The sequence below is a fragment of the Brachyistius frenatus genome, unplaced genomic scaffold (genome assembly GCF_029030835.1).
Source record: "Brachyistius frenatus isolate BFR_SWC_R1_liver_20210118 unplaced genomic scaffold, ASM2903083v1 Contig_222, whole genome shotgun sequence".
NCBI lineage: Eukaryota > Metazoa > Chordata > Actinopteri > Embiotocidae > Brachyistius > Brachyistius frenatus.
This window is the reverse complement of record NW_027210821.1, coordinates 156,464-295,000: the sequence shown is the minus strand read 5'-3', so window position 1 is coordinate 295,000 and position 138,537 is coordinate 156,464. Positions and strand designations below refer to the sequence as shown.

At 41.9% G+C, this 138,537-nt stretch overlaps 7 protein-coding genes across 11 annotated transcripts in view; 1 reads left to right on the top strand and 6 right to left on the bottom strand.

Annotated features, from left to right (window-relative positions):
- The window catches only part of lingo2b (leucine rich repeat and Ig domain containing 2b), a 35,345-nt gene extending 31,935 nt beyond the window's left edge, over positions 1-3,410 (bottom strand). Inside the window, exon 1 of the mRNA XM_069719733.1 lies at positions 3,114-3,410. The gene's annotated coding sequence lies outside the window, so the exon portion shown is untranslated. The remainder of the gene's footprint in view (positions 1-3,113) is intronic.
- Positions 3,411-20,287: 16,877 nt separating this feature from the next.
- eif4eb (eukaryotic translation initiation factor 4eb) lies at positions 20,288-28,588 on the bottom strand. 3 transcript variants are annotated; one of them, XM_069719744.1, is made up of 7 exons: positions 28,510-28,588; positions 27,261-27,409; positions 24,828-24,923; positions 24,628-24,691; positions 23,151-23,264; positions 21,317-21,456; positions 20,288-21,227 (listed from the first exon to the last, which is right to left on the bottom strand). In XM_069719744.1, the coding sequence occupies exons 1-7, from the start codon at positions 28,525-28,527 to the stop codon at positions 21,113-21,115; spliced, it is 696 nt and encodes a 231-aa protein (XP_069575845.1). In that variant the 5' UTR covers positions 28,528-28,588; the 3' UTR covers positions 20,288-21,112. The 3 variants fall into 3 exon arrangements, with proteins under 3 accessions (XP_069575845.1, XP_069575846.1, XP_069575847.1); XM_069719745.1 differs by lacking the exon at positions 28,510-28,588 and adding an exon at positions 28,116-28,273; XM_069719746.1 differs by lacking the exon at positions 28,510-28,588 and adding an exon at positions 27,950-28,068.
- Positions 28,589-28,643: 55 nt separating this feature from the next.
- Positions 28,644-39,389, top strand: metap1 (methionyl aminopeptidase 1). Of its 2 annotated transcripts, none has more exons than XM_069719742.1 (11): positions 28,644-28,808; positions 30,158-30,209; positions 30,766-30,872; positions 31,089-31,149; positions 34,087-34,178; positions 34,265-34,348; positions 35,108-35,246; positions 35,847-35,978; positions 37,088-37,231; positions 37,311-37,376; positions 37,887-39,389. In XM_069719742.1, the coding sequence occupies exons 1-11, from the start codon at positions 28,692-28,694 to the stop codon at positions 38,051-38,053; spliced, it is 1,161 nt and encodes a 386-aa protein (XP_069575843.1). In that variant the 5' UTR covers positions 28,644-28,691; the 3' UTR covers positions 38,054-39,389. The 2 variants fall into 2 exon arrangements, with proteins under 2 accessions (XP_069575843.1, XP_069575842.1); XM_069719741.1 differs by having other exon boundaries at positions 30,763-30,872.
- Positions 39,390-40,813: 1,424 nt separating this feature from the next.
- LOC138633490 (alcohol dehydrogenase class-3 chain L) lies at positions 40,814-45,242 on the bottom strand. Its single transcript, XM_069719743.1, has 9 exons — positions 45,187-45,242; positions 44,786-44,887; positions 44,310-44,451; positions 42,966-43,053; positions 42,656-42,875; positions 42,292-42,552; positions 42,073-42,208; positions 41,154-41,292; positions 40,814-40,882 (listed from the first exon to the last, which is right to left on the bottom strand). The coding sequence occupies exons 1-9, from the start codon at positions 45,202-45,204 to the stop codon at positions 40,858-40,860; spliced, it is 1,131 nt and encodes a 376-aa protein (XP_069575844.1). The 5' UTR covers positions 45,205-45,242; the 3' UTR covers positions 40,814-40,857.
- A 4,529-nt stretch (positions 45,243-49,771) lies between these two features.
- Positions 49,772-54,481, bottom strand: LOC138633484 (alcohol dehydrogenase 1-like). The gene is made up of 9 exons (XM_069719735.1): positions 54,376-54,481; positions 53,143-53,244; positions 52,825-52,966; positions 51,830-51,917; positions 51,446-51,665; positions 50,915-51,175; positions 50,399-50,531; positions 50,125-50,263; positions 49,772-50,034 (listed from the first exon to the last, which is right to left on the bottom strand). Exons 1-9 carry the CDS (start codon positions 54,391-54,393, stop codon positions 50,001-50,003), a joined length of 1,137 nt encoding a protein of 378 aa, XP_069575836.1. The 5' UTR covers positions 54,394-54,481; the 3' UTR covers positions 49,772-50,000.
- Positions 54,482-56,697: 2,216 nt separating this feature from the next.
- On the bottom strand, positions 56,698-60,104 carry LOC138633485 (alcohol dehydrogenase 1-like). The gene is made up of 9 exons (XM_069719736.1): positions 60,021-60,104; positions 58,968-59,069; positions 58,718-58,859; positions 58,159-58,246; positions 57,824-58,043; positions 57,489-57,749; positions 57,271-57,403; positions 56,997-57,135; positions 56,698-56,916 (listed from the first exon to the last, which is right to left on the bottom strand). Exons 1-9 carry the CDS (start codon positions 60,036-60,038, stop codon positions 56,883-56,885), a joined length of 1,137 nt encoding a protein of 378 aa, XP_069575837.1. The 5' UTR covers positions 60,039-60,104; the 3' UTR covers positions 56,698-56,882.
- A 1,656-nt stretch (positions 60,105-61,760) lies between these two features.
- On the bottom strand, positions 61,761-83,710 carry LOC138633481 (serine palmitoyltransferase 2-like). 2 transcript variants are annotated; one of them, XM_069719731.1, is made up of 12 exons: positions 83,245-83,710; positions 80,138-80,332; positions 79,048-79,202; positions 76,991-77,139; positions 75,854-75,978; positions 75,096-75,189; positions 74,060-74,165; positions 73,066-73,285; positions 71,793-71,919; positions 69,781-69,916; positions 68,276-68,405; positions 61,761-65,547 (listed from the first exon to the last, which is right to left on the bottom strand). In XM_069719731.1, exons 1-12 carry the CDS (start codon positions 83,431-83,433, stop codon positions 65,428-65,430), a joined length of 1,746 nt encoding a protein of 581 aa, XP_069575832.1. In that variant the 5' UTR covers positions 83,434-83,710; the 3' UTR covers positions 61,761-65,427. The 2 variants fall into 2 exon arrangements, with proteins under 2 accessions (XP_069575832.1, XP_069575833.1); XM_069719732.1 differs by having other exon boundaries at positions 83,275-83,710.
- Positions 83,711-138,537: the final 54,827 nt, after the last annotated feature.

Genomic DNA, 138,537 nt, shown 5'->3' with positions numbered 1-138,537 from the left:
ATACCCTGGTTGTCTGATTTGTATCATTATGGACGGTACTGATTATTATCGCCAACGTCCGTTAGAACAGGTTTACAGGAGACTAGAATAAATCCGTAAAAATGAATAAACTTATAATGCGCAGAGGTTCAAATTTTGTTTGCTAATTCAGCTAAAAATCATGAAGCCATTGATACTATGAAGAACACATCCAAACTGGTTTCAAACTCCAGGTGACAAAAGATATTTTTCTCCATTAAATTTATGAGAAAACTTCAGAAAAACATGAACAACGGCTACTTTAACTCACTATGAAGTGCTTAACTTTCCGTGCAAGCGGTCGAGGGAACACAACATACGCATATAACGACAACACCGTCCTTCTGTTTCAGAGGGTTGAAAAGATTTACAATGGAGAGCTCTCGCAGTCAGTGGATCAGTCAATGTAAATTCTCCTCAACGTGGACCTACAAAACATAACATGACTGACTGTCACAACCTCAGCCAGGTGTTTGTTATCGGTACCATGACGACTAAGGTCCGGTACACCTGTTGCTGGTTCTCTCCAATGGGCTCTTTAAACACTAATATATGACGTTTTAGGAAGCTAAACTTGCTTCTATTTATATTTCACGATATCTGTAATCTTTTTTTTCTACTTTAATTGGTCTTACTCTATTTAATCTTGTTTTTATGTTTATTTATGTTCTCCTTTTTTGCCTTGCGTATGGTGTCACTTTTCTTGGTGCCTTCTCGTCTAGAATTACCGGTTGTTGTATAAGTCAACTGTCCTTACACTAAGTGAGCCATACATTAAGATCATACTTGTTGCTGCAATATGCAGCATCTGTTTTTACATTTTTAAAATTTTAAAATAATCCATTCAGCAACTCTGCTTGCCTGAATTATTCCACCTGGTTTAAAATGGATTTCTAATCAAATCAACAATTAGCAATAAAGGAAATCAGTAGAATTAAAACAGTTTAATACTCGGCACGTAAAACCCGAACGCTGCCGTTGCTTTTCAACATTGTTGGCAGCATCTGACGGAAATGAAAGTGCCAAGAGGCAACCAGCTGGTTCGTGTTCAGCTTCATGGGTGGGATGTTAACACATTAGTTTGCTCATCAAAAATGAAAAACAAAATGCAGAGGGGGGTTGTTGGGCTTTAATCCGAGAGGCTGTGGGGAGGGGGGGGGGGGGGGCAACGTTTTGGTCACAGCCGGGACGGCCAAACTGAAGATCTCCTTGAGAGCGGTGCCAAGGCTGATCAAGAGGAACAGAAGTCGGTGGAAGCTGCCTTGATGTCCTCAAGCAAGTTCAAACTCTTTCACGCTCTCGATAATGACGGGGAGACATGTGACATCACCGCGGGCACGACATCACCGCGGGAACGACATCACCGCGGGAACGACATCACCGCGGGAACGACGAGCCCTGTGAGTTTACTTCCAAGCAAACAGAGGAATGTGGCGTGAGGACGGAGGAAGGAAGACTGCCAGGGTTGGAGAAAACAAACAATAGGAGGGTGAAGGAGGAAGGAGGTGGGGGGGGGGTAGGGGGCGGATGGCAACCCCACCTTCCCGTCTTCCCTCCATTATCCCCCCTCCCCCTCCTCCTCCCTCCCCTCCTCTCACCCTTAACGAGGGATAGTCTTCTCCGCGCCTCTCATCTCTTTCTCACTCTTCACCCCCCTCCTCCATTCCTCACCGCCTCCGGGGACCAAACACACCCTGACACGTTGCCATGGAAACGCCTCACACACACACACACTCTTTCTCTCTCGCCCCTCTCTCTCTCTATCTTTGCAGCGGTAACGCCTGTATCCTCTCTCTCCTCCATTAGCATCCCTCTTGCTTGGAGACAGCAGGGGCGGCACTCATCGAGAACCCCGAAGGTCCAGCCGAACGCTCGCTGCACCTCAATTCATTCGTCACCAGAAAAAACTTCTCAAAAAAACAACAACAAAAACCTACTTTTATACTCCACATTTGTGTCTGCGTGATGTCAGAGTTGGCTCAGCGTGATCGTTTATTCGACACTGCTCATCAAAGTATTGCTTTTTTTATTTTGAGATGCGGCTCACAAATGCATCTCTGGATGTTTCCCCTGAACTTTGCTCTCCATCATGAAGATAAGAACAACCAGATTTAATTTGCACACAATTACCGTAGCCATGCCATCCTCAATTAATGCCCACGGAAGTCAGACAAGAGGCAGTCGCTGGAGAGTCCCGAGGCTGGACCGTAACTCATTTATAATTCAGTCCTATTTCTCATACTTAAGGTCAGACTAGGAGTGTGTAAAGTGAGGCTTTTTTGCGAGCACTCATCCGCATGAAAAGATACATCTACACTATATCTCCCTGCTGCAGGCTTTTAGAGATCCTGGTCCACTCTTCAAAAAAAAACACCAAAAAAACAACAAGCCAAAAAAAGGACTGTGTTCCTCTGCTGCAGGGCCACTTTGACTCACAGCAGAGCACCAGCCGCCAACTTCATACAGAGTGTGTGTCATCCCCTGCTGTGCAGCTCCAGGACGCCTTTTTTTTTCATCCGTCCACCTTGTGAAGTGTGTTGGTGTCATCGTGTTACATCCAGTGGACACACATGCAGTCTGTTTGCTGCAACAATCTTAAAGTGAGACAAGATACGTTGCAGTCACATCCACAGGCGTCACCTCATCCATTCACCAACATTTTACTTTCTTTTTCTTTTATATATAAAACATCACTTCATTGACTCCTTTTTCTTTCCCATAATGCAGCACCTTCTTCTACCTTCAACACCCACATTACTCCCAAAAGGAAGGCACAGCTTTTATTTCCATTTATCACAACACCTCACGGGGGACCTCATCAGGTCTCTTCTTCATATTTATTTATCTCTTTAAATTAACTTGCATCCTCACCCTCCAAAAAAAAAAAAAAACTCTCACCTCTTGGCCAGAGGGGGACGACGCCTATAGTCTGCTGATGAAACCAAGTGTCAATACCTTTTTCTTTGCGGCGAGTTAACAGCCAGTTAATGAGCGAGTCGTGAATTGAAACAGCTTCATTCATCTCGGAAAAGAAAAGACTGAAGAGATAATAACTGTCAGAGTTCGAGGGCACGGTGGAGTATCACGAGTCTTACCTTCTACCTGCTCCTCCACATGCCAAAAATCCACCTTCCCGTTTTACATCACTGAGTGGGAGTCCGGGGCGCACACTGACTAACGCACACGCTGGCAACGCAATCCTCTCTCTGAGTTGGTCTCCTTCCACTGTCTTCCATGAAAAAACAAAAACTACCTTCATAAAAAAAAAATACGTGTTTTTCCTTTTTCCTTTCTTTATTTCAAATGTTTAGTTTGATCTCTCTCCGGTTATCAGGCAGTTCATCCTGCCTGACGGCAGCTCCAGGTTTAACGAGGCAGCGGCACCGCGCTAGATGACGGCGCGCAGAGAGGAGGACGAAGAGGAGGAGGAGGAGGAGGAGGAGAGAGAGAGAGAGCTGCGTCAAGCCAGCAGCTGCAGCTACACAGAGGAGAGGATGGGTCGGCCTTCAGAGTAAAAGTCCTGATACATACGAAATGTCTGAGACCAAACTTCTGTCAAATTCGGTCATATTTAAGGCCAAACATGGAAATAAGGAATAAATCCTGGGAAACACAGACAGGACATTATGGGATGGTCCAATTCTGCATTTTGCTAATCTGCAGCATCGACTAGGGACTAGATTTCCATGTTTACAACTGCTTCGTATAATTGCTCACATTCGTGCCTCGGTACTCTGGGTGCTACTTGAGGACTCTACCAGAGAAACAGTGATTCCATGAGAACATCCAGCATATCTCACGGGATGATGGAAAGAGTCGGATTTCCTGATGGATCCCTGTTAGAGATTTATGTCTGCGACAGAAGGGTGGAAGCAAAGCAGGAGAGGATCAAACACAACGCAGCGCGGCGGTCACTCCACCGACTCCACGCTGACCGACGAGAAGCAGCTCTCGTCCTGCAGCAGAATAACGAGCCCCAAATCCCCTGGAAGCTTTCAAGAACTACTTACAAGACCAAGAACACCAAGTTTCTGACTTTTGTGGATTTTCCTCTCCGCAGTCACTTGACCTCAATCCAACTCAACATTTACGGAGCACTTTAAGACTGAAACAGCCAAAACATTTCTGACATGATGAAAAGCTCTTTGCTGCGTTGTCGCATCATGCTGAGATAACATTGGTCGCAAGGTTGGAGCCAACTAATGGAGTCCATGCAGCTGCATGAGTGCTGCTGTCATTAAAACAAAGATGGGACAAGAAACTTCCAAGATAATAAAACATTCATCGAGATTTAGAGACTCAAATGTTTTTCTATTCTCCATATTAAAATAAAATACCAAATGAAATATTCAGCAAAACATAATAAAGACTAAGTGAAAAAATATGTGATCTTTTATTTTTAAACAATATTCTTCCTGCATTTAGCTTTTTATTAATGATTTGAATACATTTAATAACTGCTGATTTGTTGTTTTTAGTAGCAGTGCACTTGACTTGAACACCCAGAATCCGATGCATTAATGTGAAGGGTGCAATTTAGATTAAACAGAGATATCTGAATACATTTTTCACTTCGTCCGTCCACATCGCTACATTATAGGATTTCATTATAAAATAAGTGTCAAATTCTACTTACAAAAAGGTTGAGTTCAGGTGATCAGCAGGTGAACAAAATAACAAGGGAAATACTCGGCACGAAGTCCAAGCAGAGTAGGCAGCTGACAAAATACCGACAAGGAAACAGAACTCTGGAAAACTACAGAAAGCTCAGAGTGAAGTAAAACTAATGAGTCAGCAGTCGAGGAGGAGCCGCCGCATGTTGCAGAAACACTCCGAGTTCAATGCAGAGTCGCTGCAGGTGGGTCAGATTGAGAGGTGGGAGCAGGTGGGTGTGGCAGGAAGGAGGCGAGGCCCCGAGAAAGACCGGGGACCTCTGGTGGAGGGAGGGAGATAATAAAGAAACTTAAAAAAAACAACTAAAAAGTGTCAGACTCAACCAGATATTTACACAAGATCTGCTTTAATGATTCCAAACAACCTTATTGAACCAAAAACTGCCCAATCTGGGAATATTTCTACACAGAAATGACAGGAGACATTTGTATATTTGAGGGGACAGATCAATAACCGCCTGTATGTCCAATAATGAGAATTAAAACTACACACCTGTCCATGAACAAGATGTCGACACAAAGTTAATTTGCTGTGAATTGGACACAAACCTCAACGACAAAAAGAAACAACAACGATGATGAAAACGTATTCTTGCGTGTGGACTCAGATGAAAATGTCACATTAGCGTCAACAAAAAGGCTTCATGGACATCCAGAAATAATCAATCCTCCAAATCAATTTCTGTTGAAACAAATAAAGCATTAAATCAGAGGTAGATAAACTCATCAGGGTTGAGAGAGGAGGTCGATATCCGGCTCACTCGGATATTCCTGCTCGGAGGAGGATTTGCTTTCAAATACCAGCAAGACCACTAAGACCAGTTTCTGTACTTCACAGACCGCGTGGCATCATCCAGCAAAGCAAACATTTCCCACCGTGTCTCATTCAGGTCTCTCACGTCCACCACTGACACTTTTGTCTCATAATTTAGGACATTTAAAAACTCCGTTCACGCCGCTCGCGACGGTCCCCGAAGGAGGAGTCCGAGTTAGATTTTGTACTTAGATCTGTCGGACCCAAAAATCTAAAAACTAGACAAACAAATAGAAGTTGAAAAGTCTTTACTTGAGTGTAAAACAGGTCAACAACACCGACGTCAAAACCAGAAATCAGGCCGATGGTTCAAAGCAGGTGAGCAGCAGACACAAACACAGAAACTCTGAGGACTCACAAACACGAGGAAAAAAAACGCCTCGAGAGGCTCGAGACGCAATTAAACACAAGTAGGAACAATCAGGAAGACAACCACAGCGGGGAGAGGACACGAGGAAGTGAAGAAACCTGAAACGAGACACGAGGTGAGTTTCAAAATAAAACAGGAAATGGACATTTTAAAAAAGCAACCTAACTGTGGTCGTACCAAGCTGGAGTGTGATTGTTCGCTCTGTCAGCGAGGCTCTTTCAGGGAAGACTCGTTGACTTCGACGACGTTCACGCCTGGAGAGGAAAAAAACCAGAGTCTTTATCAGACTCGTGTGATAAATGCAGTGAAGACTTTGAAGGAGATCAATACATCAGGAACAGACGGGGGAAATGTCTTCTAATTTTGCCTCGACCTCCAGGATGGACTGATTTGGAGCTTGTTGGTCAAAGGTCAAAGGTCACGGTGACCTCACACCCTTTCCGTCCGTCAGTCCCGTTCTCATAAACGCTCCATCTGAAGAACGCCTTCAGTGGATTTCTTCAAATGTGTCTCAAAGATGAAGTGACTCGGCTTTGAAGGTCAAAGGTCAGCGGTCACTGTGACCTTATACAAAACATGTTCAAAGCCTTCACTTCACGATATGATTCTGGATGTGAACTGGAACTCGACTGGTTTGTGGAGGCACACGACGACGACAACGACGACGACGACAACAACAACAACAACAACAACAACCACGACGCAGTAATTCGAGTTGCTCGAGATTTAATTTTGAAAGTCTCAACAGGAAGTTCTGTTTCCTTTTCTGCTCTCCTGCAGCCGTGATGGTGAAGATCCAGTTAATCAGTTTCCTTTTAGCAGCTCACAGCATGAGGCCAAAGAGAGAGGACCTCCTTTTTGTTTCTACCTCACCCCCTCCTCCGTTCTGCTGTTTTTCTCTGTTTCATCTGAATTCACCTTTTATCCATTCACACCCTTCACTCCTGTTCCTTCCCCTTATCTTTCCTTTATTTTAATCTTCTGTGACATACTCTCCCCTGTAACTAAGTCCCAGGGGACTCCCTCACATCTGGGATAATGAAGATGTGAGATATGTGTGAGAGGGGTTTTCTGACTCTTCTATCCTTGTGAGGACGAAACGGTCTCAGAGATCCCAAGATAGCAGGAAAATACTCAAAACTAATGAAGACAGGTTTCTGGTTATTTTGTTTCTGGCTTCAGATTTTGAGTGAAGATTACATTTAAAATTACATTAAGATGAAAGAATCCAGTTTATTTTTGCCCTTTTGTAATAAATGTTAAAGGAAAGTGTGTGACAGAGTGCCGGTGAATGAGAGGCAGCTTGTTGTTTCCATACAAAGTTAGGTGTGAATTTTCGCACTTCTTTTGCACTGATGGAGATTTCTTTGGTCCTTTTTTTCCATTTTCACTGCTTCATTTCAGTTCAGCAGGAATCTCATTAGTTTCAATTTTGACATGATGCTCTAATGTGGGTGTTACAGCTCTGTGGATCCTTTCATCAGTTTATTTTGGACCACAGGTGAATTTCATTTCTTCTGTTTCTTGTAACTGGTAATCATGATACAAAGTAAGAGTCTCAGGATAGTCAAATAAAGGTTACAGACTATTAATCTGAGAATATGTGTCAGCAAACATCCATGTTCTGAGTTAATTATTAAAAACGGACATTACAGTGAAGGTGTTTCAGGCAGTAAGGTGCTGATACGTCCGCTCTGTGTCCCGTCTCTATCCCGAGCTGAGTTGCTAAGTAGCTTCATATTTTTCATGAGAGTGCTCACTAACTATCAGCAAGTACGCTGTGGTGAATCACAAAAGGAATTCTAGGAACTATAAAGACTGAATTAAAACTGCAAACAGTGATATGCGGGCCGTCGCACGCTGCACGTCGGGGATCCGGCGGGTCGTGCAGCACTCGAGGGTCGGCATATTCCCACTTGCAGTTTTAATTATCTTCTCGATCTCAGTCCTTATTCTTTTTTTTTTAAAAAGGCTTTTTTTGGCGGCTTTAACATCTTCAAAAACTCATGAAAGTTGGTGCCTGACGCATGTGCAAAGTTTCATGAGGTTTGGAGAATCGTTTGACCTTAAACATCAACTTCCTGTGTCACGACAAAACATCAAACTTAGCCGCATCGCCTTGGCTACACTATATACTACAAACTATATACTCTATACAATATACTATATACTCTATACTCTATACAATATACTATATACTCTATACTCTATACTCTATACAATATACTATATACTCTATACTCTATATAATATACTATATACTCTATACTCTATACTATATACAATATACTATATACTCTATACTCTATACTATATACAATATACTATATACTCTATACACTATACTGTGTACTCTATACTCTATACAATATACTATATAATCTATACTATATACAATATACTATATACTCTATACAATATACTATATACTCTATACTCTATACTCTATACAATATACTATATACTCTATACTCTATACAATATACTATATACAAAAATGACTTTTGGGTTACTTTTTGGACGACATGCTTTGTCTTTTTTATCACTTTTGTAGTATGACTTTTTTCTGAACTGACATGCATGCCAGCTACTTCTCACTGAGGCAACTGCTCTAACCACTGCACCACCGTGTCATACTACAGCATGTCATCCGAAATGTGGAAAAAAAAGTCATACATTAAAATCAATTAATGAGATTTTGGGGGACAAAGTTTGTGGTAGTTCGGACAGATTTAGTCACAGCCTTTATTTTTTGTTAGAGTTTTTGTATTAGGTTGTTTATTTTTGTTTTGTATTGTTGTTGACCTTTGGTTATTAGTATGACTGCATTTACAACGCAAACCTGAAACCGGCAAACCGCGACCGTGTGGTTTACCCTTCGGCGGACTCGCCCTCCGTGAACGTCTGGATTACCTCGAGCAGGGCTCGAACCAGCGTCCCTATGAGGCGTCGAAGACCACTTGACTGTCTTCAAAAAAAATGGCAACCAAATTCAAAATAGCTGACTTCCTGTTGAGTTGTTGTACTGGTGCGCTGAACTTTTTTGCACGTCTTGGTGTGATACGCACGTCCACCGAATTTGGTGCATGTCGGTAAATGGAGCTGCCGGGGCATCTCTTTAGGGGGCGCTAGCGAGCCATTTGGCCACGCCCACTTGCGATTCCACTGGAATACTACATTGTTCGCCGGGAGAGACGCGTGTACCAACTTTCATGAGTTTTTGAGTATGATAAAGCCTCCAAAAATGCAGTTGTTTACGGAGAATAATAATAATAATCGCTTGAATAACAATAAGGCTTTCGCACCATCGCTGCTCGGGCACCATCGCTGCTCGGGCCCTAATTACTAAAATACTAAATGTTAAAGCAAACAAACACATCATAATGATTTAATTGTAACAGGGACTGAGAGGGTTGAATGGAAAGTCCTTACAAGTACAGAAATACAGATGTGTGTGTGTCGCTGTAGGGAGGATGGCAGGAATATTGATTCCTCCGTCTTCATTAGCATGTACCTGTGGGGCTAACGTCTCTATGGGGTTCTGGCGAGACGAGCCAACCCTTCGTTTCCCTCCCTGCGGTGAGAGAGCGGCTCTCCGCTCCCCTCCTGCGCCGCTTGACACTTTGGACTGAGCAGGAGACCAAAATAGAAGCAGCCGAAGACAGAACCGGAGACCGAACACGGTTCTGGCACCGACGGCAACCACGCTGAGGAGAGAGCGACGTGTTCCTCTTTTTACTGCTCCACAAGTCATCGCGCTTTAATTTCCTCTGATGTTAACGTGACATATTTCTGTCTCCGTTTTCTGTTGGAAAGCAACTTGGATTCCATTAACTTCAAACTGCATTCAGTTTATAAGGATTGAAACGCCTCCATTAAATAAAGGAGAACAAGAAAACAATCACTTGCAGGTAATCCCTGGATTATTTTATTTCATGACAACCCTTTGATTTAACACACCATTTTTGGTTCAGGAGTTTAAATCAAAGAAAACGGTTCATGCTCAAATATTTTGACACTGACAGTTTCCTTTCCTTTAAAATAACTTCGCACGAACAACGACTCAAATCCAGAAGACACGTCGACGTTTTGTCTGATTTACTGTGAGTGTTCTGCGTGTTTTCATTTGTGATGCCAGTATCTTCGTGAACTGATGTACCTCATGGAGCCTGCAGTGCTTTCACAGTGTTGGTGTTGCCATGGTAACAGCCATGCCAATGCTTGCCCTAACATTTTGCACAGACATTCATGGTTCCCAGAGGATGCTCCTGTTTCACGAGGTAAACGTCGGTCCGGTCGGAACCACCGCTGGTTGTTGGACTTCCTGACAGCCGTCGGTGCGGTTGGTTGAATTTAACCCGCGATAAACACTGAATGATGTTTCATCCAATCAGCTGACGTGTTTTTTTTGTGTGTTGTTATTTGGGGGTTTTCATGACCATAAATATAATTCAATTTTTAGTTCTGTGTCACGCTAACATTTGGCAGATCTGACTTGGGAAAACTCTGCTTCACATCAAACATTAAATACATAAACACTGCATACTATACACTTTAAAAAAAAATCATGTTCGTATGCTATATTTGAAATAAATCATGCATGAGATAGCAGAGTAAGACAGTATTTGTTGTATATGAAACTCATCTGTGTATCATGCATAGATTTTTTTTTATATATATTATTTTTCTTAACAATATATTCCATAAAAAATACAACATCCCCCTGTCAATATATTGTGAATCTAACATTTGTAGTCTGACCGATTTATTACAATTCATCATTCCCCATTTAAACCCACAATAAAAACAAGTCGGTCCTGAAAACTGTGGCAGCAGATACACAAACCGTGCTGGAGCTAGAAGAGTAAATAAACCTACAAAAGAACAAAGTAGGTAATAGATTATCTGTATTCTCCTCATGTCTTTACCGCTGCAGACTCCTGCCAAAATGTCGTGAATATTTTCTTGACTGATGGAAAATAATGACGGATGCAAAGTTATAAATAAATGCAACTTGCAATTTGACATTTTAGATTTGTAAACAGAATTCTTTTTTCGTAGTATTAATATCCTCAGTGATTAAAACATAAGGTACATGACATTTCAATTTTCCTTTTATTCTAATCTAACTCAAAAGGTCAGATGAGTTGACTGTAAACTTAATTTGAGAGTGACAGCCACTTTCATAAATAAGAAGCACAAACGGCCAGATCTGGATGACAGTGATTATGCCTTACGAAGTAAAAGTCACTTTTGCAATCATTTAGTTTGTTCTGAATTAATACCAATCTGGTTGCATCTCCAACTCTCCCCAGAAGACTCATTATTGGGAAGTTTGGCTTGAAAAAGAAAAACATTTAAATAAAATTCATGAGCCAAGAAATGTGAGGATGTAAAAGGAGAAAGAACCATTGTCATATTTAAAATTTAGCAATTAGTGGGAGTGAGTAAGATTGAGTCCACATCATTGTGTTATTGTGTCATATGCAACCTTTTTTTGTGTGCCTACTTTCCTGCTTTCTCATCCACATCTATGAATGTGCAACTGGTGAGAGTAGTTTTCATGTTTTATTTCCTACTATTTCCTACTTTTTTTTTCTGTACATTTATACTCCTATACTGTATAAGATATATACACGTATGCACATCACTCATAAAGTAATCCACATCACTGATGTGCAATTTCTGTGGAATATACAATATATCCTGGAATTTTACAACTAACAATATACTTTTTTTTTTATCACCTACATGCAATAATTATCAGATTTTCTTTACATTTCTCTGTACATATCAAGGTGTATTTATTTATTTGTCTATATAGTGTATACTGTAGCGTGTATTTATACTTACATTTCTTTCTTTTTTTACAGTTTTGCCAAAAAGTTTCTCTTTTTTATTCTATTCTTGTTTTTATTGCATGCGTATTTGTAATTTTGTTTTCCTGTGTACTTTTCTTTTTCCTATCTGTATTCTTAAGCTGTTGTGGAAACTAAATTTCCCCACAGCAGGGAATTTATAATCTTATTTTTATGTTGGATAAATTAAGAAAAAAGCTCGATACTGCTTGTGTAAGTTAAAAGCAAAGGAAGTAACAAACCTAATTTAGAGGCGGGTGCAGGCCGACCCTCGTGCACGGTCCCAGAGCCGGACGGTGACGGGGCCTCGGGGTCACAAGCATCTGGCACACATCATAAATGTTACCTGCACTCACGCAGAAGTTGTGCAGGAAGGCAGAAAGAACGGGGACAGAAGGCGCACCAGTTGGTCTCACCTCTCCGAGGGCTTCAAGGAAACAATCGTGCCATCGTGACGTCACCGTGCCGACGGTGCTCCGTGACCGAGCCGGCTGTGGGACGGAGCTGCTCGTACGCCGTCGGTGTCGTGACGGAGTCCCGAGTACAGACGCACCCTCCGGTATAAACAGGGCGGTGCTTCAGGACAGCGGAGTTGCAGCGGATCTTGGGTGGCTATCAACTCGCAGCATTTTTGGGCATTTAATTCGTCCTCTTGTAGACATCCTGAAACTGTCAACACGTGTCACAAGCTGCATGTACTGGAGCATAAAGTGGGACGGTTACATAAACTTTACACCTTCCACAGGTCCATCTGCCCTCCACTGAGGTAGTTGATGCCTGACCGGTGTCCTGCTGATCTACAGCGGGTGTTGCATAAAGGCCTTAGATGTTAGCTTGTGCGACAGGTCGCCCATAAACAAACAGCCCCCCCCCCCTCCCTATCCCCCCCCCCCTTCCCTATCCTCCCCCCTCCTGGTGGGCTGAGCCAACGTTGCTGCTGCTGTCCAGGGGTTGAGTCAGCTGGAGCTGCTGCTGCTTAAAGGTCAGACTGCAGAGTAAAACAACACGGACAGTTCGGGTCCTGATAGAATTTTACTGGTGAAAAGTCAAATGCAGCTGAATGCTGTTTACTCGTACAAAACTCTTTGAATGGGTTTCCAATAGAGCGGTCGGGGTCTTTTTCTTTTAATTTGGGAAAAACACTCATCCTCTTTTTTGCGTGTCTTTTTAAAGGTTGAGCCGAAGCGAGAGCCGACAGGTTGTAGCATGAAGACACGAGGCAGGCGAGGCTCATTCACCGTACTTGACCAAGAAATATCAGCAGCATTCAAACTCCCTGAAAAACGAAGAAAACGGACTTCTTGCTTTTGCCTCAATGTCAAGAAGGAATTACTCATAAACAGGATCACACACAAGACCATCATAATCCTGCTCTTTACTGTCTTATCAAAGGTTCATACACACAGAGGCAATCAATGAAGGCAATCAATGAAGGCAATCAATGAGGCGAACAGAGCAGGCAAAGGCAAAAATAAAATAAAACATGAAGTTGAATTTTTAAGTCCGACCTCAAAATACGAGATGGCTACTTCTCGTGATAAAAACGTGCGTTATATCGGGTTTTTTTAAGCACTTCTGTCTCATTAAATCAGTCAGACACACAGTACAGTCTAATGTTGCTGCAGTGTTTACATGTTATCCAACACGATGCTAAAGATGGCTAACCGGGCTTTTCCAAATGGTTCTACTGGAGCGCCACAAACGTCAGCGTACCGTCGTTCCCGGGTCGGACTTCTGAGGCAAGACACAATCCGACAGCGAGAAAGTGGGAAGGCGGAGCGACACCTGACGGACCGATTGGCAAACCGGTGGGAAACTCTACAATGAAACAGGAAGCAGTTTAACCGGCAACCTCCTGCATTAACAAGCAACAACACAGACCAGAGGACGAGGAAGAAGATCACAGACCCGTGAACGGGTCGTGGAAGAACTGTGAGGGAGCAGACGCACTCGGCTTCATGTGATCATTCTGCTTTCATATAATTCTGCTTTTCAGAAGCGTGTGTTTCCTGGAAAACACAAACATAAACATAAAATCTGTATTAAGCTCTCCTACTCGATTGCAACACCAGGACAGAGTTCATAATTACTGTAGCTGTTTATTATACTGAGTTATGCTCAAAATATTGGATCTTTTTGTGTTGTTGCTGTAGTTGTGTAACGTGAGCATAATTCAGAGCCGTATGCGCCCGAGAGGAGCAATTAAACCAAAAACAAAGCCAATTTATTGTGCACATTCAGTTCACCCAACCCCGATCCATTATACAGTCATGCACGGATGCTCTTGTTTGGGAATTACTGAGGAGATAACGGCCGTGAAAAAAAGTGACAAGTGTCTCCGGGGTGGGCGTAGAATAGTGAACGCACGCCAAGAGACGACGAGTGACTGCAAAACACTCCAAGCACCAAACACACATCCAGCTCCCACTGCAAAACACACGTTTGTTTGGATTAAAAGAAAACATGATGTTTGAAATGTTTTCATTAGCCCATCACGGTTTCAATCTCATCAAACTTGAGACAAATAATATGAAATATGAAATGCATTATTTCTTTCATCTTTTCCGATAAAAAGCAGAAGCAGCTCGGTGTGACCTGCCGGTGTTGGTTGGAGTCGCGGCTTCCCTCTGGGGACGCCGACGATAAACAGAGTCGGTGCTCTCGTCCTCAGACAGACCACACATACCGTCTCCGCAAAACCAAAGCTCTGCATACATTGAAGGAAATCCTGGCTTTACTACAGGACCAGTAAGAATGAAGTTAAAGTGTTTGCGGGGGGAGAAGTGGCTCACCGGTTGCGTAATCCCCAAGGCCGTGGCAGACAACATAATAAGCTCTGTTTTTGTATTACATGCGTGCAGTGCAGTCTCAAGGCTTTGAAGCACTGATACCACTTTGTTTATGTTCTGTAAATGTCTCGTGCACCGTTTGTGCAAGCAGGAGGTCATTCTTTGAAATGCATATCAGGGAATTTAATTGTGTCCCAGTTCCATACTATATTTAAGCTGTATATATAAGGTAGCCATCATATGCTGATTATGTTTTTATACAAAAACCCAACCCTGCATATAATTATCTGTCACCTTCAGTTGTTTATTCATCCTGTTTTCTTCTATACGTCTCTGCAGCAACAGTTCATTTATTTTTCTTCAGCTGTGATTGGCCACTTACACCCTTTGAGGATTGCATTATAGGACGACAAGCAGCGCAGCGTTTAGTACGCATATGTCAGTTTCCAGCATGAACTCATTACTCACACATTACTCAGGATCAGCGTGTACTGTAGTATTGAATCACTCTTACACAACAACTGATATTCAAGTGATTGCACTGAAATGACTTTAAGCTTTAAAATACTGTTATAAACTGAGAAAAAGTGTGTTTTAATGTGAAAGCAGTTTCATGTTCTGATGAGCCAACAGAGAAATAGACCCGACTCTGCAGTTTTCCTTATCTGGGCTTAGATTTTGGCATCTTTCAGCTTATTGTTTTGGTTTTACCACATGAAAGACACGCAGCTAGTGAACACAGTGGAGCAGTTCACAGCTCCAGATATTTCTAGGAGGAGGAGGAGGAGGAGACCAAATCAGAGCGAAAAGGGGAACAGAAGACTGGAGCACGACTCCACGAGTAAAGGTTGGTGTATGATAAATATAAAGGGAAATGTTCGCCACCTTCATCCATTTAGGTTTTAAAGGTAATACGCCAGTTTTGTGTTTTTAGGTCCTCCCCCGTCTCCCTCAATTAGGTCAATAAAAAAATAATGTAGGTTTGAATCTTGGGGTACGATAAAAAAATCAGACCGTTTCCTCTCCGTAACAAATTTCTGGTTCATATCATGTGCATCTATCGTTTCAACAAACGACTGTAGTCCCTTTAACAAACAACAGATCTTGACATGGTTTCCGTCCCATGTGGCTTGAAATGACTCCGCTGACAGACGGGAGCGCCGCGCTGCCACCAGCGAGCCAGCTGACTGCAGCTGAGGCGTCACAAAATATTCAAAACTCAAACGTTAAAACACCAAAATATTCACATCAACGAATCGAGACGACAAATTAAATGACTGCTGAATCTCTCAGGCTCATTTGTCACAGATGAATGACGCAGGGACTGCATAGGGGGTAATTATTATCAGCCAATTTAATACACAAGTGCTCGTGCAAACACCATGAAACTTCACAAAAGGCTACGCTAATTATCTCCGGTTTGTGTGAACCGGGCCTGTCGTGGCCTCGGCTTCCTTTGAAAGTTAGATGAATGCTCGGCTCAAATTAATGAGAAACTCCATCGACTGGATATTTTTACTGTTGGGAAAGTGTTCAAATTCATTGACTGACCCACTTTTTTTAGGACAAATATTATTTGATGGGTTTTCTGTTTCAAAGAAGTGGTTTTCCGTCCCGTGGATCCACAACCCTGCTGCTTTTTATTCCAGCCGTCTAATAAGGGACTAATTGACACTTGGGATGCAGGTTAATGTAATTAACTGCAATTAACCACCTGGTAAGACAGATAACCAGCAGCACGGTGGGTCCGGAGGACAGGACGGAGAAGCTCTATATTAAAGAAATAAATCACTGCATTAATTAACACAATGCAAACTAAATGTTAGTTTTTCAATTAGTGAAGGAAAGACAAAAAGGGCCAACGGGTTTGTAGCAACGATTAGATGAGAAAAAGACGATAAGAGTCCACCTGGACGGCGCCCTCTGGTGGTATTCACTACTTTGAATGCAAAGTTTTCTGTAAGCCCCGATTACATTACATTACATTACATTTATCTGACGCTTTTATCCAAAGAGACTTACAATAAGTGCATTTCAACCATGAGGGTACAAAACCAGAACAACAGGAATCAAGGAAATACAATTTCTTCCAGAAAGCCAAACTACAAAGTTCTATCAGTAAGTGTCATTTTAAGATACTAAAGTTCTACTGTTCAAGGTAAAGTCTGAAGAGGTGTGTTTTTAGTTTGTGGTGGAAGATGTTCAGAGTTTCTGCTGTCCTGATGTCGGTGGGGAGCTCATTCCTCCATTTAGGAGCCGGGACAGAAAACAGTTGTGATTTAGTAGAGTGTTTAACTGAGTGAGGAGCAACAAGCTGATTGGTAGAAGCAGAGCGAAGGGAGCGGGCTGGGATGTAGGGTTGGACCATGTCCTGGATGTAGAGGAGGAGGAGGAGGAGGAGGAGGAGGAGGAGGAGGAGGAGGAGGAGGAGGAGGAGGAGAAGGAGGAGAAAGAGGAGGAGGAGGAGGAGTGGAGGAATAGTGTGAGTGTATTTCAGGAGGTTAAAGACCAGTCGAGCTGCAGCATTCTGGATGAGCTGCAGAGGTCGGATGGTACTAACAGGTAGACCTGCCAGGAGGGAGTTACAGTAGTCCAGACGTGAGATGACCAGAACCTGGACCAGAGCCTGGACCAGAACCAGGACCAGAACCTGGACCAGAACCTGGACCAGAACCTGGACCAGAACCTGGACCAGAACCTGGACCAGAACCTGCACCTCCTTCTGAGTGAGAAGAGGACGTATTGTCCTGATGTTGTGCAGCATGTATCTCCAGGAACGTGTTGTTGCAGTCAGAGAGTTGACTGTGGAGTGTCTCCGAGCTTCTTATCAGTCAGGGTCGGGATAACAGAGTTGTTGAAGGTCGTAGTCAGAGTTCACAAGTCGTAACGTGTTTGCTGACGTTTACGGAAATTCTGTGGAAGTTAATTTTTCGTTGTTTGTTAAGCTAACACGTTGTAATTTTAATCAAGTAGATATTTGTCTTCATAACTCAGATAATAGCCCAGGTCTGTAGAAAATGTCTCCCCAACTTCCCATCTTGTCCCTCTGTGCCTTTGCATTTCCTGCATTACGTTACCCCTACATTAGCTTGCTAAATTGTTAGCCTGCGTGGAGTCTAGCCTACACAGGGAGGGAAGGACAATGAGGGACAGGTGAATCTAATCGGGAAGGGGTGCAAACAATAGCACGCGACCAAGTGACTATAAAATAAAACAGGAAACCCAAAGCTAAGATGGAAATAATGTCCAAACCGTGACAATAATGTATTTTAGAGGTGATAGTTGGCAGATTTTTGGAAAACTTCGGACAGAGCCGAGCTGGTATTTTCACCCTGCGTTCTCTTTGTGTGCGTAAATGAACTAATTTACAGTCAAACTATTTCTTTGATAATTAACAGCAGCACTTTCAGAACTCACTTTTAGTTCAAATCCTAAAGCAGGACACAAAGTTGGTGAGTGGAACCAGAAAGCTCCCTCAGCCTCAAATCTCACACAGTGGAAAGTCAAAAAATACAAAAGAACAAAGTGCTGTTCTGAGATGTGTCTTAAAGGTGATCAATAAAATGTTCAAATCAATCCTCCGCTGCATTGGGAGCCGGCACAGTGAAGCCAACATGGGATAATGTGGTGTTTCTTCTGGATTGGCTGTCAGGAGTCGGGCTCAGACAGCTTTACAGGCAGCTGGGATCAATACTTAAAACCTGTGCAGGGACTGTGTTCTCTGGGTTTCTGGGATGGAGTCTCGCTCCTGTACATATCGTACATGTGTCTGGGCTATAAGTGTAATACAAATGTTCTTAATCACACAATGTGGGCTAACTGCCTCTGATTACCCACAATATTCATTCAATGTGGGTTAACAAATCCTGCCATTGATCCTCACACTACGGGGAGAAGATTGAGCGTCAAACGGACCCTGGGGAAATCGATCAGCCATGTACTGAATGGTAAACTGATAAAACATTAAGCTTCACAAACGGCGGCGGCTTGGATCCTTCAGCTGGAAGGATGTTACACAGCGATAGGTCCTAATTGAAGCTGCTGGCATCGTACATGCAGTGTGTTTCTTTTCATGGTAAACGTGTGATCTCATTCCCTTTCTTCTGCACTGCTATTCACCAACTCCAGAACGAGATTGCGAAGACATTTTACAGTCATGGCAACACATGAAAAAGTTCCTTTTTTTTTAATGTTTCTTTCTTTTGCAGATGCTTTTGAAATCCCTCCTCTCGAGCACAATGCGTTCCTCAGCTCGTGTCGCTGCAGAACTTAATTCCCCCCCCACTCTGAATTGTGAGACACCTCCATGAAAGCCCGAAAACGCCCGGACAGACGCGCGGTGTAATCCACACAACACTGAGCTCCCTAAATCGCTGCCTTTTAAAGATGAAAGCCTGCAGGATGTAGACTTAAGGCTGTAAACAAATCCATCCCTGTACTGCCTACTGGCCTTCCAAACACCGGTTCAAAGTTAAAGCGGGGTTGCAGCTCCCTCCAGTGTAAAGTGATGGACAGCAGAGGAATGATTACCTATTAAAAAACCTGCCTGCGGCAACGGCCGCGGCAGAAAACACCGAGAGCAGCCCCGAAACAAGTCGGCTAGATAAATAACCCTCTGCGACGATAGTGTACATTTTTGTCTGCCAGATCCGAGTTGAGTTATAGCACTTAAAGAAATTGCTTTAGCAGTATTCTTCTTTTTGAAGTCTGTTTTGATTTCAGCCCTCATTTGGTATTTCCCCAGGTGGAGCGCGTCCGTCCATCCGATTGATGTGACCCATTGTCTCACATCGGAGGGTTTGGGATTTTGATGAGTTCCTCTGATTGAAAAACAAGGAGGCCGCCGGGCCGACGGGAGACGCAGAAAACGCTGCTCAATTCAATTGGCCTCATTGATTGCATTCATTGCTGCCGAGGTTAGTCGGTAACCCCATTTAATAAAGTGACCGTGTCAGTGGCCTCGGGTTTACCCGTCTGCACCGGCTGGGACATGTGGCTCTTATTGCTATTTACAACAGAAAGATTCAAAATATCGGTGGACACTTCAACAACTGCAATATGTCGGAAAGCAGGCGTTTATTTCTCAAGACTGTTGAGAAACGGATTCTATTAAACGCCACAACTTTAGGAATAACAAACAGAAGTTGTATCCTTCATGTTTTATGTCAGCGATGCAAAACACTGCTTCATTATTGAATATATAAAACATTATGAATGTGGTTTATGGAAGAAGTGTTTGAAGTATTCTGTCCACCTTTACTATCAGACCACGGATTGTATATTAATGTCCCGACGGTCGACACGTGGATTTCAAAGACATTGTCGACCTACGATGATTGCTTATTGCGTAAACAATATTCATTTCCTGTTTTATTCCTGTACAAAAAGAAGCAGGAACTGGAAGTATAATTTGGTGACACTGGTGTTGAGACTCGAGAGACCGAGTCGGTGTTCGGGAATTTAAAAACATCCAAACTTGGAGCTCACGCCGAATGCACGGTGCCATTGAACATACATTTGACCTACTAGCGTGAAGGATCTTTCCCGACCAATCAGCTGGCCTTTAAAGGTTACTACGACGACTCCACCCGGGACCTGATGAAACACCCACTTAGTGCTTCATTAGATCACGAGGGATCTGGTTGGAGACGCGCCGCCTGCTGGCTTGAAGAAGGCCGATCCTCGAGAATGTGATGACATTTGTCACGCTGAAGTGACATTTTTAAAGCCGCTCTGGTCGCAATGAACTGAGACGGGCGGCCGCGTTGTCCATAGTAACCTTTTCTTTCTCTTTATTTTGACATTTTAAAGGATCTGAGGACGGTGGCGTGCGGTTAGCTGGGATTGGGTTTGGCACTTTCACACCAATTGCTGTTTTCCTGAGAGTTATGATGTCTCCTTCAGTATTCCTACTTGATAGTGGGAATGAAACAGGCCTCCCGCCTGCCAATGAAATCCAAACAGAGAATCATTTATGGAGGAACGAGAAGTATTCCACAATTGAACTGTTCTTAATTGCAAAACCAATGTTTTAATTATATTAAAACTCAAACATGAGTCATGAAATACTTCAGAGGGGTTGATTACGTGCAACAGCTCAAGGCAAAAAAAAAAGAGAAAAAGACAAAGGTCTAACAATCTAAAAATATGCAAGCAAATTAATCAAATAAATTAAAATGGTTTAGTATCACCAAGAATTACAGCAAACCAAGATGCTGTAAAAAATGGGAAAGAAAGAGCAATTTTTTTTGCATTTCAAGATTCCCTGCCATTCAAAAAAATAAAAATAATAAAATCAACAGATTTATTTAGTAGAGTATGAATTACTCTAACTGTAATCAACTATTAATACTTGTTAGTGTTAGTGTTTTGAAAGATTTGTGTTCATCTGTTTTCCATGGTTGGTTGTTTGTTTGTTTGTTTTTTTGGTGCGGTACGAGTCCTGGGCAGGTCATGGAAACATTTGGCATGTAGTCGTGAATTATTGTCTTCAAGATTGCATTTCCGCAGAGTCTTTGCAGCAAAGTAAACAATATGCACCAACAAACAAATAAGACCAGAAACTGAAAAGAGGCACGAAGAGGCGTTTCTCAAACGACAAATTTGTTCTTGGTGGTGGAGCCGCTCTTGGTGGCCGTGTCTGAGTGAGACTGGTAGCCGATGGTCATCTTCATGGGGAGCCCCAGGCGCTCCTTGTAAACTCTCCTGATGACGGGAAGAAGTGAGCGTGAGAAGATGCCGAGATCGCCGTCACCCGTTCGATCTAAACACTAAAACAAGAAGCTCTAACTCACCCTATGTGCGTCACGGCTTCCCGGTTCTCGTAGTCTGACGTCCAGACGGCTATTTTATCTCCTTTCGTGCGGATGTTGACGACGGCGCCGCAGACGTCCTCGCTGTGGTCGTCAAAGGCCTCGCCGATGAGGCACAGGAGCTGGAGACAGGAGGGAGAGCAGGGAACGCTGCTGTCGTGAAAAGTCACATCTTCACTTGGACAAAACCTGCAAATCCTCCAAAAGAACAGAGGAAGACTGCTGACTCAGCTGGTTTCGTCACTGCCCTTAAGAATTTCTATGTGAACATGTTGGTCAATAATCAGAGAGCACAAGTCTCTGTGATGACCGAAATAATATTTCAACAGGTTGTATATGAATATATGTCATATCAATCAGTTTGACTGGTCTCATTTGCTCGCCTCAACCACACAAGAAAATAAAAGCAATGCACAGGACTTGTAGTAATTCATTCAACTAATTCATTGGATGTTAGGGAATCTTTTTAGAAAAAATTTAAGCTAGCAAAAAAACATCATGTCACTAATGTCAAAACATTCAAAAGCTTTATTTAAATATTAAAAAAAGGCCTTTTTTTGTTAGTTGATATGTAAAACTAAGTTAATCGTGGGACATTCTGCTGCAGCCAGACCGGCGGTGGTTGTACGAGATGACCCAGCTGATCCCATTTAAAATGGGAAGTCCACAGATTCATGTTATACGTTATAATTTGTGCTGGTTCATCTGAATGTTGACTACGTTTTAATTTTTCTGTAATGTTGACTGACTGGATTGCTGTTCAGTTGTGAAGTGCTCAGTGCTGCCACGTGTGGCCATAAGTATTAATGCACTGTGGCTTCTCTCCTCTAGTGGCAGCACTGGGTACTACAGCCCGTATCAGCTTTTATGTTGTTTTATATGAAACTTTAAAAAAAAAAATTTACAGAACACAATGCAGAAAAAGATGCAGGTCATTTATAAATTGTTCTATTTATGTTTTTTACTTTTAATTTATAGTTTTTTTTTGTCATGTCAGACGATAACATTTATCGTTAAATTGTAAAATATCATGACTCCATTATATATTTTGTCACGAGTGTTTTATAACCACATTTCAGTTGATATGATATGAATTTTTGTTTTTACATCGTCCTCAAAAACCCAGTATCAGTCGGGCCTGAATGAATGAATACAAAACTGCGTACATAAATGTCTCTATGAAGACATTCGACCATCTGATGAGTTTGCACCTGCAATATTCCCTCTGTAACACATTTTTCTAGTAAATATCCATGCAGGTCCTGGACGTGTCCATGAAAACGTCTGCAATCATGAAAAAATATGTTTGTCTCTGGCTTAAAATGTGGTAAACCAATTAGTATGTGTGTGACAGCTTCTCTCTTCAGCGGCAGCAGTATTGACAGTAGAGTAAGTGCTGTTTGCTCGGTGGAGTCATAGCTAACCAGATGTCTGCGTATCACTGTCAGTCACCTTTACAGCTCAACACATCACGGACTGCTGGCTCGGCAACAAGCGAGCCCGTTTTCAAATGCGCTCTCGTTTAACTGGGTTGTGATCCTTCAAAATCCGCTCGGCGCACAGTCGAGGTACTTCATCATTTTCTCAGATATCAAGAGACGACACGGAACATTAAAAGCGTCAGTTTTTAAAAGGTACGAGAGGATGTGATCACTCATTTCTGCGGGCAGCAAGTGTAATGACGGAGTGGTGTAACTAATTAGAGCTGCCAGCAGGTAATAAATGTTCTACAATGGCGAGAGGCTAAAGAAATGAATAATAGTGTCACCGGTTTGAGGAACAGGATACGAAGCAGAGCAGCCGCAGCCAAACCTACAGTTTCCAGCCAGAAGCGGTCCAGGTCTAATCTCCTCTGCTGCTTGTTGAGTGTGATCAGCCAGCGTCCGCCACGCTTGTTCCTCTCATCCTCCCACATGGGTTCAATACCGTCCTGCAGCAAACGGTTCAGACTGTCAACACGCGTCCAAAAACCACAGCGACAAACCTTCACAAACAGCCTGGAGAAGTCCGGTTTCAACAGGAGAACAGCAAGAAATCAATCTTTCTTACTGGCAAATAGTACAAGTTTGCAGCTGGAGGACTAATCAGAGAACAAGAACTCATATCCAGAGGTGATGGTTAACATCTGTTTCCTTAGAGAAGATTTTCTGATGTAACATTTGTACTCAGGTGTTGATGAGCACTGATAGAAATACAAAAATCTCCATTTATCTTTTGACAGAGATGAAATACAAATGTCTAATTTTTTAATTCTAAAATGACTGAACTTCTATCATCATGTGGTTAGATGAGCTCTGGTTTGGTTCAGCAGGAGAAACCTGCGGCCCACTTCTGCCTTTGTTTGCCTTCCTTCCAGTGGTGACACTGTTGTTTTTACTGAATTTCTTGTCTCAGCAGTTCAGTCAGGTATTTTTTTTCTGTTTGCAGGAGCTTTACTTGAGTCTGATTGAGCAGTTTTGCAGCAGACTTTATTGGTATTCTGGTGATAAAACATTTCAGCTCAATGCCCATTATTGTCAGAAGGATTTCGGTTTGAAGGAATCAACTGTGGGAAGATGATTTTTCTTTCTTTTTCTTCCTGTTCTTGAAATGTAAATGAAGGTTCAGGTCTTTAACTGTGAAAAATCTAATATCTCAATAAACAACAAGTTAAATTAATCCAGATGTTTGATATCAAATGTTTTATAGCTGTTTACATATTCTTTCAATTTCATTGGCTTACATAAACAATGCAGCATTTGGGAACACGTTTATATCAGATATAGAAAACGTAGATACAGGAGATCATTCCTGCCCACTGCCATAAGACTTTACAATAACTCACCTCTGGCAAAATCCATCACAGTACAATAACACTGTTGACTGTGTTTCTTGGTTGCTTGTATATTATATGTATATTATATATATAGATATATACTGTACTGTATGTATATATATATTTATATATATATGTTGACTGTGTTTATTGGTTTGTTGTATATAATATATATAGATATTTAATGTACTGTATATATACTGTATGTACTGTGCATTTTATATTTTATTTCTTTTCTATTATATTATTCTATTCTATTATTATTTTATTCTATTGTTTCTATTATTGCTCCTGTATGTATGCTGCTGTGGCGAAAAAAATTTCCCCTCGGGGATTAATAAAGTATATACCTACCTACCTACCTACCAAAGAGGATACTAACGAGCAAACAAGCTGATTATAACGACACTTTAATGGGTACTTGAACTCCTCACTCCGCTGCATATTTTCCTGTAAACGGTAAATAAATCGAACGTACCTTGAAAAGTGAGTAATCGCAGCCGGACATGAGGTTGCTTGACAACTGGATATGATTGTAGAGACTGAAACAAAGACAATGTGACATTAACAGAACATGCAGACATAACATTATTTCCATAAACAGTTTACAGTCATGATCATTTTACTGCTTCAGTCTCTCCATGAAAGAACAGAAACCAGAGATTTGTTTCTCCTTACGCCCAGAAATCTTCAACCGTGTCAACCTTGGAGATGAGTCGCAGGTTGGCCTGCCATGTTTTGCTCTTGTCATTCTTGAAGAACCACAGAGACCATCTGTTGGAAACAGAAACAAAAAAAAGAAATCTGCATAAGTGTAACATGCCCCTAATGAGACCCGAAGTAAACAACAGCAACCAGAAGCCAGTGAGCTTCAGAGCGAACGGCCGACGTTCGGATGCATCGACAGTAAATCACGCCGTCGCTCTCGCGGTCCAATTAAGTGCGACGCTGCGTCGTACTCGTTCAACTCTAAATCCTCTTAAATCTCAGAAACAGCCTGAAACTCTTGAGCTGAAGAATAACCAAGTAAAATGTGACTGTTCAAACTATTATGAAGCAATTAAAGCAGCGAGTCTGTCAGAAGGACCTTTTTTAAACAAGGAACTACGGAAAAGGACCGAAAAGGCAAATGACACAAATTAAATTCCCTTCAGTTTAACTTCATATGTAAAGCAGACTGTCTGCTAAATCTAATACAGTCTGGAAGCTTTGGTTTAAGGCAGACTGTCTTCCTTGTTAACTCGTCTGTCACCAGTCGAGATGCAGTTTACATCCATGTTTGTACGGACTCATCGTTGTGGTGAAAACACAAAGTTGTCGCGATGACAACAAAGATGATTCAAACGTGGACATCGTAGCCAAGAAGCTTCGAAGATGCTTCACACGCATCTTCAACCTGACGGCACAGAAGATGTAAACAATCAGCAGAGTTTCAAGCTGTCCACAGTTCGGTACCTGACCACACGTGAGCTATGGTCAGTCTCCCTCCTGTTCCTGAGTTATGGTGCTAAATAATGGACAGAAAAGCGTTTTTGTGAAATATGATGATGTCACTGTGATGTTGACCTTTGACTTTTTTTTGCATATAAAACATCATTTTTATCCGATTACATATTTGAGTGAAATTTTGCCATAGCAAGTTTATGAATTGTTGACATATGGAGACAAATGTGTTTTCTGTGGTCACAGCGACCCCTTTTGACCCCAAAAACTACTCAGTTTATCCTTATAGAGTCAAAGTGAAACTCAAAGAGCCCCTGAGATACCGTGTGCACGAACGGCTGGAGAAACAACATAAAAAACATCGAGCCTCCAGCCACAGCTGGAGTCGTTTCATCCACTTAATACCACCTTCATCATCAATATTTGTCTGTTAAAATTGAACTTCTCAACAAACTGCGCTGAGGCGCCACTAAAGTGTTCAGGAGCCCACTTTCCTTTTAGCTGACTGGATTTCTGTGGAGTTCAACTTCCCTATTTGACCCTTTTGGACATAAATATCCTTTCGGAATTTAAATATACATAAAATATTCACTGGTCGCTTATTTGTATTCAGCACAGAGGGGAGTCTGAGCTTATGTGAGTATGGATTGAAAGGAAAAACACTGAAGTGCCCTGGATGGGTCACCGGACCATCACAGACAATCACAGTGTGACTGGTGGGGAAATAAAAAGTCTCCAGCAGACTGCATGCATCTGCAACCCACACAGGAAGAACATGAGAGCACAAGGACACATGTTCGTGTGAACTCGAGTCACTATCTATAGGCACACGCTCATACCGTTATAATACTGGAAATACAGTTTTACATATCATTGTTTTTCAAGAATTAAAAAGAACCGTGTTATCCACGTGGATAGCGAACATGATTAATTTGTACTTCTGTCGGGTTTTTTCTGACATGTTTTCAATTCCATCAACGGCTGTGCTTCCTCTTGTGAACTTCATTGTTTTCAGTGAACGGTCAATTTATGTCTGACTTTCACGACTGCACGCGCCGCTCCATTCAGACAGCTGATCGTATACAAGTGTGATGTTTTCTTTGAGGTTTGATGCGCGTTACCCATCTTGACATTTCGGTCCACACACACACTCACATCTGGGAGCTCTTACTGACGTGGATCTCGTACCTGAATGCAGATGGTGTTTTTGTCGCCAAACTTCCGGCAAATACATACTTTGAAAGTTAAACTCACTTACATTGTCATGCACCTCACGGCAAAACAATGCCATACACTATATGCTATGTTTGATCATTTAAAAAAAAAAAAAAAAGCTAAGTAAAGCTTTATTAGACATGAGTGTGACAATAATAGAATAAAAACATTTGGAAGCCTACAAATAACAATGAAAACACTGAAACTATCTAAAATGTCAATTTCTTTCACCCCCCAAAACATCCCTTAATGCTGCTATCTGTAACACACAGGAAACATACAACAAATTGCTTTAATAACAGTAACACGGAGTACAGTGAGCTCTGCAGCGCTGACAATGAATCTCTGAGTGACATATGGGGTCCGCCGCTTTTATTTAGCCTAATTAAAATGTGTGTTCAGATAACATTAACTCGGTGTCTCCACATACACAGTCAGTGTGGAGACGCTGACCTGTTCTGGAGGGGGTGTTTCATGTAGGCCTCCGGGCTCAGGATCTCCGGGCCCACGATCTCTGGGCCCACGATCTCCGGGCCCACGATCTCCTGTCCGGTCTCCTCAGCTCCATCTTCATCGGGCTGGGTTGGACTCGGGTTGGTTTCCTAAAAATCACAGCCGGACAGGAGGGGAGAGAATTACTGCACACAGGACGCAGACGGGCCTACATGATGTCTGATGGCTTAAATGTACAACTTGTTTGGGACAGGTAAACAGGAAAAACCCAATTATTATTATTTTTTTTCATCCCGAGCTAAATTAGTAAACTGCAAAATACACTAATTCTAATTGCAAAATTAAACTCCGTGACGTCATTAATGAACATCTGGAACACATTTCACGGGGCTGTGACGCAATCGTTTCACCCACCAGCCTTGTGCTGGCAAATAACTCCAGGAGCTCAATTGTTGAGCATTTTTTTGTGCTTTTACCCCGATTTTTTTTTATTATTAATAAACGAGCGAACAAGCAGCTAAACGGACACTCGTTGCTTTAAGTTTCAGTATTACACACCCACTTATAACACGAAATACGACACCTTAAAACAAATAAACTGGGGACTGTTTTAGATGAAGCGTGTAACACACCTCACGTCATACACAGCCAGGAAAAGAGCGGACCGAGCTGGGTTTTTATTATCTCACCATCAAAGTTAACGTTGAATTAGCTGCTAAAATAGCATCGCAGAGGTCAGCGGTGTGGACCAAATTTGACAGCTGGAAATTTTAGACCCCAAAATTTCGTCGCCCAACACATTTGTAAACTATTTTTCCGCGAGCCGAATTGTGTACGAGTCTCCGGTGAACGTACGTTTGTGGAAAAAAAGTCGCTCCTCCGGTACATTTCACCGACGTCGACGCGCCGACGCTTAAAGTCACTAAAATTCGTAATGGACGTTTGTGCGCGCGTGCGCGCGTCGAGCAGCGACGACGTCAGCCTTAAAAAAGTTGTGGTGACGCTCCGGGTCGGCGCGCACGAGACGAACTCCTCAAAACAGCACGCGCGGTGGTTAACAACGGTCGGTAACTAACCGTCGGCTCCGACATTTACCGTCGTACGTCAACTTTAAAGGTGACACCGGCCTGTAAAAATCAAAGCGAGACAGGACCCCCCCCCCTCCCTCCCTGCCTCCCCCTCTCTCCTCTCCCGCTCCTCCTTCACCCCCACAATATGTTTTGATACGCTCTTCGGAGAAAGTACTCACCGGTTCGGCAGTCGCCATCTTACAAAAAAAAAAAAAAAAAATAAAAAAAAAATCCGTCGGGGAAAGTTTTCGTTGATTGGACCGAGCCGGAGCCACGTGACGGCCGCAGCTGCGCGCATGCGCTGTGTGAAGCCGCCGGCTGGCTGCTGGGCGCCGGCTCCACCCCTCCTGCAGACGAAGGCATGGCGAGCACCGAGGCTGGAAGGCAGTGTGAGACGGAGGGCTGCTGCAAGGACGCCAAACTTCAGTGTCCCACATGTATCAAGCTCGGTATTCAAGGCTCCTATTTCTGTTCCCAGGTACTGCTGCTTTACTCGGCCCTGTCCGGCCCGTCGTGTCCGGTGGAGCCACACAGCCCGGGGCCCTCTTGTCTTTATCACGAGGCTGCTAACTGACTGTCAAGCTAGGTAGACATGTGTCCGTTAGGTGCTCGGGCAACTGGTCGTAACGGGGTTTTTTTTCGGTCACACGTTAACTGACGTGTTTTAGTTGCGTGTTCGTATAACGGACCGCTGAGGATAAATCACGCAGTCGGTGCTCGTAACCGGTGTTATCTCTGCAGCAGCAGGCCGGAGGAGCCGGCTAACCGTCGGCTGCTTAGCCGAAGTGATATCACCTCCCGGGTCCAAACAAGAAGTTCTTCCGCTGGCGAGCTCAAACTGGACAAAACGACGTGATGGTATCGGAACCATGTGATCGAGTAACTCATCAGACTGGTTCCTTGCGTTATAAAGTGCCTCGGAGTGACATATCACTTGGTTGACCCTCATCCTGGTGCTGTTACTTCCCACCAGACCAAACCCCACTCACTAATCCGTCAATTTAAAGATTTAAATAGTTCATCCGTACAACTCTCACACTTTTGCCGTGCATGACACGTGCCCTGCTCCACTTACAGATGATAAGCTGATCGGGACTTTGTTTGATCAGTGTAACGACTTTTACTCCAGAGAGGGTTGTCTTTAGTGTCCCGAGATATCTAGTGGGGGATTTAACAAGTCATATCAGCTGCATTGAGGAAGTGTGTGGGTACTGATCTGCAGACAGTACATTGGCAAAACTAGACAAGTGCCTCTCTGCATTTGGGTCCTGTTTCAAGTAGATGTAAAGCAAAGCACTTTAAAGTTAAAGGATTTATATTAAAAAAAAAAAGCAGTCAGGATGGTGACGGTTTCCACTCCCATGTGTCCCAGTACGGTGGCTCTGGGAGACGAGTGCTCCCGTGGCATTTGACCTTTGAGGTTTTTGCTGTGGTTGCAGTTTTGGCTGTGGAACCTGACCCGGCTCTCCACGATCTCCTGTCCCTCCCTGCTGTTAACTGTCCACTGAAATGAACTATAAATGGTAGACAGATTGACTTATTAGGGTTGAATTAGGCTTATCTGACCAATGTTCAACGTGTCAATTCAAGCCAGGGCTGTAAAAACATGGTTAATCCAGCAATTACATTTTATGTATGAAGTGAAAATCTAATTATTTTTTTTGTATCAGATTAACCACAAATGAAAATAGTTGTTTGTTGCTGTTTGATCGAGTTACGTATTAGTGCCAATTGAGTGCCCATGCATGTTGTTGTTACAGAGTAGTGAAATGTACGTTGGAGCACAATTTGTACTGTAAGAGTAATAATAATACTTTTCCTTTCCAGGAATGTTTCAAAGGAAGCTGGGCATCTCATAAGTTGCTGCACAAAAAAGCAAGTAGGTGTGAGCGATCACTGTCAGTCCTGATTTATTGTTGTCGTGCTCTCTCACGTTATACGGATAAAGGCTGCTTTCACGTCTGCCTCGTTCGGTCTGGACCTTTGGACTCTTCAGTTTGGTTCAAATCCAAATCGCAAGAGTGAAAGGTGCCATTGACCCCGGTCCGAACGGACCAAACAGAACTATTGTTAAAAAAACATTTTTCTGAGAGGAAAAACTGTGATAGTGAAGTTAAGATATGAGATAGTGGCAACGACATGAATGTGTTCGCAGAAATGTTAAGGGACGTTCATTTGTGTGCTCACAACATCGAAACTAACCGGATCAAATATTCAGTGCAACAAAAACACGAATCGTGGTCTGAACTCTCGGGTGTGAAAATGTCCAAAGTCTCATGGTACTTCCACGTAGGTTAAGAGTACACAAATATGTTCCTTTAGGAGCTGCTGCCAAAGTGAAGAGTAGATGATGTCGCTCCACTGTGAGCTGACACTCAGGTGACGGATGCTTCAGAGACTCTGTGCTGTGACTTTTGTGGTTTTTTTCTCAGAAGAAGACAAGAACCAGAATGAATCTCCAAACTGTGTGGAGAAGGACATCAACACAGACCCGTGGCCGGGCTACCGCTACACGGGGAAGCTACGCCCTTACTACCCACTGGTAACCGTTGATTCTTTTTTTTTTTTTACCACGCATGATTCATTAAATAGAAAAATGGAGAAGGGACAGACACCAAAGACCAGACACTCACACCTGTTGGTGCGTATTTGTTTAAAGGAAGAAAACTAATGTTGCGTTTTGCCTCATGTGTAATGTAAAGCGCTGATGTTTGTGAACTCTGATATAACCTGTCTTTCTCTTGGGCGCCTGGCGTAGACTCCCTTGAGGCCTGTTCCCGGTGACATCCAAAGACCTGACTATGCTGATCATCCCAGAGGTAACCAGCTCTTTTCCTTCTTTTTTTTTTTCATGGAAATATATTTTCATCTTCATCATCACATTTGGAAAGCTGAGCTGTTCTAAATGATTTTACTGTACGGTACACTCGTACAGTGGGATGTGATAACCACAGGCTGTGATCGAACATCTCGCATCGTGACCACAGTATCGTCAAGTCTCTTCTTTGCGTTGCCGGTCATGGAGGAGTTACGGATCAGTCAAACATCAGCTGAGTGAAAAAAACAAACAAATGTCAGACCAGATTATCAGGTCACAACAACATACCAGTGAGCTGCTAACGGGACGGAGGTGATGAAGCCTGAGTGTGCGTTGAGACCTGTTGAAGGCCCGCAGCGGTCATGCATGCGTTTTCTGTCATTTTTGCACGAATACACAGATGAGCTGACGTGTCTCATACTGCCGGTTAATGAACTAAACACAAACAGGCTGTTCGCAACGCTGGAAACGCAACCGGACCGAGAGTGGCGTTCACCTGCTCTGCGTGTCTTGAGGCTCCGCCGGCCTTCATGAAACACAGACAGCAGAGAAACACACAAGTTAGCGTGACTTTCACCTGCAGGTAGAAATGAATGAGCGAGCTGAATGAATCGTAGTTGCTGGACGTGACTGCAGTTCTCCGAGTACGTTAGTATTTTGTTTCTTTCCGGCGGGGTGGCTCGCCCTCCCGAGACAATGAACACGGAAACACTGAAATATTCCAGTTGGTGGTTGCAGCTCAGATTTGAACGTTTAAACATCTTTGAATATCACATTTGTCCGGTTCACATTTCTTTTCCAAACTCATATTTGAAGCTGGACTTGATTTTTCTCTGTTAAACAACCCGGTGACATCCCTCTCTGAACTCTGTCAGCCGTCGTCATGAGATTCACTGCAGAGGAAAGTAGCGCTGCCGACAGGTCTGCTGTCACACCGAGTTTAAAACAAACAACAACATTTTTTATGACCGTTCTGTCTTCCTTCGTGTATTATTCCACAGTGATAATTTCAACCTGGCTTTTTTTTTATTATTTTTTTTTTTTTTTTACGACTGTGTCTCTGGGCAAGTCATTCATTGTGCAACCATGGCAACCTCTACATCCTTGTCATCTGACTGCATAGATCCATACTCCGGTAGTCATGGTTACAGCCTTCTTTCATTCTCCTGCGATGCCTATTCAGGGAGCGAAGCACAATTGTTGCAGGCTGATTTTTCCCAACGTGTCTGTGCTGCCGAGCTCGAGCCAAACGTGAAGCTGTTTGTTTAATAACATATAAAATGGTGATTATTACCTGTAATTAACCGATAAGGAAGTGGAAGTCACCGTCATGAAGACATGATAACGTGCTCACTATGACTCTCACCGACTCTGCTTCTTCTCTGAGCAGGTGTGCCCGTGCGTAAGTAAGTCTGATTGATTGTTGCACTCACACTGTGGACTCCTCGGGTCAAAAGGAGGGCTGCGCATGACTCGTACACAAATCTGTCTCATGTCTGTGTTGCCTAGCAACTGCTCAGGTTCTTCCAGCAATCATCTCGTAGAGTTAATGAATTATAGATCAGCGGGTTGTTGATGACGCCGATGTTTTCGACGTACACTCGTACGTGTGCGCTTCTCAGTCCGACAACAACGTCGGCGTCTTGTTTGAAGTTGACGACCTGAGACCCGTGTTTCTGTTTCCCGCGGCGACAGTCCTGCTCTGTTCCTCGGAGTCGACAGTGTGAGTGTCATTAGTGTACGTCCGCTCTGATGCTGAAGCTGTAGTCTCTGTAGGAGCAGCTAGTTCCAGATGCTTTTTAGGATTTAGGCTGGAAAAATGTCCATCAAAGAACTATATATATATGGAATACATACAAAGTGTGCTCCTTGAGAGCACTTTATTAGGAACACCAGTGTAATCTAATGCGACCAGTTATAAGCGCTGCTGTTTAATGTTATTAGTTAATAATAAGTTAATTCTGCTTTGATTATTGAGGTCGTGGTGGACCGCATTGAATTGACGTGTTCCTAGTATTTTGTCCACCTCATCAACATACATGGGCTGAAGCTTCATTGAACATGAAAATTATAAACTTAGAAAAAGGTTTCCTCTGTCGAGGAATATAAAAGATGACATCATGAACCGACTGCAGGCTGTATGAGTCACATTTTAGGGATAAAAGCTCAACACTGAAATCAAATGTGATCCTCTGAAGGTCGAGGATCTTTTATATCATAAAACTAAACATAAAGATTTTACATCACAAATACAGCTGGATGATTCTAACAAAACCAAACAGTGGAGCCTTTCTGTCGTAACTCTTCATCATCAACGATCCTTTAAACTTTCATTACTTCTCCAGTACGTCAGAAGTGACATTCGTGTCTCACAGACAGAGAAAATATGGATGCAGCATTTAAACTTTAGTGGTGACGGCTCACTGCAGGCTTCAGCCGAGGCTTTTCCAATGTAGACCGCTTCTGCTGTAGAGATTAGTTGTTTTTTTTCTTCTTTTTTTTTCACAGATATGCATTTCTTGTTCAAAAGTTGCTTCTGTTAAAACTGAATCAGTTGAACTAATTATGTACCGTTTGACCTGTCAAAGCTTCCAGGAGTCAGAAAACACAGAAGGTAAAACTTCATGTTAGCAGAAGCCCATTAACCTGACGATTTTCTTGATTTAAAGCATCCACACTGGTATTTTCTGGCGTTGAGTCGGGGTTAAAACTCGATACCGATCCCTTGTGTTCTCGGTAACAGATGATTTATTCAACTGTCGCCTGTGATGGAAAAACAAAATCGACAGGAGAATGTAAATCCAGCTGTGACAGGCTGATAATTGATGGATTGACAGCAGCTGCTTTTTGCAGCGTCCGAGCCGAACGAGCTCATCAGCCTCGGCGAGCGTTGACGCGTGAGTGATGCCGCTCGTCTGTCCTCGTTTCCTCCCCACAGGGATGTCTGAGTCCGAGCAGTTCCTGAAGGGGACGTCGCAGATCAAGATCCTCTGTCCCGAGGACATCGAAGGCATGAGAATCGTGTGCGAGGTAAAAAAAAAAAAAAAACCGACGTCTTCTGCTGGCTGCTGTTCTGTTTAATTACAGTTTGGTTTTGACACGAATGCTGTTTGCAGCTGGCACGAGAAGTCCTGGACATCGCAGCCGAGCTGGTGAAGCCGGGCATCACAACGGAAGAAATCGACCACGCTGTGCATCTGGTGTGTACACACACACACACACACACACGCATGTTGTTACCTTCATGTAGCCGACACACAATATGGTTGGTCTTGGAAGCCAATACACGACTTAAAGATGTGCGATGTGATGTTTCCTGCACACAAACCAGGAGGACAGACTTCATGGTGAAGTCGTTTTTTTAATGTCCTAACAGACGCCTGCAGGGAACCTTTGAACATTTATGGTCTCCAGATGATCTTTCTCTGACGTTTTGGGGGTTTTAAGTCAAATGTCAAATATCTCATCAACTATTTAATGGATTGACATGAAATTTTGTACAGACATTCATGCCCACCTCAGGGTTAATCTGTGACAACATCGTCTAGCGCCACCAACAGTCCAAACTCTTAACTAATGACCCATCAGCTGCAGTATTTTGTGTTTAGCGCTAATTATTAAATGTTAGCATATTAATATGCTAAAATAAGGTGGTGACAACGGGGAAAATACCTGTTAATGTTCACATTGTGAGTCTACATCTTGTTTCTCGGTAAACAGGCTGCGGAGCATCAATTCAAATTCAGCTCCATTTTATATTTTACGATCCCGACATGAAAACTCATCCACATCAGATAAGTAGAAGACCCACAGTTGAGCCCGGAGGGGCGAGTGTGATCAGATCCAACACAGCAGCTGCGTGAGGGAGAAAGAAAAGGTTCACTGATCTCTGTTATTTGTGTTTTACTCTCTTGTTGCCTTGCTGCTGCTTCTATAACCAACACGCTGCGTCTGTTCAGGCCTGCACAGCCAGGAACTGCTACCCCTCCCCTCTCAACTACTACAACTTCCCCAAATCCTGCTGCACGTCTGTCAATGAAGTCATCTGCCACGGCATCCCGGACAGAAGACCTCTGCAGGAAGGAGACATCCTCAACGGTGTGCTCACTCAACGACACAGCTTTTAAACACCTATCTCCTCAAACAAAGTCACATACTCAATGTCAAACCAAGTTCCAGGAATAGTTCAGCTAAGTTTGGGTGGAGGGAAATGTTTTATTTACAAGCTTGGGGGGGAAAAAAAGATTTCTCTCATGTGACAAATGGTCGTAGCAGCAACCTGAAAATGGTGTCAGCGGGAGTTTGGCCAATTTGAGCCTTTTTTATGAATATCTGTGAAGGCGATGTCTTCCCATCCGCCACTCCCCTCAGAGCGTCTGATGGAGCACTTGGCAGTAACTCATCTCTCGCTGCGTGGCCCGACAAGACAAATTGTTTCATTAACCTTTACCAGTGGGGCTCTGCTAGTCAGACTCTCTGCTCTCTAAATCTTGAGTGGGGGAAAAGTACCAGTTTGCACACTGAAAGTTGCATCAGCAATTAAAAAACCCATCAACAACTACACTTTGTCCTTGTAAATGTTGTGCATGTTTTCTGAGAACCTGCCGTCCACCGTTGTTACGAGCTCTGTGCTCAACATAATGAGATCTAGTTTGTCGTGTAACACAATGGTGCTGACGTATCCATCTTCCCACGCAGTGGACATCACCGTCTACCACAAAGGTTTCCATGGCGATCTCAACGAGACCTTCTTTATCGGAGAGGTGGAAGAAGGAGCAAAGAAGCTGGTTCAGACTACGTATGAATGCCTTATGCAAGCCATCGACTCCGGTAGGCACCCGACACGTCTCTCGTTATGTCTGTTGGTGTTCAGCCCGATGCTGACGTTTGTTTTTCCGCTGCTGCAGTTAAATCATCCTGAGTCATATTTATCTGTTCAGAGAAGACAGTCGGGTTTCAGCGATAAAGGCTTCTGAGGACAGAGGTTGTTTTGGAATAAAGAGGCGCGTTAATGAAAGTGGCCAGGCCCGTAGATCAGCTGATATTCTCATTGGCTGAGAGCACTTAGACCTAAGAGCTCGTTTAAATTGACGGTTCAGCCTTTTATCCGAGAAGCACTCGTTTCTTTTAAGCCACCGTGAACAAAAAGGCCTGAAAGTGTGAAGGTTTGTGTGGTCGGACCCGAATGCAAATCACACGGCTCGAAATAAAATAAAAGATTCATGAAGTCAACAAAAGAACAAACAGCAACCCGAGCTGGAGCTGATTAAAAAGGTTCAACAAAATAAAGCTAACCGACAGATGCAAATGAACTCACGGAGTTAACAAACTAAAATTCTCAAAGGGAAATGGACTTGAATCAGGTGACCGGGAACAACAAACTGACTGACTGGAAACTGGAGGATCATAAACTGACACGGGTGATTGGAAAGTGACAGCAGCTGGGGCCAATCAGGGAACTGAAGGTAGGTGAGGTGGGTGTGGGGGGCAGGTAACAGCAGGGACAACGACAGGAGACGCAAGGAGACACAGGTGAGACGCAAGGAGACACAGGTGAGGCGCAAGGACACACAGGTGAGATGCAAGGAGACACAGGTGAGACGCAAGGAGACACAGGTGAGACGCAAGATCGAATCATAAAAAACATGACAGACTGACCAAAAAGTGTGATCACCATGACGACTGGGGAGATTATATGATATGATTAAAAACAGGGCTTCAACTAACAGTTATTTGTATTCTATAAGAAATAACAACAAAAAGTTACCATTTGCTGCCCAAGAAAACATCTACAAATGTCTTGTTTAGTCCGACTACACGTTCAAAAGCCGAAGATGTTCAGTTTACTGTCAAGTCACAGTGTTTTTTTTCTTTATGCTGCTATCAGTGTTGAACTTCCTGTTTGGCTCGGGTAGTAAACTTTGGCCGCCTCTCCTCAGTGAAGCCCGGCGTTCGCTACAGAGAGTTGGGGAACATCATTCAGAAGCACGCGCAGGCCAACGGCTTCTCCGTGGTACGAAGCTACTGCGGCCACGGCATCCACAGACTTTTCCACACCGCTCCCAACGTGCCACACTACGCCAGTGAGTAGCCTCCAACCCGCCCGTCTCCAGACGCTCGCCCGTTCAAACCGCCTGATTTCTGTTCTCCTGAACTTCACAGAAAACAAAGCGGTCGGAGTCATGAAGCCCGGCCACGTGTTCACCATCGAGCCCATGATATGTGAAGGTGAGTTTAGGAGACATTGAACAGAAATAGAACATCACTGCCTTGTTGCAATTACAGAAAATGAATATCAAGAGTCGGAGACAGTAAAACAAGAGCGAAGTCCGTTCTGTTATAACCACGTATCCCCAACGTTTTATAAGCTTCGTAAAATGTTTTCAGCTCAATTTATTTGGCTTCAGAAGTTGTAGAATCGTACAGGAACACTTTATTCTCCAGTTTGTCCGACCAGGTTTCTAGATACTTGGATTTCTTAGGAGTGAAACTCACATAATTAGATGTCTTAAAGAAAATTAGTAAAAAGATTTAAACCTCCTTTTTTTCATCTTCACCCTCTGCTTCGGACTCACGGAGGGTTAAACGGTGTGTGAGACGCAGTTGAGCTCTAAAACGTCTCATCAGTATTTAAACCCACCTAATAGCTCGCAGGTGTCCAGTGAGTCAGCCAGAGGTTGGTTTCCACACTTCTGTTTCATTGTGTGTGTGTGTGATGTCTCATGTCTCATGTCTCAGGTGGCTGGCAGGACGAGACGTGGCCCGACGGCTGGACGGCGGTAACCCGAGACGGGAAGCGCTCGGCCCAGTTCGAACACACCCTGCTGGTGACGGAGACCGGCTGTGAGATCCTGACCCGCCGCCCCGAGGAGAACGGACGCGCTCACTTCCTGAGCGAGATGTAGGCGGGACCGGACCGCACCAAGGACTGGACTTTGCCACACACACACACACACACACACAAACAAACAAACACACACACACACATGTCAAACGTAGAGGCGCCACTCCTCGAGCTCAGTGTGACTGTAGCTCTTCTGGTTCTTTGAATTATATCGGTTCCTCATATTAAATGGAAGTACTTGAATGTGATGGCTTTATTAGTGAACTGTATCCTTCGGAGGAAATATAAAAGTATTTATGAGATTTGGTTTTGCTTCGTGGTCGGGCCGGACATCGGGCCGGACACCGGGCCTGTTTTCAACCGGTCACCTGGTTGTTGTCTGTGTGGAGCTCCGAGCGAGTTCAACCAGCGCGCCGCGCTTTGCTTCTTTTCCCTCGGCCTCTATTTAAATTACAAGGCAGGAGAAGAAGCGGCGTTATTCAGACACAGGAAGGCTCCAGGAAACGAACGAAGCCGCTCGCCAGCGAGCAAAACTTGTACAAACTTCTATTAACTCGAGTTTGATCTCTGGCAGCCATGTTGGATATCTTCAGTACTGATGGAAAAGAAGCAGAGTTCATTCATGTTTCGAGGGTTATGTGTTTAAAAACTGGCCGTACTTAAAGGAGTAGTTTGAAAATATCAACACCGCTCTCCTGTCCGTTAGCAGCAGCTGGTTAGCTTTGCTTAGCCTCACTAATAATAAAACAGGAAGCAGGAGGGAAATGGTTCAAATCTATTTATCACTAAAGCTCAGCGGTGTTTCATTTGTTTAATTTACAGAGAAACAGCTGCAGCTGTCTGGATTAAACAAACCCGATATAACGTGTTGGATAGGGAGCGTTAGCCGGCCTGCTTCACGCTAAGCTAAGATAAACATCTGTTGCGTCACGTTTAGCATCCAGACATCCTCAGACCCGTAAGAGCCCGTTGGTTCGCCGATCGTAGTACGTCGCCGTCATCTTCACCCGTGCAGGTGTCCAGTACGAGCACTCCAACCCAGTTGTTGTATCTCCGGTGTGGCTAACGGTTTGTTAGAGTCGTGTCGTAGCCCCGCAGCGTCTCCACAGATACCGACGCCGAGGAGCTCTCCTTCTTCTCCTTCGGTGTCCGATAGCCCAGGTGTAGCAAATTGAGCCTTAACATGTGAATCTAGGAGTTAAAACTTAAACCGGTGTCCCCCCCCCCCCCCTCTCCCCCTCCTCCCCCCATTTACTCGGCGGTCACCATTCACTTGGATGTGGGGATGTTCCCGGTGCGAGCAGCCGTATTTCTACATTTTCAGAGGACTAATGTGATCACGGTCTCTCTGCCATCTTTGTATTTCTTCTAACGGAGTAATAAATGACTCTTCTGTAGCTTCTGTGTGGCTGAATTTGTCCTTGAACAGATCAGTGATCTGAATCCCAGAAGTGGTTTAATTCACCAGCTTCTTCTTCACTGAAGACTGTCGGGGTTCAGACCTCCTTAAGTCCTCTTTAAACTCGGTGGAGGATCGAAACACACGAGATCAAAGTTACACCAGCGACATTTAACTTCACAAAGTTCGAGAAAGTTTCTTTGCTTCTGTAAATTCACGACTGCAGCAGCACGAACAAACTTCGTTCAAAACTTTGCCTATTTAGGCTTTTATTAGAAGTCCAAGCACCAACGGCGTTTGAAGCCTGTTGCATTAGTTCTGATGATGATGATGATGATGGGTATTTCTATTTTTAGAAATGTAGGCGGGGCAAAAGAAACGTTTTAATTGGTCGATAATGAACCTGGAAAATGTTCTTTAGAGAAAAAACAGTAATATCTACCATTAGTTATAATAAAGCTCAACATGTTTAGATGGGTAACTTCTGAGGGTTTATCTACACGCGTTCCTTACATGGAGCTGCATCTGCTGGTTTTAGGCCACGCCCATTTCTGTCTCATTTAGTTTTTTGCAAAATCGCACTAAATGCTAAACCTACTTTTTCAAACCAGTTTTGGTGATTATAATCGTACTGCGTGATGTTTAAACAAAGTTCGTGAGATTTCGTTTTGATTGCGATGTAAGAGCTCAAATCTAATTTGAGCTGAAACATTTTGTGGTGACAGTTTTGCTAAATGAGGCAATAAAATTGTAAAATACTTGATTAACATTCCTGCTGGCTGCCGTCGTGCACGCTGCTCATTTGCTCATTGCCACAGCGCTCATTAATGATAATTATACGTGTATTTTTCACACTACGATGCTCGTTGAGGTAATTAACCCCATTAAGCTACAAAGGCCACAATCTTCTTAGTAATTTGTGTCTTTGGACCAGAAATCTTCACCAGAGAAATACAGAGCAGAAAAAAATAAGCAACCCGATTGGCTAAACTAGGAACAGCGTGGAGTTGTAGGAACTCTCCAGAGTCTGGGAATGACACTTAAATCATCTTTTAAACGTGTCAGATCATTTCCCTTAAAAAAAAGAAAACAAATCTAACATGAAGTAAAAGATATTCGGAGTATTTAAACAATCTGGACTTCATCTGCGGTATTTTTCAGCATACTTTTATACAACTTCACACTTTGTTCCCCCCCAAAAAGACCCACTCAGCAGTTGTGGTTGTCCTCCCCTATTATTCCTTCAGACTAGATCAAAGAATATTTCTGAACATTTCTGAATAATCTAGTTTTTGATTGGTGTGTTTTTTTCTTTTCCTTCTCCTCGCCGTGTTCTTTCTGGGGGAGAGACGCCGATCAAAGAGCCGCCTGACTCTGCTTTGTTCAAATAATATACACGAACGGAGAATTGAAAGATTATTTATTAAAGGGAGGCGAGTAAACGCGGAGGAAGACGACGGCTCCGTCTACACCTGAAGGACGACGCGGATGCTGAAAGTGGAATGAGAAAGTTAGATATCCGATTAGTTTCACACCTCACGCCTAACACAGTCACTACTATTAATGTGAGTGAAGGCCTCTCGGTGCAAATTACTGCAGAGACCCACGATTCATCTTTATCTCCGCGTTGTCCTCAACAGAGGGCAGCGCTGACGCACGCCTTTCTTTCAAACACACACAAAAAACCCAAGAGGGACGGCGGAGCCTCGCGTTAACACCACAAACAAACAAACCCGGGAACGTGTCGAACATCGAGGCTTACCATTTCCCAGCATGCATCAGATCAAAACCATCCGTGATCCTCTCAAAGGGCAGAGTGTGAGTCACAAACTCATCCACTTTCAGCTTCTTGCTCATGTACTGCTCCACCAGTTTGGGAACACTTTCCACACTCTTGTACCCTGCGAGAAATCAAGAGGAAAGTTTCATCACGCCGGCAATCTCTCGTTTTCCTTCACTTGTCAGAGAAATTATACAAATGCTACCAAAGAACAAATGTCCACGGGAGATATTGATCAAAGGCACTCGAGTCAAACTCCTTTCATGTCAGAACCTGATACGCTTGTAAAGAAATGCACAGTTTACAACTGAGGATCCATAAAAGTGAAAAATGGAATAATAATTGAACTGAATCTCGTGTCAGTTGTGTCTTTGTCGTCACTTTTGCACGTCTGCAGTGTTTTTGTGTCTGTGGTTGTCTTGTCTGCTTTTCCTCGTGTCTCTGTTGTCTCTTTTGTAGTCACCGCGTCTTTCTGGAGTTTCTTCTTGCGGTTGTTTGGCCCCTTTTTTGTTAGTGTGCTAACGTGCTAATTTATTTCGAATGATTTAGCGGTTTTCGCTATTGAACAGGTTTAAAGTTTGACCCTATGATGACACTCTGCAAAAAGTTCTTTAAGTTGTAAGAGCTCAACTGGTAATCCATCTAAAAGTTGTAGACTTGTAACAACATTTTTTTATTTGTTTTAAAGTCACCATGTTGGTGGTTCGAGAGGAAAAGTCTCTTTTTACAGATGTGACCGTTTCAGCGGTGGACGTCGGTCGGTCAGGGATCACGTCGACTGATTAATAAGCGTCCAAAACCTCGAGGACGAACTGGTGTTTGTTATGCGAGTAGTGAATGCCACAGTTATTAGTAACTACGTTAACATTTCTGAAAACATCCTCCTCATCAGCTCCGGTACCTCCGAAGGCCGTTCCTTTCCAGGTGCGTCCGGTCACCAGCTGGAAGGGTCGGGTGGAGATCTCCTGTCCGGCTGCTGCCACCCCGATGATGACGCTGGTGCCCCATCCTTTGTGGCAGGCCTCCAGCGCCGCTCTCTGGCACCAGGAGACAATATGAGGACGTCAGCGTGACCCGAACAGACTGCTGGTCCCTGCTCGATTCGGAGTCCGGGACTCACCATGATCGCCACGTTGCCCACACATTCGAAGGAGTAGTCCACGCCTCCGTCCGTCATGTCTACCAGGACCTCCTGGACGGGCTTGCCGTGGTCCTTCGGGTTCAGCACGTCCGTGGCCCCGAACTCTCGAGCGGTTTTAAACTTGTCGGGGTTCAGATCGATTCCAATAATCCGGGCCGCCCCGGCTGCCTTACAGCCCATGATCGCCGCGAGGCCCAGAGCCCCGAGGCCGAACACGGCACAGGTCGAGCCCGCCTCCACCTGCGGGGTCAGAGCCGGTTCAGGTGAGCACGTCTAGTCGTGAAGGTGATTTGTTCGTTCCCGTGTCAACGCTCTCAACAGAGAATCTCAGAGGGTCACTGACCTCGGCGGTGTTCAGAGCCGCTCCGTAACCGGTGGTGATGCCGCAGCCCAGCAGACACACCTTGTCCAGAGGGGCCCTGCGGTCCACCTTGGCCAGGGAGATCTCGGCCACCACCGTGTACTCGGAGAACGTGCTGCAGCCCATGAAGTGGAAGAGGCTCTTCCCTCTGCAGGAGAACCGGCTCGTCCCGTCTGGCATCAGACCTTTGCCCTGAGTGAGCCTGGAGGACGAGACGCAGACTGAACTGTACACAACTGCTGGTACGATGGATTAGCTGACGAGTGGAGGATCTTTAACGCCGTACATTTACCTGATCTTCTGACACAAGTTGGTTTTGGGATTCTTACAGAACTTGCACTCTCCACACTGTGGGATATACAGAGGTATGACGGTGTCTCCTAAAACACAAGCACAGTGTTGCATTATGGGAACTGGCACTCTTTAAATCACACTCCGTAAGCACTTTACTAGGAACACCTGTACTGGTTCATGCATCCAATCAGATCTAGTGCAAAGCAGATACAAGTCAGGAGCTTCAGTGAATGTTCACATCAGAGATCAGAACTTGGTGCCTTTAACGGTGACATGATTGCTTGAGGTTGGAGTAAATCTGAAGCTGTCCAAACCAAATGGTAAAATGCTCTGCACTCATACAACACTTTATCACCTCAGCAGTCTCAAAGCTCTTTACAGGGTTTCCCATTCACACGTTAGTGGAGCTGAGCTGCCATGCAAAGTGCTCGCCGTACATTCACGCTCACGTTGGCACGCCAACGGGAGCAACACGGGCTTTAGTTTCTGGCCCACGGACACTTCGGCGGAGGAGGAGGAGGAGCCAGGGATCAAACAAACAACCTTTTGATTAGTGGACAACCCGCTCGACAGTCTGAGCCAACAAACAACATTTGCACAACAGTCTCAGAGTGTGCAATAAAACATCCCATGAGTGGCGGCCCAGCGGAGAGGAAAACGCCCGGATGGAGTAACAGTGTGAGGAATGTTTGATTGGAAAACTTTGGTCCCGTTATACCAAGTGAATCATGAGTTTCATGTCACAGCGTGTTGGAGAATTGTTGCTGACCATTCACCATCTTCATCTCCAGCAGCAGGTCAGTTCAGGGAGACGTCACCTCAAACTTTAACATGGTGAGTTCAACGGCTGCCTCAGTTACCTGATCTGAATCCAGAACAGGACACCGGCAGCGAGAATCGAAATCTGCAGAAACGATGTGATGCGACCACGTCGACAGGAAGTTTTCCAACCTTTTGTCGACTCTATCTGCGTTCTAATACTATCATACTGTGTAGTATGCTAGAAACAGATTCAGGATATCCCAATACATAAGTATGTAGCATGCAGTACGGCAAAAGTACCACGACGTCCTGCTACATCCGGTTGTATTTTGCAGTCTGGAGGCCAGCGTGCTACTCTGGCTGTTCTGACCCACAATCCTCTGCAGCGGAAGATACGGGACATCGACGGAGCCACTAATGCTCCGCCCAGAGAATTAAAAGGAAGCTTGCTCGTTCCAAATCCCATCCTTCCTCTATTTCCTTCAAATGTTCCTCATGACACCAACAACTGAGGGAGAGTCCGCACGGCGTTCCTAATAAAGTGCTCGCTGTGTTTTATGTGAGAGAAGAAACGTGAAACCTGGTTGAAACTTGGTGACTCCGTCTCCGACACTCTCCACGACGCCGGCTCCCTCGTGGCCCAGAACCACCGGGAACACTCCCTCCGGGTCGGAGCCGCTCAGCGTGTACGAGTCGGTGTGACAGATCCCTGTGGCCGCGACCTGAAACACAGCGGTGGCAGCGGATCCATTTTAAAACTGATACCAAAGCTGCCACACACACCTTTCAGGCTCCAGCAACATAGGAGGTCAAAGTTCACTTTAGATTCAGACTGCAGATACAGTAACTGAGGAAATGCTCACAATAGATAAGGCTGAAAGAGGAGTGAGTCATTACAGTGTGAAGACTGTATACCGGTATGGTAGGTTTCACATTGTTGGAAGAATGAGTTGCCTTTATCGACTTGTTGACTTGAGAGTTTGCTGGAACATCATTCATCCCATACACTTCTTAAAGCCTTTGTAAATGTGAGTGCCACCAGCCCTGCCTCGTTACCTTGAGGCGGACCTCCCCCGCTTTAGGACAGGCCACCTCCACCTCCTCCATCACCAGCGGTTTCCCCGCCTCCCATGCTACTGCAGCTCTGCAGCGGATCACCTACAACGACACAGTCGGACAGCTTCAGCTGGTCTGGAGACTTAACCCTGTCAGCGCTACGGTGGAAGCAGAACCGTTAAAATAATGGACGCAAGGAAATCAAATTTTACTTCTTTAACTGTACATGACAAACAAGCAGAAATTTCGCAATAAGCTGACCAGAACTTTGACCTTTTTATCTCCTTGAAGCAATAGGAGAGCTGTCGACCAAGAAACACAAAACTATTCATTAACTCCTTTTTCATCTAATATAGTGACTGTTTAACGAATACAATCACATGTGAAGCCAGCGTGCTTACCTTCCCTGCAGTTGTCATACTGTTTCACAGCACAACACACACACGGATGGATGTTCAGGAAGAGTGTGTACATTCAGACACTCGGTGGAGTTTAGACCAACCCCACCCACAGGCTCCGCCTCCCCGGCTCTCTCCACTTTCTGTTGTGCTCATTTCCTCCCCAAGGTGATATGGAGGACGTGTTATTGTGCAGTCATGTGACAAAATAAGATTGCATATTTTTGTGAACAGATAACAGGTGGTGTACTTGATCAGCACCACTGGGAAAATTAGGCTTTTCCATCATTTATTTAATAAAAATGTCAGATGTAATGTTCCCGTGTGGGAAAAGTAAGTACACCTCTGGTATCAGAAGATAATAATGTCCCTGTCAGCAGAAATAACTTCTTATAGGTCTTCCTCCGGTCTCCAGCTGAAGTTTAAGAAAGAAAAGGTTCTTTCCAAAAATCCCTCCAAGCTGCAGGACAGTTTTCTGACAGTTTAAAACTCTCACGCAGTATTTCAGTGGGACTCAGATTCCAGGCATCGACTCTCCATCCCATAACTCTCCAGTTCTGTACGTTTATCGAGCCGTTCCTTGGTGATGGTGTCAGTGTGCTGCAGATCTTTATCCTGATAAAAAAAAAAAAGTCCACTTTGGAACAGATGGCCTCGCATTATCTGAAGCCCTCTGTGATGAGGCAGCACTCATTGTTAAATCGATGACGGCGAGAAGCCCGGTGCCCGAAGCAGCTCAGAACCATAACAAACATGTCTGCTGTCACTGTGGCTACACAACTCGATCTTTTATTCATTATCCAGACGATATTACTCCAAAAGACTTGTTTTTTCATGCTAATTAGAGAACTGCACTTTAATATTCTTATTGAAAAGGTTTTTTTCTGCCGCTCCACCCACGCAAGACAAATCTGTGCAATCTCTTTCTGATTGTAGACACATGAACTTTGACACCAACAGCTGCAAGAGTCACCTGCTGCTCCCGTTATATCTTAAAACTCTTGGAAAGTTCTTTCTGCATCAAACAGTTTGATCTCAGGTTGAATTTGCAGAGGCCGGCAATCGTTGAAAATCCACACTAACTTGAAGAAGATTTTTCTTACACTGGAATGATATATTTCTAATGATTTTATTTCTTATTAATGGGCTCCATCAGTGGTGGTTTCTCTGCAGTAGTTTGAACATGAAGGCCTGAATCACAGTTGAAGTTAAGATGCGTCTGCAGCTTGAACTGCGGGAGGCATCGATGTGGCCTCTAATGTTAATGATTGATTTATGAGGCTGGTAACTGATGAACTTCTTCTCTGCAGCAGAACGAACTCTCGGTCTTTACTTCTTGGGGCGGTCCTCATAAGAGAATATTTTCACAGTGTTTGATGGTTTTTACGACGTCTCTTGGTGTCTGAATTTATGGACTTTTCTTAGCTGAGCACCTCTTGCTATAATACGGACTCCAGTAGCTGAATGGTGCCGTTTGCTGTAAAGTATCCCATCAGCCCCTCTGCTGAGGGTCTCGCACACAAAGACGGCACTTTATTCTACCAGTTAATTATTGAAGGCTCACATGTTAACTGAAAACCATCGAGGTGGTAAAGATTTCACCAATAGAGTGGAAATGAATTTGTCAAAGCAAACAGTGGCCACTTTGAGGAATTTATAATATGCAAAGTGTGAAATATACCCGTCAGTGCACGAGAGGATACTATCAGTGTCACGCTTTGCCCCGAGGCATGAAGAGGACACGCATGTATGAATGTCATGTGAGCAAGTTTACACAGAGGGGCGGACTTTCACTCAGGAGATCTCACGTGTTCAAGCCCACGAGGACGCAAACGTCAACGTGGATTTCAACCTATGTAGCCTGATGTACATCAAGTAACTTCTGAGATGTTACTTGTGTACAATTATTTCATAGCTTTGATGTCTTCAGTTATATTCTTCACTGTAGAAAATAGTAAAAATAAGAAATGAGTCAGACAGGAAACTGGTGTAGAAGAGACTGACCCGAAAGCCTGAGTCAAAAGTCTTAACTGGAAACTGGAGTGTACAAATAATAGAATAAAGGGAAGCGACCAAATCTGAAGGCAGAGTAAGGGAAGAAAAACCAGAGGAGGAGGCGGAGGATTAAAAACCTGGAAGACCAACAAACAGCTGTGAAGCTTCACACCGAGTAGAAACGTGAAATGACAGTGAACACGCAGGTTATAAAGGCCGAGCGGAGGAGAGACAATAAAACACAGGTGGAACATAATCAGGGCGGAGCAGCAGGTAATCTCAGCGCTGGGGAAACTGTTGTTGCAACACAAAACTCAACCCACACCTCAGAAAGAACCGGAGAATACCAGCCGGAGCAGGAAGAAGACAGGAGGCGAGAGGGAGAAGGCAGGAGGCGAGGGGGAGAAGGCAGGAGGCGAGAGGGAGAAGGCAGGAGGCGAGGGGGAGAAGGCAGGAGGTGAGGGGGAGAAGGCAGGAGGCGAGGGGGAGAAGGCAGGAGGTGAGAGGGAGAAGGCAGGAGGCGAGAGGGGGACGAGAGGAGGCAAGAGGGAGGCGAGAGGCCGACTGATCGGGAGGTGATGGGAGGAGTCAGGACCAGAGTTCTGTTCACTAATACTACAGTGGATTTATTTAAATTAACCCTTTAAAATTAAAAAAAAAAAAAACTCGTATAGGGATTTTACAAACAATATACCAACAGAAACCAAAGAAAAACATACAACAATGCAAAAAAACAACAAAATTTGGTTTGTAAAATTTATAGTTTTCTCATAACGCAAATGAAGACAAAAGATCGAGAAAAACTAGGAGGGTCATCAAATTCACCGTTCGTTAAATCTGTTTTAAAGGGAACTTCAAAGACCGGTTTCATTAACGGCTGTCGGACTCAGGCAGATAAAAGTTCAACAGTACAAAGACAACCTGACAAGGACTGGTGGAAAGGGGCCGCTACATATACTGGAGAAGGGAACGAGGGAATCAGCCACAGGTGGGCGGCGAGGTCACATGATACAGGTGGCAGGAACAGAGGTAGCTGTAGAGCGAGTGGGAGAGAGACGGTCGGGTTAATGAAGGAAACAGACAACAGTCGGGAGGATGTCGTGACCCACAATACTGAATGAGACGTGCAGGGTCGCAGATTTTTATGATTCACAATGCAGCAGGGGAAAAAAAAGCTTCGGCAGGTCGAAGAGGAACTGAAGCATGACGGCAGAAATTAAAAGAATTACAAACAATACTATAATGTGATAACTGATGTATGAAACAAAAGCTGTACATGATCATTTATCTGTTACAATGTGGATCAAAAGGTCAACAACTCATTTTAAAGAACCGCACCGATGGAAATCAAACTTTTAACCTTGTTACCGTGGCCGTGTCATATTTTGTTTTACGTCTTCTAACATAAAAAAGAGTTACAGATGAAATATCATGAGTAAAATAAAAAGCCAATGCCACAGCTGAGCAGGTCTGTTTTCATCTGCAGTCACTCATCTTAAAAAGGTGCATTTAGACAGACAAGGTTTCATATGTCACAGACCAGAGGAACCAATCCCCTCAATGTGTGGGCGGGGCTTTCCATTTCACTGAGCTGCCAGCTGGAGCTGCCGGCGGAGAGGTGGGTGGAGAAAGAGACAACGGAGACCGAGAGATCAGCTTATCAAAGGAAACTAATTCACGTCAGGAGAATTAATGTCTGTAGAGTTGCAGGTATAAAAGTAAAATCACAATCTTCTCACAAATATTATGTTTTTGCATCGTCCGACGGCCCGTTCTTGTGAATGCAATTTCTCAAGAAAGCTTTGAGGGAATTTCTTTAAACTTCACTAAATATTCACTTGGCACCAACGATGAACTGATAAGATTTTGCTGGTCAAAAGTCAAATGTCAAGCTCACTGTACCGTCACTGGCTTATCCTCGTGAACGCGATATTTCAGGAACGTCTGGAGGGAGTTTCTTCAAATTTGTCACAAATATTTAATTGAAGTCAAAGATGAACTGATAACATTTTGGTGTTCAAAGGTCAATGTTCACTATGAATTTACATCTGTTTCCCCACTATGAACGCGAAATCTCAGGAACGCCTTGAGGAAATCTCGAACGCAGCATGAACTGCATTTACACTACAACTTGAAATGTCAGCGGAGGCATTCAACCACCAGGCGGTAATTATAGTTTAATTTAGGGATGTGGTGCCACAATGATTGGGCAACACAATCTAGTATGTGAAAAGTCAAATGAGAGGATGTTACTCTGGGGATAAATCAGCAGTTATACGGAATAATATGGCCTCATATTAGTTGATTGAGAGTGCCTGGTGTTTCACTGTAATATCCCCTCTTTTATTACAGATTATTGAAGAAGCGGTTGGAAGGACTCCTGGGGGACAAATCCTGGAGTCCATCGTCTCAGAGTAATTACAACATTGCCTGTCATGGGGAGCAAACACTGATATCATTTGGCTGGTTTGTGTAAATCTGAACTATTTTTTTCTTTAAAAACAGAGTTTAATAGAGCATTCAGTGACATAATAGAAAATTCTGTGGACATGCAACCCAATAAAACCAAAAAGACAACAATGAAACCACAAACTGATGTGTTTAGACTATTTATTCTGCTCCGTAAACACTTTGACATGTTTAGGTTTTGCATCTATGAACACAGCAGATTCTCACAATCATGATCTGCACATTGTTCACTGAATAGTGTCGGCTAATTCTGTTTGTTTTGTGCGTGGCATTATTTGTATGTATATTTTGCTGTATATTGTAATGGGAAATCACTGCAGTACTTTGGTGTCATTGGAAGCAGCACGATGGTCTTATTGTGGAGAAACACTCAGGACTGTCCGGATGCTGTGGAACAAAAACAGAATGAAGAATTTTATTTCTTTGTGCTGCTATTGAGTAAAAAATGGTGGAGAAAGTAGAAGAGTGTTAATCTACCATTTGCTGTGCTTCATCAGTTCGATGGCGTCGTTGACTTGGTCCAACGTCATGTTGTGAGTGATGAACTCATCCAGCTTCAGCTTCTTCTCCATGTAGGCTTTGACCATCTTAGGCACGCCGTCCTTACTCTTAAATCCTGAGAGAATAAAAGCAGAGAGTCTCAAGCAGGAGCTACAAAGAAGATGAAGAATTACAGGATATCAACCCAAAGCTGTTGAATTACCAGAGATCTATTCGTCAGTGGTGTTCATACAATGTTCATCTGTCTCACCTCCAAACAAGGATCCCTTCCATGTGCGTCCAGCAATGAGCTGAACCGGTCGGATGGCCGTGTCGTGCATGTCTGTCCAGCCGACAATCACGCCGACACCCCAACCTTTCACACAAGACTCGATGGCACTGCGCTAGAAGGAGGAACAGCACAAGGTCAGGTGACTTGGTCTAAATCTAGCTGACAACATGGACTGGTTAGTGTCATTAATGACACTCAGCTCTTCAATAACCACTGGTAGAAAAGAGCAAATGAGCCCAGTTGACTTCACAGTCATGACCAAGGTCATTGGTGAAACATCCATCCATCCATTTGCGATACCTTTCCAGGTTAAACACGTCCTGTACCAGCTTACATTGGGGGAGAGTTGGGTACCTCCTGGAACGGGATAGTTTGGCACCTTTTCAGCAAACTGCTCCAGTTCTTGATGGGTGCCTTCTCCATAGACTTTCAAACGGATTAACATCAAGACTCAAAGTGGGACTTCCGAATGGAGCATTGAATAAATCTCCGTACCATGACTTCCACGTTCCCGATGCATTCCAGGGAGAAGTCCACTCCTCCGTTGGTCATCTCAGACAGCACTTGGCCGATGGCTTTATCGTGATCTTTGGGGTTCACGAATTCGGTCGCTCCGAACACTTTGGCCTTCTCGAATTTGTCTGGATTCGTGTCGATGGCGATGATCCTTTTGGCTCCCGCGTTCTTGCAGCCCATGACGGCAGCCAAACCCACGGCTCCCAGGCCGAACACGGCACACGTGGAGCCCGGTTCTACCTGAAGGACGACAGACTTGGCTCACTTTGGGTTGGAAGCTTTTCAATTCAATTCAATTTCATTTATATAGCGCCAAATCACAACAGAGGTTATTTCATAGCACTTTAACACATCAAAGTCTGTACAGCAGAACTTTACAATATTATACAGAGAAAGTTTTGTATCTCAGAAGTAGTAATTAGTCTTTCGGACATTTTTGAATCTGGGCAGCACAATGAAACTGGAAGTGTACAGAGGTTATTTTGCATCCGTTATTCCTGACGTCCAAACCTTAGCGGTATTAACAGCTGCTCCGTATCCGGTGCAGATCCCACAGCCGAGGAGACAGACTTTGTCCAGAGGAGCAGCAGGGTCGATCTTAGCCACGGCGATCTGTTTCACCACAGTGTACTCAGAGAAGGTGCTGGTTCCACAAAGCTGCAGCACTTTCTTCCCCTTACAGGTGAACCTGGACTCCGGCTCTGTCTTCATATCGGCAAGAACAAGGGGACTGAAAGAAGGTTTGGTGAGTGAAGCTTTGGGCAAAATTGAATAAGGAACATCTTGTCATTCCCGATAGTCGACTGCAGGGTGATCTAATCTTTACTGGTCTGTGTTTATCAGACATTTAAAGTCACAATGAAGAAAAGGCAGGAAGATAAATACAAAACTCACCATGAGTTTTCACACTGGTTGGTCTTGGGACTCTTACAGAAGCGACACTCTCTACACTGGGAGAGGAAGAGAGGAATCACCTTGTCTCCTGAAAGATAAAAAAAACAAAACAACATTGCAATGCAGGTTGGGCCTCTGTTTACTTTCCACACACAATCCCACCAAGTCGCAACTCATCAAGACATCACCTGTCAGTATGTGAACTGCCGGATAGAAGCCTTCACTTTGGTATTTCAACTATCACCATTTTGTTTTTTTGGAGCCTGAAGTGACCACATTTGAATGAGTTGTAGATCAACTGTCTGAGAACCTGAGGCCACTATTCCCACCCACTCGAGTGTCAAACCTCAATCCACCATAAGTATATTAATCAAACCAAACACACCTCTCTTTGAGGCCTAATATCTGCTCAGTGGTGGGATTATTTTCATAAGGAACACCAGATGACAGACTGGAAGGATAGAATTTAATGAATGAAAAACTGACTTTGTATTTCCTGAGAAGTTGAATGGGAGTCTAGAAGAACCAGAGGTGTTTTGGGACCAGCCCCTAGCAGCCCTTGGTGGTATTGCACTTTAAGAAATTTAAGTATTTCTTTTCAAAACCGGCAGACTATGTCCATTTTTATTAAACCGACTACGATTACCACTAATCTCCCCCCCAAACTGTCAGCTTTATATTTCTGCAAACATATGGGTTAAATTAATGAGGTTCAATCTGTTCATAATCAGCTTTCCTAATGCCTTATCTTTTGGTGATTTATCCATCTTTGGTGTAAAACCTGCTTCTCAGCTGCACCTGAACTGTATGAATGTATGAGCAAGAGTTCAAATGTTGAATAAAAACCAGCAGCTCTATTGGTCACCTCAGACAGAGGACATGTCCCGAATCCAAACATGTCCCAGCTCTGTAGTTAACACACAGTTTTGAGGATGATATCAATCTTTTCATCTCTCCCCCGCCCCCCCAAAACGGTGGAACATTTCAAAACTGACCTGGCTGAAATTCAGTGACTCCAGGTCCGACACTCTCCACGATGCCAGCGGCCTCGTGGCCGAGGACGACTGGGAAACCCTTCTCATGCTTGAACTCAAAAAGGCTGTAAAGGTCCGAGTGGCACACGGATGTTGCAACAATCTGCACCGAAGAGAAACAATGAGAAGACGAAGACGATGGAGGGGACATGCTGATGGGAGGGTTCACTCAGTGGGTGAAGTAGTACAAACAATGCGTTCACATTATACAGTCAATATTTGTTAAATCCATCTGACCAGTAACACTGTTGGTGTGTCTTGATCGTTGACGTCACTCACCTTGATGCGGACCTCGTTGGCTTGGGGCGGGGCCACCTCGATCTCCTCCATCACCAGAGGCTTGTTGGGCTCCCAGGCCACGGCTGCCTTACACTTGATGACCTGCAGGACACCACATAAAAATACAGAGTCAGGTGTGACAGATTCTACTTGTCATGGACATCTGGCCAAAGGACCACAGATTGAAGTAAGACAGCTGGCTAACACCATTATATTTATAGACATGGAAACATGTATTAACCCTTTATAAATAATTAGATGAAAAGAATATATTTATAGGGATTAAAAAAAAAAAAATAGCCACACCCCTTTCTGAAATGTTTCAAGTACCTTTAACATTTGTAGTCTAAAGTATTTTCACATCAACCTGACAGGACGAGGAAAAGAAAGACTTCTGCATCTGATAGATAAACAAAACTTATTGTCATCACTTCACATTTAATGTAAAATAAAAAATGCTGCATGAGCAAGAACTAGAAGAAAATGTAGTAATCCCTTGTGTTTACTTGAAGGTGAGCACTCATCCAATATATGCTACATCACAAAAACAAAAAAAAAGTACCAAATCAAGAAAACATTGTCCACAGTTTTTTAAGTACATGTTATCAGCTACATTTGGATATTTCTGATCAAACTGCTCCTGGGAAACAAGTTTCATTACCAGACTGTGCGGTCACCAAGGAAACCACTGAATAAACAAGCCGTCACAGATTTGATACAGAAAGTTATTCGTTTACACATTCTGGAAACATGATAAATGATCAAGCTTCCATTTGTTTGTTTTGGGGTTAACAGTCCTCATCTTTGCCTGATGCAACAACTTACACTGTTGCATAACTGTGGTTATGCAATATTTCACTGTTTTAAAAGGTCAAAAGAGAAATCGAGATATTAAGAAACAGAAACGGTGAATTTTAAGGTGAAGAAACTTCAACATTTAACCATCACAGATCTGATGGCAGTAAAATGAAGAGTTTTCCGTTAGTTCTGGAGAGATTCTTCTTGTAACCAGCGACTTACAGAAATGTAGGTACACGTTTTTACACAAAAGCACTTAAATGCTTCTTTATAGCGTCATTATCAGCTTGGAATTCCACTCATTTACATGTCATGCACTGAATCAACTATACAGTTGTGCAGTGTGTGCATGCATAATGACGCAGGACTGTCAAACATGTCACACTTTTTTTTTTTTTTATTTGCAGAAAATCTTTTATGTTTCTTTACACTTACTTTTCCAGCTGTGGCCATTTTTGCTGTGAAGACGAGCGTCCAGAAGGTCCAGAGGAGTGAAGAGAGGACTGCAGCTGCAGGACAGAGAGGGAGGAAGAAACCAGGTCCTGGACCTGAGCTTTATGTATTGGTGCAAAATTAAAGTAGTTTGGACATCATTCAAATGGGGGAAGGACTTGGACTGGAACTGAAACGCTGTGCTGTGAGTTCTGAGAAACAAACCAGAAACAGCCACAATGGAATGAAAATTTATTGACACCACTTTTCATATTAATACGTCATGTACTTTGCTACCAAGGATTATATAAAACTTTTATGTAAATATATATTTTTTCCAAATAAGCCCTCAGCTCCCTGGTATTCCTCAAACCATCAGTCTTTTACAATGTTAACAAGATTACTATCACAACAATGCTGAATGAAAATTATAGGCAATGTTGTAGTTTCCAGTTTGACCTCATGGTTCAGAACACCATTTTGGAGGTTTTAATGACAACAGCTCTGCAAATGAAGATGGGCCTGAGGCTACTGATGATGAGGCTGTTGAGCATGTGTGAGATAATGCTAACTGTGTTCAAGTGAAGACAAACAGGTTGGCACTCATATCAACTGAAAATATGGAGGGATCTGTATGAGTCAGGCTTGTGTAGGAAAAAGTGCTGTTACAATGCATCTGATTGAATAGGTAGGTAGGTAGGTAGGTAGGTATATACTTTATTAATCCCCGAGGGGAAATTTTTTTGCCACAGCAGCATACATACAGGAGCAATAATAGAAACAATAGAATAAAATAATAATAGAATAGAATAATATAATAGAAAAGCAATAAAATAAAAAATATAAATATAAAATATAAAATGCACAGTACATACAGTATATATACAGTACATTAAATAAGAACCAAACACAACAAAACAAAAGCAAAAGTCCCACGAGAAGCGAGCTGGAGTCTGAATGGGAGCAACCTGCTCTGGAATGCCTGTCTAAAGGCAAAATTAAGGAACTGACTGTGGTGGGACGCCAGTCACGTGAAAATAAGCATCTTTTACACCAAAGTTTCATTCTCCTGCCGACACAGACTGGAAAACATCTGCTGTGCAACCATGTAAATACAAAAAAGTGAACCGGTTCAGCCACCTGAAGGATTGAGTGAAAGCGAACAATACAAGGTCACAAACCGGATATATGGCTGGTGTGTGATATGTGACGAATGAAATGCTAGAGAGCTTTCATTTAAAACACATAGAGGAAGTCACTGCGTTGGGATGACCAGAGATGAAACCAATGTTTCACTGTTGTAAACTCCTCCTAAAGCTCCATCAAGCCCAGGCTGCTGCTGGCACTCAACATGTTGGACACATAGTACTGTGATCATTTTACAAGAAAGAGGAACCAATTGATTAACTCAGGAGGTTGAGGTTGGAGGAAAACATGCAAACAATACTTACACAGTTCTTCATGTTACAGACAAAAAGGCAAAAGTTATAAGCAAGGAAAGTATTAAGAGACAAGAACAGAATATAAGAAATGAACTCACGAGGAGGAACAAAGATGATCTGACAACTGATAGGTGGAGAGGCGGGACTAAATGCAACGTGGGCTGATGGACCAATGAGACACAGGTGAGCACAGGAACTGGCAGGAAAAAGACAGGAAGTACAGTAAACAGAGGGGAGTGATTTTAAAATAAAACAGGAAACAGCCGAGGCATGCATGTTGGGGTGATTGGTGATTTAAATTGTCTGTCGGTGTGAATGGTTGCCTGTCTTTCTGTGATGGACTGGAGCCTGGATAGGCTGCCTCCTTCTCCAATGACCCCGTACAGGACAAAGCCAGTATAGATACATAGATGATATTTTCAACAAATAAAATGTAAAGATGGAGATTTTGTCATGTTCTTCCAATGAAGTCTTCCTCAAATTAGAATTAATGAGAAGAATGTAGAAGATTCAGTTAATCTTGCTGATATGATTAATTTCAGAAAAATGAATAAGATATGCAGGCTTGTTGGTTTAAACGTTACTTTAAGACATTCAAGGTCATATGTCATGATTCAAAATGCAGATGGAAACAAAGCTTTTGCAGAATTAATTGTCATGAATGTGATTTTCATTAGCTCGCGTCCTGTAGCAGCCAATCTCAGACAGGATGTTTCTCTCATTCTATCAAAGTCTTTGCTTTTCCCATCAAGACACACTGATAGTTTACAGAAGCTGAGAGTTCAGATCAGCGGAAACAAATTCTTTTTAATAATGATTTCAGGTATAAATGTAAACAAATCATATAATTAAGGAACCAAGAAAGATGATGTTTCTCTTGACATGTTTAGGTTTTGCATCTATGAACACAGCAGATTCTCACAATCATGATCTGCACATTGTTCACTGAATAGTGTCGGCTAATTCTGTTTGTTTTGTGCGTGGCATTATTTGTATGTATATTTTGCTGTATATTGTAATGGGAAATCACTGCAGTACTTTGGTGTCATTGGAAGCAGCACGATAGTCTTATTGCGGAGAAACACTGAGGACTGTCCGGATGCTGTGGAACAAAAAAAAAGATTTTTTTTCTTTGCTGTTTGAGTCTTGAACGGTGGAGAAAGTAGAAGAGTGTTAATCTACCATTTGCTGTCCTTTAACAGTTCGATGGCGTCGTTGACTTGGTCCAACGTCATGTTGTGAGTGATGAACTCATCCAGCTTCAGCTTCTTCTCCATGTAGGCTTTGACCATCTTAGGCACGCCGTCCTTACTCTTAAATCCTGAGAGAATAAAAGCAGAGAGTCTCAACCAGGAGCTACAAAGAAGATGAAGAATTACAGGATATCAACCCAAAGCTGTTGAATTACCAGAGATCTATTCGTCAGTGGTGTTCATACAATGTTCATCTGTCTCACCTCCAAACAAGGATCCCTTCCATGTGCGTCCAGCAATGAGCTGAACCGGTCGGATGGCGACGTCGTGCATGTCTGTCCAGCCAACGATGACGCTGACACCCCAACCTTGAGCAGAAGACAACAATGTGCTGCGCTAGAAGGAGGAACAGCACAAGGTCAGTGGATGAGTACCCAGAAGGATGCACGAAGAGGTTATTAAAAGGTTTAAATCTCCCTACCATGACTTCCACGTTCCCGACGCATTCCAGGGAGAAGTCCACTCCTCCGTTGGTCATGTCGGTCACGACTTCGTGGATGGGTTTATCGTGATCTTTGGGGTTCACGAATTCGGTCGCTCCGAACACTTTGGCCTTCTCGAATTTGTCTGGATTCGTGTCGACGGCGATGATCCTTTTGGCTCCCGCGTTCTTGCAGCCCATGACGGCAGCCAAACCCACGGCTCCCAGGCCGAACACGGCACACGTGGAGCCCGGTTCTACCTGAAGGACGACAGACTTCGGTCAACACGGCACTTCAGGTTCTTCTAGTTTCTTGGCTTTTCGATCTGACACACCTTAGCGGTATTAACCGCTGCTCCGTATCCGGTGCAGATCCCACAGCCGAGGAGACAGACTTTGTCCAGAGGAGCAGCAGGGTCGATCTTAGCCACGGCGACCTGGTTGATCACGGTGTACTCAGAGAAGGTGCTGGTTCCCATAAATTGCAGCACCTTCTTCCCTTTACAGGTGAACCTGGATTCTACGGAGGCCATCATTTCTTGATTAATCCTGGTCCTGGACAAGATAACATTTGTGCTTCAAATAACCTGAAATATGCTTCAAATGGACAAATGTCAACAAAGTATATGAAAAAAAATCCAAGAGGAAAGAAATCAAATGGAGAGCTAACCATGCTACTTCACACTGGTTGGTCTTGGGGTTCTTACAGAGGCTGCATTCTTTACACTGGGAGAGAAAAAGAGGGATGACCTTGTCTCCTGAAACACAACAACAGTGAGTTTAAAAAAAAGGTCTGAATGACACCACAAATCCACAACTTGATCACTTTATATTTCTGTTCATGCACAGATCTAATTAATAAGACACCACATGTTAATAAGAAAGTCAAAAAGAAACAGATTTAAACAAACAAATGAACTTCAACACAACTCATATAATTTGATGCCCTGAGTCTCATTTTTTATTTTATTATTTTGCAATCTAAGATGTTGGACCTGAGATATTCATTATATTGTGAACATTTATCTGGATTTTCAAATAACAAACTCCCATATTGGTGACTGTAATTCTGAACTCTGGACACGGCCAGGCCACCTGTTTCCAGTCTAAATGCTGAGCTGAACACATCCCAGCTTCCCACTGAACATACAGACGGCAGACTGGATCAATCATCTCATGTCTGTACGGTGATTGAGTGGATTTTGTATGTTGATCACTATAAAACCGACCAGGCTGAAACTCCGTGACTCCCGGCCCGACGCTCTCTACGATGCCGGCGGCCTCGTGGCCGAGGACCGTCGGGAAGCTGTCTTTGTTCATCCTCTCAAAAAGGTGGTAGAGGTCCGTGTGGCACACCGACGTCGCCACGATCTGCACACAACCAAACAATTAAATTCAACAGGTGAGGAGTCAAGCTGATGACTCAGGAATACAAACACCTTTATGTTACACTGAGCCTTGATCGTTGACGTCTCTCACCTTGATGCGGACCTCGTTGGCCTGAGGCGGAGCCACCTCGATCTCCTCCATCACCACGGGCTTGTCGGGCTCCCAGGCCACGGCCGCCTTGCACTTGATGACCTGCAGGACATCGACAAAACCAAAAACTTTAACCATGAAAAATATTACTGAGGGTTTCCACTTGTAGAGCTTTATTGGGATGGGTTTCCAAAAAACCCAAATACAACACAGTGCCACGACCCATAAAACCAAGTACCAATTAAAGAAGCATTCGTAATCTAAAGGACATTTACATCAACAGGTCAAAAGATTTCAAGTATCTCCTTGTGGACGATATGAAGAAAAGAAAAAGACACTTCAAGCAGAAAAATAAGTGAAGCAGCATATTGTGAGTGAAAATCAACATGTTACATCAGCAACAACAAGGATATAACGTTGGACTCATTTGTGTTTTAATTCAAGTTGTTATCTCGAGGCCATTTTAATGTCACATCAGCTGATATGAAACGTCTGCACAAATTCACATGATACCGTTTTATGTGTTGTGGTTTCAACATGAACAACACTAAAGTTCACATAGGAGTTATCTGGCACACGTAACCTTTATTACTGTGGTGGCAGTTAAAGCACTGAAAAAAATCAGCTGTCTCAAATTTAAATAAAACAAGTGGTTTGTTTTGAATTTAGGAATTTATCTCTCATCCAAAGTGGAAATATGGTGGTTTTCTGAGGGGGCTTTCAGTATTTATGTTGGCTTTGCTACTCGTTCATCTTGGCCAACACAAACAGTTACATAACGCCATTTGATACTTTTAAACTGTGTGCCAAGTCGGAGCAGAACATGAGATATTTAACTGAAGCAAAGCGGAGAAAGAGAGACGAGGCAGATAAACAGCATGTTTTCAGGTTAAAACTATCACATAACGATTAAAAGTTTGATAGCTGGAAAATAAAAGAATTTGAATTTGACAGAATACTTTTTGTTCCAGCATATCTGTCACTAGTTACACAACAAAGTAAATTGGACTCATTCACAAACACATCATGAAACATATTTCGAAACGTTATTACCTTCCCAGCTGTGGCCATTTTTTGCTGCAGATATGAGCGTCCGCAGGCAACAGAGGAGCTACGAGGGAGCAGAGCTGTTGGACGGTCGGGTGGGAGGAGAGGGATGTTTGTTGTTGCAACATAAGCAGTTGGTCAGTCACTCGGGTGCGAGGACTTCGACCTCTCGCCGGTATCAGCTCACATACGAGGAGTCTGTGGAGCAAAAACAAGCGTCAGCTAAATATAAATCTCTTTTTATATCAAGGGGTTACAATAACGTACATTAGTTATAGTGTAAGTAACATCCCATAATGCTACTGAAGATAGTGCAGGAGGACATCTCTGCGTCTCTACATGTCGTCCCGATGGTGGACGTCTCGCCTTGGACGGCTTGAGGTGGTGCAGCTTCAACCTCCTCCATCACCAGAGGCGCCGCGACGACCTCAAAGAGCTGCAGCATCGACATGAAATGGCTCCTTTCTTGAGTGCAGTTAAACCATCTCAGAAAGGTGCCGTGATAATTACAGGAAGCCCTTTGAAGTTCGTTTACATCGAGCTGTCAGAAATCAAGATGTTACAAACATTTTTTTTTGCTTGGTCGAGGAAAAAAACGTGACCACCCTGTTGCTGCCCTGCCGAGGCCAACACTCACCGAAGGGCCTTAAATGGACTTAACTTTGCTTATTGTTCCATGTTAACAGTAAAGTTCAAGGATTTTAGTAACTCGTAAAGCTGCTCCTGAAAAAAACAAAAACCCAACACATTAAAAGCAGAAGCTTAAAACCCACGTGTTATTTGGCAAAAATACAAACTTGATAGATTCAGATGTTTCCTTTGTTGTTTTTTTCCACAATGATCTTTTTGGCCTCTGAATGGACCGTCTTTGCTGATGTGCACAGCTGGATCATTTCAAACTGCTTAGTCAAATCAGGACATGCAACATCTCACAGAGGCCTTTTATTGCTTGACATTTTTATTGCAGTAGAGTAATAAATCTAAGTTTGACTCTCTCATGACATGAGATTGCAAATTCTTTTTGTGGACTGTCTCAAACTAATTGCTATTAACAGACCCGGACTCAAAGAAAAACACGAAACACCTGCTGTGGATGTCAAACGTTACATTAATATTATGTTTTAGGTTTCTGAAACCAACTCAGAGTTCGACTACGTTCAGACTGCAGGAAAATCCGATAGTTTTCTCGGATCAGATCCTTGGGACAGACCGTCCATCCTGTCAACAGATCGGATTTGGTTTGTCCAGACGTCACCACCAAATACACCTGCTGACAAAGCGTACAGTCATCGGTCAGTTATATCAGCTTCACGGTCTCATCCCGTCAGCACCGTGTGCAGAAGATTATGAAACAGAAGTCTTTCCAGTGAACGGATCAACCTTGAAGAGAAGAAAGCGGTTTCTAATTTACGGCCTGGGTCTCTGACCTTTGACCTCTTCACGTCAACACACAATGGCACACGTTCCCTCGCCCGGATCTGGTCACATCTGACAAAAAAAAAGATACCGTTTAACACAGACAGGAAGTCGCCAACGTTCCTAAACGAAAGTCTTCAGTGACAGATCGATGAAATAAAATGATTATAAATAGATAATTAGCATATGAATGATGATAAAACCAACTTCATTTACTTTCCCAGGACACTTGGCCTAAATGGTGGACAGAGACAAGAAGCGAGGACAGTGTGCAGGTTAAAGGTTGTGCACAGATTATATAATTAAAAAGGAGTCTTAACAAAACTGAAGTCAATTCCAAAGAGCTTTATTTTTTATTGTTTTAATGACCTACTGATATGACAGGGGTGACACTTATTAATATTCTGCTGATATGTTGCAAATAGTGCATTTTATTTCTACGATCAAATGCATGGCAATTAGTCAACACACCCAGTGCTAATTATAATTACTGTTGAGGACAACGTTGTAAAAGAGGTCAAAGGTAAACAATCCGAGTTATGACACTTTATCATCGTCGCGATTCTTAGAAAAAACGTTTTCTTCAAAGGCACTACTGTATATCAGAAAATAATCATCTGACGTGTGGTCGCTTGCACGCACTCCGACTTCCCAGGTTACTCCATGATAAACAAAATATGAATTATGAACAGCTCGTTTTTAAGAGAAACAATATAAACTTTGTACAAAATAGTCGGAGCATTTCTTGCCGTCTGACAGCAACAAAGGCGTGAAGGTTGTTCTGCTTTTGTGCGTCTCTCAAAAACAAAGTGGATTTGTGTTTATCGTTAATTTACATTATATTCAGAGCTGCATCATTAAGACATCGGGCCGTAAGGTTTCGTTTTTTTTTTTACATCGTTATACTTTGATATTAAAATATGTTCTAAATGCCTGCTTAGAGGATAATTGAATGACTTTCCTCTGTGCACACGTAAACATACATAAACAAAAACAAACATTCTGCCTGTGTATTGTAACAAAGCTTTCAGCTCGTGGACAATCATGTGTGATCCAAGTTTCAGGGTTTTCTACAGAAAAGACATCAAAACAGGGATTTCCCATTTACAGTAACAGAGAAACATTAATGTGAAAAGAAAAAACAATCTCCCTCAATCCCAGACAGAGCTGTTCACTTCAAAGTCACGTCGAGCGGAACATGTTGGAGCACCGCTAGCTGCGGTGCGGAGCAGCTTCCACGATGAACGACTCGCTGTGCATGCATTAGTGTGAAGACCGAGGGGTTATACAATACTTGTCTGTGTGCATACATGCAAGTATTAACCAATGCAGGTGGGATTTGTAGCTTTTTTTTTTCCTTTCTTTCTGTCTTTCTGTCTTTCTTTCTAGCTGCCTTCATTAAGGAGTGTTGTTGTCCCAAAGCTCAGTAGCACAACGTAGAAAAGAGAAGACCCAGAGTTCAAAAGGCGGGTGTGGAGGGACACAAAACGGCCAACGCACACGCACGCACAGATTAAAGTCGTTAATGACTTCTGTGACGGCACGACGACAGCACTGTTTTACCAGGCGACGTTATCAGACACGAAGCAACGAGGTTATTACTAATAACCAAGCAGAGAGAGGAAGAGGAGAAGATGAAGGACGTGACAAACGGCGCTGAATCACACACGGACGAGTTCAGCTGGAATAATTCAGACGTTCGAGGAGGTAAAAACGCGTTAAACTGCGCTGACGCTGGAACCCGGTGGAGGTTCGGAGCGGGACAACGCTTCGACGAGTTGGTCCCCGTTTTGTTTGCGGATGAACGCGCACAAACACGCAAACACACACAAGCACACGCAAGCACACACGTGACCTCCTGACTCACAGGCTGACATGATCTTCAGGCCGTTCGACTGATTGAAAGCTGCTCCAACAAAGTTCAGCGGAGAAGAAGACGGATCACGAACAAACACGGATGTAAATAATGCACAATTAGAAATATATACAAAACCAAAATAAAATTAAAAATCAACTTTTGTTTGTGAGGAAGAAAAATGGCTCAAGCAGAGAGACGCTGTATCCTGGTGGGGAAACATACAATCACATGATGGACACCGGTGACGTGTAACAGCAGTGTGAAGACCGACGTGGAGCCGACGTTTAAGGGATAAAACTCCCCGTTCAAGTTTTAATTAACATTTCTTTCTATTCTTCCAACAGCAGCATTCAACTACTAATTTGAATTAAACCTGAATTGAAAAGTGGGATTTTTACTGGTGGATTTATTTGAGCTACAATTCAGCTGTATATTTAAGTTAAAATACAAAAACAGGATAATTAGATGTACTGCGATTAAAGCACCGACAGAATGAAATTGCAAATTGCAATTAAATGTTTGGAAGATGAATTCGATGTTGATTTGTGAGACAAAAAAAAAAAGTGGCTTCATTCTTCCATCGAGAGCAGATACAGATATATTTAAACACATATCAGCCTATGATTGTTGGATGAGGTCAAGTTACTCTTCCACACGTATATCAGGAATAATCCTACTCAGTTCTACTTCTATGCGTTTCCATTTTGGCACTGTTGTACTGACCCGAAGAGGAAAACAAGTTCTCAAGCATCACTTTCATACGCTTTTTTCAAGGCTCGTATGAAGTACAACATAATGCGAAGTAATGTAGCTTACTATAGCCGGCATTAGACATTTAACTTATCACTTCACTGGCCCCAAACACAAGAAACAGGTCAACATTTTGGAAAGTTTTCTTTTCTCTTCTTTGTTTTGCCGCTGAACTTTAGATGAGAAGATTGAAACGACCCTCATGCTGAATATGAAGCAGGAGTTAGCAGGCGGTTAGCTCAGCTGAAAGACTGGAAGCTGGAGGAACCCTTTTTACATTTCGGTACCCAACAGGTGGATTCTTGTTTGTTTAATGACTTTAAGAGGAGAAATGTAAAAAGGTTGTTTTGTGGTTTTATGGGGAGTTACAGGCTAATTGCCTTCCGACTCCTGCTTCATACGTGTTTCATATACAGACACAAGAGTGGTATTGATCTGGTCGGTTGTACCTCGGATCCCTTTTTGGCACATTTGTACTGACCCGGCGCTGGTGTCAGTCCGGGCAATTCAAGCCAAGCTAATTGCCTGCAGGCTCTGGCTTCAGATTTCTCATACAGACATGAAAGTGTTTCTGATCTTCTCATCTACATCTCTGCAAAAAAAACAAATTAAAAAAAAAAGAAAGAAAGAAAGGGAATGAGGTTATTTCCCGAGGTTTCAAGTTCACATGTAAAATAAACAACCTTGACTCCATGTGAGGGAAGGAGGCGTGCAATCAACTCTGAACTGCTGTTTTTATAACCGGTTTATACGAGCTACGTATGGAAGGAAAGAATAATGTGAGCATCGACGAGCATTATGACCTCTAAGTGTCCTTCGGAGAGCCTTTCAGAGGAGTCTTTGTATGACAGCCTGCCAGCAAACAGGCTAACGGGGTTGGAAACTGCTGACTGTGCAAACAATGGAACATCAAGTGCTTTCTGCTTATGGCCATAATGACTGATGTGAAAAGCACTGGATGGAAGAACTTGTTGGTTAAAAGTCAAACTTTACCGCGTTAAATTCACCTCAGATCCGTTATGAAAAAAAAAAAAACCAACAACCTGTCAGCAGCTCATAACGTCGGACATATTTGCAGAACTGACTGCGACATACAATCACGTGAAAAAAAACAAATACACAGGAAAAAGCAGAGGTGCTATTTTCAGTGTGTGTTCACATGTGTGTTTACGTAAGGCAGAGTAGAACCAGATGATAGCTGGAAGTGTTTTCCTTTTTGTTGGGGTGGGGGTGAGGGTGGGGGGGGGTACGTTATCATGGCAAGCGAGTGACGAGGGGGACACGTACGCACGTCTCGGTCCTGCTGGAAGACTCGTGATCCGTCTCGACGCTCCTGTGTTTGTCCGGGGTGGATCTGGTTCGTGACACTTCAGCCGACGAGCGTCTCAATCAGTCGTCGATGTCCTCGTACACGTTGTCGTCGAAGGGCCGCACCGGCGTCGGCTGTATTCGGTGACGGGAGTACTTGAGCTGAAGAAGGTCTCCTACCTCGCTGATGACGCTCAGCGCCTGCGGAGACATTTATATCAGGGAAAAAAGCTGTCAGGATGAAGGGCAATATGCGGCTGCGGCAAATGTAAATTCAGATTTTCATGGAAATAAAAACACACCAGTCTTCGTAAGATTAAATCACAAACCCGGGCCGAAACGGAGAAAAAACACTGAGGTGATCTGTCACATTTTTCATTCCTACATCTTGTTAAAGCAAAGAAGGTCATGAGTTCATACAGATGTGTCTTCCTAACAGCAGCGAGTTTTCCTCCACCCGTCCATCTCTCATCTACACCGGCTTCATCCTGAACAGGGTCGGAGACACAGACTGAATATAAAAGTGTTCGTAGCGTCTGACTCAGAAAAATGGTTCCGATCCAGAAGTGTCTTCAGCTGCAATACCAGCGAGTGCCACTAGAGGTCGGCTCCAAAAAGCCTCCGGCTCCATAGACTCCCATTCAACTTCTCTCATCAAATCCAAAGTGAATAAAATGTGTCCATCAGTTATCTCGGTGTTGTTAGCTAAAGTCACTCCTTCTTATTAGTTTTCTGGAGGTCCATCTGAAAATAATCCCTCATTCATTAGAAAAGAAGATTCAAGAAGACCTGTTTTTGGGGGCGTGTCTGTTTGATTGACAGGTCTGTGGTGCAGTCAGGTTCCAGCTATCGGCGGGCGGGACGTAGTATCGTCCAAATATGGTCACGTCCCGCTCCGAACTAGCCAAACGGCGCCGGCCGAAATCTGAACTCGGCTTCATAACGGCCGTTGACAAACCAACAGGTGATGTCACTGCTGCTGCCTCATGTACACGATCCATCAGACAAACAACCGCTCACGCTCACATTACAGCCAACGTGGGATCTACAACCAAACCGACACGCAGACGAAGCCGGAGTCAAAGTGACGGCAGATCACTGAAGACTGAACGTCTGCTGAAGGCTGCCGAACTCGTGTGTGTGTGTGTGTGTGTGTGTGTGTGTGTGTGTGTGTGTGTGTGTGTGTGTGTGTGTGTGTGTGTGTGTGTGTGTGTGTGTGTGACGAGCTCACCAGCGGATAAAAGAAACACACAAATCAACATGACACTTCAAAGCCTGAGAGAGTGATACGGAGAGGAAAGCTAACGGAGAGACATTTGAACATCATGACAGATAAAAGCTCCACAACGCTCCCACTCCTCGTCTGCTGCTGATTTACTTCCATTTCGTTTTCTTTTTTTTTATGCTGAAGAAGAGAAACAGGAGTGGATGACACGGCGGTCTGTATCTACACCAACTGAACCGCCTGAATGAAACGGGAAACCTCCACGAGAGACGATTTCATCTACTTTGAGTTAAAAGAAAAGAAGAAAAAGGACGGGAGGAGGTTTGAGACTGGAAGTGGAGGAGCGGGTCAATGAAAACCGACAGGATGGGCGGAGCCGGACGGTTGGAGAGCAGGTCGACGTCGGCCTGCGGAGGGACGCCCGACCGTCGGCTTCGAAACTCAACAAGGACTTCTCCTGCTGCTCCGCTGGTCCCAGAGCGACAGCAGGGATGTGAGGATGTCCGCCGCCGAGCCGGGAGTTGACTCAGCAGGTCTGAAGGGACTTCGTTGGAGGTCACGACAGATCTTACCGACGTCCCGCCAATCACAAGACAGTGTCTGCACCCGCTGGACGTCCCTGCTTCCCTTTAATGTCTCCCGGCTTCCATTCAAACAGCTCAAAGGTCATTACGGTGCTTTGGAACAGGAAACCCGAACTTTACAGAGACTAACTTAAAAAATAATTTAAAAAAAAGACATCAGCCCAGACAGGAACCAGAATATTATCATTTGCACACTTCTGCTCTTTTGTTGGACTCCTGCTAGCTAACAAGCTACATGCTGGAAGACTGACAAAAAAAACTTGATGCGTGCACGAGTCCAGTAATTAGCCGGAGCTGCCGGGAACTATAACTCAGGAGAAGTGACACAGCTGAGTTCAGCCGGGCTTGAGACCAACAAGTCGGACTAATTAGAGGAAGTCGAACAACCAGGAGAGTTTTCAACTGAATACAAACGATTCCAGCCGGACTTCTTCTGCTGCGTGGCAGCGAGACGCGACTCCACAACACCAGTCAACAGCAATACAAAAATATACTTTTATACTGCAGCTACCGGTGCTGCAATACAAAAATATACTTTTATACTGCAGCTACCGGTGCTGCAATACAAAAATATACTTTTTATACTGCAGCTACTGGTGCTGCAATACAAAAATATACTTTTATACTGCAGCTACCGGTGCTGCAATACAAAAATATACTTTTATACTGCAGCTACTGGTGCTGCAATACAAAAATATACTTTTATACTGCAGCTACTGGTGCTGCAATACAAAAATATACTTTTATACTGCAGCTACCGGTGCTGCAATACAAAAATATACTTTTATACTGCAGCTACTGGTGCTGCAATACAAAAATATACTTTTATACTGCAGCTACTGGTGCTGCAATACAAAAATATACTTTTATACTGCAGCTACCGGTGCTGCGATATAAAAATCATGTTTTGGAGATGTGTAAAACAGAGAAAAGCTGCAGGTGGATCCTGTGGAAGATTGTGAAATCTCTTTCATTCAAATATTCAGTCCTTCTTCTCTCAGTATGTTCTCATCATTTTCTGAATCAATGTTAAAGAGACATTTTTAAGTTTCTCTTCTTTCTAACAACATGATTATTATTTTGGATTATTATTATTATTATTGTATTAATGATTATTTACCCCGTCCAACATTTCCTTCGAGTGCGCGGCGGAGATGCAGAAACGCGCCCGCGACTCGATGATGGGCGTCGCCGGGAAACCAACGACCACCACGCCGATGTTCCTCTTCAGCATCTCCCTACCGAACGCTCTACATGGACACGAGGAGACACAGAGGACACGAGGAGACACAGAGGACACGAGGAGAAGCAGAGGACAGGAGGAAACACGAGGAGACGCAGAGGAAACATGAGGAGACGCAGAAGACAGGAGGAAACACGAGGAGATGCAGAGGACACGAGGAGACATGAGGAGACACAGAGGACATGATGTGAGGGCACAGTGCAGATTTCATCAAGACAGAAGGAGAGAAAAAAAAAAAGGTTCCGTACATCCAAGAACAAAAGAGAAACGGGAGGTTGAGGATGTCATGAGTGATGGCCGTGTGCCGTTTGGACCAGTAACATCTTTTTAAAGCAGTCTTTTAGGCATGAAGGGTATTTTCACATTTGATGTGGTGTTTTTAGTGTGCAGAACTCTCTAAACAATGACAATCACATACAGGTCAGTAAAAAGGAAACAAATAAGTGAAAACAGCTAAATAAAATATATATATATATATATATTTATAATACAAATTTTAATACACATTCAAAAAGAAACCAAAACAAACAAATAGTAATGTAAAATCATTTTCATGTTTTTTTTTTTTTAATTGTTTTTCTTCCTTTGGTTGAGGGTGGGGTTGATGTCACTTGCCAGTTGTGAACAAACGTAGTTAATGAGCTTGATTGTTTACAGGCACATTTATCTGTCCTGTTGTTTGACCAATTATCTTCTGACATCTGACTGAGCTCGTTATCTACTCAATGGAAGATTACGTGGCTTTCTCTGATTGGACGAATACGGTGGTACGTGTACATCCTCATAAACAAAACAAAACAAAACAAAACAAAATCTTGACTGAAGGGGCACTTTGGAGCTTTTTACCTACTCCATCTCCATGGCAACTGAGAAACCATTTACTGAGGACGAGCGGGAAATATAGTTCAGGAAAAAGCTAGTAGGAGGGTCTTATTGGAGGATTTTATTTTTGTGAACATCACGCTCACTAATGAAAAGAAAGAGCAACTGTAAGACTTGTATAGAGGATGGAAGTCTTACGAGACATTTTTATCAGGACAAAATATAAAGACTGGACATTTTCCTTTTGGAAATAGTTTCCTAGATTTCGTGTACATTTAAAAAAAAACATTTTTTCAAAAATAAACATGAATCCTTTTTTTTTTTATTATTATTGTTTTCCATTAAAAGTATCAGCATTTATGAAAAAAGATGAAACTGGCCTCTTTGGAGATAAAAACATAGTGTAACTTAAAAGTAGTTATTTTATTGCAATTACAACTAAATCACTCAAGATTTTGTCATTAAACCTCAAAAGCTGATATTTAATCATCTAATTCATCACGTCGTGGTTAGAGGTTAACATCTACGAGCATCGGTCGGGTGCGGCGTCGGCGTCTCACCCTATCTTGGCGGGCATGTAGACCATCATGGGTACGACGGGAGAGTCGTTGTTGCCGTAGATGATGAAGCCCATTTCTCGAAGCCTCTCCCGGAAATAAACCGTGTTCTCCGCCAGCTGCCGCACTCGCTCACAGCCTGCGATGATGAAAAGAGGTTCAGAAACAGCAGCTGACAGCGACGTTAACCACACATGTTCTCGGGTCATGCATATTTAATGAGCACCCGGGTTGGGCTGTGTGCGGACTACTTTTTACTGGGTCACTTAAATAAGAGTATGTTACACGTACATTATATCACATGCTGATGTGTCATCATCGATTAATACATGTGGTTAAGTATACAAGTGCATTATACATCCTTCACCTCCTCTCAGGCGAATTTTCTGCTCAAAGTTAAAAGAGAGATGCTGAAAACAAAAACCCACTGCGTTTCAACAACAATCTATTTGAACTGTCAGAGCAGAACAGACTGCTCTCCTACTCAGGTGTGTTCATTCTTTATGGATGTTGAAACACAAAGGAAATTATTCAGCCCTGGATTGATGACGCTTTAAAAAGATGAAAAAGATGGAAAGAAGGCGGCTGACAAGCAGCTGAAGACGACAATGTTCACGAGATGAAGGAACGTCTGTTGCAGCACCGCGGTGAGATCATGTTTTTACTTTCTCTCTGGTGGTTTTTTTTTTTTTTTTTTTTACTTCTCCCAAAGGATATCAGGAGATTCGCTTGTTTTTGAAAAGCTCTTTTTGCATTGAACACCAGATGAGTATTTTCACTAATGTAGGTCCAACGGTCTCACAGAGAACTGATCCACACAGAATAAAACTTATCATGGACTGCCTTTGTAACAGTAGACCCAAATGTCATGCTTTAATTTCACAACCGTTCACAATAAGCCGTAAAGCTTTTACTCCGTGTACAATACAATACTTTAATTAAATCTGTTTTACAACTTTACAGGACCTCAGTGCTTCTTTCCAGGCTGCTTGAAGCCCACAAGGAGTTACAACCAATTTGTTATGTGCAGGTTGGAGATGTCTACAGTTTGGAGGTCAGGTTTAGCAGTGAACAGTGAAGGAGATGGAGCCTTGGAGGTCCAACTCCAAATGCACAAGAATAATAAAAGGCAGATTAAAAACTCTCAGAGGACCATAAAGGACATCTTGATACTCTTTGAAACAGGGTTACTACAGTATTTTGGTGTATCGTCGACTCTCCTCTTTGCAGAACAAGTGGTTGAAGAACAGACTCCTGACTGTCCTCGAGCCTGTCCTCCCTTATACTAGTGTGCGCTGACACCTAGTGGCTGATGGTGAGAATTACAGCGGCTGATTTTGGCATGAAATAAATCCTGTACAAACCGATTAGGGTGAATGTTCCCTCTAACTCTATTTTCACCTATAAAAATGTTTAAAACGATAATCTTGAGGATTTTCATTTAAATAATCTAAAAAAAATCTCCGTTGTCCACTGATCATTCAGTGACAGAAGTAACGCAACAAGAGCTCCTCTTCAACTCTAACTGTCAACTGACTGACATCACGCAGGTGAAACTGTCTGGATATCTGGAGAGTGAAGTCTTCAAACACAGCTGCAATTACCGCTTCCCACCATAGGTGCCCTTAAAGGAAACTAAAAGAGATTTTCCAGATTGTGACTTTAAGTTGTCAGTTCCTTCATCCATCTGCAGAGGAAAATGTCTGACCTTACCACAAGCTGCTCCTTTTACATGTTTCAGCACCTTATAAAAGAAGCATTTGATGGGGAAGGTGTTGTACTTTTGGTTGGGATGTGTAGACACCAAAAGGACGGCAGTGAATCAGTGTGGCTGAGTTCAAGCACAGACTCCTGCCGTCACTCTGCATCCTGGTGAACATCGCGTCACAATCAGTGAAGGCCTTCAGGGCCAAGTTACCGATGCTTCAATAAGAAAACATTTTTATACGTCATGAAAATGTAAAACAAAAACGAAAGAAAAAAACACAACATCGTCGCCCCAACTCTGCGCTTACCTATCGTTGTGCCGTCCTCTCCCATAATGCACTTCATAGAAGTGATGATTTGCTCCACCACAGGAGGAGACATGGAGGTGGCGTAAACGGCGCTGTGGGAATGGGAGCGCAGGTACTCGATGAGCTCCTGAACCGGCAGATACACGGGAGAGGTGAGTACACATGCAGCGTCACATCAGGCATGAAGATCTACTGTTTGTTTTAATGACAGCCACAGCATGCAAGGCAGAAGCCGCAGCTGCATTCAAATCATGAACAGTTGGTCAAAATAATTCAAACAGATACCTACAATCAATTTTAAACACAATATTACACCAGTAAATCTGACAAAAGTATATTTGTAATAAATATGACTGAAGCGTAATGCTCAGCAAACTAGAAAAGCTCAATCCAATCCAGTAAACTGAGACATCCAGGTCATCAACTTGAGCTGCTGTACATCCTGCGATTAGATGACACATTTCTGGACCAGTGATTCATAGCTTTCTTTCCAAGACTCCTTTTTGTTTTGTTTAAGGTGTCACTATCTCATGATGAACTGATGAGAAACAAGAAGTTGTTTGGATAAGTGCTGATGGGGAGTCATATAATACACGAGAAATTCACAGCCAGGCTGTAAATCCACATTGTTCTGATGAGACACATGTCACTGTAAACTCTGATCTCAAAGAGATAAAATGCTCAGTCGGCTCTGGGCTGCTGAACTAAGAAACTGTCTGTGACTTGTGAGCTTCATTTGAACTAATGCTGCATTCAGAGAGTGGGGAAGTTGAGAGCGTTCACATGATGCGTTTGATCCGATAAAGTGACATTATCTTAACAAAGTAGAAATGAGTTGAACGCTCTCTTGACCTACTGACACGATTTCTGTCACGTAGTCAGTGAGTAGCGAGACAAATATATGAGCGTAATTGCAAAGTATCGCTTATCGTCAAAATACCCTTCTCTAATTAATACAACCGAATATAACCATAATATAACTAACCATTAAGTGACTTAAATTTTGCAAGTGTATCTCCTTTCACCACTGATGTTGCCATGGCGATGACCTCAAACCTACTTCCTGGAGCTTAAAAAACAACAACAACAAAAAAAACTCCTTCTCGTCGGATATTCCCGGTCCGACAGGCGTTCAGGTGTATTTTCCCACTCTGAGGTCAGAACATTCCTACAGGAACGCAGAATTATTCTGCAGGCCAAAAAAAAAAAAAAAAAAAAAAAAAAAATCCCAAAGGCAGAGCCCATAAAATATAGCCGGTCCTCCGATCCTCACCCGTTTCCCTGCGATGTATCCCCCCGCAGCACCGAAGCTCTTGGTAAAGGTGCCCATGATGACGTCCACATCGCAGGGGTCGAGGTCGAAGTAATCCACCACGCCTCGCCCCCGTGGACCCAGGGCCCCGATGCTGTGAGCCTCGTCTAGGTAAAGGTAGGCGCGGTATCGCTTCTTCAGGGCGATCACCTCCGGCAGCCGCACTATACTCCCCTCCATGCTGCAGGGAGGAAGCAGAGAGACACGGGGAGTTACAGGACACGCTGTTCTTTCATGAAAGCCTTTCTTTGTTTGTTTTTTTGGTGTAAGCTCAATGAGGAATGAACAGCTGTCTGTCAACACGGTTCACAACTACACCGACTTTATATGTTGCTTCAAATGTGACATAAGAAGGTATGAAAACAACAGCGTGGGCCTGCACCTCGTAGCTGCAGATTACTACACAGTTGCAGGTTTTTGCAGCAGCCAGTCAGCCAGAAAAAAAAAGGTTTAGCCACCCGAGCACTGAATCAGCTGTCAACCGACGGTCCCGTCTCAGGACTGTTGATCCTGCTGAGCCTGATGGAACGAGCTGCTTCTGGAAACCTGTTTTTGCACATGCTCACTCTCATTTCATCTTTTTTCCTGATATCTGTTATCTATAAAACAAAACAACTAGTTTAAACAATCTGACTGCTTTGGAGTTGTTACATTTCATAAAGCTTAACCTGTTTTTCCTCAGCACAGAGTTGAGCAGAAATCAGCTGACTTGGGATATTTGCCAGTTATACATATTTGATCAAACTGCTGCTTGTGCAATGTTGTACTCATAGGGAGTTGCCCACTTTAAAATCCTCATGATTTCCTTCCTAGATTCAGTGTCGTGCTTGAGGCCAACAAAACACAGCACAACTGGAAATGCTGCAGACACGCTAGTCTTTGTCTTTGCACTGGTAGCATAGAGCAGCTCAGAAGGGAAGAAGAGAAGGTGATGTACAGAAAGTGAATCAGATACCTGTAAATGCCCTCGACCACAATGAGGATCTTCTTCCAGGGTCTGTGAGTCCGGGGCTGCCCGTGAACTATGGCCTCTCTCAGCAGCTTCTCCAGGCTCTGCATATCTGACAGTTATTCAAAATGAAAGTTGTGGCAGCGTACGCACACATGCAGTTTGTTGTCAGCTTCTTCAAAAGGAAAGTGAGGAACTTGCCTACAGTTTCAACACATCCTCAGACAGAGTGAGGCCAAAGTGCTGAATATTAACCGTCATAGTGACTGAAATCATTCTTCTATCTATTCAGTTGTAGCTGAAACTATTAGCTGCTAATCACCCAGGTATTGTACTTTAACTTTTTTATTATTATTTTTCATTTAACTTTTACTCGACATTTTCTCTTTAGCGTTACAAAAAAAATGAGCCAGATAAATTACCCTTCAAATCTGGCACCTACAAATCCAACCAAGATAACAGATCATCTCTGTTATCCATGTAGCTGCAGCTTCAGTAAAGCCAGTGGAAAATGGTTTTTTACAACTAATTACACACACAAAGATTTTTACCTTATAATTCATGCATCCCATGGCTATTTTATTTAAAAAATATATGAATTGTATTGCATGAACATTATGTTTATCTTGAAAGAACATGTTTACAAAATGATGATAGATTTTAGATGAGAGATTTAATTTTTCAGCAGCAAACTTATATTTGGAAAAGCACAGATGGCACCAATAACATTACAAGTAAACCGAGAGATGAGCGAACATGTAAAATACCAGGACCATAACAACAAATCTGTGAAATGATCATTCATTTCATTAATTACCTCTTAGCTTTCCATCTTAAAATGTCCTCCGTAAATATAAATATCTGTCGCTTGTTTTTTATCTGAAGTATTAATATCTCAAGTGAGTAAATATCAATCAGACAATCAGAACAACGACTGAAAATGAAGGCGACCACTTTAACTGAAACAGACTTAAGTGTGGACAGAAATAAATAAACAGCCCGATGTGTTATTTCCTGATAGGAGGACCCGTCTGGGACTCACTGTTGTGTTTGAAGACTCGGATGGTGGAGCCGGACAGTCGGGCTCCCAGGACCAGGGAGGCGTGGTTCAGTTCATCACTGACAATCAGGCATCCCTGCAGGACACCAGACGTAAGTTCATGATTAATAACTCAGATTTATCAGTTGTTTGGATCATCCGAGACAGAATTGCACCTGCACTTAAAAATCTGTTGAATACATGTTATTTAGCGGCTGCTAAGCGGGCAGAGCTTCATTTGATGTTTCTACACCGAGAACGCTGTTCACTTTATATTAAACCCAATTGTTACTATACTACTTCTGATGACTTTTTTTTTTAAACCAGCGAGTTTGCATCACTTCACAAGAACAAAAAGCGTTCGGCAGTCTCCCACTCGCCACTCTCTCTTTTTACCTGCCAAACAACATCAGCAGCAACGTGACAAAACAGACGGCTCTGAACTCTTTGTTATGTTTTCACCACCGATCGCTTCAGCCAGCAGGAAGCGTTTCCTCCTGATACGAGCCGGAGGGAGGTTTTCTGGGCCTCTGTGCGTTCGGAGCTATCGGTGACCTGTGATAGCCCCACGTTATGCAATGTTTTTGTTATAGACTGTACTCAATAACTAATAACAAGGCTGGGTATCAATTCACTTTGGCACTTATTTAATAGCAGACTAAGGAAAAAACAAATCAGAAAGGGGATCAGGCTGGAAACAGATAAGAAACTGGGAAAAGAAACATGTGCATCCAGAAGAAATCACAGCTTGGCGGTCTCACCTTGCCAGCCAGAGCCGGTATGTTCATGGAGTTGGTTGCGAAGCCCATCCCGAATGCCATGGCCGACTCCACGCCCAGGAACTTAGCCACCAGCTTCTCCATCTCTTCGTGTCTGTCCAGGTTACCTGAGGTGCACACACAGGAAGTCGCAATACATAGATATCAATGAGATTTCAACAGGAATCTATTATTACAGAGACGGGTTGGAATCACTTTTACTTTCTTTCTTGCCAAGAGTTGGAAAAGAAGAACAAAACACTCGTATTCAAAGTTAACAAACACCAAAAGTGAGAGTAGGAATTTCCAAAAAAGCAAAAGCAACATATTTCCCCTGAAGATGAACTTCTCCTTCTGAAAGTACATCAATTATTTTTTTAGCAGCAAGTTTATGATAAAACTTCCATCAATCTCTCAGTCAGTCTGTCTCTCGGTGTTTACGGGTTATCTGTTGTAATGTATATTTAAGGCATCAACACAGTCTGGAGCACAAACTACAGGCGTGGACATCCCAGTGTGGGCGGAGCTTCTCCGTAACAGGTCTACTTTATCAGGAAGACTCTGGCAGCCAGATGGCCTCCTTCACTTCCTTCATGGAGATCTGGATCTTGTCAGACGTGCTTCTTATCGATTCATCAAAAAACAAGAAAGTGGTATAAAATAAATAAATAACAGATATTTAGTTTGATAAGATGGAGGACCAAAGGAAGCAAAAAATATGAACATTTAAGAAGCTGTAATAAAAGAAAGAAACCGTTTCATTTTTAAAAATGACTAAAACTATTGATCATTTATCAAAATAGTTGGTCATTAATTTTAGTCAATCAACTAATTGATTCGTCGACTAATTGTTAATGGTCTACACACCGTGTGTGTGAGTGTGTGCGTTGTGTGCGCACATGTTGTGCGTGTTGTGTGCGTGTTGTGCGTGTGTTGTGCGCGCGTGTTGTTTGTGTTGTGCGTGTTGTGTTGTGCGTGTTGTGTTGTGCGTGTTGTGTTGTGCGTGTTGTGTTGTGCGTGTTGTGTTGTGCGTGTTGTGTTGTGCGTGTTGTGCGTGTTGTGTTGTGCGTGTTGTGCGTGTTGTGTTGTGCGTGTTGTGCGTGTTGTGTTGTGCGTGTTGTGCGTGTTGTGTGTTTGTACCGATCTCCTGCCTGGTGCTGGCGACTCCGACTCCGTACTTCCTGGTGACCCGGGCTGCAGCGTCAGCACACCGACCGGTGTTCTCAGCGAAGCCCAGGTAATTATAGGAACCCAAGTTAATGACGTCCTGCAGGACCCGCCCGGTGTACCTGCAGAAGATAAACACACACAGGGAGCCATCAGAGGGAGGAGGCCGATGGTTTTGGAAGCGTATTGCTGTAATTAACATAAACGACACAGATAATTAAAAACCAGTGCGGCGAAAGGCCGGATAGCGACAAAGCGCTCTTTGATTCTCCGGTGTGTCCGATCGCCGTCCCTCTCAGCCCGTCGTCGTCTCAAGATACAGTACCGGATATATAACGCGTGTAAAAACTACACGTGACACCCAAAAGGAAGAAAAGAAAAGAACATCCGTCGCCGCCGTCAGTCCCGACGGGAACTCGCTTCAGGTTCATCTGCTGTTTACAAAGAGACCGATTTGCATTTCAAACTGGCTGCAGACCGACGCTGATGAGATCCGGTTCTCTGGTGTTTACTGCCGAGACATCAGGAAAGACAGGCCTTCACACGCTGGCCTTTCTAGGTGGAAGACTTAGGTATGATGCAATTTACAAATATGCTGAACTATGATGTCAGTCTATGTGAACTCGCTATTACCTGTACACAAGACACACAGGTGGACGGGGGGGACGGGGGGGGGGGGGTGGTGGACGGGGAGGTTACACCTACAACATCATTCAAACAGGTGCAGCTGTGAGCCGAACGTGTCCAGGGAGGGTTGCTTTAGCAGTTTTACAACAATACTGTAGGAATGACTATTGACAAAATTAAATAATTATGTTTTGATAAATAACCATAATTAAGTGGTCAAAGACAACTCTTTTATCATTTCACGATTTGATGATGATATTTAGTCTGATCTCAGGATATCAGCACAACACCGATATATTTGACAGCTCAATGCTTCATTGCAGAAAGTCATTTATCAAACAATAATTCCAAAACATTTGCTGCTTAACCGAGAGGATTTTTAGCATTTCTGTTTTACATCACACTTTTAATCTGAAATTAGCACTTCTGTACAGCATATACACAGATACTGATGTATCTGAAACAAGCTAATAGTAACCTGGATCAGCGTAGCTCTATTCTAAATGATCCTGGTTTTTGTCCTATATGATCCCTTCAGTGACTAATAACAAAGGCAGGAACCACGATATAAACTGAAACTAATGCTTGCTTGAGTATTAGCCAGTCCCTCCAGGAAATCACAATCTTCAGATTTCAATAATTAATGCAAATAAAGCAATTTCCACAATATGTGCAGGGCCTTGCAATTTTGCAATGATTTTTTTCTGCAAAAAGTTCACTATATTACAGCAGAAAGTAAAGCTTTTCAAACAAAACTCCCTTTATGAACAGAAATAGCTCCTCGTTTAGAGTCAGCGAGGCTCTTCTTCATCTCATCATCCAAACAAACCGCATTGTGGCTGACCGGAAAAAACTGGAACGCACTTGGTTTTTAATGGGAAATGCAGTCTTATGATGGGAATAAAGAATATATCAAACCAGCTTTAACACACTGCGCCTTGTTTTGTGCAGACAGAAGGCCGATGTGTTGAATGAATATGATTTAAAGCTGACGTATTGTATATTTCAACCACCGATTGTTTTGTAAATCTACGCCACTTATAAATCTTTTGTAACTTCAAGTTCAATAACTCATTTAAAAAAAAAGATTTAAATATTTTTGTGATGTTGAGTTTGCTAATTATCATAGGAACAGATTACATATGACTCTTTATTAGGTAGTGTTAAAAAATGTTCACTAATTCCAGCAATGTTACTGCAAAAAAAAATCCACTTAAAACTAAATCGCAATTTTTTTAGAAAAGCTGCCGCAAAAAAGTATTTATTTCTGATTGTAACAATCCCAAACAGCTGTGGAGGGACTGATTAGCTCTGTAGCTTCCTGTTGTGCCCCTGAATTCCTCGAGGTTAACTTGCAGATAACGATATTTACACACTTTGAGGAGAAGCTTTGTCTCACTCACTCAAAAGTCCAATTGTAGTCGTGGGTGGCCCGTTCCATCAGATCCATCTTGGCTCCCGGGACGCTGCATATGGGCCGGTTCCAGTTGTCTCGTATCCGCATGTAAAGGTTTCTGGTGTAGAAATTCTCAAAATCCTGGTAGAGTGGCACAAAGTCCTGCACATGGATGAACAGAGAGAGACGCACAATAAGAAATGTACAGAGTAGCGCATGACCGGAGGGGAAGTGGATGGAGGACTTTCACTGGTCATCATTAGTATTTGTTTTTACGTGTTATAAAACCAGGCAGCAACTTCAAAGAAATACCAGGAAAGAAATGAATCTGTAGAGTTAAAACCTTTAAAAAGGACATTTAAACACACAGAAGTCCTTTTCCTCGGTTCTTGGAGGAGACGTCCTCGGGGTGATTTAATGACTTCCCCACGTCTAGCCCACAAGCTTCCTTTCCTCAACGTAACGAAATACGTTCAACAATGGGCTGCACTATGAAACATTACGAAGCACGCTGAAAACAATCTGAGTGGTAAGAGACACGCTCTGAATGTGCTCCATCACGGAGGAAAATGCAATCTGAAGTATGCACATCGCACTCTGCAGAGAAGAAGAATATTTCTGGCGGAGATGTCAGGTTGGCGTCCTTTGCGCACATCCAGTTTGAAGTTATACTCCAATTGTTTGCGATATCAGAGCCTGAATTTGATGTGCTGGTGTTTGGAGTAGAAGCTCTGCGGTGTGCAAATATCACGGTGGTTCATTCTGAAACAACAAAGCTCATCTTTCCGTTTGTTGTCACCCACGGCAACCGTCCCGTCACCGGGCAACGGATTAGAGCTCGTCGTCCCACGTCGGATCCATTCGACACCTGAAACGGGTAACGTGTGTGAAGACCGCATGATGCATGCGAGTGCTTCGACTGCTGCCTTTATCAGCTGACTGTGTCCAAAGAGTCTCTGAGTGTGAAGGAAACACCAGCAGGATCGTTACTGAAGACAAACCTGCCTGTCTCGATGACTGTTGTCCACCTGTTCCTGCATTCATGTTGTTATTTTGATCTTTTCCTGCTTCCTTTAAAAGACTAAGTTCTCTCCTACCTTCTGCTCCTCCTTCTCTCTGGCGATGTGGCACCTCTCGATCTTCCAGTGGCGGAGGAAGTCGCGGAGGTAGCCGAAGATGGTGAGGATGCCGTAGCCCATGTAGGTGAGGACGGCCACCAGCATGGGCGTCTCTTCGAAGGACTCGATGAAGGGACGGCTGTACAGGCTGGCGTGGCGTGACGCTGCGTGGACCTGCGCAGAATGAGAAATCAGAAAATGTACGGAAACAACATGAATGATTTGGATGTTTAAAATCTAAATATGATGCAGGAAATATGCACTTATCTATGAAAAAAAAAAAAAAAAGCCCAATATCTTGTAATGATGGCTGTTTCATAATCATAATTAAACAAGGCTCAATCTGCAGCCTGCAGAGTAACTCACTCCGTGCATGTGCATCGGATGATTCAGAGCTTGGAATCATCAGGTTTTAACATTTCTTTACTATCAATGTAACTCATTGACTGTTGTCGGTTTCATACAACAGCACACAGCAAAAAGGAACTGGTAATGGCTAATTCGGCATATAAATCTTTTTAAAAATATAAACAAAAAGGTCACATGTTGCCACCCACAGTGCAACATGGGAGCTACGAGATTCGGATCTCAGAACAAAAAGCAGCACGTCATTGCATATTAATGTCCCCTCTGGTACGGGCCTCTGAAATATTGTGCTTATCTGTAGGCTGCTTCAAAACATCCTGCACACCGTTTGATTATTTAATATATCAACAATCTTTCAGTCTTCGTGTAGCATTCATACAGACAATGTAGTTTGCATACGGCATCCAGTGCATGCAACAATAAAGCATTCGGATTTAATAAATTACAAAAACTTTAACCAAGAGGTCTCAGTGAGGACATTGATAATACAGGTGCTTTTAATTGCACTATTTAAAAATAAGGCCTGAATGCAAGAAAGATTTCACCATTTGTTCTCATTTTAAATGTCACTAATTGAAATTTAAATACCTCAATAAAGTATATTTTAGTCGCTCGGCACAAACCAAGTAACCGATGTGATACTTTGAAGATGTTGAACAGAACACTTCCTTTACATTTATTCAATTTTAACACATATTGTACAAAGTGTTGAAAGAAAGGTCAAATCTGACACTCAGGATTCGATCCCACAACATCATGATTGCTTTGTTTATTGCAGTGATCTTTGTTTGGGGTGTAATGCGTTAACTCTCCTTATCATATGTGTTCCTGAACACTTCTAAGTAATCAGTCAATCTACATCAAGTTAACCAGAAACTATGTTGAGACACCGATGGAGGTTATAAAAGGCTATTTTCCATTATCCTTAATATCATTTTTATACACAAAAACTACTGATGGAGAGAATCATTCTTACATTAATTGATCATTTAAAAAGTCATTTTCAGCAGTATTGTTTGGCTGTTCCACAGTCCGACACAATGACCACCATTTCCATGTTTACAGGTCTCGTTAAGACCTTAAATGGAGGAAAGTGTCATGTTGTCTTTAGATAATCTTCTGTTATGCTTGGCTGAGGTTTGTGTAAGAGATTTCTTTGCAGGCAAATTGCAAGTGGGAGGGAGATAAGCCCACAGTGTTAGGTTCTGGTCCAGCTGTGCACTAACTATACAGAAGGAAAACATCGAGAGGAGAGATTTGCAAGCCAAATAAGGGACGGGCAGGCATAGTTTTTTTTTTCTCTATCTCGATAAGCAGATGGACAGAAAGAGAAACAGGCATTGTGCAACTCGCTTCCCCATCGTGCTGGTCGCAGCACTCATGGCTAATAGGCACTACATGTGACCAGTCATGCTTCTCTCACTCTCAAATACCTTACAGAGTAGAAACACTGACATGTGCATGAACTCTGATCAGCTGAGCGTCGGTCACCAGGCGCTCGGTTTCTTACCAAGCCAGTGTAGCAGAAGGAACTCGCTGCGTTCTCGCCACCACAATGTCTACCGACGAGACAAGAAACAACACTCAACCTATTTTACTCAACAATCACAACTAGAATTGTTTTAGAGAGAAAAAAAAAAAAAATCTAAGACATATAACAACACTTTGTGTCACAACATATCTGTGAGTCTGAATGTGTGTGACTGCATCTGATCACAGAGTCAGAGGGGACCCGTTAATTGGGACAGTTACAGAGGGTGCACCCAAGGGTGGAAATTCCATTAGCCCCTTTGGAAAAACCTGTTTTCCCAGCGTGCATTTAGTCTCAGTGGACAGCTTGAAGTGAACAGGTGCACTGCTTCAGCGCCTCCTTGGTCACTAAACTCTTCGCAGTTTCAGTCTTGCTTGTGAGTGTTTGGAATTTTTTCAAACTTTTACTGCCACACATTTGAAACGGTGAGAAGACTGCAGTCGATACAGAACGAGGTGAAACGAGTCCAAAACAGGGAACATTATAGTCGTGTTTGAAATAGGAAGGAGGAAGCCAAAACACCAGAGGAAGCACACTAATACAACAATCAATGAAGGATGCAACCCTGCAAAGTCCATTCTATCTGACACGCAGAAGGATGTAAACTGTCCCAAGCTGCTGGACTGGTTCTGATGATATGTGCATTTAAAGTACTCCATAAATTGTTTGATCAAAGTCAGACACTTGGCCAAATGTCGTCTTAGAGTTGACACACTTACTATTCACTAACCAGGGTTACAATTCACTCACACCCGCCTTTATGTTAAACCACATCCCCCCCCTTCAAAACTGCTAAGGAGGCAGCGGACAGCAGCACGAAGCCTATTCAGAAAGTTTAGATTTTAAAGAGTGCACTTGCAGCTTGGTGCAAATATTATTCAGCCGAATTAAAGTCCGGGTCGTAATGACTGAAACGAGTAGTTTGATTCATCTTTAGAGGGAGTATGTGACGGAAGAAATGAGCAAACACTCTTTAAACTAGACTATTTTTAATGGAGTTTGGCGTTTACTCTGCACAAGAGTGGGGAGGCTTCAGCACTCGATGACAGCAAATTGTCCGATTAGCAGCAGCCGGACTCGGTCAGCTGCCTTCGTGTCACATCCTAATAACACAGGAGTTAACGGAAATGTCAGCATCGCCCGGTTGTCCCGGGTCCCACACAGTAGACGCTTCCCCGGCTTCACCCACCTCTGCGCCCCGTCCCATCCCGGGCCTCACCTCCTCCTCGTCGGGGTGGTGGTGGTGGTGGTGGTGGTGCTTGGGCTGCCGCTCATGGTGGAGGCTCTTCACCAAGCCGTTCCTCTCCGGTTTCAGTCCGTTCTTCACCCGCTGACACACATCCCCGTTGGCCGGTTTGGTCGCGGGGCTTTCAGTCATTGCTGGGCGGTTGTGGAGCGGCGACGGTAACTCGCATGCAGGAACACGGAGGCTGCCTGCGGTGCAACGCGGTGACAGTATCCGAGCGGACAACGTTTACAAACACACGCTACAAACTATCTCACACGCTCACGTAGTACACACACACACACACACACACACACACGCGTACACACACACACACACACACACACACACACACACACACACACACACACACACACACACACACACACACACACACACACACACACACACACACACACACACACACACACACACACACTGTGAAACCTGGAAATCCAGACGTTGAACACCGGAAATCAACGCCCCGTAAACCATCATATCAGTGCCGGCCGGAGGGGCGGGGCCACGTGCTGATAAAGTGGCGTGGTTTCAAGGACGTGAACTTGATTTTTCCACTAAAAGAGTTTATTAGGTGAAAAACAAACAAAAAAACAAAACCAATGTTGGCGGCATTTACAAGAGTCAGGAAGTAGACTAATGTAAAAATAATACAAAATAAAAATGAATCATCTCAAATTGAAAAGTTTGAAAAGAATCACACGTGAATTATTTTAGTGGAACAAATGCCTGAATATTTTGTTGAAAAAAAGAATATTGACATTTAAACTTATATTTGTTATATCAAACCAACTCGCGCAATCGCCCCTGTAATCTCAAGGAGCAATGATCCGTAACTATCTCATCTTTGGAAATTACATTACAAGTTATAAATATTTCAAAAATAAAGTCCGAATTTTCAAACCCTTTCTAAGCTGTGTTGTTTTGACAAATAAAATGAAATAAATACGTGTAATACCTTAAAAAAAAAAAGCAACACACTTTAGAAATAGCAGGAGAAAATGTTTTAATAATAATACATTTGTGATTTTATTCGCCTGAAATTATCAAGGAATTACAAGGTTGAAGATGATGAAAGGGCATCATTACATCTTGTAGAAGAAAGACTTGAAATTCTTAATATTTCAACATGAAGTTCCATTTTTAGAAAATCTCAATATGTTCTCGTTACAAATACAAGATTAAAAATAAGTCAATAGTATGAGTGGTTCTTTCACAAGTTAACAAAGTCTAGCACAAATACTTGAAGTCAAATACATGTATTAAAATACACCAGAATATCAAGATCTTTTCATATTCAAGGACACATCTTACTGTCATCTCTCGATGTTTTAGAAAAATACGAATAAGAATAAAAAAAAATTGTTTAAATTCTCAGCTGTGATATTTGCTTCAAATTAATTTTCTCTCCTTAAACACATCATTAAACATATAAAAGACATTACAAAACGTCTGAGCAGATATAGGCAATACTGGCAAAATGCTTAGAAGTCTGAACAGATCATCATCTTTCAGTAAATGCAGTGCCAGTGTGGCTGCGCCCCCTGGTGGTGGAAGGTGGTAGTGGCGGCGAAATGTTCACAGTGAAGCCATAAACCTCAATACAGAGAAGACTGGGCTACTGTAGTTTTTTGGTGGACTGAAGACCTGAAGACTGATTGCTTCACATAGTAAAGATCTGCAACAGAACATACATGTTATAGCAATGAACATAATAATGATGATAGACAGGAATTTCCAAAGCACCCTTTGCAAATGGCAAACTCTTTTGGGCTTTAAATATTTATTTTATATATATATATATATTATTTATGGTCAAGTGAGGTGAAAAAAACAGGATTGGGATTTGTGCGTAATTACGCTGAACTTTGGCCCTCAAATTTTAAAACTGTTGACTGGAAACTGGGAAGTTTAATTTGTTGTCATTTATCCAGACATTTATTTAGTTTGCAGCTCTGTGATAGTTTGAACTCATTGTGCAGCTCAGTCCTGAATGCAGATTGATGACTGCAAGCATGCGGCTTTAATTAAATGCTCATTATTGAAACTGAAGGTGTTTTCGCTCTCAATTGGTTATTTGTCCTTCTTCAACCTGTATTAATTGGACAAACATCAGACCACGGGTCTGACGTATTCTACAATGAACTATAGCCTACTCTGCAGCGCCTTACCTGATGCCATTATCAGCTTCACGTCACAGATGCCCAAGTTAATGATAATAGTAGATGCACATTATAAATGCTTTCTACGTGCAGTTAGGCTTCATCAAAAGCCAGCAGACAAATAATTCTACAAGGAATCTGAGTTTGCTCGAGAAACTGGTGTGTATGTGACGTCACAGCTTAAACGGTCAGACCTGTGAAACTGTGAAAACCGACAGAAGGCAACTTCGCAAACGAGATCCCTCACAGGTAAGAGGTCAAAGACAAGCAAGCGCGATGCTGAACTGTGCACGACGGAGAATATTTGACCTAATCTCTGCAGACATATCGTGCCTTATGGGACGTGATGCGACATCTTGTGGAACTTATATTTCCTCCTCATCAACGAGTGAAGGCTTTGCTGCAAGCAACAAACCCCGCAGCAGCATTTCCTTCCGAGGTGAGGCATCTAACGTGGATGTGAGGATGGCACCTTGAAGGAGAGTTTAAAAGCTGGAGCGAGACTGTGGCCTGCAGCAGGAGTAAAACTGTCCATAATCTCTACAACACATACAGACGTTATGCTGCAGATGTCACTGTATTTACACGTTGTGATCAGTCGACATTTGGACACTTAAAATGTATGAATTTCATTTCTTTATACCAAAATGTCAAAGCAGAGGACATTTGTTTCAAGGAAGAAAACATATTCTATGAAGAGAAGTTTGTAGGTTTGCAATGAGAAAACAATATGCAGTTTAAATCCAAAAGTATTTGCACACAGTTTTTTCTTTTCTTTATTGTCCAAACGATTTCTACGATGTGTAGTGGTCATCTTTAACCTCTTCCACCCGGGAGGTCCCTGTATCAGGACCAGACTGTATCTGCTATAAAAACAGTTGGCTCCATATTTTGAAGCCTTCAGAGTGTCAGATTCCCTGAAAAGAGCGCCTGGTGCTACCGGACCTAAAATGGATGGACTGTAGCGTTGTTGGGATTCGTTTCTGTTGCACCAGATTGTTTTCAGAGTTGCATTCGTGACTTTTTTGAGAATAACATCCGTGTCACTGACTCGTAATAATCAAAATCAGAATGAGAAGAGCTTTATGGATCTCTGCAGGCAATTAAGGCTTGTTTACTCTGTACAGTTTTGATTTAGTGGAAATAAAAATGTCAATCTTTGCTTAAGTATTTCAAATCTGTATGTTATATTTCACCCAAGTGTCTCTTATCCACGGAGCCTGAGGTTGTTTATTTTGTTCAGCTGTTACTGGCTGAACATGGAGATGTTTTTTCAGGAAATTTCAAAATGAAAATTCCCAAAATTCAGAAGCGCCTCGGTCTTCAGGGGTTAAACGGTTTCTCAGGAGGGGAAACAAGGCGAAACACTTAGGATGGGCTCACGCGTCCCAGTATTTCACAGTGGATGATGGAAATAAGTCTGTAGTGATGAGGCCCAGTTAAAGGTTTGTGTCAGTAACAGAAAGGTGAACCTGTGGTGACAAGCCAAGTGAAGACGAGGTGGAGGGTAAGATTTGAAATCATTGGATGTGAAAATCTGGCTTTACCTCGAAGGTTGTGACATGTTATGCACTTCTGCACAACACTGCAACCGACTCCGGTGATCTGCAGGATCCCTCAGAGGAGTCGGTCATGTGGGATGACAACAACAATCAGCAGCAGCAGCAGCTGGATCCCAGCGAGGAGCAGCTGCTGTGTCTGCTCCTCAGGTCCAGCTGGTTTCACTCAAGGAGGATGATTACGTTTCTGAGAACGATAAAACAATCATTCCCTGCTGCTGGAGATGGACTCCGTCCCCATCCACCTCCTCCAGAGATAAAGACTCCTCCCTCATCCACTGCGCTTTCTATTTATACCTGCTAGCAAATTTAGACCAACATTTAGATCATTTTGTAAGTTAGGATTTTTCTTTTTACAAACCTATTAAACAAACGGCTCTGTATTTAGCTCTTTTTACAAACCTGTGCAACAGTACAACAAGGATGTGGAATCTTTTAACCACATCTCATGACCTTCCTCAGATGAAGTTGTTTACTTGTCACGGAGAAAATCCGCTCCAGTTATGAATTAAGACATTTAATTGTTTTTTTTTTCCACATAGATTTCATTTAACTTGTGAAAAAGGGTTCAAAGTAGAATTTAGTTTGTTCTCTGAACATTTCATATGAAAATGTTATTCTTCAGTTTTACTCCACAAAACAAGATATCTCCTATTTCATCCTCTAAGTGTTATAAAGTCACCGACATCCATATCACTTCTTTTACTGTTTACGGAGCCCCTCAGGGTCACGGTGGGCACATTTGTTTGGGATTAATTCTGCATTAACTTGAAGTATGTTTATATTTCCTCTGACCCACAGAGATATGCTGAGCTCTGCTATGACAGCATTATGTAGTAGACCTTGTGGAATATAGATCTGCTTAGTGCATATGAGGGCTCATATGTTGTACGCTAATACAATATAATTTGGGTTGTCTTCCACCTAAAAGTCATGTGTATTGATGTATTCTTTGTTGGTTGGTGGAGGTGGGGGTTGTCTTCCTTCACCCCCTGGAGTCCTCCAGACAGCCATCTGATAATGCCTCAAAGAACAACTGTATGTGACCCCACAGGTTGCAGACCTCCTCCTGTGACCTTTTGGTTTGGCCAAGCAGTATCACTCTCATTTACATGCACAGCCTTTTGTCTACAAAGTAAGTAATATGATATGATATATATATATGTGTTGTATTGTTGTGAACATAACCTAGCACAGAAGCACAAAATACATACTGACTGTAAGCATTGTAGAACACATTGCTTATGCAGGAACTTATCACATCGGGTCACAGTAGGGTGCAACTCACTATCAGATCAAAAGGGGGATGTGGTTCAAACGGAGGACAGTAGAAAAGTACTGAGACAAACATACTATGCAAATGTCCCGCCACAACCTAGGTAACGCCTCTTCCTATAGTATAAGTGTATGTACCGGAAAGGGGGAAGTCAGACTCCAACAAAGAGACCTCAGGTTGATGTTGGGCTCTCCAAGATGTCTTGTATGCTATGCAGGATATCTTGTAAACTATGCTTAATAAAAATCAACTAAGACCGGTAACTGCCTAAAGACTGCTTCTATCAACGGACTCGGGGAAAACAATTGGGGACAACAATTTGAGATACAACAACCTTCATTGGGTTTTGACAGAATGAATCACTGCTCTCTGCCATCTGTGGTTGTGATTATGACAGCGATCATTAGATGGCTCAAATAATAGTGCGTCTCGACACGCCCACGGCACCACAGATTGAACAACAAATGCAGCTGAAATCCACAGCTTTCACCGGCAGAGCAGCTTCAGCTCACAACCACCGGCTGAATACTGTTGGTGACGCTGAGGTGTCAAATCACGTCTCCTTTCTGTCGTAACTGGCAGTGTGTCATAACTGGGCCGCACCGACACACCGGCTGCTCATGTGGATCAGAAGTAGTCCAGAAAAAACATTCCCCACCGTGATCCTTCAGAGGCTCTGAGGTCAGCGGGGTTGTCACGAGTCTCGTGTGAGCCAGGTCTGTGCAGGTTCCATCAGCGCTGCTTAGATTTCTCTGCCCGAGTCCGACTTGCTCTGAAATAGCTGACAATACTGTTGCGAGGTCGAAGGCGGCTGCAGTTGAGGTAAGAGGTGTGATTGGAAACAAAAGGAAGCAGCTGAGGAGGCTGATGAGAGGGTCGGTAGCAGGTGCGTGGAGATGTCAGAGGTTATCACATCTTTAGTTCATGTTATCTTCAAAGCTTCATGAAAAATAATTGAAAATGGTTGAAAATAATGATTTAGTTCAAATCCAGTCTCTGACAGTTTTAGCTTCACATGAGCTGAACTTTAGATTTTGATGGGAGTTATGGTGTCAACTCATTGACGTGCACACACTATCAGCTACAATCATGTTCTTAGTAAAGGAATATTCAGCACAGAAACTGTATCCGCAAACATAAATGTAAATATAGCACAGTAATCCAACAATTATAGATCTCACCTTTTTCCATGAATGCTGTCCAGTAAGCCCCTAAAGTCTCTGTGCGTCACTGCATGGCAGCGAGGGATATATGTGTGTTTTTATTAGCAATTACTGAGAAAATGTGGGAGGAAAAAAGACACAACATTAGTTTTTTAAAGTGGCCTTGAACTGAGCTCTGTGGTAATGGTGTAATTAGTTCTCAGGGGAACGAATCCGCTCTTCCACTGTCTGCTGCTTCTCCCTTTCTGTCTCTCTTTCTACTCTCCTCCCATTTGCCTCCCCCCCCCCACCACTCCCTCAGTACGTTTCCCTCCTTCCTCTCTTTTCCTGCGTCCATTGTAGTCTTTCTCTCCTGGTCTCAAAGGCGGAACTGCGACTGAATTAGTTGTTCTTTGCTTTGGAAGCGTTTTGTGGAAAGTCAACTGACATGTTGTCGAAATAATAGGAAACGCAAACATGTTCAAATCTGAACAAGAAAGGCAACAGGAAAAATAAAAGGAAGGAAACGGTTTATAATTAGAGTGGACTGAGGATTCATAATTAAATTACAGACAACTACAGGACACGACAGACGCATGTTGAATGTGCGCTTTTAGGGATTATACCGGCATGTAGGTACAACCCAGTTTGATCCAGTTTTGTGCACCAGTGTGTTTTGGTCCAGAGGCTCAGAAGCAGGATTCAATCAATGCAGGTGGTGAAATCCAGCACAAAAATATCAGGAATCAACCTCCTGCTGATATTCACCATCTTTATATATGTTTAATTTTGAGCCATAAAAAAAAAATCATAACATTAAAGACGTCTCGATTTTTCAAGGTGCATATGATACATATAATGAATGAAGAAATAATAATACCTCAATTTTACATTTCTGATAAAATGCATATCTGGACCCGTTGTGTGTCTTTAAATGGTGATATCATATGCTGCCACAAGATGGGAGTGATGGATAACTAATAACAAGCTAAAACAAAGAAGTGAACCTTTGGAAAAGAAATATCTGGCCGGTCTTTGAAACCTGCACACTAATAATAATAATAAAAAAAGGTTTATAATCTATCAGCTGACTTCAGACTGTCATATTATTATTGATTTTCAGTTGCCTGTCTCAGGTTTATTCTGCAGCATTGTTGCTTTATTGAGGGCAGTGATGAAATAAGGCAGCCTTCTCTAGTTTATAAAAAAAAGTATAATAAATAAATTATATTAAAATATAATTAAATATAATTATAAGAAATAAGTATTTCTGAAAAGTGTTTCAAAAATCATAACAGTTGCCTTAAAAACTGGGGACTAAGAGTGATATGTATATCAAATATGATATTTAAATGACTCGGTGTTCTTCTTGGCTTGAAACTATCCAGTTCACAGCTGAAATGCTCCTCCTGACCTTTCACAGATGACTTTGACTTGAGATAGGAGAAGAATTAAACTGGTGGATCTTCTAGTGAAGCTGCACACTCCTTCCACTAACTGAACGGACATTTTACTGCTTATCATACACACACAAAGATGAGTTTATAAATAAAAAAATCAAAATAAAAAAATCTGAAAAACATTACACATAGAATTATTTTATTTCATTTATTTCTCATATGACTTATTAGAAAAAACACATATGTTACTGTTATTTAAAAGTCCCAGTGAGACATAAATGCGACGGTAAACAAGCATGAGCAACACCAGGACCCTGAAAAAAAAGTAGCTAAACAGAAGTCAGCCATATTATTAAATCATTTTTAATAAGATAAACTGTGATTTGTGTGCACTTAATAGGATTGGGTTAAACCCTCAGAAACAGACCAATGGCTGATGAGGAGTTGCTTAACAGTTATTCAGGTCAGTTAATAAACACAGGTGGTGGTGGAGGGGGAGGGGGGGTATTTTCAGATATTTTACTTAAGTAAAAGTTACAATAACAACATGAAAAGATGCTCAATTACAAGTAAACATCCTGTATTCAAAATATATGTAATGTAAAATAATGAACTTAGATTAGAGGCTTCAACAGCATCATGTGCTGAAAATAGCTCTACCATAACAACATTGAAATGCTGCTCACAGTACAAGTCAATGAAATAATATTCCAGTAATTTGCACATGATAAATACTAAAATCTAAACTGGGCCATTTTGCATAATGTGATACTTTATGTATATTAATGCATATATAAAAACTGATTATATATTTAAGCTATAAAATGTTGATCTGAAAAGTAACTAAAACTATCAGATCAATGTAGTGGAGTAGAAAGATCAATATTTCCTACTGAAATGTGGTGGAGTGGAAGAAATTGGATGATAAAATGGAAAGTAAAGTCCAAAATTGTACTGAAATACAGTACTCGAGTAAATGTACTTAGTTACTGTCCACCACTGTGAGGCGGGAAGAGAGGCAGGCTCATCAGGAGACCCAGTGCAGTCTGTTCAAATACTGCTGCAGGTTTATTTCACTCACTTCTTGCTGATGAGGGCTGAAATGAAATTAGGAACGTTGCTTTACTTGCGTGTTAAGTATAATTTATTGACGAATAAAGAGTTCTGTCATTTTCTTGGTGATTTATAATGTGTCATCTTTTTTTGAATATTTTCTGTGAAGTCTTCAATGCATCATACATTTGAACACACTATCTCATGAGACTCCACAGAAATGAATTTTAAAATATAAAAGGCACTGATAAACACATTGTTTGCATTCAGTATGTTTGTTTTCATTACAATTTGTAAAGAAATTTCATTACAATTTTTACTTATAACCCACAAGAATACAAAAAGTGAACATACTCATAGAACAGACTGTTCTGGTACAAGCTGTTTACTCTACCAGTTTGCTCCTCTTTCTTCGGCTCTCCTCACATTCGTAGGTAGATGACGAAGTCCATGTATTCCTCGTTGTGAGTGAGATTTTCTAATGACCCTCATTTCCACACCTTTTGTGATTCCCAGTTTCTGTGAAGAGCAGTGCTGGTGATGGGGCTTTTGTAATGTCTCTCAAGGTAACACTGGAAAAAACAGTCTGCTTGTCCAGCACTCACTCGCAGCAGAATTCAAAAATATGTTTTGACCAACAGCAGCAGCTGAGAGATATGGCTGATGTGGAATCAAATTATCTGATATTTAATGCAGCTTCATACGGCAAATTATTTTAAACAGACAAGTGTCACAACGGCAAGAAAGTTCATTTCAATTTGATTTATATAGCGCCAAATCACAACACCGGTTATTTCATGGCACTTAACACATTAAAGACCTTACAGCAGAACTTTACAATATTATACAGAGAAACCCAACAATTCAAATATTTAACAATTCCCACGTAAGCTAGGAGGAAAAAAAAACCCCTCCTCTTTAAGGGAGAAAAACCTCCAACAGAGGGAAGAAAAACTCCCTTTAACAGGAAGAAACCTCCGACAGAACCAGGCTCAGAGGTGGGCGGAGCATCTGTTAACAGAACCAGGCTCAGAGGTGGGCGGAGCATCTGCCTCGACCGGTTAGGGTGAGAGGAGAGCAGAGAGAGAAAAGGACAGCATAGAGATCCAAGACATGAACTGTTGGTGGGGCCGACCACGGCCGGGGATATCTGCAAAAGAAAGGACAGAAACTACGCGAGCGAGGGAACTGAATGGAGAGGCAACAAAAACTATGGGAGAGAGAAAGAGCATGAAGACAGTGAGACGTAATGGTGAGATATGAGTGTACAGAGTGAAAGAAGCTCAGTGCATCACATCAGGTCCCCCAGGAGCCTCGGCCTGCAACAGAAGAACTAAAGGATGATTCAAGGTGACCTGCACATACAGATGGACAAATACATGCTGCATGAATGTACACAGACCAATTTTACCAAGAACAGTTCAGACAAAACTAATCTCCTGCTCATCTGAAGACTTCCTCTAACTCTCCTGCTTTTTCTCCAACCCTGTCCTCCTCTTCCTCCTCTTGCTCCTCTTCCTCCTTCCCCGCCTGCCCCTTTCAAGACCCATCACTTGCTAATGAGGGCAGTTCCTTTATGTCCCTCTTCTATCAATGATAGATGACAGTGATAACTTTAATCAATTTTAATAGTCCAGATTTTACTGATATTAAAAAGCTGATCTCTGCACCAATAGCACCCCCGGAGACCAGACCTTCAGCAGTTTAAGAGAGCAGAGGAGGAAAAATGAAGATGGAGAGAAAATGCAAAGACCTTTACTGCGCCGAGCTCTCGCTCTCTCTCTCTACTTCCTTTTAACTCCACAGTGGGCCCTATATGAGAGATGTTACATTAATTATAACCCAGCTAACCTCAGCCTCTGCCCAGTAAAAACCCTCACAATGACCCCTCCTATGGGTATTACCCCAAATATATGCAGTCATGTCCCTGGATGATAAAGACCCCGGCTCCCCTCAGAATGACCCCGGTGGATATTACATCGTTTTCGTGCAGGCATGTTGTAGGACAGCCTCTGGACGACCCCTTTAGCCGTTAAAAGCCGTTATGATCTCTAATTACGGTCAGGCGAGTCCCAGGGGCAGCTTCTGTTTGCCTTTAGAGCCCCTGGGATGTTCACTATGGATTTTAAACTAAATCTAATCAGGCATGTCCATGGCCAGCCGTTTTATGACCGTACTGTGATATAGCTGGGTAGCATGGGTATTTGAATTTCATTCATCCTTGACCTAAACGACCAGGTGTGAAGGTGCCTGCTGCCGCCGAAGACCCCTCAGTATAGCACATTAATTAAAGACAGGTGTGTCCCAGGGGAGCTTCTTTATGGTCCTATATATGTTGACAACTGGGCACCAACTTGTCAGGGAATGCATGTTTTGCAAATATATAAAACAAAAGTAAAAATCACTGTTAAACAATTAAGCAACATCCGTGATGAAGAGTGTCTATGACAGTGTTAACTTTCAAAGGTTAACGGTTTTTATAGCTTCTCCACACTGTAGACTGTGGAACAACTTTGATATGTAACTCTCCGACATGAAGACAAAATCAGACCACTATCAGCTTTTCTTTGTCAGGCTGGCGGATACGTCTCTCTTCACTTTGCTAAGTGAGGGACAGGAAATGTGAGGAAAGAGGCAGCGACAGTAACGGGGAGAAAAACAGAAGAGCAGACAGGGTGAGGTTATCAGACCTAGAAGGAGAGAGAGAGAGAGGAGAGAGAGGAGAGAGGAGAGAGGCAGGTACACCATCAAATACCATCTACCTGTAGCCCATGGCAACCGTGTGTCTGTGTCTCCCTGAAACAAGCTGATAATAAGAAAATAGTTCTGAAAATGGGACATCCTGAAATGACTCTGAGGGATTACGTTGTTTTTCACAAAAGCGGACAAGTCTTATTTCTATGTTCTACAAATGATCTGATAAGAAAACAAGAAATATGAGAAAAGAAAATACCTCTGTATTTACTTCATGCTTTAATTGTGATCGTCATAACTTTACTGATAACAATTTGCTAAATGGTGATTCACTTGATCAGCATTGTGTGATATGGTTTGGGAAGGGCTTGAATATAATGGGAATTCATTTATATAATAATAATAAGAAAAATAATAAACTTTGTTTGTATAGCACCTTTCGTACAAGAAATGTAGATCAAAGTACTCTCCAGCAAGAAAATGACATGTAGTGTTTCACATAAAAACATATAAAAGAACATTTAAAAATATAGAAAATAAATAAAATGCATACATTTAAACACAAGACAAAACATTAATTTAAAAAAAAAAGGAATACAGTTCAACTATAGAATAAAGCATTAAGAGGCAGAACTTCCACACCAGGTTAGGTTTCAATGAAAACAAAAATAAACTGAATAGTAATACAAATGTATTTTTGATGAGATAAATTTCAAAACTACAAAAGGAATGACTTCAGCAAAATGTGCCACTTTAAAACAGTGTTTTATTTCACTGGTTCCTGGAAGCACCAGAGGAGCTGTCCAAGGTGCTGAAACAAAATTGCACCAGCTGGACTTTTTTTGGTGGCAGCATGAGATTCCCAGCCAGTGTCTGTTTTATAATCAAATACACTTATTAATGTGGTTAATCAGTTCCTTTGTCTGTTCTCCCAGTGAGTGAGTCATTTCCTTCAGAGCTGTTGCCAAATAATGACTTCTTATGAGTACTGTACGAGCTCAGAGCTGTGATTCTGCCAACATTGTAATTTAGTCTGTCTCATTGGCTTTCATCATTTGGCTAGAATAATAGATTACTTTGTTTTTATTTCTTTGTTGTGCCGTTACTTTGCACTTTGAGTTGCACCTGAACAGTCCAGGTTCCTTTGTTTAAGGGATGCCCAGGAAATTTGTGTCAGCATCTTGAAACAGGACAGAGCGAGGCATCGTCAGCTCTTCAGTTTTTACCAACTGCAGTCAGTTGATGTGTGAAGGAGGAGGGGAGCTAATTGCTGTGTAAATATAAAGGGAGAAGCGCCCAAACCAGAAGCTCTGAAAATTCCAGTTAAAACATAATTACTGCGCTCAGACCTTCTTGTGGACAAATACTCTCAGCAGAGAGTGACATTACGAAGACGGTGATGTCTGTGAACTGTGTGATTGGTAATAGATATACATGTGTGCAGAATGTGTTGATAAAGTCTTTCCACAAAGACCATTATGTCTTGATCAGAGCATGAACTGGAAGTAATCCAGACATTACCCTGACAGGTATACTGACTGTCACTAAACTCTCTTCAAAGAGTCTGTGAAAGCCAGTGGTTATCCTGACTGGAATTAGATTAAAAAAAAGCACTAAGACACAGTTCATAATGAAAACCCGGTCAAATTACCGCAACAACAGACCATATTTCCATCTCACATGTAGCTTTTAAATTCAAGATTAGTTCCTATTTGTTATGTGGTGGTGTTTTACCAGGACCCAAATGCAGGCTCACAGAGTCGGGTATCGGTTCCAAAATACAGTCTTTATTTCCATAAATAAAAACAAACAAACCAAAAGGTGGCACCTACAGTGTCCACTTGCTTCCAAGTCGGGAGGGCAACTCAACCGACTGATCCAGGGAGACACGGCTGGCAGGGCAGCCGGCAGACCAGCGGACAGGACCGTTGGAAAAAACAGAGTCTATAATCCTCCGAGTCGGGAGGGCAACTCCACCGACTGGTGACTCCGACAGGTAGCTCTGCAGGTGGAACGGGACGGATGGACGGACGGAGGACGGACGGGTGACTAACTAATGAACCGACCGCCAGAGGAGTGCAGGGGCAGGGTACATATAGTCCGGGGAGGTGATCAGGGAGATGCAGCACACCTGCAGGTGGTGATCCGGGGTGAGTGGCTGCAGCTGCTGGGACTGGTGAGGGGCGTGGCCACGGGAGGTGAGGAGAGGAGGACACAAAACAAGCAGACAGGGGACTGAGGGGACACAGGAGGAGAGGTGATCGGGGGGTAAAACAGAGGAAAACCGGACTCCTGACACTATTGAGGACTTGCCTGGATCATTTGCATTCACTCTCACTCCCTGTACAGTTGAAGGTCCAGTGTGTAAGATTTAATGGGATCTATCAGCAGAAACAGAATATAATATTCATGATAATAATTATGTTTTCATTAGTGTAACCGAGACTAAGAAACAGTTGTTATGTTGTTCTTTATTTTAGAATAAACCCTTCATATCTCCATAGGCAGTGGGTCCTCTTCCATGGAGCGCACCATGTTGCACCGCCATGTTGCTACAGCAGCCCAGAATGGACAAACCGGACACTGACTCCAACGAGGGCCTTTTGCTTTTTCCTGGGGTTTTGTGACCACCTCCCTTTACTGTTTCAGTGTGATAATATGTCTGTGCACCAATAAAATAGCCATGAAGGAATGTTTTTTCAGTTTAGTGATGATAAAACCTGACTGGCCTCCCAGACCTTTGACTATAACATCATCCAAAACTTTAGGGATGGACTCAAATAACAACTGTAAGCCAGGCTTTATGGTTAAACATGTCAGTCTTGTGTTTCAATCCCCGTGGTTACAGCGGGAGAATGAAGCCTATGATTTCAGAGTGAGATGTTGTGCAATCACATATATGGTAGATGCATCCACTGACTGTTTATGAACTTCAAACCTCAGAAGTGGTACACTATTTAGAGACATATCCATTACATTTTTTTTTTACTTTTCCTCGTCCTTTCCCCTCTCTGCTTTATTGCATTTCTTCCCTTCTGTCCCACTTTCTTTCTCTTCTTTCCAAAAAGAGACATAAAGGGTGAAAATGCAGCCTTTATGTGGATTTGTCTCTTTTTCTGCAGCCTTTATGTTCTTTGTTTAAAACGAGGCCTCTTTGAAACCTGCCTCTTTTGAAGTGATACTCTTCATTCCCCAGAGAAAAATGTTTGCTCACCTCCCTCCAACAGGTGTTTGTAGGTCAACAATAGAGACAAACGGCACCCAGGAAATAGTACAAACTCTGTGTTTTTGTCATGGGCACTTCAGCATAGAAATCTGTGCCAACATTTTAGCATTTAGGATGACACCTCATCCCTTACAGAAAAAAACACGAGGGAGATATGAGGTTACTGCAGGTCACAAGATGTTTCGGGGGCAGATGCACCAAACCCACAGGAGTATACGTAAACTCATGGGATTACATGTTGATTGTATGTATATTCCTATATGAAACCTATATATTGACCTATGTGAAACCCATGTCCATTGCCATGTGAGATCCATGGAATTACATGTGAAACTTGACATGAGGTTAACAGCTCATGAAGCTGCACGCAGGTGCTGAGTCGAAGAATAACATGTTGCTTCTCAGAAAATAGTTGATAAAACATCCCTTAAAGAGACAATCTTGTTTGTGAATTTCTGAACATAGTTTCAAAATGTTAAACTTTGGAAATGTTTTCTATTAATAGGAACATGGCTCTCAGATGAGACGGTGACATGGCTTTCTTCCTTATTCTATCATGTAGCACTACTTTTAAATGACAGGTTGGTAGATTTATATATTTAGTTAATTATGTTCACTAATAATTGATGTATTGGCCAATCTCGGGCCTCTATAGAAGAAGACTATATGAGCAAAGGTTAAGTGTGTTTACAGCAGACTCTGTTAAAGCCGACTATTAGTTCAACTTTGTGCCTGAGGGAACACCGTGATGAAGAGCCATATTACTTTTTCCATGATGATGAATATAAATCCATATAACAGCTTATGATGATGATGATGATGATGATGATGTCGGCTGTATCCGAGAATATGAGTTTGTTTTAAATATTTAAGGATGTTAAGAATACAGGTACTACAAACAGGTCAATAAAATGAATCCACTTGACGTCCTGTAGATGAAACTTTAATGGGTGTGAGGTAGAGAAAGAGATGTAGTGAGTCGGAACACGCACACACTCGCGGCTCAGCGTGTGTGTGTGTTTGTGAATCCGTCGGACACCCGCTCTATTAAACTTTCATGGCCGCTTGGTTTGAGCTGGTTCTTTCTCTCGCAGCATGTGAATGACTGCAGCGTTGCACGTATGTGTGTGTACGGGTGCGTTCAAGTGCATAAGACAGAGTGGGCGAGGTCGAGCTCGTGTGCAGTTCATTTGTTAGTGTCCATATGCAAGCTTGTGCGTGTGTGTGTGTGTGTGTGTGTGTGTGTTGTGTGCCTGTGCCATGAATATTTGATGTGCTACTCAGTATTCATGAGGGAGAAAGCTGGAGAAAAGCAAAGGAAGAGGAGGAGATAGAGAGGAAAGGGAGACAGGGATGAAGGGAGATTTAAATCATCCGACAACATGTGGTGACAATGACCATAACACTGTTGTCCTTTAATGTGATTATGGCTTCGGCTGATGACGGTCGCTCCAGTCCTTTGAAGTACAGTAAAACATGATACAGAGAGATGTTCAAAAACATTTTCACTTAGTTTTATTCAATAAACATGCGACTCAAATTTAGCAGCATGTCTTTAATGGATTTCAACACCAATTGTTTTTTTTTATGAGAATTTTGATGAGTCAGAAAAGGTCAGGCTTGAACAGGACATTGCAATTATACAACAGTGGAAATGTATTAAATAAATGATGGCTCAGTATGATGTGCCCAATGAATCATTCAGTCTCATTACGCAACACTTTAGTGGTAGCTCGTGACTTGAAATGTAGCTCAGTCAACTACACTTCTTTTTATTGGACATGTTAATACGGTTTGACTGAATGTAGAATCACAAATGCCAGATATAGATTTTAGTTTCTTGCAAGTACTTTCTGCTTGCTTTTTCTGACCTTGTAATGTTTCACAGCAAATCGAGTTCAGCGTGTGAATGAAGCGGCCAGTAATGGTATTGGGCTGTAGTATGATTACAAAAACCCGACATTAAATTTTTAAAGTTTCACCAAAAATCAGCCATTGTTTTCTTCATGACTTATTCCGTCACTGATCTTTCTGTTGAGCCGACAACAACATCAGGATCTTTAATATTTCAGCCTTCTTCTTGAGGGATGAAACACACTTTCAGGTCCAAATTGTTTTTTCTTCAAGAAAACACGTTCTTTTGTTTTCCATTACTCTCCATGTATCATCATCATCATCATCATCATCATCATCAACATTAAAGCTGTTCAGTTCAGTTAGTCTTGATAAATACCCTCTAAATTAAAATTTTGACCACAGGACTTTTTAACATCCCCCTGAAGAGTCTACAGCCATGCTTTCAGCTCTGTGAGGCTGCATGGTTTAAAAATGCTCATGTCAGCATTTGTTAAAATGCTCACAATGAAAAAGCCAACATGCTGATGTTAGGGAGTTTAAACGCTTCTCTGTCTTGGTTTAACACGCTAAAATTAGCTAGTGAACATGTTAATTAGCACTAATAACAACAAACAGCTGAGGCTGATGAACATTTCATGAGTTTTGGAGGTTGTAAGCCAAATAAATACAACTAGACTAAATAAAATTCTGGTGTGATGACACTGTTAGAAGTTGTTGAGATATTTCACTCAGAACCACGAATCTTTACCTCATCGTGTAAGTAGAGGAACAGGAAACACAGGAAAAGTCAGGACAACACCAGCGTCAATGTGCTGCATCCTCTGGGGAACATGACGGTTTGTGAACATTTTCATCAACTTCATGTGACGCCTGTTGGGATATTTCAGTCTGGACCACCTGACTGTTAAACACCCACAGCACTAACACGTTTACATGGAGTATATACTGGGAAAAATACACAAACATGTTCATCACACTCTCTAAACAGGAGGAAATAAACACCTTAGTTATTAGTGGATGTGTGGTGTCATGGAGCCTGAAAGTGCCTGAACTTTTACAGAAATCAACACATTGAGACCGACTCAAACCGAGGCACATGGTGAAATAGATCGTGTCATTAGATTGTATCTCACTCCAACATTTAAGAGCCCCTTAAAGTGTTCTGCTTTAATGTAACTGCAGTGACTGTGCGCGCTGCCATTTGTGCTGCTGTCTTGTTTCATTATGCAAATGGCAGAAAAGGGCTTCACATTTACGACAGCGAGCTGTTCAAACTTTGTGTGGGAATAAGCGTTGCTACTTGAGATTGTGTGAAACCCAGCCAGTGTTATCTGGAACTACAGACACAATTACAATCCAGCTCGGAGAAAATAACAAGCAACGGACATTTCATCACTTTTCATACTCTGTAACTTCATAATTTTGTTCAGCATATCTGCCAATAGACTTTTCACAGCATTAATGGAGCTGCAGCGCTGAACAAAAGTGTTCTTCCTCACGCCGTGTTTTCTGTGGTTTGAGTTTTGGCTTAAATATGTGTTTTTCAGTCTGAATCGATCATGTTGGCAGAAATTGGTAGAAATTTAGTTGTCACATGCTTCTGTTTGACATTGACTATAACAGAACCTTTCTAGCTCCACTTAACTGTCCGGTCACCGTTCAGATGTCCATATTTGGAAACTCTTAAATTGTGACATGGAATTGGTTCCAGTTGATAATACCTTTATGTCATAAGTGAAGTCAACAACAGCAAAGTAACCGTCAGCGCAAATGTTGTGTCAATAAATACGAGCTTCAGTCGGGTCAGTAGTGTCTGGATTCTTCAAATAAGTTTTAATCAACAGGTGGTAAAGTTCTTGAAATATTCAGACAAATGAGTCAAATAGGAAAATATTTGCTGGCTGGCAGAGATCAATGTAATGTAAGATTTGCTGCATGAGGCGGGTCGAGTAAATCTGAGAGTTGGTTTCCATGGAAAGCATCTCTGAAAAACGTCCTTCAAAATTCCCTTTTTATCTACATGTATTGTTGTAATTTGTGGAGCCTTTTTAAATCTGTTGGTATGACAAATAAATCCCATTGGATTTCAACTGATGCCCACACTTTTGGATGTTTCATTGTAATACGATACATTCCATTTAATAAACTATTTTTTTATGGATTTTTGTGGAAAAAGCTGTGTGCATCTCCGTCAAGGTCACTTTGACTTTGATCTCTCCCAGAAAACAGGTGTAAATACATTTGGCTTACTTTTAGACACTTTTTAGACAAACGCCAATATTTTACTGAAAATGGAAGATAAGATCACAATATGCATTTTTCAAGACTTCGAGACATAAAATCAGAGAATAATCGACATCTTTCTGTTGAACTTTGATGCCTAAGATGAAAGGATAATTGGTTTATGACCTCCTTATGAGTGTATTTTAAACTTGAACACATTTTAAGTCATTAAAGTTTGATCCCACCTTTAAACTGGTCACTGACAGAGGATTATACACTAGACAAACACCCACTCAAGTGTTTGTGTTTAATAATTTTAACCACGATTTATGAGTATGTGAAAAAACAGCACAAGAAGTCAAAAAGAAACAGGTGAACTTGTAATGTTCCCCACAACAAAGAAAATGAAAAGAATATGAATAAAGGTCGAGCTAATTGGACATATGCATAGTATTTAGTAAAAATATGAGAACGTATAAAAAATACAATGAAATTGTACCAAATATGTATTCGAAGTACTTCGACTATACCAACATAATACAGACAAAAATAACACAACTAAGTAGTTACTTCACTGCAAGCTAGCTGGCCATTATCCCAAACTTAGACCCAACTGGATGAATCAATTGATGCAAAATGGACCTCGTCGCCCCGAGCAACAGCCTGTACATCATCGTGCTCCTCACACAGTCACTTACTAAAAACATTCATCTCTTGGCACAATAATATTGACTTGGAATGACATCATTACAAGCTAACATCATTTGCGAGCTTCTGCAAACAAGCCAATTGAACAAGCCTGAAACTGTGCAACACGTTTGTAGCTAAAATCCGTGGCTGTGCTGTGGCAGATGGATTTTTGGTATAATTATTGGAGGCGAGCCTCATTTCTCTGCAGCCTACCTGACATTGATGAGCTGTGAGCGGGAGCAGTTCTGTTTTAGGAGACACACACTTCACTTGAGTGGGTCCCAACACAACTTAGCGGATTTATTCGCCCGTTTTTTCCTCTGGCTTCCCCGTCTCCATTCTCCCCAATGAGGGCGTCACACTGAGACAGATGCAGGACTAAGCGGCGGGAACTCCCTCAGTATTAAGACTCATTCAGGCAAAGGCTCTCTGCAGACCATAAGAGACTTTTTATGGTATATTTTATCTTTAAACGACTGCATTACACTTGCAGTCGTGGCTGCTACATTTTTAATCATTCCAATGTGTGTGTGTTTTGGCTCCCGGGCTCCGAATACCCGGCTGAGATGAGGTTAATGTGATGTTGCTGTAATAAAAGAGACATTTTGTGAGTACAAGCACATGAACATACAACTGGTCTCAGTGCGGAGGTCTTCCTAAAAGAGGGAAGTACCTGAAGTCGATGTTGCAGAGGCTTAAATTGCAAAATCTACTCATGATGTAAACTTTAAACCTATCTCTTGGAGGGAATCACAATGTACAAGATATATTTAAACCCGGTGATTTATTTAAGCTATACTTAACTCATAAAAAAACAGGTTGTGGAGATATGAGATGCTGTGGAATTGTTGAAAGGTGCAAAATAAAGAAAAGCTGACATGTTAATTGAAGGAAGAGGGAGACTAAAAAAAAGCTACCTCGTAACCCATGTGAGAGTGAGCTTAATCATCCGATGAGCCTCCTAAATAATTCATCTGACTATTGCTTTTACCACTTTAACTCTTTCTTGTCTCCAGCCTTTCGAACACGTAATATCCAACCCAGTATCATGGCAAAATGTGAAATAGACACGCCGGTTCACGACCGTCCAAATCTCACGTTTTGCTGTAGGTGGCCAGCGTGTCTATTTCACGCTTTGCCGTGATACCGGGTTGGAATATCATGCATCCATTTGGGCTCCAGCACAAGTGGAGTTGTTCGGTTGGTTTACTGTGTGAAAGCTTTGCTGGTGATTTATTTCCCACCCTGTCACACTGAACCACTGTTGAACAGCCTTCCTTCACGTGAACTTTCCGAGTAAACATGCAATGATTACAGAGACTGGGCTTTGGACTCCGGAGCTGTTTGAGTCTTTATTTAATTAACTGATTTTGACCTGAAATCAATTTGGCAGGCGAGTGGAACTTGGCACCCTGACGTGTCAGTGTGAATGTCTAGCAGCACCACTCAGACTCAACAACTAATGGCTGGCTTTTACAACCGGGCATGCACCCTCCCACACACGCATGGAGAGTAAACCAACTGCCGAAGTGCAGTTGCCAACCTTGTCTATGTAGGCAAAGAAAATGGACATTTAATTGTAGAGCAATCAAGGCTGAGAGTTTAATGGGACTTTTATAGCCTTCTGTAGCTTAACCACTCTCCCTCGCTGGCTCTCTCTCCCTTTCCATGTCCTTCTTCCTCCTCTGGTTTTTATCCTTTTTCATCCAACAGCTACAAAGATGTGAGCGCTTTCTTGCACAGCTGCTTAAATGCACCTCCACACTTCTCTTTTTTCCCTTTTGACCTCCATCTCTATTTCTTTGCTTTTCTGATCCAATCAGTTACAATCATTTGGCCACATTTGGTGATAAAAGCAACATTTACATCTCTTTTCTTGTTTGTTTGTGTCTCTCTGGTCTGTGCGTCTTGATGTTGCGCTGTCTGGGAACACAAAAAGCACCATTTTTTCTCTTCTGATAAAGCTTGTAGAACAAAGCTAATCTCTCCGGACATAAGCGGTGAAAAATACAAACATCCAAGTGGGCAAAGAAATAAAGGGAAATTGAGTGTTTTGTGTTTGCTGGCTGATAAATTGACCTCAAACATGTATAGAAACTACACACGTTTCTGAACTCTTTTAGGTTTGATTGTGGATCATTTGAAGAGGGGAACATACAGTTAGAAAAATACTGACGTCAGATATACTTTAATGCAACTTTAATCACAATTTTTATTTCACCAACTGATCAAATGACCACATTTTATGCAACAGTAGTCACTTCTACTGTGCATTCCACAGATAATTATCATTATAATCTGCAGTCACTCTCACCTTTCTTTTACTGAGCATTTTGTTGTTTCTTTTTTCATACTGCAATTTTCTATGATCATCATCCTTGTTCCAACTGCAGCATGCAGTTGTTTTCAGTACAAATGCTGTGGAAATGATTCTTGTATATTTGAGAGTTGCAAATTCTCTGTAAAAAGAATCGGATCCATTTTGACACTCATTCCATATAAAAAGAGAAGGACACAAACCTTGTTCATTGTTCTCTGAGGGACTTTGAGTGCCTCGCCTTATATACCATTGTGTTAACAAGGAAAAATCAGTTGCTGACCTCATTAAAATATGGATTCAACCCAGCGTAGACTCGGGTGTTAGTCGATTCTCTCTACAATCTGCTTTGACATCCCTTAGGCCTTCTTAGACGTCTGCCAACCTCACAACTAACTTTAAAGCTGAAAACACACTGCAGCTGCAGTGCTGCCTCATGTCACATGATGGCTTAAGGTGGCGTCTATAAATTGGCCTAATTAACATTCATGGCATACACTATGCAGTGTTTAGGTTGTTTTGTTACCTTTTATGTGTAATTGCAAATTATTTGCAGTTAAACCGAGTTGCCCATTATATTATATGGCTGAGACTGGCTGCTGCGTCAGGACGTACACCAACTGCCTGATTCAAATCCGATTGAATAGACAAGAGTCAGCTTAATTATCTACACGATTAACTGAAGCAGAAGGTTGCATTAAGCAAAAACAAAAAAGGTTTTCGATTCTAAAATCACACCAAAATTTCACTGCTGGAACAAAAGCAGATCTTGTTGCAGCAGTCAACCCACTTATGCACAGCTGGGTACATGTTGAGCAACAAAAATACCAACTGGACACAAGTCCTGACAAAAGCCCACCTGCGCTGTAGAAAATTATAAATATGCTCAGATCCACGATGAGACCAATTTTGCACTAGAATGACAATATGTCCCTTTGTCTCACACTCACACTGCTCAAACAAAACTCCCACCTTTTGACGCCGGTGTTTTGGCCTGGAGGTGCTCATTTCCAGCTTTGGAAATAGAAAACTGCAACGTTGCCACATCAACCTTTTAATGTGGTAATACAGTTTGTATTGACAGTTAATTTCTGCTGCCTGTAAATAAACAAAAAGATCTGTTAGTGCAGATTTAACATTGAAAAAGCATTTGCAAAATTTGATTTGATAATAGTTTAATAACGGTTACATTCCAAAGTATAAATAACCATCAAACGCTCAGCAGAATGTCCTCTTTGAAAGAATTCAGCAGTTTTAATTCTCTCTCAACTCCAAATGTTTCATTTGCATCCAGTCACAGCAACAACTCTAACATCAGTTTTCCCAACAGTAAATAAAGAGAACAAAATGACTCTGCAGTGTTGTTTGCTTGTGTGTGAAAACTGCATCTATTATGGCGCCATTGTTTTTTATTCGTTGTAATCTATGTAATCTTCAAGTGGAGTGTAAATACAAATAAGAGTCCACAAAAAGCACTTTTAATTCCTGAGTTTAGAACCTGTTTCTATAATTCCTGGAAATAATTGGGAAATTGCGTTTGAACGTTTTTGGCAGAACCAGATGTTGTCAACAGGAGTCAAACCACACACACACACACACACCACACACACACACACACACACACACACACACACACACACACACACACACACACACACACACACACACACACACACACACACACACACACACACACACACACACACACACACACACACACAAACGCAATCAGACACACACATTGTGAGAATTGAACTCTCAAAGTGGCAGAATTAAAAAGGTGCATGGTCGGAAGTTTCATCCTCCGGACCGTGTTTTTCCATCACAGTGCCCCCCCCACCCCCCGCCACCCTCCCCCTCCTCTCAGATTAGGGTTTGACCAAAATGAGATTCCCCTGGAAATCCAATCTAGTCAGCCTCATTCGATTCCCACAAATCTTGACTGTCCATTAAAGTGCTCCTGTGTGGCTGCCTGTGTGGGTGAAAGAGAAATCAAGTGAACCGGTTACAGAGACCCCCTCTCCCCCCCCCCCCATAACTTCCAACGGTTCAACCCAAGACGTCTTGAGACACGAACATCACCATCATGTTTAATTGTTGAATGATTTCAATTCCAACGTGTCTGCAAAACAATTATTGAATTTCTCAACCACAGATTATCATAACCGTCACATGTTGGACAGTAGAAGGGTAGAAAGAGCCTTCAGCAGCACATTTATTTAATGGAAAAGAAATGTTTTATAAGGTTTTGAGGATTCATTTTTTACATTACATTACATTACATTTATCTGACGCTTTTATCCAAAGCGACTTACAATAAGTGCATTTCAACCATGAGGGTACAAAACCAGAACAACAGGAATCAAGGAAATACAATTTCTTCCAGAAAGCCAAACTACAAAGTTCTATCAGTAAGTGTCATTTTAAGATACTAAAGTTCTGCTGTTCAAGGTAAAGTCGTAAGAGATGTGTTTTTAGTTTGCGTTGGAAGATGTTCAGAGTTTCCGCTGTCCTGATGTCGGTGGGGAGCTCATTCCTCCATTTAGGAGCCGGGACAGAAAACAGTCGTGATTTAGTAGAGTGTTTAACTCAGTGAGGAGCAACAAGCTGATTGGTAGAAGCAGAGCGAAGGGAGCGGGCTGGGATGTAGGGTTGGACCATGTCCTGGATGTAGAGGAGAAGGAGGAGGAGGAAGAGAAGGAGGAGGAGGAGGAGGAGGAGGAGTGGAATAGTGTGAGTGTATTTCGGGAGGTTAAAGACCAGTCGAGCTGCAGCATTCTGGATGAGCTGCAGAGGTCGGATGGCGCTAACAGGTAGACCTGCCAGGAGGGAGTTATAGTAGTCCAGACGTGAGATGACCAGAACCTGGACCAGAACCTGGACCAGAACCTGGACCAGAACCTGCGCCGCCTTCTGAGTGAGAAGAGGACGTATTCTCCTGATGTTGTGCAGCATGTATCTCCAGGAACGTGTTGTTGCAGTGATGTTGGCAGTTTAACATTCGATGGTGGTTTGTAAGCTTTATGTTTTGTGTTGTGAATCTGGCAACGCTCGAGATTGCATTTTTCTTGATCATTTCTATCTTCAAATGGCAACGGCCATTGTGGGAGGCACTTTCATCTCACAGCAGGAAGGTTCAGGGTTCGAACTTGCTGGTCGGCTGGAGTTACAGTGTACAGTTTGGATGTTCTCCCTGTGCCTGTATGGGTTTTCTCCGGGTACTCCAGCTTCCTCCTGCAGTCCTAAAACATGCGTGCTAGGTGGATTGGTGATTGTAAATTGATGTGAATGTAAATTTGAATGGTTGTTTGACCTGCGTTGGACTTTGGTGGCCCTTCGCCCATTTTCAGGTGAGACAGCTCGAAGCCACACGGACCCTCCACAGGATATAAAGCTGGATGGATAACCAACCAACTAAGCCGTCATGCTCAAACAAAAGGAAATAGAAAATATGAATGTCCAATTGACTAAATACATTTTTGTTTCTGTAAACTAGAAACATGTCTAAAGATACATAAGAATAGTTTATCAAGAGAGAGGGAAGGTGATCCACGTTACAATAAAGGTGTAAACCAAAAGAGAAAGAAGAGGGGAGAGTTATTCATGAAAGAGTGTGAAATTCATTCTTAAGCTTTTTCTGTCTTAGAAGAGTCAAAGTCTTCTCCTTGTAGCCTGCAGTCCTTTGGTTTTCCAATGAAAGTAAAAGAAAAAATATTAGAATTTCTTCTATTTTTGTGCTTGTCAGATCTCTTTTTTTTTTCCCTGTAGCGGTCAACTCATTTCCATTTTTCATGTAATTAAAAGTTCCACTCACGCAAAACCAGCTGTGCACTGTAGAAATTATGTTGATGAAATGCCTAAAAGTAATGAAGGATATTGCCATCTCTGCAAAATAAATTACTGACTTGTAAACCTTTAAAAACATATTTTGGCATTTTGGACTATTAACAGACACCTAATTCACCTAATTACACAGTTTTACATATTGGAATGAATACAAAATTTGTCGATTTGATTTTGAAAATACATTCATCAAAAAACAAAATAAAAACAAATATCTGACAAAGCAGCAAGTCAATAGCTTTGCTTTTTTTTTTTTTTTTTTTACCCTTGAATTCTTTTAAAACATTCAGAGCTTTATGACTGAACAATAAGATCATATTCATCAGTGAAGAGATATTATTTATTGAGACTGTCTGAAGCACTTCAGGACTGGATTTCATTTTACACTGATGCAAGTGGCAGCAAGCTGGTAGCTCACAGATGTTCATTCTTTCATGCACATCAACTATGAAAAAAAGATCGGGTGTCTGCGTGTCACTGAAACGGTCAATTCTTCAATAACAGAAAATGATTTATCCCACTTTGATACAGACTCCATGCACTGAAGCAAGGGGAATTTGAAGTGCAACATTTAGTTGTGTGTGTGTGTGTGTGTGTGTGTGTGTGTGTGTGTGTGTGTGTGTGTGTGTGTGTGTGTGTGTGTGTGTGTGTGTGTGTGTGTGTGTGTGTGTGTGTGTGTGTGTGTGTTGTCAAGTTAAGCCATGGAGTCAAAGTACAAAGAGATTTGAAGGGATTTGATCAGATATGGTACACTGTATGTCAACAAGATGTAAAAGAATATGCTGTTGGATTAGTGAGTATCCTCTGGTGTGTGTGTGTGCGTGTGAACATATGCCTGTTTGATGTGTAAGCAACGTGCAATGCCAATTAGAAAGCCAACCACTCTGTAATCTGGACTGGACTATTTATAATAAGTGCGTGTACATGTAAATTAGGACAAGTCAGTGAGCATTAACTCTGGTTTTGAGTTTGTCTCTAGTTTCAACCATTTAAATGTTAATATTTGTTGTTTTTACTCAGTTTTAAATGTCTGGGTATTTATGATTTTTTGGACTCCTATGTGAGTGTTTCTTGCCCATGAAAGGGGAAGTTCTTACAAATTACAAGGCACATAACTGTTTGTTCTTTTTCTGAAAATATGTTTCCTTAATTTGTGTTATATCTCTCTATTTGCTGTTAAGTATCTCATCAAGGCATAAATGTTTACTAGAACGTTTTTATGATCTGTGGGAACTGACCACCTTGTAATGTGTGCTTATATTGTGACTGAAAAACAACATCATAAACATGAATGATCTTCTATGGGGAGTGGTGGTCAGATATATGGCTGCTTGATTCACAGGTTGTTCTCTGTAGCCATCAGCATTCACTCATATTTACATGATGTCATTTCTATCTTTATATAAGTCTGAAAATTAGTGTACACAGAAATTAGCATGCTGATTTCATGTGCTCATAGTATGTGTGATGATTGAAGCTCGCTGGTCTGTGATCAAATTAGGAGACAGAGATCATCTAGTAATAGGATTGTTATTTTGTGTTCAGAAACTGATTTAAAATGACTTAAATTGCTGATTGATCGATAGCCCAATAAAGATAATTGTTAGTTGTGCCTTTAAATACAGAGACAAATTACATATCTTGATGTCAAAGTTTAAATTAATTCCCGCTTACGGTGGCAATGAAGTGCAAAACAGTAAAACAGAAAGAAAACACAAAAAGAAAAACTTGCAGTGTTGAGGCCTGGACTACACAGCAGGTTTAACATACCCAGGATATCTTCCTGTTATCTGGCTTAACTTAGCCTAACAAACTGGATCGCGCTAAGTGGTCACAGGAAGCACAAAAACACAAAAAACAACACAAAAAACGTGTAGTCCTGTTCACAGAAAAGTGTTTTAAGACCTGCTTAACCTGCTCCGAAGCAGATTAGGTTTGAATCATACGTTACCATGGCGATGTATCCTGGTGAGAGGTGAACCAGCTTCGAAGTACCGAAAACCAAGAGTTTAACCTAAAACCTCAAAAACCGTCAATCCAGCTTCATAGTAACGGCCTCAGTGCAGCAGGTTTATGTTTTTATACGTTCTGTTTTCGCCTCTGCACCAAAGCTTTTTGGGGGCATGAAGCATTTTCGTCGTGTGTAGGGGGGCACACTGGTGCAGTGGTTAGCATGGTCGCCTCACATTGCCCTTTGGTGTGCGACCTGTCCAGGGTGTACACTGCCTTCGCCCTCAGTGAGCTGGGACAGGCTCCAGCCCCCCCCGTGACCCTGTTCAGGATAAAGCGGGTATAGATAATGGATGGGTTATGTGTGTGTGTGTGTGTGTGTGTGTGTGTGTGTGTGTGTGTGTGTCTACTGCACTTGTGTTTTCTTTGCAACCCTACTAGCAACAGAACCAGGAAACAGCAACCAGGAAACATCATACTTTTTTAATTTGTTTTTATTTTTTAGTACAGCTAATAGAATTCCTGGCAAGGTTTTTTTTTTTCCCCTTCCTCATTATAAAGATAAAAACTAAACATTTGGACTGGTGTAGTAAAGTGAATCCCAGCTGATGCCCCTGATTAAGCTCTGCCTTCACTACATTTTAATGAGCTGTAAAACCTCCACGATCTTATTAACACAGGATTTGTCAGCAAAGAGTGAGAGAAACCGTGATTTGGACAAAAAGTGGTAAATAGCCATGTTATCAGGGTGAAGCATACTGTGTGTGATTATGTGTGTAAGTGCATGTTTTGTATTGCAGTGTGTAGCTCTTCTTTGGGACTTAGGGAAGAATTTCAACTTAACTCCTTTTATGTGTGTCTGTGTTTTTTTTTCTTTTTTGACATACACACTTACCCTCTTGCCGCCTTGCTAGCGGAAGCTTTATGATTAAAGATCAATTAATTAACAGGATCCAAATAGGAACATGCTGGAGGTTTTTCAACAAAGTAGCTGTCTTTTTAATTGGTTGGATCCATAGTCCACACAAGCAATTATTTAACCATACACACAGTTGCATTTGCATCACTTCAGAGGACTTTACATGGACTAATGGACAATACTTAACTATAACCTCTGCTTGTCCAACCCTTACTGAAACCATTACCTTAACCTAACCTAAACTTTCCACGTTTGACAACTCTGTGTGGTGTTTAAGGATGAGAGTCTTTGGGGATGAACACTTTTGCTTTTGGAGGCACTTAGTTTTATGAATCATCGTTCCTCGAAGGGCCATCCTGCTTTTCTTTTGAGTCCAACAATCCTGAGGTCATTTAGGCCATGCTGTTGGAGGTGTTGGACCAAAGGTGTCTCCATGTTATGCTGGTGGGCATGTTGTCTTGTCCGCAGGGCGTTTTGGGTCTCACCAATATATTGTTGGCCATATTTCTGGAAATACATGAGGTAAACACAGTCAGTTTGAGATGAGAGGTTGATGTCTTGTTGTGCCAAGAACTGTGTTTCATTTTGTTGACTCATTGTTTCCTGGTGGTTCCCTGATTTGGGAGGTGTTTGGGGAAGTGGGAAATGGGACTGCATTACAACCAGGAGCTTATCAGTTGTGTGCCCTGTGGTTCTGGTACATCCATAGCCTAGTCACCTATGCTGGACAAGAGGGTGGAGAATTTGTGATGTATGAATAATTAGAGGAAGGACCATTTCACATGTGTGGTGTAGTATGGGCTGTTGCATGCGTTGGGATACTACTCATAGCGGACTGAACGACCATTGAGGACCTGGTGCTCTGAACTAACACACTGTGCCTGGAGTTCGTAGAGCCAGAACTCAGGTGGTAGCAAACGGACCCCTTGACCAACACAGATGAAGTGTTAACACTGCAAGGTAGATGAAATGTGGCCAATCAGGGTTATTCCCAGATCGCTTTGTTTTCTCTTTGTCTCCACCAATGAGATTTCATTGTGTCTTTTTATAGATTCAAGCTCCTTCATGCAAGATGTATGAAAGGAGTCTCGAAACAAACAGAGCCAGAACTCTTCCATGTTTTCAAGTAGGTAGTGTGTTTTTCCAAACAGAGGGCTGATGTAACATGCCAACAAGCAAGGGTGGAGGAGGTGTGTGTGTGTGTGTGTGGGGGGGGGGGGGGTAGGGGGCGATTCTGGTCTGTCTTTTTATGTTATGTGGAGTTTTTCTGGGTTCTTTGATTAAATATGTTACAGACAGTGAGGTACTTTTAATGAGTTCCGCCCTCCTCACCATTGTATGCCGTTTAACAGTTGCAGTTAGTCACAAAACCAGTGAATGCAAATGCTTGCCTGTGGCAGACAGCAATAAGCTGTAAACATAAGGTGTAGTATTAATTTGACCTAAATGACGAACTACTCAATTTATCAGTCCTATACAAGGTCACCTTTTGGAATTAAGGGAGCCCCCTCAGCGAAGTGATAGCACTCTGGATTTCATGTGTAAACACACCTGGGCACAAACTGACATAAACACTTCGTCAAGCTTCCCTTCCATCTGTCTCCCTTTCTGTCTCTTTCTCACTTGCTAATTCTGTTAATTTAAAGTTTACATTACACAACTCCGCGTGATGGGGGAAGCGAAAATGAAGAGGAAGCGAGGTGGAACGTTGTTTCTGATCTATTCCCAGTGTCAACTCTCCACTCTATTCCTCAGCACAGCCCACCTTTTCCTCGCTTTTAACAGTCGGTCATCAAGCGGCTTAAAAGGAGATTTTGAACCTTTGATGTCAGGAAACAAAAGCCTGACTTTGTTCTGCAGAGAACCTTTCATGTCGCTGAAATTAACAAGATGTAGAAAGAGAGAACGAGAGATGGAGAGACGGCAGAGGGAGGGAGATGGTGAGAGAAGAAAGACTGAGATGAGGAGGGAAGGCTGTCAAGTTTATCATTTTCCAAGTTCATATGTTTGCAACTCCTCGGCTTCCTCAGTTAAAAGTTCAGAAAAGTTTTAAATATCCAAGAGAATTGCAAATGGATGTGAAAATAGTAACCATAAATTTACATGAATAATATCTTAGCTTTCCATTTAATTCCATTACCACAACATCACTGATGTTTTGATGTTAATAAATAAACTGCATCAGGAGATTTGAGTGGCTAATTTACTTTCCAATCAGTAATTAAATGGCCTAAACTTTGCATAAATGACGCAATGTCACAACTTTGTGGGTTTGCACGGCTGGCTACGACATTTACCAAGAGCAGTAGATGAAAAGGCTTTTAAATTGTTACCCTTCAAGTGCAATTTAATGACAATTCATTTATAGTTAACCCGAGTATCTTTTATATTTTATGGTTGAGGTTGGATTGAACTTCATGAAGCTCATCAAATGCCAGATTCACATCCAATACACAAGAATCATCTTAATTGTGATATGATTAACTGAATTGGAAGGTTGCAGGTTCAGGGTTCGAACCTTAACTGGTGCAATGGCCGTTCTGTGTTGAGCTTGCAGCTCTTCCTGTGCCTAACTGGGTTTCCATCAGATACTCTGACTTCTTCCCACCATCCAAAAAACATGCATGTTCAGTTAATTGGTGATTCTAAATTGCCCGTAGGTGTGAATGTGAGCCTGCATGTCTGTTTCTATCTGTCTTTCTTTGTTGGCCCTGTGATGGACAGGCGACCTGTCCGGGGTGTACTCGCTTTCGCCCAAAGTCAGCTGAGATAGGCTCCAGCTTCCTCGTAACCCTGTTCAGGAAAGCGGGTATAGATAATGGATGGATGGGTGGGAAAGGTTGCATTTACTGAAACTGAAACTGAAACTACAAAAATAGCAGCGCAATATCACCTTGAAATTGAGACCACAATTGCACTGCACCGGTTGCATTGTTGCACTGTTCAGCCCATCTGGTTGAGCCACGAAAAGTGCAAATCGGTAAAATCGGTATATCTAAAAAACATCGTTCCTGCAAAACCAAACTAGTTGGAAAACACAATTTCGATTTCACAGACTTATAAACTTTCTTTATAAATGAAACAGATTCTATATACTGGGCTCGTTGCCCAGTTAAGACACTTACAAAAGTATTGAGTTATGAAACTGTCAATATTTTCAATAAAACCATATTTGATTTGATCTCTGAGCTGAGTTTCTTCAAAAATAAACGTCTGTAAAAACTCCTTTATGAATTGTCATAATTTAATCAAAAACTCTGTTTCTGTCAAGTTTTCAAACATGAATTTAAATGTCAAGTGGTGACACCTTCAGTATGTCAGTTGTTTCTCCTTCTTGTCTTAGTGACAGTGTCTCAGTAGACATGTGATCTCAGCTCTATTCAACATCATGGCTGCTGCTATTGTCACATATGTTATCATTATTTCATTTCTATAATTGCCATTTAATTTGCAATAAAACGATGTCATTTAATTGCGTTTGTCAGAGAGCAAGACAAAAAGAGGTTTTATTATGTGCAATGGATGTCCAGAAAAATGAACATGGAAATAATGTCGACGGGCATCTTCCCATCTCATCATTTGTTTTTTCTTTTTACCTCTTTTACTCAATCCTCTCTTTTTTCCCTGTCTTACCCTTTTTTTTTTTTCTTCTTTTTTTCACCCTTTGCTTTATATGCAACACAGCATAAAAACATCGCATGCGGTTTAAGTCAGTCACATTTAAAACATGCAAATACACACACATTTCCAGGCACACACCTTTATAATTGCATGCCGTCTATGTGACATTTCTGTAATTACCTTGTACAACATGTTCCTGTCTCAGCATTCCTCCATCAGACACATCTTAAACACATGTGTGCTCTCTGGCAGCATGATGAATGTGTGAATGTGTGTGTGTGTGTGTGTGTGTCTGTCTGATGTCTCTGCACAAGTGTAATGTAATGACATTGACACAAGGACACAGCAAATGGATGATTTGTCACAGATGGCTTATTTTGTTTTAGCTTTAATGCTAATTTCACAGTTAATTTTCCCTGGAAATCAGAAAACCACAAAAGAAAATGAGCAGGATTTCTAGTGTCCCAAGGCAGTGAAATAAGCTCACGATATCTGAAAGATTTTTTTTTAGAGAATGATATGCAATAGAGATTAAAGAAAATAAGTGACTGAAGACAAATGTCATAAAATACCTGAATTTCGAATGTCTTGTATATTAATTTTGTGTCTTAAAAGGTGTGTTTTGCCAAAAACGATCCTAACTTGTACTGTAAGTAGATGCTAGCGAGTGTTGCTGATTGATGGCAGTCACTCCTTTGTAATATCTGTAACTAATTGGATGTGAAGGTCTTTAAAGGTTTTAATGGTGTCATCCAGGGTCTCTGAGCGGCTAACGCGTGACATGCACATACGTGCACCACTAAACAAGCGAGCAGCGATGCAACATTTGAAATGCAAAAGAAGCCGTTGTACTGCACTGTTTAGAGGTTTGGGGGCTTTTTACAATTTCATTTAGTCTAGTAGTGCACCTGCTTTATTGACTCTGCATTACTGATCCCCACCCACCCCCACCCACTCCAAATAAACACGAGGCAACTGTACATTACATTTCACCATTATTCAAGACAAAATGTACTGAACATTTGATGTATCAAAGGCCATTGTTGTTGTTCTTTTGGATGTAAATTAGCAGATGTCTCTCACCACAGTATTGTACTCTGCACCTTTGGGGGGAAAAAAAAAGACCTGAATATTTAATACTGGAATGAATCAGCTAAATTAAAGTATACTATCTAGTTGGACATTTTAATTGTGTGTGCAGCTTGTCGTGTGTTTGTCTGATGTCAGTGCTGTTTGTAACATGGTTGATCTGAACATGTGCATGGTGCTTTATGTTTTGTGTGGCTCAAGAGCTGATTTATGTGTTCTTTTGTGCGCTGCATAATATTTGTACATAGATTTGGTGTCAGATTGGACATTTTTTATGAACAGCTATCAGAGTGCACCTCCTGCCAGCATCCCTTCAGCATCTTTTCTCTTGTGTATTCAAACCCAGCAGCATGCAGTGAGGACTTTACTTTAGTTTTTTGTGAGATAAATATCTGCACGATATGCCCAAAACCAAAACATTAGCTGAGCTTTTTGGTCATGGAGTTTGTGTATTAACGATAGATAGTCATTATTTTGAGAGGAGGAAGATTTATATGTCACAGTCGGTACATATTCCACACAGGAAGTCTCCCGTTCTTTAACGATGTGAATTTTCAACAAGGACAGATCATTACAGATTTAATGTATATATATTTTTTGCCATATTTGAACTGTATTACGTTAACCCTCTCAAAGAGAAAACGGTATCCCATCTTCCCAATCTGCTGCCAGAGTAGGAGGACACTTCTCCTCACTCTCTCTCCAGTCCTACACATGAGTTACAGAGATGTGCCTGGTTGAGTGTGTGTCCATATGAAGACATATGAGGTTTCCCCACTGGAACTTTAAGTGGCTGTTTCTGCATCGTGACCTGGATGATAAATTATCTTCTCGCTGGCTCTTTGTGACAAGGCCGGTGCAGAGTGCAGCGTGAAGTTATGTTGGCGGGATCACTGGTGCTGCACGGCCTGCAGCACTGTTAGGTTAGATAAAAAATAAAAAAAGACATCTTCAGTCTGCCCAAAAGTAGCCTGGATAATAAAGGTGTGCACTTGACAACAAAGTATGGAAATCAAAAATGACCTCATCTGCAAGGTAGACCGTTGAGGTAAAATATTCCATGTGTGGAGATGCCTGGTTGAATTTGAATAAAGTGCCACACAGCAAGGAGAAACTGTTGGATCAATTTCCAAATATATTTGTTAGAAATTAAATCAGCTATGTGTATCAGTTTCAAAACTATAAATCACTGTCAAAAGGTTATTTTTTTATTCACAAGGATAACTAAAGTAAACAAAGACACAGTGGTCAACATGATTTATAGTTTACATTGCACACCAGTTTTTTTTTTTTTATTGGATAATTGGCAGAGACTGTGCTAGGTCTGTAAATAAAGAGTTCAAGTTAAAACTCATTTTCACTGCTCTTTAAATATAAGACAGAAGATGAGCCTTCACTGATCATCTTTATTACGAAGGTAAATTCTAATCTGATGGATGATAGATGCTTCACAACTATACACACATATTACCTTCAAATACATACACTAAGCCATGATTAATGTTATATCTAATAAAATACAAGTCAATGATAAAGACTTGACATACTATAAATTGCATTCAACGCTGTGATTTATGTTACAGCAGATTTGTGTCATACCATAATAAAGACCTCTTAACAAACCTTAAGAAACATCAGTATACACAGCAGCACATGACTGATGTTATGGATTATATATAGTCGCCTTGACTGATGGGAAAACTTTAATATATAATGAGGAAGACAAGGAACACAGGAAATGTGCTCTGCTTGGGTTAAAGCAGTGCTGCATAAAGACATGAGATAAATCTGCGTGTTACATAAATGTGTCCTTGAGCTGGAGAGTTTATTAATCAGAGGAAACAGACTCTTGTAGGAGTGAAAGCGTAGAGGAGGCGGTGGTGACGGAGAGGAGTATGAAGAGGCTGTAACTTCTTATCTTCTTGCTGTGATTGACAAATTACGGCTCTCAGTCTAAATACATACAGTTCAGGTGTAGAGGGATTTTTAAAGTGGCCATGGGTGTGAATGTGTTAGCTTCAGAAAATGAATGAATGGATGGATAAATATAGAAAACTCACCCATTGAAAACATTTAGTGCGTCATGAAAAGAAAAATACAACAAAGGAGACCCCGAACTGTTGAGCAGCTGATAACTTATGTCAGGCAATAAGAGGACAACACTGCACTTTCAAAACTCCACCAGTTGGTCTGAATCAAATGTACTTGCTTCTTCTGGAAGAACAAATACATGTTTGTGTCCATGACAGATCAGACCAACAGGAGGAGGACTCGCATTATGAGTCTTTTAAAATACAGATTAAATGTGTCAGAGGTGTGAGACAGAATCTGAAAGGAAGATTTTTCAAAGCTCAGCAGGGTTTTTTTTGGTACATCTTTACACATCGAACAACAACAATTGAAGGTTGTTTGTCCCCTAGTTTGTACCAGAGGGAAATTAAACCTTCAAATGCTCATAGACGGGTTGGGGAAAGAAGAGGTGAGCCAGTACCAGCATCAAAGACTGAATCTATAAAAACAGGAAGACAGCGGGCTTTGCTGGTAGAGTTGGGATGAAGTGCAGTGACAGAGCAGTGGACAGGCGGAGACAGACAAAGAGATAAACACTGCAAATAGAGGAGGAAAAGAGACACACAGTGTCTGAGACAAATAGATGATGTCATTGAACAGCTAAAGTGCTGATAGATGATGTCATTGAATAGCTAAAGTGCTGATAGATGATGTCATTGAACAGCTAAAGTGCTGATAGATGATGTCATTGAACAGCTAAAGTGCTGGTAGTAAAGCTTCCTGTTCTGCAGAACTCTGAGCTGCAAATCATCAAATAAAAACTGAAATAAAACTTTCTAGAGAGGAAACTTGCATCATCTTTATGACAGAGTATACTGTATTTATGTATATAGCCACAAAATAACCTTGGAAAAGTTAATGACATTGATTTCCTCATTACAATGATACCAATTGATGGATATATCAGGCAGCAATCGAACAGGCGGAGATCCCACAGAGGAGGAACTGTCGGGCAAAATGCTAAAAACCTTAACGCTGACCATGATAGAAAGGTTGACCTCAGTCCACCAACAAAAGCACCAACAGTGGGCACAATAGAAAACTCTAACTGGATCATGGAGTCATGGAGAAGAAAGTTACTTGATCGGATGAATCATGTTTCTTTTACATCATGTGGACGTCCAGGCATGTTTTCATTGTTTAGGATGCACTATGTTCAGAAGGCAAGCCGGTGGAGGCAGTGTGAAGCTCTGGGTGATGTTCTTCTGGGAAGCTTTGGGTTGGATCACTTTACACCCCTTCATGGCACCAGGTGTCCCTGATGGCAGTGATTTATTTCAACAGGATTATTCACCCGGCTACACTTCAAAAGTTGTTCAGGAACGGTTTGAGGAACATGACAAAGAATTTACGGTGTTGATTTGGCCTCCAAATTCATCAGATCTAAATTTAATCGAGCATCGGTGGGATGTGTTGGAAAACCAAGTCTGATCCACAGGACTTGAAAAGGATCTGTGGCTAACATGTTGGAGCCTGATATCACAGGACACCTGATATCACAGGACACCTTCGGTGCCTTGAAGGGTCAGAGCTCTTTTGGTGGCACAAGGTGGACCTATTGAGTATTAGGCAGAAGGTTTTTATTATTCAGACTATTCAGACCTCTTCACTTTTTGCACAGTCAGTGTTTTATATGTGATTTAATTTTAAAATTGGCAGTAGCCCATAAAGCCAAAGGGATGTTTTGTTTTGTGTTTATTATTTTTATTTTGGCAAATTTATTAAAAATCAAAATCTGAAATCTTTCCCTTTAAAAATGACTCAGATCCTTAATTCAGTACTTTGCAGAAGCCTCTTAGGCAGCAGCGACAGCTCTGCGTCTTCTTGGACTATTCCTTACAGGCACACCAGGATCTGGGCATGGTACCCAATGACTATTGGCAGGTCCTCCCTCGCTCCGTCAGATTGGACGGGAGGCATCGATGAGCTGCCAACCACTCCTTCGGTGACTTGGCTGCATGCTTCAGGTCATTGTCACACTGGAACGAGAACCTTTGACCCGGTCTCAGGTGGCGGCCCTCTTCCAAGACCCCTGTGTCATGGAGGCATTCATCCTTCCCCCATGGATAGTCATTGTTCACATCAGTTTGTGGGTTTGTCATTGTGTAACGTGGCTAATATAGCCAGCTAATCTCTGTGACTTTAAATACTTAAAATATCCTGTGTTCATATTTTCATTACATAATGTTCAGGGTATAGACATTATACACATCACAGAGCCTTAATTTACCACTTGCAACAAGTAACCACTACATGCATCAAACATTTAGTGCAGATTTGAACATATTTACTGAGAAAAGGCACGAATGCAAAGCTTGAGCCCAGTACCTTAACAATATTGGATCAATTAACAAAATATGACTAATTGGAAATATCTGTATCTGCCCTTATTTAAAACAGCTCAATTCAAATCTTTACGAAGAAGACCCTTTCTCCAATCTAACCACCGATGACTGTTCTACTTGACTCCTTTCTCCTTCCTGATTCTGTTTTGCTTGCCGCTGTACTAAAGAGCCAGCAGGAAGGATGAGAGCAGGTAACTGCCAATTTACATTCTGAATGGTTAATTTGAAGCTCAAACCACACAGAGAGGAGAAACTAGAGTCAGGCTGGGTTAATTTCAAAGAAAAATCTGTTCCTTCTTAGAGCTGCGGACCAACCTGGCACATTGAGCCATAATCTGATCTGGGGAGATCAGCAACTGTTTGCCCAGAAAATGTCGTTTTTGGTGGTAAAAGCATACTGGAACACAACATACGTGTTTTTTAACAGCATCTGACAGGCACATAATCATTTTAGGTTCCAGAGGTAAGCTGTTGCTGCAGCCTTTTTTTTTTTGTCCCATGAAATACCAGCTTTGTGCTGAGTTACTCAGTGTGTGATGCCAGTTTGCTGACTTGCCAACTTTAAAGCTTAAAATACAAAACCTCAAAGCCAAGTCACTTTAAACTTATGAAACCAGAGAGTTTCACAGCTTTTTAAAAATTCTTCTGGGATTCACTGGCAATTTCCTGGAACCTGAGGTTTGACAATCCCCATTATTACACAACAAAAGGACCACCTCCACTCCTCTTCATTTTGACAGTAGTCTGGTTGGTTTGAGTATATATGAATGGTTAAGGGCTGAGGAGTTTAAGGGCTTTGACAAGCTAAAAAACAATCCATATCTAAATCAGACACAGCAGAGTTCAGTAGCTGCGTAGACAGACGGCAGGTCAATATTTGACTTCACTCAGTTTACTCAGCAAATTATGGGCAACATGGGAACACAGCACTCTGAGCTCATGCTGTTTCCCCAACAAAGAAATGATAGGACCAGATTTAGAGTGAAAAGGATTGGATATGAGATTATTCATGGCTCGACATCGGCTGCTTCTAACAAAAACAAATCTTTATATCTGAGGTATGTGAACTGCTATTTGCTGTGGAAAAACAAAATTATTCTGTATTTGTCCAAACCCATTTAGATGATATGTTACATCTTCAGTTCAATTCTCCTGAATCTGGTAAACAAATTTAAATAAGCAAATTTTAAATGCACATCTAGTAGAGTATAGCAAATAGACAGCATAATGTTGACAGTTCATTTCAGAAGCGCTGCCATTTTCCCATCTGTAAAATATGCACTGTACCCTGGAGGCATGCTCAGGCTCTGACGGATAAAATGGATTTAACTGTACTGTCACTATTACTTTCCCTAATTTATGAAACGTGTACCTTCAGTACTAAATCTGGTGAGCGCTGAAGGTGCATGAAATTGTTTGTAGTGTATAATGAAAGAAACTCTTGTACAATCCTCCAGTCTTTTTCAGTTTCTCATACGTGAGTGGTTTCAAAAACACCAGGGGGTGCCAGGGCAGCCAGCAAAATAATTCAATGTCAAAATTATTTCTTTTAAAGTAGAATTGGCCACATTTCGTGAAAGAAATGTCTGTGTGCCTTTTTTTTAGACGGCGTGCCATCCAGGAGCCAAACAAACCCTGACCAAACAGCTCCTGTGGAACGAGCCAGTGTCTTGGCAAAGGGCCCTTGTAGTAGTTGTAGTATTTGATTAACCAATGTGGAGGCTGTCTGGAGTGGGATTCATTCATTCTGTAGGAAAAACACAGGTGCTACTGGTACTGCTGGCAGATGCGCAAGTATGATTTCACCTATACAATTACACCGAAATTGCTCTGTACAGGTGCATCTTTACCAACACACCCCTTGTTGTGCCGCTCCACTCATCTTGGCACAACCGGCTTTATGTCGAGCCAATCCTTGCAATCGCAAATACGCTTGAATCGACCCTTCCACCAGTTTTGCGCTGGTACAAAAATAGGGCTCAACGTTATTGTTAATGTTATTACAGACACCGTTGCTTTCCCAATGATGATGTCATCCTCCACTCTTACTGGTCATTCAAGGATACAAAATCAGAAAGCTGGCTCACAGGCAGGTGCTTCTCATTATAAATCAAAAGTCCTACTCACTATGACTCGAGTATAATCATATTTATTTTCTTTAAATCCATTTCTGTTCTGTCCTCTATGTAACTTGCAGTCGGTAAGATGTGCAGTGGCTCATGTGAATATAATGTAACACTTTGTTGTTCTAACACTATTAACACCAGAAAAACAGCCCTTTTATTTTTTCACGTCCTTTTGCTGAGTGACACGTCAAAGGCTCCCTGCTTTGATTTCTTTTCTTGTCAGGCGATAACATTCTTAGTTGTTCTTAGGTGATCAGCTGTCAGGCTGGTTGAGGAGGAAGTTATTGTTATGGGATATGAATGCCTGCATGTGTATGAGCCTCATTTCTGGATTCAAACAAAAGATCAAATTGAATTCCTTCCTGAGCTGCAGCTGAAACCAGGTGAGTAATAAAGTGAAATAACAAAGAATGCAGAAAATCACTTAAAATTCACCAAACAATGCTTTACATAATGCATCATATGCTTTACAGTTCTGGTCAGATTCTTCTGTATTTTTACAGCAAAATAAGTTTGTTTTTTTCATTCTCACATAATTACAGGCTTTATTCAATAACCTTTAACAACAGCCTGTTTTTCCTCATCACTTTTCCTGTTGCTTGAAGAAACATTCTCCTTTTTTGGTCGATCACTTCTGCTTTTGCAGGTGTGCTTCTTTGCTTTACCTCAGTAAAAAAAATTATAAAAGTCATTACCCTCCGTAAAAGATGCACTAAAAGCAACAAACTTTCTAAAGGGGCAGATTTTTAACTCCTTCTTTAGTCTGTATTCATCTATAACTGTTGTCATGCACTCACAATCAGTAAGTGTTTGGCATCACCATAGTGCAGCACTTTGATGCTTGTTGTGTGGATAAAAATGTGTAGATGGAGCATCTTATTGCATGAAGTGATGACAGCAGTTTGTAGAATAAGAACTTTGGAGTATGGGGCCAGAAGTCAGCGACGAGGGGGGCATTTTTAAAATAAAACTAGTCTGTCCTCTTAAAAATCAGCACATTATCACACGACACTGAAACGATGCAGGAAACTGGACTCAAATGCACGACTAGGACACAAAGTGTAGTTCATGCTCTGCTGAAAGTTGATGCAAAAACTGGCAAACGCACCAAAAGGGAGTTTCCAAAATCACAACAAAGTTTAGTCCAAAATCCAAAACCAGGCAGACAATGATCAGGCAGAGACAAAAAGCAACACATGGTCAGGACTCAGAAACTCATGAAACACGAGGAACAACGCTGGAACGACGAGCACGGGAGCCAGAACGATCTGGCACAGAAGAAAAGGGAGACGCAGAATTTATACACGAGGTCAGGGAAATAATTGAACGCAGGTGGACGCAATCAGGGCGCGGACGGCAATCACATGGGCGGGAAGACACGAGGGCAGGAAGTGAATTACCTCAAACCAGACAAGAAGTGAGTAACCAAAATCAAACAGGAAATGAATGAGAAATAATATGAAAACAAACTGATGATGACAATAGAAACTGCATCTCTGCTTCATTTAGATACGGAACAATCTTTGACCACAAAGTTTGACAGAGAGTTATCTTTTTTTTTCATCTCCACCCAAACTTCACATTTCAATCAAGTGACACAACTCACCTCAAGCCCAAACTATTTCTTGTTCAGAAATAGAGTTTGCTGCTTGACCTGTTGTCAGTAGTTTTATTTGACATCGCCAGTTCTTGGAAGAATACGATTTACGAACCAAAATCATCGACAATCTGCAATGACATTTTAAGCTGCCACCAAACAGCTGTTTTTGCAGGGAGCAAATGACATTTCTAAAAATAAACGCTAATGTATTATCCATTGCACACTGCTCTGTGCTGGTATGATCAAACCTTTCAAGACGTGGAACCCTCACGCCCAGACAGGCCTAAAATAGTGTGGCTATTTCACGGTTTCCTGTAGTGGACCAGCGTGTCTATTTCACGCTTTGCTGTGATTCTCAATAGTACATTTTCATGTGAAAAACGTCATTCTAAATATTTGTTAAAGAAGCAGCAACGTTGATGCTATCAAGCTCTTCTCAAGCAGAGTCCAGACAGTGAGCTGGATTTTAGTAAACAAATGAGGGAATCAGACTCTAAATGATTTTCTGCTCTTCAGTGGAAAGAGATGGGAGAGCACGTTGCCCATTAGAGATGAGGTTGGATTTATTTATTTATTTTTATAGTTTTACTGGCTGATACTGAACATTATTTGATGCCCTGTTATCTCATAGATCTCATAAATGCTCAATACTCTGATTATTGCAGTTCTGCTAGAAAATAATCACCCATAATGCACTTTGGACTTACTTCATTATTCTGTCCTCGGAGTAGGTGTCAGACCACACTTCGACAGATAGCGAACATACTGTTGTATAGAGAGTCAGACGAAGAAGTAAAGTTGAATAAACTTTTACTGTTTTTTTCCTCTTCTCATGTACAACAATCTTTTTTTTTAAAAACTGAAGTAAAGACTAAATAAATCACTCAATCAGTATGTGTGTCAAAAATAAAATTACATATATTTCTCTGTTGTACAACACAGAATGAAACACTGTGCTAAATCACCTTCCTTTTCAACAAACAAGGCATGGCTTGATAATTAACATTTTTGCTGACTCATCACAATGCTTTACCCTAACTTAGATGCTAAAAATACTAGCTCCATAAAAATGTCCCTCTTTATATTAAAGTTCTATGTAAACATTCAATAAGCAGTACAATTCAGCACACATGATATTGTAGAAGCACTGCTTTTCAAGGCACTCAACGTAAGAAAGGCAGAGGATCAGCTGCCCACGTGATCCCTCACTTCTGCTCTGTGCTGGAATCATTACTCTGGCCACATCATGTGACCCTATTGGCCAATGAATGAAAAGAATACTTCTACTACTGAAACTGACTGCAATAACACATTCAACCACCAGGGGGGATACATTAAAATAATCTAAACATCAACCCAATATACAGAACATTCATTTTCAAATCACATATCACGACTTGCTTTGTATTATTTCACTCTGTTTGGTCTCATCGTCACTTCTGATCTGGCTTTGACCCATCCATTGTTTCTCTTGAATGGCACATTGATTAATTTCATTTAGAGTTTGCCAAAACCCTGCGGAAAGGGATTTCTCCTTGAATATTCTTACATAAGTCAGAATGACAGTGAAGTTGACATTTTTGTTAAATTGAATCAAATGTCCTCAACACGCATGAACTCACACAAACAGACAAAGCACACTACAATGCTCTGAGGTGCCCTTAACTCATGCATTTTCTGTCATTTTAGCGTCTCCTGCTTTCTGCTTACTCTCAGCTGTCTGTCACCCACATGGCTGCAGGTTGTGAATTAATGAGCGTGGTCGAAAACACAAGAAGAGGGAAAAGGGAACGAGAGGAAGTCGAAGGGAGAGAGAAGAGAGATGTGAAGTCGGAGGGTGTGAGGTTTTACAACGTACTGTCGTAAAGACTCATCTGGCTCCGGCTCTGCAGCCAGACGATAGAAATAGCAGCAGCCTTGGAGCGGAGCTGCAGAGCTTACATGGGTGCCACTGAAGACCTCTACGAGAAATATGGCCGACGATTATGGCTAAGAGATGTACCTGCAGGAGACGGTGGGATGGAGCGGAGCGGGGAGCACTTTGAAAGCCATTGAAGGTCTTTACTGTCATAAAAACTATTGACCAGCAGGGTGCAGGTTTCATTTCAGCTTTGGGGGAGACAAACTGTTTATGTTGCTTCCAAACTTTCACCTGGCCTGGAAGGATAGCCTAATATTATATAAGAAAGCTCTTTGTAAGGCCAGGACTTTATATTATTCATCATTAATAGAGGACAACAAGAACAACCCCAGGTTTCTTTTCATCACTGTAGCAGGTTGACAAAGAGTCCCAGTTCTGTTGAGTCCTCTATTCCTTCAGCTCTCAGCAGTAATGACTTCATTAACTTCTTTACTAATAAAATTCTTACCATCAGGGAGAGAATCGGGCCGACCCTTCCTGACACCATCACTGATGTGATGTTAAACACAGCAGCCCTGAAAGCAACTGTAGGACCAGATGTAAACTTGGAACATTTCTCTCCTGTTGAGCTCTCTGAGTTAACTAGAGTTATTTCTTCATCTGGATCCTCTAGCTGTCTGTTAGATCTCATCCCAACTAAACTTTTTAAGGAAGTCTTCCCTTTAATGAATACTTCCATATTAGATCAGATCAACCTATCTATTGTAACCAGCTTTGTACCGCAGGCTTTTAAAGTGGCTGTAATTAAACCTTTACTTAAAAAGCCGACTCTTGATCAGCTGTTTTAGGAAACTACAGACCAATTTCCAACCTGACGTTTATTTCTAAAATCCTTGAAAAAGTTGTTGCAAATCAACTTTTTGATCATTTACAAAGGAATGATCTGTTTGAAGATGTTCAGTCAGGCTTTAGAGTTCATCATAGCACAGAAACAGCTCTGGTGAAAGTTACTAACGACCTTTTATTAGCCTCAGATAATGGACTTGTCTCTGTACTTGTTCTTCTGGACCTCAGTGCTGCTTTTGATACGATTGATCATTCGATCTTATTACAGAGATTAGAAGACGTTACGAGGATTAAAGGAACTGCATTAGACTGGTTCAAATCCTACTTATCAGATAGATTCCAGTTTGTCCATGTCAACAATGAGTCTTCCAGACAAACAAGAGTTAGTTATGGAGTTCCACAAGGCTCAGTGTTAGGCCCAATACTTTTTACTTTGTACATGCTTCCATTAGGAGATGTCATCAGGAAGCACTGCATCAACTTCCATTGTTATGCAGATGACACTCAGCTATATCTTTCTATAAAACCAGATGAAACTAATCAGTTAGTAAAACTTGAAGCCTGTCTAAAAGACATAAAGTCCTGGATGACCAAAAACTTCCTGCTTCTAAATTCAGACAAAACAGAAGTTCTTGTACTTGGTCCTAAACACTTCAGAAACTCTTTCTGTAATCACTTAGTTACTCTAGATGACGTTGTCTTGGCCTCCAGCAAAACTGTGATGAACCTTGGAGTCATCTTTAATGAGGATTTGTCCTTTAGCCACCATATAAAGCAAGTCTCCAGAACTGCCTTCTTTCATCTACGTAATATTAATAAAATCAGGAGAATCCTTCCTCAGTGTGATGCAGAAAAACTCATTCATGCATTTGTTACTTCTAGATTCGTAAAAAAATGTAATGCCTTCATGTTCAAGGAGTTTGCTTTGTGCAAGCGTGGGAGACCATGTAGTGTTTTATATTTTGCCTTTTTAAGAATATTTTCTGAACAAATGTTCAACCTACCTTGTATTTCAACCGTCTCTGAGAAAATATAATTTCATACAACTTAATTGCAACAGCAAATACATTGCATGAAAGGAAAACCGAATGTCAACCAGTTAAATATTTTATCATTATCAATCATTATCATTGATGCATCACCTGACAATGTGATGCATTGTCTAACAAAATCTCAACTTGTAGCGACTACAGCAATAAATGAGCAGCAGTCTCCTGAGTCAAAGTCCAGCGTTATATTGACCCATCCAGCCACCCCGATCTCTTCTCCACACAATCACTACAGCTACTAAAGGACGCTGTTCAGATATAATGCAACTATGGGTCGCAATAATATGCTTGCTTATAACTGTTATTATTTTGTTGTTTTTTTAAATGTGAGGACAGTTTCTTTTATGAATACACGTTTATATAGATACATATATTATATAGATATTATAAGAGGATCTCCCCCAAATTTCGACCTAGTAGTTCTAGAATAGAACAGAAACTGTATTTTGTCCCCATGGTGAAATTGCTTAGCAGCATGAACACATAGGCATCAACAATCTGCATACATGAGTGGACTTATCCACACACCTCGCACCAGAGATGGATGAAAGAAAGAAAGCCCTGACCAGCTGGACATCCGACTTTATTAATGCACACATCTAGTTGCCTAAACGTGAACACACATTCACCACATTAAACACATATCAATAGTTCAATTTAACAGTCACATTTATGGTTTGGAAGGTCAGGAGAAACTTGTTTTTTTTTGTTAAAAAAAACAATGTAACATGTTTTCTCAGCTACTTTCAAAACTCTGTTTTTCTTCTACTGAAAATATTCAATTGACTTAAGAAACCTTGATCTTAAAAAGAAAAAAAAGAAAGAAATCAGAGCCGACACCGATACCTCAAGCATCATCTCTGCCCGTGGTACATTTAGAAAAGTACAGAAACACACACAGTTTCCATTACTCCCTACCAGCTGGTAGATAGCCCACCTACTGCTCAGGTGTCTGTGGGGGCACCAACAGCATTTCAGTGGCCCACAGCGTTTTAGATGTTCCCTTCTAGACACTGTAATAACACTTTAAATGACCCTTTGCGTGAACGGAAGCGTGTGAGTGTGTCCTCTGTATCTCCTTCACTTTGATTCCTGCAGACTCTCGCTGCCTCTCTGTCGGTGTATCATTTCTGACAAAGGGAGCGAAACCTTTGATTTCACGCGCTTCCATATGTAGATGTTCTGTCTCCAACCCTACAAATGTAAAATACACACACTTCCTGCAGCTGCTGAGTATTGGAGGATGCTGCAGTTGGTCAAGGCAATTTAAACTTCAATAAAAAACATAGTGTGTAGAGGAGTGATATTCTGACTGAACAGGTAAATCCCATTTTATTTTTCCTGGATTATAAACTTTGTTCAAAATTAATTATTCAAATTTCAATCATAGGAGAAACAAGAGAACACTTTAGCAATCCTGTTATATTATGATACAAATCTGAAAAACTATAGCAGAAAGAACCTACATGAAATAACGAGTCTGGTTAGTAACCAGCTACAATCAGTTTAATTACAGTGTAATTATTATTATCAGCATGCACGAGAAGCAGAACTAAACACAGTTAAGGGGAACTGCAGAGTTGTCCGTTTATTCTAAGTGAGGTTTTCACTATACCGGCAGCCCCTTTATTATTACACATATTGACACAATATAGTTAATATAAAATATATACCAATCAGATATAACATTAAAACCACTGACAGGTGATGTAGAATACAGCACTCACTGTACATGTAAACACTGACATTATTTATCAGTGTTTCATTTATATTTATTTAACAACAGTAACACGCTGCAGCTGAAATAAGATTCATTTTGAGAGTACTTAAAGGTGTTTTTAATATTTAACATTCTGGGTTGATCAAATATTAGCAACATATGTTAGAATAACCCAGTGCAGTTTAACAACATTACAAATTACAGCCACCAAAGTGACTGAATTAAAATAAATCAAACCTCTTGAATTACATCTGAACTCATATCTAATTATATCTATTATTGTATGATACTTTATGTCTCACCTGTCAGTGGTTTTAATGTTGTGGCTGATCAGTGTGTATTTATGGCCCCTTCGAAGTCCATTATTAACTATATGTAACCACTTTGGGTTGCTTAGGTTTACAACCTGTTAGACCCAGTTTGTTATGTACACAACCTTATTGCATCACTCCACATGTCTCAACCCCCAAACATTATACCATGTTTGATTTATTATCTTTCTCATTTTGCAGCAGGTATAATCTGTGAATGGTTCTTTCCTCCACATCTGGAACTTACAAGATTAGTTCAAAAGCATCCTGAGTATAATTATACATATGTTTAGTGTTTATGCTTCATGTATGGCACCATGAACTATAATCCATTCATCCACGATGCGTATTGAGGCCAGATAGAAAGGAGCGCTTTGACACTGTATTCTTTTAAGATTAACCATGCAAGTGTTAAAGTGGCTAACAGCGTCAAAGGCTTCCGTCTAACCTCAGGCAAAGATGTGCACTTGTGTGAAATAAGGCAGCAGTGCTTTCAAATCCTTAAGTGGAGTACTTATCATCTGTATACAATAAAGTAAAGCCGCGAGTGGGTTTAAAAGAAGTGACGCATTCGAACAGATGAGCCTCCGTGAAAGCAGCACACCGCCGTCACCGAGGGGGATGACAGCTCTGTTTACCGCTCAGTGTCCCTCATCACCACGTTCACCTGCAGACAAAGACCTACGGACGCCGTCTGCTTTTACTCTTTTGGATTTGATCCATCTCATTACGCCATCTTCCCCGAAGTGAGAGTGCAGAAGTGCAACAGCAGGCCAAACATTTATCTAGGATGACCACCTTAATGTGTGTGTGTGTGTGTGTGTGTGTGTGTGTTCCAGACAGAAAAGTAATATCTGAACAGCTGTGGCGGTGCTATTGTTGTTATCACTTCAAAGGACGCCAACTTCACATTCAAACAAACAGAAAGCAGCCATTACATCAAGCTGAAGAGCAGAATTCATTTTTTATCGGCGGGCCAATTCAGGAAAGAGTTGTGAAAGTATGTTTAAAATAGAGTCAAAAGTTTAGACACACCTACTGAGTCAAGGATTTTCTTTATTTTTTTACTATCTTCTACAACGTAGAACAAAACTGAAGACATCAAAACAATAAAATAACACGGGATGGACTGTAGTAGAACTTACTGTGATGCAATAATGACGTGGCCGCGTGGAGACGGCAGATCTGAGTATATGTACAGGTGTTGATCATCGTGATGAGGTGCAGCTGGTGGCTCCGCCCCCTGACTCCAGCACACCTGCAGACAATCACACAAACACAGAGAGAAGGAGGGAGGGGGGATGTTATCATATGTTGCAACATGTGGTAAAAAACATGGGAAACTCATGGGACAGTGTGTTTCTTTTCTGTTGGGGTCTCTGGTAACACAAATGGCAAATAAAGGGAACACTTCACCAGCACAGCTCCCACAACCTTCTGCAGAGACACGACGTCTCATCCGGTCTGAACATCAACCATCTTTTGGTTTTGAGAAGGACGATGAGCCAAAACACACTCTCAGTGTGTGCAAGGGCTGCTTGACCATGAACTGGCCTCAACAATGGTTGAGATGGTTGAGGATGAGCTGGACTACAGAGTGAAGGAGGAACAGCCAACACGTTTTCAGTGTATGTCCCAGAAGACGGCTGAAAACGCTCCAGGTGTGCAAAGCTGAAGAATCTGGAATATAAAACATTTTTTATTTTGTTGACACTATTTGTCTTATGACATAAATTCATATGTCATCGTTTCAAAATCTTTAGTATTGTTCTATGGACTGCTATAAATAGACTGACCGGTGTACTACACTTGCTTTGTGATCCATTGTCCTTGTCTATAAACTAGTCTATGCCAACTCATTCAGTGTCTCTGGGAGAGGCTGGAAGAAATGAAAGTGTCAGCCTCAATGCTTCTTTCCTCTTCTCAGCCCTTTAGGGAAATGTTATGTTTTTTGAGATGAAGCTCACAGGGATGTTGTCTTGTTTTTCATACAAATTTAATACATTTTCTTTTAAAAACGGATCCTTGGAAGTTCCCCTGAAAGCCTTAACGGAGCCATTTCCTGTTGTAGAGACGGACAAGGACGCAGTCATATTGCTCTCTGGTCTGTTTATGCTTTCTTGTTGCTTCTAATATAAAGTTTGTAAAGTATATTACCGAGTGAAACACTGCAATGTTGCTGCTACGGATTCTAAAAGGCTCTAATGCCGACATTATTCAGTCCAGGACAGAACCTGGTGGTGAAGGGAACAGAATGAAAGTCTTAAATCTCTTTTACAGAGGTAAAACTCTGTCTGCCTTTTTACCCACTACACACAAGGACATTACATGATTTTAGTAAAAGCTGTCTGGAAAACTTTATTTTTCATATTTCAGTCTGCTGATTTTATGTCAAATTCATATGTAGAATCTAAATAAATAATTGTTTGTCTGCTGCTTATCCAGGTCCAGATCAGGTTTAATGATTGATTAACGATAATGTCAGGGATTATTGTTGTATAGAGTTGGAAAGCAGTGACAAAGACGTGATATAGATATACGTAAATCCATCTAAATTATATCCTTCCTACTGGCAAAGTTTTCAGTGTGACCAAGAAACAGATTGTAAAATATGCGTGTGATAATAAAAGGACTTAGAAATATGTTAGACAACACAGTAAAACATAATGTTTCACACAGTTTGCAGTAAAGTCAGCTTACCTGTCTATACAGAAGAGAGTCAGCTTTGAGCTCAATGAAATGATCTTCCATTGAAGCCAACAGGTTTTAAAGTGAGAGCTACACTGTCATTGAAGATGTTTGTCTGCTCCTCACTCTCTGAAACACCTTGTGGGTTAAGACTTTTTTTAGGGATCAGGTTAGTGTTGGATTTTAGTCGGGGTGATGGGGGGAGGCATCTACTGGTGTTCGGGAAAAGGGGGGTAGGAGATGCATTAAATCAATGAGAGTCCCCATAAAGAAAAAGAAAGTACTAACGTGTGTCAGTCAAGTTGAAGTCAGGTCCTGCATCAAAGGACAGTTCATGATGTCAGTGAAGCCCAAGACAGCAGACAGGAAGTTACAAATTGAGAGACGTGAAATTGACCAAAACATCAGAGCGTAGCTACAGGCGTCCGTTTTGTCTTCTCACTCTCTTCGTTTCTCACCTTAATTTGCTTCCTTTTCACTTCACCTGTCTGCCTGAGAGATACCTTGAAAATCTATTGCTCACGCCAGAAAACACGAGCGCTCGTGAACAAACGAGACCCCGCCTGCCCGGATCTCGTCTGAATTATCCTCGTGTACGAGCGAGGAGCTAACTTTAGACAATTTTCCTCATCTTTTCTTTGCTTGTCAGGATGTTTTGATCCTCGCTGCAGCTTCAGTCAGAGGAGCCGAACAGCGTCTCCACGTTGTTAGTGAAGCTCTGAAGACAAAAACATCCTTTCGACTCAGAGCACATATGATTCTTCATCCCTGTCAACCGAGCGCTGGAGGAATCTCTCCACGTTTAGGTTAAGACCAAAAAAACACATCGAACGGATCTGACTGTTGTTTATACCACATCAGGCTGCCGTGTTTCATACTCTGAACCTCACAAACCCATTTTCTTGTACTTCCTAAATGATTTAGTTTGAATCCAGAATGATACAATTATGCATTACAGTATGTTTACTGCAGGATGAGCAACAATACAAGCAATTGGTCAAAAACCTTTTAATGGTCAGATTTACATCATCCTGAAGAGAGACACAACAAATGCACCCACACTTAATGTTAAAGGAGAGAAGATAGTTTCTATATGTGGATTATGTTGAAGTGTATAATAATAATATACAGCGGATTTCCATACATTCATCGTATGAAAATAAAAAATAGTATGTTGTATAATGAATCAAAGACTTGTCATTATGGGATGGGTCGCTCGCCAGAATACAAAGTGCGATCATAAAGTTCCGAGACTGATCTTGTTGCTCAGGAATGAAAGACGGCATCATGAGATGCAAGAAGCACGGAGACTCTATAACCTTTATGAGTCGATATTACAAGTGACGCCACATGATCAACATCAGCAGCAGTTTTCGTGACCTGTGCACATTTGCGATTTCAACACAGACTTCATGAGCAGAGAATAATACAAAAAAAAAATGTTGGGTGAAATTTGTGTAGAACAGAAAGAAGTGGCATCGCGTTGACCACATGTTTGTGAGCAGCACGGACCTGAAACCTGAGTACAAAGCACACAATGACATTTTCTATCAATGCTGGGAAATCATCAACATAGAAATGCAACATGTTTCAGCTCCAACACCGCCGGAGATGATTGTATGTAGACGATGCTTGTTGTTCCACCAGACGCACGTTTCAGCCGTGACACGAAAGCAGCTTCTCGCTCCACTTTGCTTAAAATACACACTCAGTCTATTTTTGACAGAAGCTGCGTCAAGCTGCACGGAGCGGATCGTCTGGGCAGGACGTCAGACGGAAGAACGACATGCAGACTTGATATCACACCATCTATCAGGTAGGACAAGAAATGCATTCTCCTTCTGCTGCAGGCAGTGTACGATATCACGAACAGCTACAACACAACACTGGGTTTACGTTCTCTGTAGGTTACAGCACAAAGCAGCTACGGTAAACACTGAAATGAGAAACAAAACAAAAAAAGAAATCAGGAAGGCAACACACAAAAAAATAATCAGGCAGACAAAACGCTCCCAGCGGAGTATGAAGGCGTGTGGAGGATGGAACAGAACACCCGGTTCCTGGGGGAATCCACAGGTAACAAGGCAGTTCGTTGCTTAAGGTTGAATGTCTGCAGGCAAAAGTGAAGCATGTTGGAGGTTCCCCACAGGTGTGGAGTTGTGTTTATGCAAATGTTGTTGGGGATTTGCTCAGAATTGGTTGTTTTTCATGGAGGCAAATTCATCCTGTGGGAGGACAAAGAGTCCAAACAGACCCTGATCTAAGCACAGTGCTGCATCTCTATACAAGCACTAACTGCATTGATCCCGTAAACATGGTTTGTCTTTTGTTTATTACATCTTCGAAAGTTCAGATTCTCCATCAAACACGAGAGTTTGTGTGGAAAAGGCAGCAGTGTGTGTGAGTGTGTGTGTGTGTGTGTGTGTGTGTGTGTGTGTGTGTGTGTGTGTGTGTGTGTGTGTGTGTTTGTTTCCCACAGAGGGTGAAAGCAAGTGAGAGAGTGGGTGAAGAGAAAATGTTTTCAACTTTCATACTTTCTTTGTACTTCAGTCAGACAATTCACACACCCAACATGAAAATGTATATGGTGTCAGGGAATAATGTTTTGATGTCGGGGCTCTGTTTCACAGCCCCAAAAAAATAACAGCAGGGAGAGATCAATCACACACACACACACACACACACACACACACACACACACACACACACACACACACACACACACACACACACACACACACACACACACACACACACACACACACACACACACACACACACACACACACACTACCCTACCCTACCCTACAGACACACCACAGATAGATGGTGGGCGAGAGGTTCATGGGTTGGAGTATTTACTTCATACATTTCAGTTTAACATCTCCATGATCATTATAAATAATCTGACAGCTGAGTATGACATAAGTCTTTGGTTTGGTCAAACAAATACAAAATGAACATTATTGTGGATATTATCCTTCACATATTTCACCTTCATTGTCTCCTGCATGTCCTCATGACTGACTGTTCACCTTCTTAACTCTTATGATGATTCATGTTCCGCCCCTTTTCCCAAATCTCCCATCATCCTTCACTCCTCCTCTGTTAAATCCCATCCTGGCTACCACTTCGACTCTTAAAGCCTACGAAGTTGGTCTTTGTCTCACGGCCAAATCCAACCTGTCAATAATGCTGCTGCTGCTGCGTGTGTGCTTTCCACTCACACACACATGCACAAACTCACACACACATACACACTACAGGACATTTGGTTTGCGACTGATATGTGGAGGCACACTGCAACAGATAAAGCGTCCCTCCTACGTGAGCCTCGACCGGGTGGTTTCCTGGTCAGGATCACTGAGGTGGTTTTGAGAGCTTACAGGTTTAAAAAGAGAAGTTTAGAAGTAAGTCGTATTCTGTGCAGGTGGGCAGTGTCATGATTTTGTGGTTTTTCACAATACTTATATTAGATGAACAGATATGTAATTCCAGAGCCGATATCAATGAATAATAACTACCTGTTTGTTGTGGCAGAAAGCAATATAACAATTGATAATGTGAAGAGAAAAAAAAAATTCTAATTTTAGATAATTTTTTTCATATAGCAGTAATTAAAGGCCCTCAGTGTCCCCTCGAAAAAAGATTACATTATTTTATTGTAAACCTGTTGTAAACTGATTTTATCTCCTCTTTGACAAACATGTAACAGACACAAAAAACATGTACATTTGCATACTTGTGGACTAATTATTAATTATCTAAAGCTATTAAACTCCACAGAAAAGGTGCCAGTATTTCACGTTAAACTGAGACAGCAGCAGTCTCTCTGTTATCTGCCAAATCTCTTGGATATCATTTTTTTCTATGCTTCAATACTACCAGATTTGACATTTAGGAAAAAAACATCAGATCGTTTCAACTAAAATAATTGAAGATCTTGAAACGAGAGCTGTCTTCCAAATAAAATACATCCTGTAGTACACTGACAAATAGTGCTTTTACATGTTCGGACTCTTACTGGTGTCGTCCTTGAATTTTTACTGTGTAGTGTTGTTTCAAATCACACACTGACGTTCTTTAATTGTTTTACCCAGACATCAATGTGTTTTTGTGTCCTCTGTTTAACACTCAGTAAACACACTGATTCTTCTGTCCAGCAGCAGCAGTGGAAAAAAAAACAACACTTTCGTGTTCAGGAACAGCTGCAGGTTCCTCAGACGCCTTCATTTGACAAACAGCCGAGCATTAGCTTTAGCAGAAGATACACAACTAACACATTTTCACACATTAAGCCTCGGCTTGCCGTGGCTCCTGAAGTTCAAGGTCTCGGTAATGTTACATGCTCTGCCAGGTTGGTAATCCACCCTCCCTACAAATCCTCAGTAAGTCGATACCAGCAGCTCTTGAATTAACCTGAGCAGAGCATATTTATCACTAAATGCAATAATAATCCAGTTTTAGCAGATCATTTATTCCTACGTTCACCGCTGTAATAATGTTGGATATTCAATTTATGTTGGTTATTATGTGTTTTCCTGAACCAAGTTGAAAGAAACAGGGAGCAATAAGAACATCTTGTAGAATGGACATTTGTTATTTTTATAAAAAATACATTTTTGCACCTTTTCCCTTCAGCATCTTTGGAGAAATAAACAAACAAACAAACCAAATATACTGTAATGTTCAGAATTTGACATTGCAGTACATGCACACACTATGCCACGGTTATTGTTGGCGCCCTCTGTGCTATGCTTCGTGTGAAGGACAGTGTGTCCTTAAAACAGCAAACAACTCGTATTTGTATCAGTTCTTTGCTTGTTTATTTATTTATAACCATGTTGTTTGCAGGACTGTCATTCTGTAAACAGTGTTTTTCTTTATACCTATTCTGACATGGACATGTGTGATGATACTGAACAGCAGCCATCTATAAACTCTGCAAGGGCTGAAACTATGGACACATCTCATATAATTTAATTGAGTGTAAACGGCAACAATAAACAACATCATAGGTGTCAATTGAAGCCAACCATCAGTAGAAAGAGTCTATACATTATAAGTTGGACTCATGGGCAGACACTTGGTCCACAGCATGATCTCATATTCCCCCGGATTCTTTGTTCCAGAAAATGCGATTTCTTTGTTGCTGTTGTCTTACTTGAATAATTTATAGTGCGCTTCACGAATCCCAGAAGATGTCCCACAGTCTAAATACAGCTTCACTCAGGACTCACAGGGATCCGCGTTCCCAAAGAAGATTTAAAGCTCTTAAAACTCAAATTCCCTGAGAAATATTTGATTATTAAAAGTCGTTGCGTTAAGGCATGTTTGAATTTTTTCTCAGTAAAGATACACATTGATAAATACACTATTTTCTGTCTCCAACAATAAACCAGTTAACCCTCGTGTTGTCCTTGGATCAAAATGACCCGCAGCTGTGTTCAACCAAGTTCTATTTTATTTTCATATTTTTTGGGATCATTGGTGACGAGGAGGCTGTGAGGGTTTCTTTAAAGAATGATGACCAATGATCCCAAAAAAAATATAAAAATATAGAAATAAAATAGAACTTGGTTGAACACAGCTGCGGGTCATT

Bases quoted from the DNA above. Each gene is read 5' to 3' on its own strand.
- LOC138633484 (XM_069719735.1), bottom strand. The intron at 51,918-52,824 runs GTCAGTTTTGAA...TTTATCTTTCAG, and splicing joins AGTCACTGAATTTCAGCCAG to GAGACAAGGTGATTCCTCTC. The intron at 50,035-50,124 runs GTAGATTAACAC...TTTGTTCCACAG, and splicing joins CTGATGAAGCACAGCAAATG to CATCCGGACAGTCCTGAGTG.
- LOC138633481 (XM_069719731.1), bottom strand. From the start codon at position 83,433: ATGACTGAAAGCCCCGCGACCAAACCGGCCAACGGGGATGTGTGTCAG. The intron at 75,979-76,990 runs GTACAAACACAC...TGTGCACCTCAG, and splicing joins CAGCACCAGGCAGGAGATCG to GTAACCTGGACAGACACGAA. The intron at 75,190-75,853 runs GTGAGACCGCCA...GGTGTCCTGCAG, and splicing joins TACCGGCTCTGGCTGGCAAG to GGATGCCTGATTGTCAGTGA.
- LOC138633485 (XM_069719736.1), bottom strand. The intron at 58,044-58,158 runs GTTAGCTCTCCA...TATCTTGTCCAG, and splicing joins AACCAGTGTGAAGTAGCATG to GACCAGGATTAATCAAGAAA. The intron at 57,750-57,823 runs GTGTGTCAGATC...GTCGTCCTTCAG, and splicing joins CAGCGGTTAATACCGCTAAG to GTAGAACCGGGCTCCACGTG.
- eif4eb (XM_069719745.1), bottom strand. From the start codon at position 28,148: ATGTACCGGAGGAGCGACTTTTTTTCCACAAAC. The intron at 27,410-28,115 runs GTACGTTCACCG...TGTGATTTTTAG, and splicing joins GCGACTTTTTTTCCACAAAC to GAAACCAACCCGAGTCCAAC. The intron at 23,265-24,627 runs GTACGTTCGATT...CGTTTGCTGCAG, and splicing joins GCGATTACTCACTTTTCAAG to GACGGTATTGAACCCATGTG.
- metap1 (XM_069719741.1), top strand. From the start codon at position 28,692: ATGGCGAGCACCGAGGCTGGAAGGCAGTGTGAGACGGAGGGCTGCTGC. The intron at 28,809-30,157 runs GTACTGCTGCTT...TTTCCTTTCCAG, and splicing joins GCTCCTATTTCTGTTCCCAG to GAATGTTTCAAAGGAAGCTG. The intron at 30,210-30,762 runs GTAGGTGTGAGC...TTTTTTTCTCAG, and splicing joins GTTGCTGCACAAAAAAGCAA to AAGAAGACAAGAACCAGAAT.
- LOC138633490 (XM_069719743.1), bottom strand. The intron at 44,452-44,785 runs GTAACGAGGCAG...GCTGTGTTTCAG, and splicing joins CGGGGGAGGTCCGCCTCAAG to GTCGCGGCCACAGGGATCTG. The intron at 43,054-44,309 runs GTTTCACGTTTC...CTTGTGTTTTAG, and splicing joins AGTCACCAAGTTTCAACCAG to GAGACACCGTCATACCTCTG.